Source organism: Salmo salar, chromosome ssa13 (assembly GCF_905237065.1).
Source record: "Salmo salar chromosome ssa13, Ssal_v3.1, whole genome shotgun sequence".
Taxonomy (NCBI): Eukaryota; Metazoa; Chordata; class Actinopteri; order Salmoniformes; family Salmonidae; genus Salmo; species Salmo salar.
The window spans coordinates 38,835,226-38,979,404 of NC_059454.1; the positions used below are offsets into that span (position 1 = coordinate 38,835,226).

The window sequence follows — 144,179 nt, forward strand, 5'->3', positions numbered from 1 at the left end:
ATCAAGACATTAACATCAATACGACAGAGGATAAACCCAGCTCTGCTGGGAGTTTACCTCATATTTAGATTTTTTTATTCTGCTTTGCCACTAAAATAATATTGTGTTATTATTGTTATTATTATTAATAATAATATGCATAAGGGAGGGGGAACACAAAAACATAGGGGTTCAACAAGGGTTATAAGATCCTCAAAGTTCTTTGAAGAATATATATACACACTACCAGTCAAAAGTTTGGACACACCTACTCATTCCATGGTTTTTCATTATTTTGACTATTTCCTACATTGTAGAATGATAGTGAAGACATCCAAACTATGAAATAACACATATGGAATCATTTAATAAACAAACAAATATACAAATCAAAATATATTTCAATTCTTCAAAGTAGCCACCCTTTGCCTTGATGTCAGCTTTGCACACTCTTGGCACACTAATGTCAGAGAATGAAAGGGCACAATCTAATTTCATGGCAATCCCTGGTGCCACTGTCCATGGCTTGCAGAAAAATCCTGTCTCACTCCAGCATAATTGTAGGGTTGCTGAGGTTGCCTTTAGAGCTCGTTTCCTGACGATGGCTCAACGCTCTTTGTACTTGGAGACTTCAACCTCCCGACGTCTGCCTTCAATTCATTTATTTTATAACTCTTTTGCCTCCTTTGATCTCACCCTTTCCCAGTCCCCTCCCACTCACAAGGCAGGCAATACTCTTGACCTCATCTTTACGATCTCACTGCAACCCCACTCCAGGTCTCAAATCACTACGTTGTTTCCTTTTCTGTCCCCCTCTCCTCCAACCCTAGCCACTCAGCCCCTACCCAGATGATCATGAGCCGTTGCAATCTTTGCTCTCTCTCTCCCACTGTTCTGGCCTCTTCTATCCTATCATCTCTCCCTTCTGCTAAATCCTTCTACCTCCTGTCTCTTGATTCTGCTTCTTCGACCCTACTCTCCTCCCATTCCACATCCTATGACTCGCACTGTCCCCTTTCCTCCCGGCCGGCTCTCCCTTCCTGCTCCGTGTCTGAGTGACTCATTGCGAGCTCACAGAACAGGGCTGCGGTAAGCCGTGCAAAAATGGAAGAAAGCTAAACTCAACCCCATCCCCTCCTCCCTTCTCCAGACCATCTCTGGAGACCACCTCCCATTCCTCACATCCCTCATTAACTCATCTCTGACCAGTGGCTGCATCCCTTGTGACTTCAAAATGGCAGAGTTGCTCCCCTCCTTAAGAAACCAACACTCGACTCCTCTGATGTCAAAAACTACAGACCAGTATCCGTTATTTTCTTTCCAAAACACTTGATTGTGCTGTCTATGACCAACTCTCTCACCATCTCTCTCAGAATGATCTTCTTGACCCTAACCAGTCAGGTTTCAAGACGGGTCACTCAACCAAGACTGCTCTATTCTTTGCACTGCCAAAGCTGATTCTCTCTCCTCTGTTCTCATCCTCCAAGATCTATCCGCTGCCTTTGACACAGTGAACCATCAGTTCATTCTCTCCACCCTCTCAGGACTGGGCGTCTCAGGCTCTGCACTCTCTTGGATTGCATCCTACCTGGCAGGTCGCTCCTACCAGGTGACGTGGAGAGGATCTGTGTCTGCACCACATACTCTCACTACTGGTGTCCCCCAGGGCTTGATTCTAGGCCCTCTCCTCTCGATACACCAAGTCACTCGGCTCCGTCATATCCTCACATGGTCTATCCTATCATTGCTATGCGGATGACACTCAACTACTCCCCCCCCCCTTTGACACCCAGGTGGCGACACTATATCTGCGTGCCTGGCAGATATCTCAGCTTGGATGTCGGAACACTACCTCAAGCTCAACCTCGACAAGACGGAGCTGCTCTTCCTCCTGGGATAGGCCTACCCGCTCCAAGATTTCTCCATTACGGTTGACAACTCCACGGTGTCCCCCTCCCAGAGTGAAAATAACCTTGACATGACCCTGACAACACCCTGTCGTTCTCTGCAAACATCAAAACAGTGACTCTCTCCTGCAGGTTAGTTCTCTACAAACCTCAAACTCAACTCTATGTGCAAAAAATTATCAGGTAGAACAGAAAACCAGTTGGCTACAGACTTCATAGGGTAAGAAATGAGTACCCCGCTCTACAACATCCGTAGAGTATGACCCTATCTCATACAGGAAGCCGGCACAGGTCCTAATCATGGACTACTGCAACTTGCTGTTGGGTGGGCTCCCCGCTTGTGCCATTAAACCCCTGCAACTTTTTCAGAACATTGTAGTCCGCCTGGTGTTCAACCTTCTCAAGTTCTCCCATGTCACCCCGCTCCTCTGCACATGCCACTGGCTTCCAGTCGAAGCTCACATCCACTCCAAGACCATGGTACTTCCATACGGAGCAGCAAGAGGAACTGAACTTCCCTAATGTGAGCGGACCAAGTACGTGGAGGTTGCTCTAAAGCGGAAAGGTGGAATAAACGAGTCAGGAGCAGGTTTTCTTAGTTGAACAAAGTCTCTATGGAGGGGGTTTTTTCCTTCTCAAACACTTCAACACAATCAAGGATGATATCCCAAGGATGATATCCCAAGGATGATATCCCAAGGATGATATCCCAAGGGTGATATCCCAAGGAAAACACCAATCATCTTCACAAGAACAAGGAACACAAGGTGAGTATCTTTAAACTATAACATAAATCCCGGGTGTGTCACCGCCTTCACGATCCATCCGGGGAGAACTCCCTTCAGGTGGTCGTCCGGATCCGTGGTGACCATCCCCAAGAGGTGGAGTGTCCCCTTCTCCCTTCTGAAAGGTACGCCCTCTCCTTTGTAGAAGTAAACACTCTTTTCTCCCCTCTCTGCCGGTTCCCTCCTCTCTCTTGTAGGGGAAAGAGAATAGCTCATTAGTACCTTCAGCAGTGCTTAATTGCCTCTAATCACCTTGACTCACATGCCGGGCTGGGCTACTGTCCGTGGGAGCAGCCTGACCTCTTGTGGTCCTTCCACACTACCTACATCCCAACCCAAGCACTCCGTTCTGACATCTTTGGTCTCTTGGCCACCCCACCTGTACGGGAGGGAAGCTCCCGCTCAGCCCAGTTCAAACTCTTCTCTATCCTGGCACCCCAATGGTGGAACCAGCTTCCGCCTGAAGCTAGGTCAGCAGGGTCCCTGCCCTTCTTCCGAAAAAATCCCAAACCCTACCTCTTCAAAGAGTATCTTAAATAAAGCCACAGTACCACCTGCAAACCCTCCTCACCCCGACCTTTTCTGAACTAACACTCACACTTGATTTCTTCTGGATGAGAGCGTCTGCTAAATGACTAAAATGTAAAAAAATAAAAAAACATTTTATTTTATTTAACCTTTATTTAACTAGGCAAGTCAGTTAAGAACAAATTCTTATTTACAATGACGGCCTACCAAAAGGCAAAAGGCCTCCTGCGGGGACGGGAGCTGAGATTAACAACAAAAATAAATAAAATAAAATTCAGGACAAAACACACATCACGACAAGAGAGACAACACAACACTACATAAAGAGAGATCTAAGGCAACAACATAGCACGGCAGCAACACATGACAACAACATGGTAGCAACCCAACATGACAACAACATGGTAGCAACACAACATGGCAGCAGCACAACATGGTAGCAGCACAAAACAGGGTACAAACATTCTTGGGCACAGACAACAGCACAAAGGGCAAGAAGGTAGAGACAACAATACATCATGGAAAGCAGCCACAACTGTCAGTAAGAGTGTCCATGATTGAGTCTTTGAATGAAGAGATTGAGGTAAAACTGTCCAGTTTGAGTATTTGTTGCAGCTCGCTCCAGTCGGTAGCTGCAGCGAACTGAAAAGACGAGTGACCCAGAGATGTGTGTGCTTTGGGGACCTTCAACAGAATGTGACTGGCAGAACGGGTGTTGTATGTGGAGGATGAGGGCTGCAGTAGATATCTCAAATTGAAGGGCATATTTCCATCCCCTGCACTGGCTTTGGAGGGTACCTCTTCAAAGCAGCGTGTAGTGTGTACCATGTGTACCAGTAACAGGAACAGCTGTAGCTCTGTGTTTGATCTTCATAAAGAAATGGTCAAGATGGACTTCTGTTGCATCGCCTGTCTTTACACTAATGAGCCTTGCTTCATCTTTATTCACGCTCTCTCTCTCTCCATATCTCTCTCCCACTCTCTTTCTCTCTCCCACACTCTCTCTCCCGCCTACCCCCATCTAGCCCTCTCTTTCTATCGCTATTCCTCTCTCTCCCTCCGCTCTCTCTCCCCCCCTACCTTCACCTCTCACTCTATGTAGAGATATGTGTTTCACCAGGTCGTGGTGTTGGTAGCATGACCAGATCCTTTCCACTGGGCACAGACGTCTGGTCAACATCTAGTTTTGATTTACATTTGGTTGAGTTTTCAACTAATGTGAATTCAACAACAAATTGCACGAGGTCAAAAGACGAAATGTCCTTACGTTGATGACTTTTTGCAAATCCAATCAGTTTTCCACGTTGATTCAATATCAGTACATAGATTCTTTGGGTTGAAATGATGTGGAAACAACATTGATTCAAACAGTTGTTATCCTAATGAGCTCTTTGATTTTCTCAAGTCATGGCTCCTTCCTACACTTGTTGTTAATGAGTCAGGTCTAGCTTACCTGATCGAGTTGACAAGCAGTCGTTAGAGAGTGATCCTGTAAAATATGAAAACATATTTTCATTTCAGTGAACATAGTGGCCTTTTGGTACAGACATTCTATACAGCTGCATGAGAGAACTTTGCATTTTAACTATACTGAACAAAAATATAAATGCTTCTTTACATCCCTATTAGTGAGCATTTCTACTTTGCCAAGATAATCTATCCACCTGACAGGTGTGGCATATCAAGAAGCTGATTAACCTGTTGGGGGTAGGGGGCAGTATTGACACGGCCAGATAAAAAACGTACCCGATTTAATCTGGTTACTACTCCTGCCCACTAACTAGAATATGCATATAATTATTGGCTTTGGATAGAAAACAACCTAAAGTTTCTAAAACTGTTTGAATGGTGTCTGTGAGTATAACAGAACTCATATGGCAGGCAAAAACCTGAGAAGATTCCTTACAGGAAGTGCCCTCTCTGACAAGATCTTGTTCTTCTTGTCTCTGTTTATTGAAGACTGAGGATCTTTGCTGTAACGTGACACTTCCTACGGCTCCCATAGGCTCTCAGAGCCCGGGAAAAAGCTGAACGATATCGAGGCAGCCCCAGGCTGAAACACATTTGCGCTTTTGGCAAGTGGCCGATCAGAGGACAATGGGCTTAGGCGCGTGCACGAGTCGACCCCATGCTTTATATTCTTTCGTCTTTTTACCTAAACTCAGATTCCCGGTCGGAATATTATCGCTTTTTTACGAGAAAAATGGCATAAAAATTGATTTTAAACAGCGGTTGACATGCTTCGAAGTACGGTAATGGAAGATTTCGAATTTTTTTGTCACGAAATGCGTCGTGCTCTTCACCCTTCTTTACCCTTTCGGATAGTGTCTTGAACGCACGAACAAAACGCCGCTGTTTGGATATAACTATGGATTATTTGGGACCAAACCAACATTTGTTATTGAAGTAGAAGTCCTGGGAGTGCATTCTGACGAAGAACACCAAAGGTAATAACATTTTTCTTATAGTAAATCTGACTTTGGTGAGTGCTAAACTTGCTGGGTGTCTAAATAGCTAGCCCTGTGATGCCGGGCTATCTACTTAGAATATTGCAAAATGTGATTTCACCTTAAAGCTATTTTAAAATCGGACATATTGAGTGCATAGAGGAGTTCTGTATCTATAATTCTTAAAATAATTGTTATGCTTTTTGTGAACGTTTATCGTGAGTAATTTAGTAAATTTTTAGTAAATTCACCGGAAGTTTGCTAGTTCTGAACGTCACATGCTAATGTAAAAAGCTGGTTTTTGATATAAATATGAACTTGATTGAACAAAACATGCATGTATTGTATAACATAATGTCCTAAGTGTGTCATCTGATGAAGATCATCAAAGGTTAGTGCTGCATTTAGCTGTCTTCTGGGTTTTTGTGACATTATATGCTAGCTTGAAAAATGGGTGTCTGATTATTTCTGGCTGGGTACTCTGCTGACATAATCTAATGTTTTGCTTTCGTTGTAAAGCCTTTTTGAAATCGGACAGTGTGGTTAGATTAACGAGAGTCTTGTCTTTAAAATGGTGTAAAATAGTCATATGTTTGAGAAATTGAAGTAATAGCATTTCTAAGGTATTTGAATAACGCGCCACAGGATTCCACTGGCTGTTACGTAGGTGGGACGATTTCGTCCTGCCGACCCTAGAGAGGTTAAACAGCATGATCATTACACAGGGGCACCTTGTGCTTTGGACAATAAAAGGCCACTCTAAAATGTGCAGTTGTGTCACACAACACAATGCCACAGATGTCTCAAGTTTTGAGGGAACGTGCAATTGGCATGCTAACTGCAGAAATGTCCACCAGAGCTGTTGCCTGAAAATGAAAAGTTAATTTCTCTACCATAAGCCGACCTCCAATGTAATTTTCGAGAATTTGGCAGTACGTCCAACCGGCCTCACAACAGCAGACCACGTGTAACCACGCCAGCTCGGGACCATCACATCCAGCTTCTTCACCTGCGGGATTGTCTGAGACCAGCCACCAGGACAGCTGATGAAACTGTGGGTTTGCACAACCAAAGTATTTCTGCACAAACTGTTAGAAACCGTCTCAGGGAAGCTCATCTGCGTGCTCGTCATCCTCACCGACTTCAGTGGGAAGTAATCATCTTTGATGGCCACTGGCATGCTGGAGAAGTGTGCTCTTCCTTGATGAATCTCGGTTTCAACTGTACCGGGCAGATGGCTGAGAGCGTGTATAGCGTCGTGTGGGCAAATGGTTTGCTGATGTCAATGTTGTGAACAGAGTGCCCCATGGTGGAAATTGGGTTATGGTGTGGGTAGGCATAAGCTATGAACAATGAACACATTTGCATTTTATGGATCACCTCATGCTTCAGCATGATAAAGCACGGCCCCATGTCGCAAGGATCTGTCCAGAATTCCTGGAAGCTGAAAATGTACCAGTTCTTCCATTGCCTGCATACTCACCAGAAATGTCACCCATTGCGCATGTTTGAGATGCTCTGGATCTACGTGTACGTCAACGTGTTCTAGTTCCTCGCCAATATCCAGCAACTTTGCACAGCCATTGAAAAGGATTGGGACAACATTCCACAGGCTGTAATCAACAGCCTGGTTAATTCTATGTGAATTGCATGAGGCAATTGGTGGTCACATTAGATACTGACTGGTTTTCTGGTACACGCCCATACTTTTGTTTGAAAGTTATCTGTATTCCCAGTCATGTGAAATCCATAGATTAGGGCCTAATGGATTTATTTGAATTGACAGATTTCCTTATATGAACTGTAACAGTAACATCTTTGAAATTGTTGCACGTTGAGTTTATATTTTTATTCAGTGTACATAGTTTTCAAATTGTGGCGCAACATCCACTGACTATGAATACTACAGTCGTGGCCAAAAGTTTTGAGAATGACACAAATATTAATTTCCACAAAGTTTGCTGCTTCATTGTCTTTAGATATTTTTATCAGATGTTACTATGGAATACTGAAGTATAATTACAAGCATTTCATTAGTGTCAAAGGCTTTTATTGACAATTACATGAAGTTGATGCAAAGAGTCAATATTTGCAGTGTTGACCCTTCTTTTTCAAGACCTCTGCAATCCGCCCTGGCATGCTGTCAATTAACTTCTGGGCCACATCCTGACTGATGGCAGCCCATTCTTGCATAATCAGTGCTTGGAGTTTGTCAGAATTTGTGGGTTTTTGTTTGTACACCCGCCTCTTGAGGATTGACCACAAGTTCTCAATGGGATTAAGGTCTGGGGAGTTTCCTGGCCATGGACCCAAAATATTGATGTTTTGTTCCCTGAGCCACTTAGTTATCACTTTTGCCTTATGGCAAGGTGCTCCATCATGCTAGAAAAAGCATTTTTCGTCACCTATCTGGAGGATGTGTTGGTACCATTCTTTATTCATGGCTGTGTTCTTAGGCAAAATTGTGAGTGAGCCCGCTCCCTTGGCTGAGAACATGAATGGTCTCAGGATGCTTTACTGTTGGCATGACACAGGACTGATGGTAGCGCTCACCTTGTCTTCTCAGGATAAGCTTTTTTCCGGATGCCCCAAACAATCGGAAAGGGGATTCATCAGAGAAAATGACTTTACCCCAGTCCTCAGTAGTCCAATCCCTGAACCTTTTGCAGAATATCAGTCTGTCCCTGATGTTTTTCCTGGAGAAAGTGGCTTCTTTGCTGCCCTTCTTGACACCAGGCCATCCTCCAAAAGTCTTCGCCTCACTGTGCGTGCAGATGCACTCACACCTGCCTGCTGCCATTCCTGAGCAAGCTCTGTACTGCTGGTGCCCCGATCCCGCAGCTGAATCAACTTTAGGAGACGGACCTGGCGCTTGCTGGAATTTCTTGGGCGTATTAAAGCGTTCTTCACAACAATTGAACCGCTCTCCTTGAAGTTCTTGATGATCCGATAAATAGTTGATTTAGGTGCAATCTTACTGGCAGCAATATCCTTGCCTGTGCAGCCCTTTTTGTGCAAAGCAATGATGATGGCACGTGTTTCCTTGCAGGTAACCATGGTTGACAGAGGAAGAACAATGATTCCAAGCACCACCCTCCTTTTGAAGCTTCGTCTGTTATTCAGACTCAATCAGCATGACAGAGTGATCTCCAGCCTTGTCCTCGTCAACACTCACACCTTTGTTAACAAGAGAATCACTGACATGATGTCAGCTGGTCCTTTTGTGGCAGGGCTGAAATGCAGTGGAAATGTTTTTGGGGGATTCAGTTAATTTGCATGGCAAAGAGGGACTTTGCAATTAATTGCAATTCATCTGATCACTCTTCATAACATTCTGGAGTATATGCAAATTGCCATCATACAAACTGAGGCAGCAGACTTTGTGAAAATTAATATTTGTGTCATTCTCAAAACTTTGGCCATGACTGTACTGCCTTTGGGTGCAATTCTTTTAAAATGCCAAACGTCATTAACTGAACATAAAACTGGACATAAACCACTACTGCACCATTCAGGGTAACGTTTGTTATATTGTTTATGTGACCAATGGGACCAATAGTTTTTGCTTTGTCTCAATACAAACTTTTACGGCTTCATGTGCAAACATATTTTATTACATGCAGCCCCAAACAAACAGTCAACAATCTTTTCAAAACACACAGCAGCAATGGCAAGGTACACTATATATATATATAAAAGTATGTGGACACCTTTTCAAATTAGTGGATTCGGCTATTTCAGCCACATCCATTGCTGACAGGTGGATAAAATTGAGCACATCGCCATGCAATCTCCATAGACAAACATTGGCAGTAGAATGGCCTAACTAAAGAGCTCAGTGACTTTCAATGTGGCACTGTCATAGGATGCCACCTTTCCAAGTCAGTTCGTCAAATTTCTGCCCTGCTAGAGCTGTCCCAGTCAACTGTAAGTGCTGTTATTGGGAAGTGGAAAAGTCTAGGAGCAACAACGGCTCAGCCGCGAAGTGGTAGGCCACACAAGATCACAGAACGGGACCGCCAAGTACTGAAGCGCGTAACACATAAAAATTGTCTGTCCTCGGTTGTAACACTCACTACCGAGTTCCCAACTGCCTCTGGAACCAATGTCAGCACAATAACTGTTCGTCGGGAGCTTCATGAAATGGGTTTCCATGGCCGGCCAGCCGCACACAAGCCTAAGATCACCATGCGCAATGCCAAGTGTCGCCTGGAGTGGTGTAAAGCTTGCCGCCATTGGACTCTGGAGCAGTGGGAATGCGTTCTCTGGAGTGATGAATCATGCTTCACCATCTGGCAGTCCGACGGACAAATCTGGGTTTGGCGGATGCCAGGAGAACGCTAACATAGTGCCAACTAAAGTTTGGTGGAGGAATAATGGTCTGGGGCTCTTTTTCATGGTTCGGGCTAGGCCCATTAGTTCCAGGGAAGGGAAATCTTAACGATACAGCATACAATGACAGTCTAGACGATTCTGTGCTTCCAATTTTGTGGCAACAGTTTGGGGAAGGCCCTTTCCTGTTTCAGCATGACAATGCCGTGTACAAGATCTTGACTGACCTGCACAGAGCCCTGACCTCAACTCCATCGAATACCTTTGAGATTAATTGGAACGCAGATTGCAAGCCAGGCCTAATTGCCCAACGTCAGTGCCCGACCTCACTAATGCTCTTGTGGCTGAATGGAAGCAAGTCCCTGCAGCAATGATCTAGTGGAAAGCCTAATTGCCCAACATCAGTGCCCGACCTCACTAATGCTCTTGTGGCTGAATGGAAGCAAGTCCCCGCAGCAATGATCTAGTGGAAAGCCTTCCCAGAACAGTGAAAGCTGTTAAGCAGCAAAGGGGGGACCGACTCCATATTAATGCCCATGATTTTGGAATGAAATGTTTGACAAGGAGGTGTCCACATACATTTGGTCATGTAGAGTATGTTTGACCTCGAAACATGAAAAATACAACTTCTCACAAGTAAAGCCAGCCACCACAACCACTATAAGCTTATACAGATCACAATTACATTATGACATTTCTAGAGATGCGTCCCAAATGGCACCTTATCCCATATGCAGTGAGATACTTTTGACCAGAGCCCTGGTCAAAAATAGTGCATTATAAAGGGAATAGGGAGACATTTAAGACACACCTTTGATCTCATCTCCAACAGCCAAATGCAGCAGAATAGGTTGACTGTGGTGGGAATTGCTTTGCTCCCACTGTTGATACATCTTTTAAAACACAAACACCTGGTTTCCATGCAGCGGGATAGATGCAATTTCAAAGCCTGAGGAAAATAATATCACCTGAGTAAAACAACACAAGTTTATGAGTAAATATGAGAGCAAAGTACAATGCCTTGTAAAAGATAACAAGGACCAAGGAAAACATTTATATCAAATTATTCAGAACTATGAAAACATGCTGAGCATTTTTTATAAGGAAACACAATTAATATAGCATATCAAACAACATGTTGATGAATGGACAATGCATGACATCAGCAAAACATGTAAATACGTATTCCAGATAACCAATCGTTGTTTGTGTTTGATCATTGTTAGGCACTTATGGCTGATGAAAATACAATAAAAACACATCGAACATGAGAAGAGGAGTTCGCAAAGTTGGCAAAACGGCACAAACAGATCTGCTACCAGGCTAATTTTCATATCACAATATGGATTTTGAAATGAGGGTGACGATCAAACACATTAGATGCAATATTAATAATTGGTATTGTTTTGGCAGATTCTCTCATCATTGGACATCAATATGATGGAAATATTAAACATAAACAAAACATATATTTTCTCTCAAATATGTAAACAGTCAGCAAGTAACTTTACAGCATGTTTACTCGAACACTTCGGATTTCTTTCACTGACCCATAGCTAGTGAATGCATGGTCTGTATCCATCCACATGGAGACAACAAGCGTGCCTCTGAGAAGCTTCTGACATGTTTAGAAGTTATCACAACAAAATTAATCCAACTACACAATGCTCACAACAACCTCACTAACAAAATCATCAGAACAACAAATACAATTTTTTTGTGAGTAAAGCGTTAGTCAGTTAGCATAGTATGGTTGGATATGTCAGGATGGAGGACGGTGCATGTGATGCGATCAGCCTCAGACACTGTTGGGGTTGTAGCAGAGCATGTTGAGCTGGAGGTTCTCGTCCCAGTGTCTGAGGATGATAAAGAGCTGGTTGGCAGCAGACTTGACCGAGGCTAAGTCCTTTCCTTCAGGGATGCTCTGGGCACTGAGCCACATGCTAGCCTTAGCTGCTATCAGCTCCCACTCTATGAAGTAGCTCGCCGAGCTGTGTTCCAGCCAGGCCAGGGCTACAGCCGTGGCCCACACCATGCCCTCCGTATCCAGCCTCTTCTCAGACCCAAGGGGCGCTGCTGGGGGGGTTTCCACACTCTCCGACTCTGAGCCCCGTCCGCCGTCAGTCAGAGAGAGAGGGTAGAGAGGGGGCTCGGCGTAGGTGGTAGGGGTGGAGGGGCCGCCCAGGAAGAAAAGAGAAGATCCTGGCCCACCCTCCATCCGGAGACTCCTGGCCAGGTGTGAGGGGGTGTGGCCCGTCTGGCTGTGGCTGCTGACAGCCAGGTCTCCAGTCTGGTGGTGGCCTGCCAGGCTGGTCTCTGTTACCTTAGCTGAGCTCTCAAATGGAGACGGAGAGGTGGACTTGTGGCTGTCTTCTGCAGTGCTGCTGTCTGAGCGGCAACTGGCTGAGTGGGAAACGTGGTGACTCAGACTGACCCGGTGGCTGGTGAAGGGAGATGTCCACTTCAGCTTGTCCATGTGCACATTGATGGCCTCACACAGAGCGCTGTCCAGGCAGAACGCACCACACGCCAACTGTAAGGACACCTGTACCAGAGAGAGGGAGATGTAGGGTGAAAAAAGATAAAGATTTATATTTTCAAAAACGTGGCGTTTTGTCACCAATGAATTACGCACCAGAGGAATGTAGTCTTTTTTTTCATTCTCGCTCTCCCCTACAGAGTTGCTGGTTTTGCTGTGTGAGCCAAACATGAAGCCCCTGGCAGCCCGGGTCAGGAGTCTTGTCCGGCTGAGAGTCAACCTGTAGAGGACAGGAGAGAGATGCAGCATCTCAAGATCAACTTCAAGTTTCATTCATTGCCATTTGTAAGCACAAATACATACACTGGATTTTCTCTGGGACATAACGAAGCATATGCAGCCCTTATTTCCTGCTCCTAGCATAACCCTGCCATTCTCAGCACATACCTATAGTTCAACATAATAACAACTGAACCCAGCCCTTATTTCCTGTTCCTAGCATAACCCTGCATTCTCAGCACATACCTATAGTTCAACATAATAACAACTGAACTCAATAAACACAAATGCCTCGTCCGTTTATGTTATTTCACGACAAAGGAAAAAAAGGAAATGTATTGGTCGAAGCAAAATTTTAAGATCCTTCCATCAGTAAGGATGCATAGCATCCTTAAGAATGGACCTCAAGGGCACTGGCACACAGTGAAATTGTTTTCATTTTGAGAATGATGCATAGCGGAAAAAGGCGACTGAGTGGTAATGTGTGCCTGAGAGATAAGACTGGGTGAGATTAGGATGAAATGGAGAAAGGAGACATTACATCACACAAAAAACCATGCACTCGAAGTAGGGCTGTCCCCAACTAAAACGAATCTCACTCGACCGATTGATTGGTCAAAATGTTAAAACGTGTATTTTTCCATATATGTGATTCGTTTAAGGAAACTAGGCGTATGTCGCACGTCACTACTTCACAGGAGAGGGATGTGAACATAAACATTTATTTTCTTATCAAAATGTGTTTTTTGGCAGAAATTCCTTCTGAAACATCTGAACTTTCATGTGCCTTAATAACAAACTTGTATTCCATCCATAAATACAAATAGATTTTTGAAATATCGAGCCTAGTTGGTTTAGTCACGGAAAAAGACAGGAATCTTACCGCTAGCCATGATTGGCTGAGATAATGGATGGGCTGGACATGCCGGGAGATGATTTTGGATTGGTCTGCCATGTAGCATGCTTCTGTTTGTAACGTGAGCTGTTCAGTATGTGTTGATATTCTTTTGTACCGCGCCATTTAAAAAAAAATATAACGTTAGCCATCGAGAACTACAAAAGTTTTGCTACTTTTCTCAACAACATTGATGCCCTGAATTTAGCAGGTACTATCAACAGTTCAGTTGGAAAAAGTGATGGACTACTTTCTGCACACGCCACGGTCAGTGTGAACCGGAGTGACTTGACACAACATTTGCCAAACAAGATGTAGCTACAAACAAAACGGAGTTAAATGGTTCCAGTCTGCCGTGAAACGTTTATCCATATATACGGATAAGAGTCTAGCTACATTTTCAGATATAAGTTTCTAATTTAGTCAGAAAGTCATTTTTATTGCAAGTTAAAGCGTACTGTTAGTTAGCTAGCGAACGTTAGCTTGCTGGCTCACTAGCTAACGTTAAGTGTATGATCTGTCTAGTAATATTATTCGAATCAGAAATCAATTTGCATTTCTAGTTAAAGAAAAAATAACACATGACATTTTTTTCCCTTTCATGCTGACTGGTTATCGAAAGGGAGATACTGGAAGATTTTTAAATAGGCTATGTTGAGGAACTATTGTCATTCTCAATGAATGTAAAAACAGACTTTGTTTACTTGCAGTTTGAGGCAAAAAAGTATACATTTGCACGCAGACCAGGTAGCCTAGGCCTACTTCTATGCGTAATCAGGTGGTTGTCCTTACTCAAAATTGACAGGAGCGCTCCAAGAAAAAAAACATTAATAAATTGATAACTCATAAATGGAATGAAATAAGCAAAAACTGGTGTAGCCTAGATTGTGTGCACTGCAAACAACGTGTCCACTCCTACAATGACAATGGTAAGACTGTATCAGTTAATATATTGAATGTATTAACAGAAATTACCTTAACCAAACAAACATTGTAGATGAGAAATGATGGAAATTAATCATAGGCTAAATGTACTACTGGTGATACTGGTGTGGCATCCCTTTGGCCTATGTAATGGATTAGTCCACTCAGACAGGCGTGAATCAGACAGGTGTCTCGTTTTTTCCCAAATTTTGTTATGTTACAGACTTATTCTAAAATGGATTAAATTAAAATGTTTCCCTCATCATTCTCTGAATACTTATGTAAATAAGATATTTCTGTTTTATTTTTTTGCAAAAATATGTAAACCTGTTTTCGCTTTGTCATGGGGGGGAGGGGGGAACAATTTAATACATTTTAGAATAAGGCTGTTAGGTAACAAAATGTGGAAAACGTCAAGGGGTCTGAATAATTTCCAAATGCACTCTATTTGCTACTGCTCTACTAAAAAAAATCTTGAAAAATCTTGGTCAACCAACAGCCTATCGACCAAACAATCAACCAGTCGACTAAATGGGGTCAGTCCTAACTTGAAGTCACTAGACCTAGCAGGTGCCCTCAGAATATAGAGTAACAGGAAGTAACAATTATCAGTTGGCAATAAGACAGCACTAGCGGTCTAGTTAGTATTTTATTCTCCATTCTGGCCCTCTCCATCACCCACCTGGCTGAGAAGAGGCTCTCCACCAACTTCTGTGATTGGTCTGAGGTCACAGACGGGCTCCTCTGGGGGGCTGAGAGAGACAGAGAGAGAAAGAGAAATAAAGAGAGAGAGAGAGAGAGACAGTCAGTCATGGCACGTTAGTTTTCCATTCAGCTCTCCCCTCTCCTCTCTCCTCTGAGCATCACGACCACATGACACTACCACACAGTACACAGATAAGACACCCACAGAGGGTTGGAAGCCACAGCAGAGGACAAACGCAATCTAGCAGCTGTGTGTGGGGTGTGTGTGTGTGGGGTGTGTGTGTGTGTGTGTGTGTGTGTGTGTGTGTGTGTGTGTGTGTGTGTGTGTGTGTGTGTGTGTGTGTGTGTGTGTGTGTGTGTGTGTGTGTGTGTGTGTTTGTGCGTGTGAGCAGGCATGTTTAGACGTTATCAATGTAGACCATAAGAAAACAAATGGGCTTTTTAATGAAGACAATATTATTTGCGAGCCAGTGATTTTCCTTGAAAGCAAAACAGGCCAGATAAAAACTCACCATTTGTAAAGCTGCTTCTTTCCCAACCAGAGGATGAGGGGGTGCTGCATGGAGAGGCCCCATCTTCCACACCTAAAACCCAGCAAAAAGATAGGTCAATGTCATTTGAAAAGTTTCACTGTGGACAACATGAATAGTATACTACACAGGTAAAACACTCAAAGCATACTCTATGCTATGTTAATATGAATGCACTAACTGTAAGTCGCTCTGGATAAGAGCATCTGCTAAACGACTACAATATAAAATGTAAATGTTTTACATACAGATCTCACATTACTGTATTGATTCAAACTTTAAAAAAACATATTGTTCACAAATGTATCCTTTGTACAGTTATATTTCTTTAATGTAGTTATTTGTTACATTTGACTGTGTAAAACCTAGCAGTACTACTTGTTTTTCTGAGAGTGAGGCGGATATATAGCGTTTTGCAAAAAACATGATTATTTCTCCCTCTGAAATGAAACCATCAATTGATAGATTTCAAATACATGTCTGTCATTGCACAACCCCATGCCACGATTAGATAGTCAAAAAACACACAACCTCTTTCATAACTTCTACAATAAAAGCTAATTTAACAACATTTCTGAAAATAGCGTTTTGGAATGAAGCTTTTGTCACGCCCTGACCTTAGAGATCCTTTTATGTCTCTATTTTGGTTGGTCAGGGCGCGAGTTGGGGTGGACATTCTATGTCCTTTTTTCTATGCTTTGTATTTCTTTGTTTTGGCCTGGTATGGCTCTCAATCAGGGACAGCTGTACATCGTTGTCGCTGATTGGGAGTCATACTTAGGCAGCCTGTTTTCCTTTGGGGTTTGTGGGTGGTTATTTTCTGTTTACCGTAGTCATTTGTTACCTGACAGAACTGTTTGGCTGTTGTCTTTTGTTTAGTTGTAAAGTGTTCTCATTTTCCATAAAATTTCATGATGAGCACTAACCACGCTGCGCCTTGGTCCCATATTTCAGATGATCGTTACAGAACCACCCACCACAAGAAGACCAAGCAGCGTGGAAAAGAGGACTGGACATGGGAGGACATCTTGGATGGCAAGGGATCCTACACGTGGGAAGAGATCCTGGCCGGAAGGGATCGCCTCCCATGGGAACCAGTGGAGGCACTCAGAAGAGCGGAGGCAGCAGGAGAAAAGGACCAACGGCAACGGTATGAGGGAACACGGCTGGCAAGGAAGCCCGAGAGGCAGCCCCAATTTTTTAGGGGGGGGGGCACACGGGGAGTGTGGCAGAGTCAGGTTGGAGACCTGAGCCAGCTCCCCGTGCTTACCAGAAGCAGCGTGGTACTGTTCAGGCACCGTGTTATGCTGTGAAGCGCACGGTGTCTCCAGTGCGTGCTCATAGCCCAGTGCACTATAGGCCAGCCCGCCGCAAGTGCCATGCTAGAGTGGGCATCGAGCCAGGACGGGTTGTGCAGGCCATGCGCTCCCGATCTCCAGTGCGTCTCCAGGACCCGGTCTATCCTGTGCCTGCTCCCAGAGCCAGGCCTACGGAAAGTCCCCGTCCAGAGCTTCCGGTGACAGTTCCCCGTCCAGAGCTTCCAGCAGAGACGGCCCACAGTCCGGAGACGGCCCGCAGTCCGGAGCCTGCCGAGACGGCCCACAGTCCGGAGCCTGCCCACAGTACGGAGCCTGCCGAGACGGCCCACAGTCCGGAGCCTGCCCACAGTCCGGAGCCTGCCGAGACGGTCCACAGTCCGGAGCCTGCCCACAGCCCGGAGCCTGCCGAGACGGCCCACAGCCCGGAGCCTGCCGAGACGGCCCGGAGACGGCCTACAGTCCGGAGACGGCCCACAGTCCGGAGACGGCCCACAGTCCGGAGACGGCCCATGGCCCGGAGCCTGCCGAAACGGCCCACGGCCCAGAGCCTGCCGAGACGGCCCACGGTCCGGAGCCTGCCGAGACGCTTCTCGGCCCTGAGTCGCCCGCAGGCCAGCCGGGTGCAGCCAGAGTCGCCCGGGCGCAGCCAGAGTCGCCCGCCAGCCGGGCGCAGCCAGAGTCGCCCTCCAGTCCGGGGCCCGCTGCGAGGGTCCCCAGTCCGTGGTCGGCGGCAAGAGACCACGCTCTAGGGGAGCCATTAAAGTGGGTGGCCAGCGGTGGAGCGGGGTCTGCGTCCTGCTCCTGAGCCGCCACCACAGGTAGATGCCCACTCGGACCCTCCCCTATAGGTTTAGGTTTTGCGGTCGGAGTCCGCACCTTTGGGGAGGGGGGGGGTACTGTCACGCCCTGACCTTAGAGATCCTTTTATGTCTCTATTTTGGTTGGTCAGGGCGTGAGTTGGGGTGGGCATTCTATGTCCTTTTTTCTATGCTTTGTATTTCTTTGTTTTGGCCAGGTATGGCTCTCAATCAGGGACAGCTGTACATCGTTGTCACTGATTGGGAGTCATACTTAGGCAGCCTGTTTTCTTTTGGGGTTTGTGGGTGGTTATTTTCTGTTTAGTCATTTGTTACCTGACAGAACTGTTTGGCTGTTGTCTTTTGTTTAGTTGTAAAGTGTTCTCATTTTCCATTCAATTTCATGATGAGCACTAACAACGCTGCGCCTTGGTCTACTCCATTCAACAGCCGTTACAGCTTTTCATATAGAAATGACTAAAACCTGTCAGATCTGTCTGTTTGGCCGGTGTATGACCTCCTCAAACTATCACCTGTCACAAATTTTCACACATTCTTCTACTATGTAGCACGGTAAAGGTCTTACTGGGGTGCAGATGCCCGTCCTCAGCCTCTTCTGACATGCAGCCAGACTGGGAGCGGCCCAGTCCGATGGAGTAACCCTGGTTCTTCCTGCTCCCCGAGCGAGAGCCCCACTTCAGACCCTCACCTGAAACAGCCAACAGAGACACAGTGTATTTCCTAACCAAAAGGGTGACAGAAGTCTTAGAACTATACACATTTGTAGTATTAAAGGACAAAGTTACCTTGATTTTAATAAAGGTCTGAAGAAGAGTCAATGGATAAAATAATGATTAAAAAAACTCCCATCCATTCAATGTGAACGTATGCATACCAAGAATTCCAAAAAGTTTTGGAACACTGTAAAGTCCATGGAGAATAAGAGCACCTCCTCCCAGCTGCCCACTGCACTGAGGCTAGGAAACACTGTCACCACCAATAAATCTACGATAATCGATCATTTCAATAAGCATTTTTCTACGGCTGGCCATGCTTTGCATCTGGCTACCACTACCTCGGCCAACAGCTCTGAACCCCTGCAGCAACTTGCCCCCCCCCACTTCTCCTTCACCCAAATGCAGACAGCTGATGTTCTGAAAGAGCTGCAAAATCTGGATCCCTACAAATCAGCTGGGCTAGACAATCTGGACCCTCTCTTTCTAAAATGATCAGCCGAAATTGTTGCAACCCCTATTACTAGCCTGTTCAACCTCTCTTTCGTATCGTCTGAGATCCCCAAAGATTGGAAAGCTGCCGCGGTCATCCCCCTTTTCAAAGGGGGAGACACTCTAGACCCAAACTGTTATAGACCTATATCCATCCTGCTCTGCCTTTCTAAAATCTTCAAAAGCCAAGTTAACAGATCAGCGATCATTTCGAATCCCACCGTACCTTCTCCACTACGCAATCTGGTTTCTGAGCTGGTCATGGGTGCACCTCAGCCATGCTCAAGGTCCTAAATTATATCATAACCGCCATCGATAAAAGACAGTACTGTGCAGCCGTCTTCATCGACCTGGCCAAGGCTTTCGACTCTGTCAATCACCGCATTCTTATCAGCAGACTCAATAGCCTTGGTTTCTCAAATGACTGCCTCGCCTGGTTCACCAACTACTTCTCTGATAAGAGTTCAGTGTGTCAAATCGGAGGGCCTGTTGTCCGGACCTCTGGCAGTCTCTATGGGGGTGCCAAAGGGTTCAATTCTCGTCCGACTCTTTTCTCTGTAAATATCAATGATGTCGCTCTTGCTGCTGGTGATTCTCTGATCTACCTCTACGCAGACGACACCATTCTGTATACATCTGGGCCTTCTTTGGACACTATGTTAACAAACCTCCAGACGAGCTTCAGCTTTAACTCTGTGTTGTTGTTTTTGTCGCACTGCTTTGCTTTATCTTGGCCAGGTCACAGTTGTAAATGAGAACTTGTTCTCAACTGGCCTACCTAGTTAAATAAAGGTGAAATAAAAATAAACAAATAAAAATTAACAGAAGTGTCTCACCTGGGTTGATGTAGTCGATTAAGGTCTGTAGATATTCATTCGTGTCCAGATCAACAGGGACAAATGCAGTGTATTTACTGAGAATGTTACAGGCCTTGCTGGTGTGGATGGCATACAACTGGCATCTTCTGCCAGAACCTGGAAAATAACACGTTGTCACCTTATCATCTTTGATTTACATAAATTCCATTATAAAACTGATTTGAAAAAGTAAACTATTACCAAAACAAAACAATAAAAGACAATCACTCCAAAGGATACCATTTGTGACTGAATTCAGGAAGGTGAGCTTATGTCAAATTTTCAAGGTTAGATTTTTTTACAAACTCAAAGCTTCAAAATGGTGTATCATACACTGCAGTTACGGGAAACATGGGAATGTGATAAATGTTGTGGCAGACGGCAGGGAGAGATGAGGGGAGTGGTTATTGAGGGGAGATATCTTGCAGCCCGCTGGTTCCACCCCCGAGCCTTATATGGACTTCCTGCCCCAAATAGACAAGGCTGTAGATCGTTAAGCCAGGGAGTGCTTGGGGATAAAGGAGGAAGCAGCCTGCACAAAGGAGCAGAGTAAGGAAAGATCAATGTACGTTGATTTGCATTCTAGTTGTGCTACTGGTGTGTTTTGTTATTAAACTTGGTGACGTGGAAACCCCACACCCTTGAGCGTGCTACATATGGTGGAGAATGTGGAGAGGCCAAACCAAGCTCAATAACTAAACAGACACAGAGCACAATGGAAGAATTGGTGAAACGACTGGTGGAGGCGAACATAGCACAGCAGGCTATGCATCGGGAGCTGCTGGAGGAACAGCGTCACCAGACTGCTCTCCTGCAAGCTGAACTCAGCCAGCTGACAGCCGCCCAGGCCGGCATAGCGGCAGGCGCAGCAGTCTCTCGTCCCAAACCCAGTAGGTTTATACTGAAGCTGACAGAGGCTGATATTGAGGCTTACCTACATGCCTTCGAGAGGACGGCGGCTAGGGAGAAATGGCCCCATGAGCAATGGGCCAGCCTACTAGCACCCTTCCTGTCAGGTGCAGCACAGAAGACCTATCAGGATCTGACGGTTGACCAGGTGATGCATTACGAGGTGCTGAAAAAGGAAATCTTGCACTGGTATGGTTACACCCTGATTAGCAGGGCACAAAGATTCCATGATTGGGCGTATGATCTTACAGCATCCCCCCGATCACAAATGCATGATCTAATAAGGCTGGCCAAGAGCTGGCTAACTGCTAAACCCCTGACGCTCAAGACGATCGAAAGTGGTCATAGATAAATTGATACTCTCTCTCCCGAAGCTAAATAGTTAGCCAGCCAAGCTAACCCGCAGATCAGCTGGTGGAACTGGTGGAAGGCCAACAGGTGGCTTTGGAAGCCAGACTGGAGGGAGAGGTGGCAAGTCTGGAAGACATGTTCCCAATGGACGATGAGGTGGCACCAGAGCCCGACAACTCTCTAGCGGGCCGGTTCGGCACGGCCCAACTGGAGGATCCCAATTTGGCCAGCGCTCTCCAGCAGGTGACCGTGGTGGACGGAAAGCCCGTGGAGGGGGTAAGTCAAATAACCTACCCCCATTGCTCTATAAAGAAGTTGCTATATCAGGCCGTGAAGAAGAATGACGAATGTCTGGAGTTGTTGTTGGTGCCCAGTCCCTTTGTACCATCTGTCCTGAAGTTGGCACACTTCCATCTTCTTGGGGCTCACCTAGGGGTGGAGAAGACCTTAGACAGGATAAAGGCACGATTTTACTGGCCAGGAGTGAAGAAAGCAGTGGAAGAATACTGCCGTAGTTGCCCTGAGTGCCCGCAGGTGGCACTTAAAACCCAATTTTCACAGTCCCTTAATTCCCCTACCCATTATTTCAGTTCCTTTCAGCAGGACCACAATGGACCTGGTGGGACCTCTACCCAAGAGCAACCGAGGGCACCAATACATTCTGGAGATTCTGGATTATGCACCAGGTACCCAGAAGCCATTCCCCTGCGCACCATGGCCACCAAGGGAATTGCATTTGAGTTGGTCATGCTGTTCTCCCGAGTAGGCATTCCTGACGAGAGATTGACCGACCAGGGCACCCCGTTCATGTCACGAATCATGAAGAATCTATGCAAGCTAATGAAAATAACCCAGTTGCGCACCTCAGTGTATCACGCTCAGACCGATGGATTGGTGGAAAGATTCAATCAAACCCTGAAGCCGATGATAAAGAAGGTGATGGAGGCTGACTGAAAGAATTGGGATCAGCTGCTACCCTACCTAATGTTCTCGATCCGAGAAGTGCCCCAGGCTTCAACAGGATTCTCTCCCTTAGAACTCCTGTATGGGAGATAACCCTGAGGACAGCTGGACTTGGCTAAAGAAGCCTGGGAACAGCAACCGTCACCACACCGAACCTTGGTGGAGCACGTGGGAGACATAAGAGATTGGATGGCAACCCTGTGGCCCCTGGTACGGGAACACATGCTGGAGGCCCAAGCGTGGGTGTTCAACAGAGGAGCACAATGAAGGGACTTTCAGCCCGGAGACAAAGTGTTGGTCCCCACCTCAGAATGTACGTTTTTTGCCCGATGGAACAGGCCATACAAAGTCATTGAGAAGGTGGGTGTAGTTAACTATAGGGTCAGACAGCCGGGACGTAGGCATCTGACCCAGATTTACCAGGTGAATTTGCGAAAGAAATGGAATGCATGTGATGTACTCTCCTCTAATTCCCCGAAGAAGGCTACCACAGAGACCGAGCCGATGGAGGTGCCAATGGGGGAGCAGCTGAGCCATGCCCAGAAGCAGGAGCTGAGGGAGTTGGTCGGCCGAAACCAAGATGTGTTCTCCAGTGAACCAGGACACACCGATCTGGTACAGCACAGCATCATCACCGAACCCAGGAAAAAGGTGAAGTTGAGACCCTACCAGAAGCAAGGAGAGAGGCTGTCAGGACCGAGGTAAAAACGATGTTGGAAGCTGATATAATCGAAGAATCAAATAGTGAGTAGTGCAGCCCCATAGTGTAATGATTTTAGAAAGGTAAATTACATTTCAAAGTTCAACGCCTACCCCATGCCCCGAATTGATGAATTAATCGAACGGCTAGGGACCGCCTGATTTATCAGCATGCTAGACCTGACAAAGGGTTATTGGCAGGTGCCCTTAGCTCTCGAGGCACGGGAGAAAACTGCTTTCACCATCCCGGACAGACTGATCCATTATAAGAAGCTGCACGGGGCCCCGGCCACCTTCCAGTGGTTGATGGACCGGGTTCTCCAACCCCATTGGGAGTATGCGGCGGCATACATGAACGACATTGTGATCCAGGGGAGCGAGTGGGAGACACATCTAAACCAAGTGAGCGCGATTTTGCAGGCCTTACCGGAGGCGGGGCTAACAGCGAACCAAAAGAAATGTCGTCTCGGCTTGCGGGAGGCTGAGTACCTGGGGTACATGACCGGGAGGAGATGTGTCAAATCCCAGGTGAAGAAAGTGGAGGCGATTTGGGACTGGCCCCGCCCCCTCACCAAGAAGCAGGTACGCACGTTTGCGGGGTTGACTAGTTACTACCGGAGACTTATTCCCCACTTTGCCTCCCTAGCCAGCCCCCTGACAAAACTGACCAGGAGCCGTCTGCCCGCCCAGGTGATGTGGACCGAGGAGACGGAGAAAGCCTGCCAGGACCTAAAGTGAGCACTTTGTTCTGGACCTGTGCTGGTGACACCAGACTTCTCCAAACCACTGGTGGTACAGACCGATGCATCTGAAACAGGGGTGGGTGCCATCCCATCACAGCTACAAGAAGGTGAGGAACACCCAGTCATGTACATTGGCCGGAAGCTGTTGCCGCGGAAACAAACTTATTCCACGGTGGAGAAAGAATGTCTAGCGATCAAGTGGGCGCTGGAAATGTTGAAGTATTACTTATTGGGACAGCCCTTCACCCTCGTAACAGACCATGCACCACTGGTCCGGATGTCACGGGATAAGGACAGTAACACCCGTGTCACCGGCTGGTTCCTATCCTTACAGCCCTTTGCTTTCTGTCATCCACAGATCAGGTGCAGCCCATGGAAATGCCGATGCCCTCTCCAGGAGGGATGCTCTAGGGAACTGGACCGCCCTTCCCTCCTGGTCAGAGCTGAGGGGTGGTTATTGAGGGGAGATATCTTGTAGCCCACTGGCTCCACCCCTGAGCCTTATATGGACTTACTGCCCCAACAAGGCGAGGCTGTAGGTCGTTAAGTCAGGGAGTGCTTGGGGATAAAGGAGGAAGCAACCTGCACAAAGGGGCAGAGTAAGGAGAGCAACATCCATTATGAAGAGTGGGAGAAGAGAGAATAATATCTGAGATTACCCGTTGTGACCTGGACTGTCGGATTACCCCCCTTGTGTACTGAACCGTATTGGCTGAGGACCCAAGTTTTAGGATTACCCCTGGAGAACGGAACAGACAACGAGAATGGCTTGTGGACTGTGAAGTAATTGGTGAATTCCCCCTTCTTCCCCAGTGTACAAAAATCCCTAATAAACTTCCCATTTGCATTCTAATTGTGCTTGTGGTGTATGTTTTGTTATTGAACTTGGTTACGTGGAAACCCCACACCCTTGAGCGTGCTATAATGTGTTATGTAACTTTGGAGATAAGTAGGAGAAAAATGCCATTAAATTATTTTTACTACCATTTAGCAATGTTCACAACTTAAGCCTTAGCCCCACCCATCTCTAAGAATTCATATGTAAATGCATGAGTCAGCATGACATTGTCCTCCAGAATGTAGTCTCTCTATTATCCCCCTCCCTTATCTCAGCCAATCATGGATCCTGCCTTTCTCCCTATATAGCTCAGTGCTTTCTATTGGGTTAAACTCATGAGATTTTTTTTTCATATTTACAGATCCCATACAAGTTTGTTATTAAGGCATATGAAAGTTAACATGTTCAAGAAGGCATTTCTGAAGAAAAAAAAAAAAAATTAAAAATCACATCAAACACCCTGATCCTGAATCCAGTCACATTTGAGCAATGAGATATTACCCATGTCTTACGCACCATGCTCAATCTCACACTCCTTATCTGCCATGTTTTCAAAATCCTGAATAATGGAACGTCCAGCCAGATGATGGAACGTTTCGTTCCATAGTTCCTCGTGAACTTTCTCTTCCCGCTCTCTGCCCTTCAGGTAGGGGTTTATGTCAAAGGTCACCTCCCACTTGACTGGCTTCCGCAGAGCAGGCCCGACACCACGGCCTTACAGTCCCCCTTCACCACCTCCTGACAGGCTGGGGTGGTGTTCAGTTCTGGCATGGCTGGAGGCTCCTGGGGGGTTTCTATCTCACACAGCTGATTGGGGTAGCAGTCTGGTAACACAACAATGAGAAGTTAGACGTCTTGTCTGGGATATCAGTTATTGAATAGATTAGTGTGTCTACCATTGCTCAATGTTCGGGTGAGTGGGGGGGCTGTGGTTGTGGACGCACCTGTGTCTCCTAAGCTGCCGACAGAAGGGTCAGTGGAGGAGGAGCAGTCCTCCCCACCGGTGCTCCTGGCTCCTCCTGGAGCGTGCTCTGGGTCAGCCCTGCTCCTGGTGGCTGCGGCCTGCAGGTTGGAGCCGGGGGGCTGGGCCTGCTCTGGGTCCACCTCTTGGGGAGCCCACTCCAGATGGGAGGAGGGTCTGTGAGAAGCCCCGTTGGCAGGGCGCCCCCTGGACGCTGTGGCAGATGTGGCACACAGGTTCACCAGCTGTGGCTGTCAGGGGTTAGACATAAAGATACATGTTTAGCTAAATACCAAATATGTTATTAAACTTTATTGCAATGTTCATTTATGTCCAGAATAATTGCAATACATCCATTGATTTACTCCCCACGACTGTGAACCGACCATAGACTAATTGCGACCGTGCCCATTCAGCCAAGAAACTCACTTAAGTGTTAATAAGGACCATTACAGTGATGGCATTGTGCATGCAGTAATCATAGACTCAGTCATCAGAGCAAAGTGTTTTTGCCCATTCCACTGTTTACACTAAATCAGTGGTTCCCAAACTTTTTATAGTCCCGTACCCCTTCAAACATTCAACCTCCAGCTGCGTACCCCCTCTAGCACCAAGGTCAGCGCACTCTCAAATGTTGTTTTTTGCCATCATTGTAATCCTGCTACACACACACACACTATACAATACATTTATTTAACATAAGAATGAGTGTGAGTTTTTGTCACAACCCGGCTCGTGGGAAGTGACAAAGAGCTCTTATAGGACCAGGGCACAAATAATAATAATCAATAATTTTGCTCTTTATTTAACCATCTTACATATAAAACCTTATTTGTTCATCAAAAATTGTGAATAACTAACCATAGGTTAATGAGAAGGATGTGTTTGAAAGGATGCACATACATGCACATACATGTGCCTGTATTTAGTTTTTATGCTAGTAAGGGCCGAGAATCCACTCTCACATAGGTACGTGGTTGCAAAGGGCATCAGTGTCTTAACAGCGCGATTTGCCAAGGCTGGATACTCTGAGCGCAGCCCAATCCAGAAATCTGGTAGTGGCTTCTGGTTAAATTACATTTTCACAGAACCGCTTGTTGCAATGTCGATGAGGCTCTCTTGTTCAGATATTGGTAAGTGGACTGGAGGCAGGGCATGAAAGGGATAACGACTCCAGTTGCTCATGTCATCCGTTTCGGGAAAGTAGCTGCGTAATTGCGCACCCAACTCACTCAGGTGCTTCGCTATATCACATTTGACATTGTCCGTAAGTTTGAGTTCATTTGCACACAAAAAAATCATACAATGATGGAAAGACCTGTGTGTTGTCCTTGTTAATGCAGACAGAAGAGCTCCAACTTCTTAATCATAGCCTCAATTTTGTCCTGCACATTGAATATAGTTGCGGAGAGTCTTTGTAATCTTAGATTCAGATCATTCAGGCGATTAAAAAAAACATCACCCGGATACATCATTGCATAGTGCAGAAAATACACGAGAGTTTAGGGGCCTTGCTTTAACAAAGTGAACCATTTTTTCACTGTAGTGTCCAAAATGTCTTTCAAGCTGTCAGGCATTTCCTTGGCAGCAAGAGCCTCTCGGTGGATGCTGCAGTGTACCCAAGGTGCTTCCCAGGAGCAACTACTTGCACGCGGGTTACCACTCTACTATGTCTCCCTGTCATGGCTTTTGTGTCATAAGTACAGATACCAACATGAGCAGCAGCTACGTTTGGCTACATACGGACCGTTAGTGGAATTCCCGCAAGAGAGTAACGGTTAATGTGATTGGATGTTAATTATTTGTCTAGGCCACCTGTATTTGACATTGTGTTGTTATTTCGCTGAACACTTGATGGTTTAATTTTATTTTTGGCAGTGAAACGATGCTAATGAGGCGAGAAATAATGTAATCACATTTTTATTTGGCGTACCCCCGACGGCATTGCTTGGGAATACCTGCACTAAATCAAGGACAATGCCAGATACATTCTGATGATCTTTTATGACATGGGTTATGCCACAATTTGAATTAGCTGATGTCAATTTGTATAAAATGTTTTCTTATATATTTCTTTATATGCTTTCTGTTGATGACCTTAAAACCTGTTTTGTCTTAATAAGCAGATCAATAATTTCAGCACCCAGAACCAAGTCTTGCGTGCACTAGTAACTATCACACTATGCAGATCAAAGTCAAATTCCAAGTATATCATTTGTACAAGGGCAGAAACCATGGAATGACAGGTGAGCCTTGCCTCATTATGCCAATGCGCTCTGGGCAACTTTCAGACAGTCCATTATCATTCATGAAATGATGGTGGCTCTCATTAGTGATGAGAGAACATTCCTCTTTTGTATTCTTGATTACACTCCAACTCAGCCCAGGATCAGATCGCTTTCTCCCACGCCATTATTACTCATCCACCGTCACTGCAATTTCAAAACTGACTTCCTGGCATATCTTATTGAAAAGACAATATAATTGTCCGAAAGAGATTTGGGGTTTTCATGTTCATGTACAAAATGCCATATGCTGCAAGATCAACCTGTAAAAAACTATATTTTCCAGAATAATGGTTTTTACTTTTACCATGAAAGCCTATTATTTTTGCGCCAATGTCTTAGGTATTCTGTGGTGTTTCTTAAATAGCTTTTGTGTGGTTATGAACAAAGAATAAATTGGATTGTCACTTAAACGATTCTATTTGAGGATTGAAATCAATGAACCATGTGTATCATATTAAGACATGTTTCTAATGATTTCTATAAATGTTTTTCTTTTTGAACAATTCCCCTCGTAGTCATTCTTCCTCAGGTTATAAGTAGAGTGTGAGATAGATGATGAGGACAGAGACAGTAGGAAGAGGGGACATAGGAATCGAACTGCAGTCTCCAGGGTCGAGACCCAGATCTGTTGGCAGTGCCACAAGATCACAGACACTGCACTCACGTGGTAGTCAGTCTTCCACTGTGCTCCATAGTCAGGGCTGGTCTGTCCATTCAGCTCCTGGACCTTAGCTCTCCTCAGCGGGTTCTTCCCCTCTACAGACCTGGGGTCACTGGGAGTGTAGGTCTTCTTCATGTTTTGGTTGTATTCCACTATCTGGCTGGTGCTATACACACGTCTTCTAGGTGACGTTTTGCTGTCCATTCCTATGGGTTTGTGAAAAGATCACATTCATTTATGTGCACAAATACAACTTTTCATGTCTGAATGCGTGATCATGTCTGACCAAGTGATTTTTATCGCATGAATTGGACCAACTAAACAAAAATGGCATTTGAACCAGTGGAAAGGCAGAGATGATCTCAGACCTCTAGATTCTTACCCATGGCTTCGTGTTCTGTGGGGCCAGGGCTGCTTTCTGACATGGAGTCCGGATAGGAGTCAAACGGCAGGCTGGAGTGTATGTCCCTGTGCGTTTCTGGACCGTCAGAGAAGCCTGTAGTCGTCCCTGGGTCCTCCTCTTGGGAGTGGTAAAACACTGAGCTAGCTGACACATTGGAATGCATCATACTGTATCGCCTCCTTTTATCCTGGTGGAAGAGTTGAAAGAGAAATGTTTGAGTGCTTCAGCTCTACACCACTTGAGAGAGTAATTGATAGTTGCTGACCGAGACATTCATTTCAAGATATAGCTTTTCGACACCTTTTAGAGAGGATATTTTAGCCTTCAAGAAATAATCCACATCCTTCACTTCAATCACTTAACATAGAGAAGATCTATTGAATTGAAATAGAGGGGAACAGATGATGTGCTTGAGTCTCATTTAGGAGTGAGGAGACTCAATATCTTAGTCACACTAAGAAAATATGAACACATATGACATAGCCACTTTATGTCAAGGTGTAGGCCTACTTACAGATTTGGGATTGGGATGGTAGCGCGTGGTGTCGCACACCACGCTGTAGCCAATCAAACAGTCCCCAGGGAACAGGAATGTGGAGCCCACTGGGGAGAGCAACACCTCCTTGGTATCAGGGAACAACCAGTCGATGGCTATGTCACTCAGTACTGGGGCCATGGTCTTCTTCAGCGACTTAATAATCTAGGAGAATATAGAGATAAGAGAGATGCAGTTGATATAGAATAGAAACAGAGATCTATTGAAGTTAATCTTATGATGTTCAGTGATCTGGGAGAGTACAGGCAGAGATGCAGATGACATTGCCTTCCCTGAGTGCCAGCATTATAGAGGTGAAACGCGGATTCCTAGAATACCTGAAATTATGACATTCCCTCCGTCTGTGCAATACAATTTGTTTTGTGAAAACAAGACTAGAGCCTGTGAGTATGGAATAATAAAGGACCCTTTTAAAACATAAAGTATGCTGTGAATCAGACTGATTCTAATGGGCGTTTTATTCAACAAAATGAATTGTTAATTGCTAACAGTGGCGAGCACTCTTTCTGAACAATTTGCATCCACTGCATAATGGCCCTCCTCTATGACATTCAGAATAGCTGGTTGTCGCAAAGAGGAGGATAAACATGTCATTGGAAATGAGGACCTTGGGCTGCAGTCTCTCCCCTTCTGCCAAGAACTCTGCCGTTCCTTTGGAAACGGCCGCCAGTCCTGTCATCAGTCTCCTGCAAGCACTCTGACCGATGCCGAAGGTGTAGCACCTGCCAAAACAAGATTCAAATCTCAGTGGCTTAGAGGCCTGGAAAGACCAGCGGCCTGAAAATGTCTGTAGGTATCGGAGTCTAATAAGCGTCAGACACCCTATCTCTCATAGACATTTATTCCCTCACAGAGACCTCTTGAGACGGTCCAGTAGCTCAAAGTTATGGTGGTACATTACAACACCCCCCCGCCCCACAAAGTTTTGGTTTTATAAGTCCATGTAATTTGCTGCACATAGCAGCAGAAAACTGGATAATGCGAAATGTAGTTAATTCTCCGCAATGAGAAGTATGAAGAAAATGACAGAGCAGTGGAAGAATTTAGTGTGTCATCAGGCACCCTCAAGGCAGTCAATGAACGCATTGCGCCAAGAGCAGTTAACAAACTAGACCTCGATTCAAATGTATCAAGAAACATGAATCTGTATGCCTAGCAATCAACAAATGTACATTGTTTAAAGCACAGATTTACAAGTCTCAGTCACAAATGACAGCTCCAATAAACCCCCTATGGTGAACAACGTTGGTGCTTTCAAGACAACTGGGAACTCTGAAAAAAACGATGATGAATCATGAAGTCAATGAAAGAGATCCGAGTAGGAATTCTGAGTTGTATGACCGTTCAAAACAAATTTTCCCAGTTGGAGCTCGTTTCCTTCCGAGTTCCCAGTTGTCTTGAACGCCCTGAAGTCGGAAGTATGAGATCTCCCAGATCTGAGTTCCCAGTTGTTTTGAATGCGGCACATGTGAACAAGAGGGTCGTAGAATCATTCATGACTCTTTTTGAGTTTTCAGTTCATCATTCGCCGGTAAGGGCACTGAGGTATAATAAAAATGGATAGGGGGTCCTAGTGGCTCTGGCCATTATTGAGTCAAATGAATGAAATTAGTCTAAAGATTTGCTCTTTTGACTAAATTAGTCGAAAAGATCAGAGTCAGCAAAAAGATCAGAACTACCCATCACTAGCCTGATGAGGACCGAGAGTGAGACAGAGAGTGAGAAATGATCGGACTCTGTTGATGGTCAATTTTCATCATCATGCAGCCTAATGCCATGTCTCCTTATCAGTTTTCCCATTAGGTTTGTCAATTTCACTTCACATGTCACACTGAGTACAAATTAGAGATGTCAATCTCCATCTCAACATCAGCAGATGCACCAGCAATGGCCGCTCTGCATAGTTGGTGGGGGCAAACAGTGGGGATTAAAAAGGAGGCGCAACCTTTAGCATAGCTACATGTCTGACGTGGACTGTGTCCCAAATGGCACCCTATTCCCTATACAGGGAAAAGGTAGTGCACTATGTAGGAAATTGGGTGCCATTTGTGATGCAAACCTGGTAGCAGAGGTTCATTAGTATTTTCTCTGTCCACTGACCGGGGATGTGCTGATTTGTGAGTGTGGAGCAATAATGATTCTGGACGTGCGGACCGATTGGCCAGACCATGGTGTATCTAATCCAATCATCTGGGGTTATTCATCCTTTAAAAAGGGGAATATTTAAAGTTAATTACATCAGTTGTAGTTCAAGAGAGGATGACTGCGGACTGAGATTGGAGATGCAACAACCAAAGTGAAACAATAACCAATTCCCTGCAGACAGTAATGTGTTATTGGCGGTCTTGGTCTATCAACAGCTGGTGTTTTGATTCTTCAGTTGCAGTGTTTGAAAATATTAGCATATTACCATATGACTTTGTTGACACTGAGTTGCTTTGACTTTACCATACCCAATAGTGTTGCGCGGGTTGATTCATAACCAGCAGTCTGCGCGGGGCGGGTTTAGGGCCATGAAATATTGTGTGGATTAAGGGTGGGTGGTGGTGGGCGTGTTGAATAAAGAGAAAACAATACCTTACCATAAATGTAGCCTATCATTCTTGTGCAATTTATAGGCTACATTGGCATTTTTATTTCATCATTTTACGCTCTGGCATTTGCGCATAAGCCTAAACTTTATAGGCCAAACTGTATGCATGCCAAACAGCCTTCACGCTAATCGACAAATGCTTTTGGGATCAGTCAGTAAATGTTAATGTCTATCCATGGAGGCGAAAAGGACAATGTTGGAGTTTAAAGCTGCAATATATGTAACTTTTTGAGTGACCTTACCAAATTCACATAAACGTTTGTGTTATAGATCGGTCATTCTAATTGAAAGCAAGTCTAAGAAGCAGTAGATCTGTTTTATGTGCGCTATTTCTATGCTTCCCGTTCTTACGTTTTGTTTTTGCATCTTTTACTTTCGGTTTTGTACACCAGCTTCAAACAGCTGAAATTACAATATTTTTGGTTATGTAAAATATTTCACAATGGTTTAGATGGTACAATGATTCTCTACACTATACTTGCTTGTTTTGTCACATAAACTGAAATTAGGCAAACTATTAGAATTTTAGCAACCAGGAAATGGAGGAGTGATTTCCGCATAGCGCATCTTTAATTCTATAAGGGGTAAAGCTGCGAAATGGAGAGTTGAAAATAAAGAGAAGGGAGGGCCAGAAAAGTAATGTTAGGAAACTATGGACACTATACCAATTGGATAGTCCCAAGTCTGACTTCAAATAGGCGTATGGCACCTCAAGGAAACTGTAGCCTACTGATTAGATTGGTTAAATGGAAACTGAACTCTGGACACTGCAGGTCTATAACATCTTACATGACCTTTATATTAACTCCTGCAGAATTAAGCATTTCTTGCAGTAAAATGATTCACCAAATGTAGGTTCCTTTCTGCATCTTGAGAGAATATGAATGCAGTTCCATCTGTAGAGTTGCTATCTTTAAAAGCTGAAAGTAGCCTATTTCAACCACATAAAACATGGTCATTTTCATAGCTGTTTGGTCGTTTTCATAGCTTTCTATTTCTTACAACCGGTCAAACAGATGTAATTTGGAAACTTTGCGCGGAAAATATTTCTAGTTTTTTTTTCTCCCCGGTCCCTAAACTTCTTTGCTCCGAGAAAGAAGCAGAAATGACATGGAAAACTTTACCGATGTCAACTAGATTGAAGCATTAATTCTATCGATTTATGACATTCTGGTAAGCAAGGGTTTATTTAGTCTTCTAGGGCAACATATAGGCCTACTGACATAATTATATACTGTAATTATAGACAAGTTGACTAACAAACATCCTACCACAATGTCGGAAATTATAAGCAGAAATAACTAAAATCAGGCAAAAAAAAGAATCCTGCACCCCCTGTCAAATTATTCCGTCATCTCTGACTAGCCTAGAATGCATTTTCTATATTATCAGGTTAGGGTCTGGTGTGGGCCTCAGATTTTCCCTTTACCACATACAGTGCCTTTGGAAAGCTCTGGAGCAGGTTTTCATCAAGGATGTTTCTGCACTTTGCTCCGTTCATCTTTCCTTTGATCCTGACTAGTCTCCTAATCCCTGCCACTGAATCACATCCCCACAGCATGATGCTGCCACCACCATTCTTTACCGGAGGGATGGTGCCAGGTCTCCTCCAGACGTGACGCTTGGCATTCAGGCCAAAGAGTTCAATCTTGTTTTCATCAGACCAGAGAATCTTGTTTCTCATGGTGCCTTTAGGTGCCTTTTGGCAAACACCAAGCGGGCTGTCATTTGGCTTTTACTGAGGAGTGGCTTCCGTCCGGCCACTCTACCATAAAGGCCTGATTGGTGGAGTGCTGCAGAGATGGTTGTCCTTCTGGAAGGTTCTCCCATCTCCACAGAGGAACTCTAGAGCTATGTCAGAATGATCATCGGGTTCTTGGTCACCTCTCTGGCCCCCCCCCCGATTACTCAGTTTGGCTGGGCAGACAGCTCCAGGAAGAGTCTTGGTGGTTCCAAACTTATTCCATTTAAGATTGATGGAGGCCACTGTCTTCTTGGGGACCTTCAATGCTGCAGAAATGTTTTGGCACCCTACCCAAGATCTGTGCCTCGACACAATCCTGTCTCGGAGCTCTACGGACAATTCCTTTGACCTAATGATATGGTTTTTGCTTGGACATGCACTGTAAACTATGGGACATTATATAGACAGGTGTGTGCCTTTCCAAATAATGTCCAATTAATTGAAATAATGTCAAATCAAGTTTTAGAAACATCTCAAGGATGATGAAAACAGGATGCACCTGAGCTCAATTTTGAGTCTCATAGCAAAGGTTCTGAATACTTATGTAAATAAGATATACACATAATACCCCATAATGACAGAGCAAAAACAGGTTTTTAGATTTTTTTGGGATTATAAGAATATATGGCCTGCTCGCCTCCCTACCTCTGAGGAAGCACAGTTCCCGCTCAGCCCAGTCAAAACTGTTCGCTGCTCTGGCACCCCAATGGTGGAACAAGCTCCCTCACGACGCCAGGACAGCGGAGTCAATCACCACCTTCCGGAGACACCTGAAACCCCACCTCTTCAAGGAATACCTGGGATAGGATAAAGTAATCCTTCTAACCCCCCCCCTTAAAAGATTAAGATGCACAATTGTAAAGTGGTTGTTCCACTGGATATTATAGGTGAATGCACCAATTTGTAAGTCGCTCTGGATAAGAGCGTCTGCTAAATGACTAAAATGTAAAATGATATATATAATCCCCAATATATATAATCCCCAAAAAATCTAAAAACCTGTTTTTGCTCTGTCATTATGGGGTATTATGTGTAGATTGCTGAAGATTTAAAAATATATATATAATCAATTTCAGAATAAGGCTGTAACGTAACAAAATGTGGAAAAAGTCAAGGGGTCTGAATACTTCCCGAAGGCACTGTATAGTCGGAAGGTTGCGGATGGGTTATTAGCAATTGCGGGTGCGGGTGAACAAACAGCTGAACCGCGCACCCCTAATATCCAATCCTGATTGAGCTACAGGTTTTTGAAGTCACACCAAATAATATCAAGTACTGTGCGAACATAAGGTGCATATTTCCAAGCTTCATTTTAAAAGGATTACTGCGCAATAACAGCACAGCCACCACATAACGTTCTGAGAGCCATATGTTTCTTAGAGCTTAACGAGCGTGTTGGTGTCATATGGTTATTTTGCATACAACCATCACACAACCTTCTGGGAATGGTGTAGGATAGTTGCTTGGCTTTGAAAATTCGCAACAGATTTAAGGACTTGACAAAAAACATACATTTGTTGGTACTGTAGCCCAATGACCAAAAGTGCCCTCTTTGGCCTCATGGGTGGAATGTTATTCATTTTTTTCATAATTCATAAAGGTAATTTTAAAAAATGATTGAAAATCTGGTGTTTCTATATAAAACAGTTTTGTTATATATTTCAGTCTTCTGTATTGTATATAAAGTGTCATATTGGGATGCAAAATTGAATACATTTCAACTTTATATCTGACATGGTACTGGTGTTTTCTTTCTTTAAGCCCATAACCATGTGTGTGAGGTGTATACTTTAGTTTCAAAGTAGATTTGCTTAAGACTATCAATAATCACTGTGGCCCTGATTTAGCCCACTGCAGTAAAAGGTTAACAGATTGTTTCCTAAAAGTTGAAAAATGGGTACATTTAATTACATTTTTAATGAAAATGTTGGTAATGTTATAGGAACGTTCTACAACTGGTTTGACATCAGGAATGTTCTCAAATAGTTCAAAGAGCTTTAACCTCTATGGGCTAGGTGGGACGCTAGCGTGCCACCCGTGGTGCACTCCATCAACAGCAGGTGCATTTCAAGAGCGGCAAATTTGAATCCAAATAAATGTCAAAATTCAAATTTTTCAAAAATACAACTATTTTACACCATTTGAAAGATAAACATCTCCTTAATCTAACCACGTTTTACGATTTCAAAAAGGTTTTACAGCGAAAGCATAAATTTAGAGTATGTTAGGACAGTACATTTACAAGAGTTGTGTGTAATGTTTTGTCAAGTCAAAGACAGGGTCACCAAAACCATAAAACCAGCTAAAATGATGCACTAACCTTTTACAATCTCCATCAGATGACACTCCTAGGACATTATGTTAGACAATGCATGCATTTTTTGTTCTATCAAGTTCATATTTATATCCAAAAACAGCGTTTTACTATGGCATTGATGTTGAGGAAATCGTTTCCCTCCAATAACCGGCAGTCAAGTCAGCGTCACAAATTAAATAATTAAAATTAGAAAACATTGGTAAAATATTATATTGTCATTTAAAGAATTATAGATTTACATCTCTTGAACGCAATCAACTTGCCAGATTTAAAAATAACCTTACTGGGAAATCACACTTTGCAATAATCTGAGCACTGCGCCCAGAAAAATACGCGTTGCGATACAGACTAGACGTCATGTTGGGGAGATCTAAAATCGAAAATACTATGTAAATAATCCATTACCTTTGATTCTCTTCATCAGATGTCACTTCCAGGTATCACAGGTCCATAACGAATGTAGTTTTGTTCAAAAAAGCTCATCATTTATGTCCAAAAATCTCCATCTTGTTAGCACATGATCTAAGCCAGCCGGACTTCTCGTCATGAACGAGGGGAAAAAATATATTTACGTTCGTTCAAACATGTCAAACGTTGTATAGCATAAATCATTAGGGCCTTTTTAACCAGAACATGAATAATATTCAAGGTGGACGAATGCATACTCTTTTATAACGTATTGGAACGAGGGTACCCAACATGAACTCGCGCCAGGTGTCTAATGGGACATCATCGTTCCATGGCTCTTGTTCGGTCAGATCTCCCTCCAGAAGACTCAAAACACTTTGTAAAGGCTGGTGACATCTAGTGGAAGCAATAGGAAGTGCCAAAATATTCCTCAGCCCCTGTGTTTTTCAATGGGATAGGTTTAAAGTCAATACAACACATCAGGTATCCACTTCCTGTCAGAAAATGTCTCAGGGTTTTGCCTGCCAAATGAGTTCTGTTATACTCACAGACACCATTCAAACAGTTTTAGAAACTTTAGAGTGTTTTCTATCCATATATAATAAGTATATGCATATTCTAGTTACTGGGTAGGATTAGTAACCAGATTAAATCGGGTACATTTTTTTATCCAGACGTGCAAATGCTGCCCCGAAACAACGTTCTTCTGTGGAAATGTCAGTACTTCAGCATAACGTTTCCTACAGGTTTCGTCATGGTTCTATTTAAAGTAATGTTCTCATATTAACCTTTCGCTAAGCCCCAACTCCCTTAGTTACTGTTGCAACCTCAGACAACATTTTCCAGGGAAGCCCATTTCCCCATACGAACCACTGGCGAAATCCCTTCGCAATGATCTCAAACTGTGTTTTTAATACACAATGAAATGAAACACAGACTACCCCTTGCTAACCAGGAAACGCTCTGGTATATTGTGGTGGACTGCCATTACAATTGCTTTACGAGAACCTGGTGAAATTTGTTTGTGGTGTGGCTAGCCACTGAATGCCTCTGAATTCACTGTCAGCATGCAGTCAATGCTACTAACCACTTTTGGAGCTAACTAGCTAGTGCTTTCAAATCTTGATGTCGACAGCAGATGGCAGTTGTATTAATAACATGGCTAGCTAATATACATTTCAAAAAGAAAGTTATATTAAGTGGCTAGCTAGCTAGCATTAGCAACATTTGGTGGTCAATGTTGCTAACCAGCTGAGCTAGCAAACAATGTAACAAAAGTATAATTTCAGATTGGAAAAAATACTCCATCAGGCTCTGCATATCAGGAATCACAGTAGCAAGTACCCCTGGCGCACTGTTAAATTATTTAACCATTAAAACAATGTATTTTTTGAAGAAAACTCAATTTCATATGTTTTAAACTTGAGCTTGTCCGAGGTGTAGTACTCGACGACAGTTGTTATCCGTTGGAGCACTGTGATTGGTTGCCACAAATTCTTGAGGGGCTTAGCGAAGGGTCAGTTGTTCCGAGAACGTTAAGAAAACTATCCATAAAAACCACAAGAAAACTTTAGTAATGTTGAGAGAACATTCTAAGAATGTTATTTAAAAACATATACATTCCGTTCTCAGCATCAACAAAACTCTCTCTATGCTCTTTCTTGTTAAGTGTGTTCAGGTGTGTTGGCCACACCCACTTATTGGCCACACCTGATCTTGTTGAGTGCTTGATTCGTTTGAAATGAGGCCTGTTTGAATAGACAAAAATGAACAGTTTTGTATGTGTAAAAAACAAAAGGCAGGGCATGCTAGCACCATCCTGGTGGCGCAGTGGACTAATTCCATGGATAGAGAACAGAAGATTATAGACTCGAATCTCACTGATGCCTTGTCACAATAATAAAATAATTGTGTTTGCATGATTACTGCCTAAGGAAATAAATGTCCATGTGTCCTATCTGTGCTAAGCCAAAATATTCAGTGGAAGTTATTTAAAAAACCTAATAGCCTATCATTTCTCATGAATAAAACCTCCCAGAACATTCTCAGAACCTCCCTGCAATCTAAAAGTTTACATTCCCAGAAAAGGTGAAATTTTCACTTCTGTTCTCAGAGCATTTAAATAAAGATACCGGTCAGGAAACGGCTTCGTTCCCACAACCAATGTGAACTTCCGAGGAACCAAATGTGCTAGCTGGGAAGGTTTTGCAATAACGGCCCCTCCAATCCCCTAGCCTTGATTACATGTCTGAATGGTTTGTTGTTTATTTGCTTTGTGCATAATGCATTAGCAAGCCTAATCAGATTTAATATGACTACTGTGCTAGTTAGCGTTGTGCTGCTATTGTTCTTGTGTCCAATTCCATTCCAACTCTTAAAGCGGTGCCCGAGGCCGTCTGATTCTGTTAAGGGAATTTTCAATCCCAATAATGCACTTAATCTTTAACCAATTCACCGAGGTTTGTAAGACCCTGGGTTCACTAATAATTGGGCAAAGTCTCAGATTTTATAAAAAAGGTTCACAGATCTTTATTCATGAGAGCTCTAAAGTCAAAATGAGGAGCCAGTCCTTTTATAATACACACACACACATTCCTATCTTTAGACCACTCCCTGCTCAAACAACCAGTACTTTTCCACTAACCACAAAGAACCATAAATGTCACATTCTTCAAGGCTTTCACCTCCCCTCCCCCGTTGGGACCCTCTTGGTTTGAAACCCTCTAATGATTTTCTATTATCTACTCTACAACTTCACTCTGTTTACATCCCTACTAAAGAATATAACATCATAGTATTACAATACTAACAGATCTACTCACATCCTGGTTTTATCTTCTCATGATTCTCAAACATTTCACACTATCCTTCAATTTCAGAGTGGAACACTAAAGTCATTATTCTAACACATACAAATGATTCTAACAGATTCACACGTGGTATCAAATGGGGCACTTTGCAACGGGCTTAGATTAGAAGCCTCCAGCTAGGGCAAAACGAACAGCAATTTAACAATACCCATTGTCACGGCTGTTCGAAGGAGCGGACCAAGATGCAGCGTTTTCGTAGTTCCACATATTTATTAAAAGTGAAACGGAATGCAATACACTAATAACTTGAAAATAGGCCGCCAACAACAACAACAACAACAACAACAACAACAACAACAACAACCCGTGACGCAGTGAGGACAACACACTACTCAAAAGACAATAACCCATAAACAACAATGACAAAAACCCCTACTTAAATATGATCTCTAATCAGAAGCAATGAGGATCAGCTGCCTCCAATTAGAGATCAACCCCAAACAATCCCAACATAGAAATAGACAAACTAGAACTTAAACATAGAAATAGAAAACATAGAACAACCAAAAACACCCCCTGTCACGCCCTGCCCTACACTACTATAGAAAATTACATCTTACTAGGGTCAGGACGTGACACCCATAAACCACTTTACACCATGGTAAGGAATGCTGGGTTTGCATACTGATTGATTCCCCCAGTGCCTGTAAGAAGAGGAAGTAAAGGACAGGAATATGTTGATTGTCTGTTTACCTGGTGTAGCGGGCATGGCTGCGGACCAGCTCGATGACCTTCCCTGTGTTGTTGACGGCCCCGTCTGTGAGCAGGAAGAGCATGCGAGGATGACCTGCGTGCATCGGTTGTCTCAGGATCCATTTGAGCGGTGCCAGGATGTTGGTGCCGCCCATGTCAGCTCGGATCTTCCTGATGTACTCACAAGCCATGGTTACTGTTTCCTGAAAAATGTAGAAAGCAAGAGAAAAAGCATAGTAGAATTTAATATCTTAGCAGTTAGAAAGGCTAGCCTGCAACCGGAGGGTTGCCAATTCAAATCCCGGGTCTGACTGGAAAAATCTGGTGGCAAGTGAGCTGGCAACCAGAGGGTTGCTTGTATCAAATTCTAGACGCTATTGCCTGCAGTTGTGCCCTTGAGCAAGACACTTAACACCCCACAACAACAGTGCTTCGGGCGCACAGTGTGGCAGCCCCTGCACCTCTCCTAGGGGTTGGGTTAAAAGTGGAAGTCAACTTTCGGTTGGATAATGTGTGCAATTGACCAATAAAGTGATCTCTCAATAGACAAACGTGTCTCTGACTCATACTTCGATTACCTGTAGTTGTCAAATCTGGCCCGCGAGATTAAGTATTTACTAATAGAGATTTTATCAATGACATGGAGTTAATTAATATTGACCTGAAAGCAGAAACACTACATGTCCTGCCAGCCTCATACCTCATCATAGCTCTGACTGGTAGTAAACAGTGCTTTGAATGTGGAGCCGAAGCCAATGATGTTGAAGAGGCTGGCAGGCACAAGGCTCTTCAGAATCACCACCATGGCATCCTGGGAACAGAACAGACATGATAGAAACACAAGGTCAAGAGGTAGAAGAGCAGAATGAGAAATGTGGGAAAGAGCAAGGAAGAGAGCAAAAAGAGAAAAAGAAAAGAAACAAGACAGGCAGACCAGGCAGTCCATTTTTAAGTCATTGTCTAACAATCAACCTTGTTCACCTGCTGCAAGTGTTCTTTACCTATATGAGGAAAATTGTTAAAACATTTTTGGCTGCAGCAGTACAACCAGATTACAGCTCCTCTAACACTGTCTTCTCTGGCATCAGGCTAGTTATTACAAACTGTTTAAAGTTTAAAGTGTCATTAGTCGTATGTACAGGATACACATATACACTGTCCAACAAAACGCTTACTTACAGGTTCCTTCTTGACAATGAAACAACAATAAGAAATAATACAAGATAAGAATATGAACAGAAAGTAAATGGCTTAGTAGAATAGAATAGACATTTTAGCATATGTATAATACAGGAAGTTTGTAGTAAATTAATTACATTTATGTATCAGGGAAGGGGGGATTAGGGGGCAAGTGTTTAAATTGTGCAGTATTAGCAATAGTAAATAAGAGTCTGGTAGCAGCAGTTGTGATGTGTGTGTACCACATACTCTCACTACTGGTGTCCCCCAGGGCTCAGTTCTAGGCCCTCTCCTCTTCTCACTCGGCTCCGTCATATCCTCACATGGTCTCTCCTATCATTGCTATGCGGATGACACTCAACTACCTTTCTCCTTCCCCCCTTCTGACACCCAGGTGGCAACACACATCTCTGCGTGCCTGGCAGATATCTCAACTTGGATGTCGACCCACCACCTCAAGCTCAACCTCCACAAGACAGAACTGCTCTTCCTCCTGGGGAAGGCCTGCCCGCTCCAAGACCTTTCCATCACGGTTAACTCCACAGTGTCTCCCTCCCAGAGTGAAAAGAAGCTTGGCGTGACCCTGGACAACACCCTGTCGTTCTCTGCAAACATCAAAGCAGTGACCCGCTCCTGCAGGTTCATGCTCTACAACATCCGTAGAGTACGACCCTACTTCATACAGGAAGCGGTGTGCGGGACTTAATCCGGCACTTGTCCTCTCCCGTCTGGACTACTGCAACTCGCTGTTGGCTGGGCTCCCAGCTGGTGCCTTTCAAACCCCTGCAACATCCAGAACGCAGCAGCACGCCTGATTCTCAACCTTCTCAAGTTCTCTCATGTCACCCCACTTCTCCACACACTCCACTGGCTTCCAGTTGAAGCTCGCATTCACTACAAGACCATATTGCTTACCTATGGAACAGCAAGAGGAACTACCCCTCCCTTCCTTCAGGCTATGCTCAAACCCTAAACCACAACCCGAGCACTCCGTTCTGCCACCTCAGGTCTCTTGGCCTAAGGGATGGCAGCTTACACTCAGGCCAGTCCAAGCTCTTCTCTGTCCTGGCACCCCAACGGTGGAACCAGCTTCCCCCTGAAGCTAGGACAGCAGAGTCCCTGCCCATTTTCTGAAAACATCTGAAACCCTACCTCTTCAAACAGTATCTTAAATAATCCTCCTCCTCACCTCGACCCCCGCCCACCCCCAACAAAAAACAACACTTGCACTTGACCTCTCCCCCAGCTTTGACTCTACTGTTATTGAGGAAAATGTACTTTCTATGCCTGTGATATGTGGTTGTCCCACCTAGCTATTTTAAGACTGTAGATCACTCTGGATGAGAGCATCTGCAAAATGACTAAAATGTTAAATGTAAAAAATGTGCAGCATGAATATATATATATATATATATATATATATATATATATATATATATATGTGTGTGTGAGTGTGTGTGTGTGAGTGTGTGTGTGTGTGTGTGTGTGTGTGTTTGTGTGGGTGTGTGCGTTAGTAATTGATTGCATGTATGCTAAGGTGCGGAGAGTAGGTGCAGGTGGTCAGTCCAGTTGAAGTCTTCAGCAATTTGATGGCTTGTAGGTACCAACAGGCTCAGAGACTGTTTCTATCAGACCTCATGCTCCGATGCCATCTGCCCGACGGTAAGGGAGTGAACAGCTCGTATGTGGGGTCCTTGATGATGCTGCTATACTTCCTCAGGCACCGTTTCAAGTAGATGTCCTGGATGGTTGGGAACATGGCCCCCGTGATGTCCACCACCCACTGGAGGGCCTTGCGGTCGTGGACATTTTTGTGAGATTCAATTGGTAGTTACAGTCTTGTCCCATCGCTGCAACTCCCATACGGGCTCAGGAGAGGCGATGGTCGAGATCCATGCGTCCTTCGAAACACGACCCTGCCAAGCTGCACTGCTTGCTTAACCTGGAAGCCAGCCGCACCAATGTATCAGAAGAAACACTGTACAACTGGCGACCGTGTCAGCGTGCATGCGCCCGGCCCGCCACGGGAGTCGCTAGAGCGCGATGGGACAAGGACATCCAAACCCTCGGAAGATGCTGGGCAATTTTGCACTGCCTCATGGGTCTCACGGTCGCAGCCGTCTGCGACACAGCCCGAGATCGAATCAGGGAGGTCCAACGCATACTCTGAGGATGCGGCCATGGATTCCATCTTGGCCTGCGGCTTTGTGAATATTCACTCTTTATAGAGTTTTCCTTACGTCAGCCTTGGAGAGCAAAAGCACCTGCTCATCCGGATCAGCGAGAGCCTTCCTGGATGGCTCGGTATTGTCTGCCTCAAAGCGAACATAGAATGTCTTAAGCTCATCTGGGAGGGAGGCTTCAGTGGGCACCACACAGCTGGATTTGCCTTTGTAGTCCATGATAGCCTGTAGTCCTTGCCACATGCATCGCGAATCTGAGTTGTTAAACATCGATTCAAGTTTGAGTTTGTATTATCTTTTTTGCGTCCCTAATGGATTTGAGGAGCTCATACCTGCTTGCCTGGTACGTGTTGCACACCACGAGTCGTTGGGGTTTGTTCTGCGGACATTGAATGCTGCAGTACGGGCTCTCAGAATGGTATGGATTTCTCCGTTTATCCTGGGTTTTCGGTTTGGGTGTGTCCGGATTGTTATTGTGGGTACAACAATTCATCAACACATTTCCTAATGAAGCCTGTGACTGATGATTCCTCAATGTTGATGGATGAGTCCTGGATGGATGAGTCATTGAATATATTCCAATCAGTATTCTCGAAACAGTCCTGCAGCATTGAGTCTGACTCCTCTGTCCAGTGCCTAACTATTCTCTGTGTTGGTGGCTCAGTCTTGAGTTGCTGTCACGACTTCTGCCGAAGTCGATGCCCCTCCTTGCTCGGGTGATGCTCGGCGGTCGATGTCACCGGTCTTCTAGCCATCATCGATCAGTTTTTCATTTTCCATTGGTTTTGTCTTGTCTTCCTACACACCTGTTTCCAATCCAATTAATCATGTTGTGTATTTAACCCTCTGTTTCCCCTCATGTCCTTGTCGATGATTGTTTGTGATGTTATGGTACGTGGGTTTGTGTATCGGTGTGCGACGGGTATACTTTACCCATTTATTTTGTACTTTGGTTTTGGAGTTGTTTTTTTAAATTAAATACCCCATATTAACCAACTTGGTTTCTCCTGCGCCTGACTTCCCTGCCACCTACATACACAAACATGACAGTTGCTGCTTGTAGGCGGGAAGAAGGAGAGACGTGATCTGATTGGCAAAAGTTGGGGTGGAGATGGCTTTGTACACGTCACGGATATTTATGTACACATGGTCTAGCACGTTGTTTCCTCTCGTGGGGTATGTTAAATGTTTGTAATACTTGGTTAGTTAAAATCTCCCGTGATAATAAAGACTGCTTCTGGGTGATAGGATTCTTGCTGGCTAATGTTCTTGTACAGTTCGCTGAATTGTGCCTTGATGTTTGCTTGTGGCGGCATGTACACAGCTGTGATAATAACACAAGTTAATTCTCTGGGCATATGGTGGCATATATATTGGCATATATAGCATATAGTGAACAGGAGCTCGAGATATTTTTAACTTTGGTACACCAGGAATTGCTGATGAGGAAGCATATACCTCCCCCTACTCTTACCAGAAGCTGCCGTACAATCCATATGGAAAATGGAAAAGCTGTCTGGTTGAATAGCAGAGTCGAGTGAATTGTCCATAAGCCTTGTCTCTATAACAACAAAGACAAAGCATTCCCTGATGTCCCTCTGCAATTGAAGCCTTGCTCTGAGTTCACAAAGTTTATTTTCCAGTGACTGGATATTAGCCATCAGGATACTAGGAAGAGGAGGCCGTGTAGCCTGTCTTTTTAGCCTAGCTTAGAGTCTCCCTTTCTGTCCTCTTCTTCGTCGCCAGCGTTGCAAAGTTGAGCAGGAATCGGCAAGATACGCGCACTCCTCAGCGCCACCATCTTAACTCTTAGCGTCTTTGTAGTGCACTAGAGAAGTGCCATATAATCCAATTTATTTGTATTATTTTCTCTGTGTGACAAAGGGGCCAGTGTATTATTATAAAGAGAACGCTCATTTCAAGTTTTGCTGTAATATGGATGTCACACCAAATTATGTATTCAACACCAGCGGTTGGCACCAAAATTATTTTCCAATTGTTCCGTTCTGAGCAGAAGCCCTATTTATTTTGTTCGGTTCTGGTGTTCTGACCAGAAAATAAAGTTCTGAACCAGTTCGAAACAAAAGGTAACGGTTCATGTAGTTCCTTTTAGTACATTTTTTTTAACCTCTGAAATCAACTTTGTTTTTACATTTAGCTCATTAATTTCCTTCCCTAATTACTGCAGATAGAGCAGCTTGCTGTGGATCAGGTAAGATAGTTGTTTACATGTTTGATTGGTGCAGGCACGAGATGAGACTGAAATTTCACGGGTGGGGAGAGAGCGAGAGAGAGGGGTGGACATGGGGGCTTGGCTTGAAGAACTGAAATATCCAGACATGATGTGAATTGGAATGTGTTCAGCATATCATTAGCATTATAACTTCACCAAATTACATAATTATATACTAGACATGAGTCATATTTTTGGAGCTAAAAATAAAATGATTTACTGGTTCTCAAGATTTGACAATAACGGTTCTGTTCCGGAACACTAGAGATCAACCACATAATCTCCTCCTCTTTTCCCCTCCTTATTTTAAGAGGTGGTATCAAATAGTTGTCTGGGTGTTTAATCTGGGTGTTTAATTTCTCATTCTCTTTATATTCAGTCGAAGGTGGTATCAGATTGGGGCCTGGCATTTTAGGGGAGTTTCTGGCTGATCAAAGAAACAGAGGAGGAATGGTTGCATTATCATCGATTTGACCAGCCTTTAACCAGTTGGGGGTAGGGGGCAGTATTGACACGGCCGGATAAAAAACGTACCCGATTTAATCTGGTTACTACTCCTGCCCAGTAACTAGAATATGCATATAATTATTGGCTTTGGATAGAAAACACCCTAAAGTTTCTAAAACTGTTTGAATGGTGTCTGTGAGTATAACAGAACTCATATGGCAGGCAAAAACCTGAGAGGATTCTGAACAGGAAGTGGCCTGTCTGACAAGTTGTTGTTCATCTTGGCTCTTTTTATTGAAGACTGAGGATCTTTGCTGTAACGTGACACTTCCTACGGCTCCCATAGGCTCTCAGAGCCCGGGAAAAAGCTGAATGATTTCGAGGCAGCCCCAGGCTGAAACACATTTACGCTTTTGGCAAGTGGCCGATCAGAGGACAATGGGCTTATGCGCGTGCCCGAGTCGACCCCATGCTTTATTTTCTTTCGTCTGTTTACCTAAATGCAGATTCCCGGTCGGAATATTATCGCTTTTTTACGAGAAAAATTGCATAAAAATGGATTTTAAACAGCGGTTGACATGCTTCGAAGTACGGTAATGGAATATTTTGAATTTTTTTGTCACGAAATGCGCCATGCTCGTCACCCTTCTTTACCCTTTCGGATAGTGTCTTGAACGCACGAACAAAACTCCGCTATTTGGATATAACAATGGATTATTTGGGACCAAACCAACATTTGTTATTGAAGTAGAAGTCCTGGGAGTGCATTCTGACGAAGAACACCAAAGGTAATAACATTTTTCTTATAGTAAATCTGACTTTGGTGAGTGCTAAACTTGCTGGGTGTCTAAATAGCTAGCCCTGTGATGCCGGGCTATCTACTTAGAATATTGCAAAATGTGCTTTCACCGAAAAGCTATTTTAAAATCGTACATATCGAGTGCATAGAGGAGTTCTGTATCTATAATTCTTAAAATAATTGTTATGCTTTTTGTGAACGTTTATCGTGAGTAATTTAGTAAATTCACCGGAAGTTTGCGGGGGGTATGCTAGTTCTGAACGTCACATGCTAATGTAAAAAGCTGGTTTTTGATATAAATATGAACTTGATTGAACAAAACATGCATGTATTGTATAACATAATGTCCTAGGTGTGTCATCTGATGAAGATCATCAAAGGTTAGTGCTGCATTTAGCTGTCTTCTGGGTTTTTGTGACATTATATGCTAGCTTGAAAAATGGGTGTCTGATTATTTCTGGCTGGGTACTCTGCTGACATAATCTAATGTTTTGCTTTCGTTGTAAAGCCTTTTTGAAATCAGACAGTGTGGTTAGATTAACAAGAGTCTTGTCTTTAAAATGGTGTAAAAGAGTCATATGTTTGAGAAATTGAAGTAATAGCATTTCTAAGGTATTTGAATAACGCGCCACAGGATTCCACTGGCTGTTACGTAGGTGGGACGATTTCGTCCCGCCGGCCCTAGAGAAGTTAAGCCAGACTTTGGGGTGTCAGAGAGTGTCAAAGGAAGAGGAGCCCATCCCTTCACAATCAGAAGCTATCTGAGTGTCAGCAAATGCTAGGAGTGGTGGTAGGAGTCAGGCGCAGAGAGCAGAGGTAAGGAGATAATGTGTTTATTCCGTAACACAACAACACTAGTCGATCGCCAGCACATCCAATAACAAACACACTCTGACGCAAATAATCCCCCACAAACCTGGGTGGGCTACACAGGCTTAAATAACCAAAAATCGGAGACACGTGATGCAGCGGAGCTGAACAGATGTTGACAAACCGAGCTCTTGAAATTTATCCTATTATTACCTAAATAACAACGTTGAAACAATATTCTAACATCGGCTGATAAATTGTCAAATACTTACCTTCCCAAAGAGCCATGGACCTCCGACCGAGAGGCAAGAAGGACGACCAAAACGTTGTTGAATCCCAAGACAACGATAACGCCACAGCTAGCAAGTCTAGCATTAGCCCTCATATCTCAGACGACGGTTCCAGACTATTGCTCTCGGCAGCCTCGCAAGACATGCTGGCTACTCTCCTCCGGGAAATTCAGGATGGTAACAAAGGTCTATCTATGAAAATTGACAAGAAATCGGCTGAACTCCATTCTTCCATCGACGACCTGAAATCCTCCATGAATGATCTCCTTCTGAGAACGACTGAGGCCGAGATGCGCATTAGCACAGTTGAGGACACCGTCGCTCGACATGACCAGGTTCTGATAGAACTGCAGAAGGATAATGCCTACCTCAAAAACAAAGTAGACCAGATGGAGAACCAGAGCAGACGCAGTAATATCCGTGTGGTGGGATTGAAAGAGGACAGCGAGGGCCGTGACCCGGTCCGCTTCTTCACTCAATGGATCCCGGATGTCTTAGGCATAATCAACTTCACCAAGCCGCTGGAAATCGAACGCGCCCACAGAACATCAGCGCCGAAACCCCGACCAGAGGAGCCCCCACGTGCCGTTCTGGTCAGGTTCCTCCGTTTCCAAGACAGAGAGAAGATACTGCAACTCGCAAGAGCCAAAGGGGACATCACCTTCGATGGCAAGAGGGTCAGCCTTTTCCCGGATATGAGTGCCGATCTCGCCAGACGTCGCAAGCAGTTCAGACCTGCCGCCAAAGCACTGAAGGAGAAGAACATCACCGGCTACCTCATCCACCCTGCGCGGATGAAAGTTCAGTACAAAGGCCGATGCCATATCTTCAACACACCGGGAGAAGTATTCACTTTCCTCAAAGAACCGAACCGCGACTGAAAAACGGTCTCTCTGGGGGATAAGATCCAATCTGTTTGTTTTCTCTTATCTGGACTGATCTGCTGATATCGGATCCGTCTACCCCGCTATCCGGTCGCTATAATTGATTTGTACATTTTCAACTAACCGTTTTTCCCCGGGGTGAGTTCTATTACATTTACAGGAGACTATATTTTGGTTTAGTCAATATCCACTGGACGAAGCAATAAGTGGGTTTAGGCCCACCACTTCCCTCCCATTTATGTTTCTCCTCTCCCGAAAAGAGACTCAAGCAGCCCTTACCGTGGGCAGTAATTATTCAGCCATAAATGCCTATTCACAATGTTTGTTTTCAATTTAGAGAGCTCGCAGGTTTTAGTTTACGCCAAGGTTTAGCTAGTAAGAGTAAGGTGGAAAGCGAGCAGCAACGTATCTCTACAAGTGTATTCATGTTTGATTGTTGGGATTGTTGTTTTAGTCTGACAATCGGGGTGGGTGGGTTTTTTTTCCCCTTTTTTTCCATGTTTATTGTTGTTTCCTTCCTAAAGAGGCACGTAGGTCACTTCTGTGTTCAAACCAAAGTTGAAACATTTCCTGACTATTTACATATGAGAGATTTCCATTCGGTTACATATTTCAAACCCAACCTATGCTTAATCCACTAAAATATGTCACATTCAACGTAAAAGGCCTTAACAGCCCGATTAAAAGGAAAAGAGTCTATACATACCTTAAGAAATTAAAGGCCGATATTGTGTTCCTACAAGAAACACATCTTACAGCCAGCGAACACAAGAAATTGAAGAGGGAATGGGTAGGACAAGTTTTTGCGTCCTCTTTTAACTCCAAAGCAAGAGGAACTGCAATTTTGATAAGTAGACACATCCCCTTCTGCGTCAACAACACCATCTCTGATCCCTCGGGCAGGTTTGTTTTGGTGCAGGGGCATATGTTTTCAGAGTCTTGGACCCTGCTGAATATTTATGCTCCTAACTTCGATGACCATATGTTTATACAGAATGTCTTCCTTCAGGTCGCTCAAGCACCACCAGGATGGCTACTGGTTGGAGGAGATCTAAATTTTTGTTTAGATACAGTCCTTGATAGGTCCTCGGATAAACCCTCCCTTCTTACCAAAGCCGCCAAGCTCACCATGTCATTCATGAAAGATCTTAATTTACTAGACATCTGGAGACAGTTGCACCCACAAGATAGGGACTACTCTTTTTATTCACACCCACACAAGACACACACACGCATAGATAATTTTTTACTATCGACCCAACTGTTTCATAGAGTGTTAGATATCGAGTATCTCCCCAGATTGCTTAGCGACCATTCTCCTCTGGTATTATCAATCTCCATTCCTAACAAGGTAAACGGAGCATATAGATGGAGACTAAATCCTACACTCCTAAAGCAACCAGAATTTTGTGCATTTATCAAAGAGCAGATCAATATTTTTACTTTCACAAACAAACCCTCCGCTCCTGACAGTTTCATTCTTTGGGACACATTGAAAGCATATCTGAGGGGACAGATCATTTCCTATACTAAAGGGTTGAAGAGAAAATACGGTGCGGAACTGAATGTCCTTGAATCTGAAATCTCTGAGCTGGAGAAAACCTACCAAAGAGGCCCGACTAAAGATCTATATAGGCTTTTGGTAAATAAAAAACTGAAATATAATATTCTGAACACATATCAAGCTGAGAGGGCCATCACTAAATCAAAACAGCGTTATTACGAGCTTGGAGAGCAAGCTCACAAAGTACTGGCATGGCAACTGAAAGCAGAGGAAAGTAAGAGGACAATTAATGCTATAGAAACCCTTACTAATGAGATATCTTTCGACCCTACCGAAATTAATAATACCTTTAAGAAATACTATGAAGACCTCTACACTTCCCAATCAAGCGATGATCTGTCGGAGATCGACTCCTTTCTCTCCTCTCTCAACCTCCCATGCCTGTCAGAGGAAGACAGAGAGCGCCTGAGTGAAAACTTCTCTGTTCCTGAATTGGTGGAAGCCATTAAATCCTTACCTTCTAATAAATCTCCTGGGGAGGATGGCTTCCCTCCAGAGTTCTATAAAGAATTTAGGGAGCTGTTGGTCCCCTACCTCATGGAGGTACTTAAAAAAGCCGGGGAAGACAACTGCTTTCCAGAGTCTTTCTCTCAAGCAGTGATTACTGTAATCCACAAGAAAGGGAAAAACCCGCTAAAGTGCGCCTCCTATAGACCAATCTCTCTCCTTAACACAGATTGTAAACTGGTCACCAAGATGCTATCTAAGAGACTGGAGTCATGTCTTCCCCTGTTGGTCAACCCAGATCAGACTGGCTTCATAATTAATAGACTGTCCTCCAATAATCTCAGAAGGTTCTTTGATATAATTCACCTTGCTAACAAAAACAAAATACCTAGTGTCGCAGTCTCCCTCGACGCTGAAAAGGCCTTTGATAGGGTTGAATGGCCATACCTCTTTCGCGTCTTGGAAAAGTTTGGTTTAGGTACCGTTTTTGTAATTTGATAAAATCACTCTACAAATCTCCTAAAGCTAGGATTGCTACCAATGGGATTACTTCCTCCTCTTTCCCTCTCTATAGGGGGAACAGACAAGGTTGCCCAATTAGCCCCCACCTCTTTGCCCTCGCCATCGAACCGTTGGCTGAGGCTATTAGATCGTGCCCGGACATACATGGCTTTGAGGTGGGCCCCCATACCCATAAACTATCACTCTTTGCGGACGACCTTATCTTATTTCTAACAAACCCAGAACACTCCCTCTCTCACTTGCAGATCCTACTACAGTGTTATAGCTCTTTCTCTGGATATAAGGTTAACTTCGATAAAAGCGAAATCTTACCGCTGTCTGTCTTTGACCATCATACCATCAAGCACAAGTTTCCTTTTCGATGGTCGCCTCTGGGCTTCACATATTTGGGCATAATGGTGGATGGTAACCTGAACAACCTCTATAAACTCAATCTGGCCGGCTTGTTGCAGAAGGTGGAGGGTGACCTGTGTAGGTGGATGGACTTGCCTCTCACCCTACTGGGTAGAATCAATGTGATTAAAATGAATATCCTGCCCAGATTTCTATATTTGTTTCAATCTCTCCCTATCCCTGTGCCCGCAGCATTCTTTTCCTCTCTTGACAAGCTGACCAGACGGTTTATCTGGCATGGCAAAACCCCGAGGGTTAGCCTGGACAAACTGACCCTGGATTACGGTCAAGGGGGCTTAAACCTCCCCAATTTTAGAATGTACTACTGGGCTGCTCAGTCTAGGTTTCTGGCTCAGAGGTTTGACAATGGTCCCTCCCCCTCATGGTTGAACATTGAAAAGCTTGAGATGAATGATGACACGGGGGCAGAATTGTTTTACAAATGGGACAGAAAATCTATAAAAACCATCACAGACAACCCTTTAATCATACATTCTGTCCTGGCATGGTGTAAACTGCATGAGCTGTTCGGACGAGGGGGATTTCTCTCCCCTAAAACCCCTTTATGGAACAATAGATTGATCCCTATGTTTTTCCAGAATAGTAACTTTAGACCATGGTCTGATAAGGGGATCACTCTTCTGGAACACTGTTATGAGGAGGGAGATCTTATGTCTTTTGAACAGCTGAAACAGAAATACCACTTGTCTAACAGGGACTTCTTTAGCTACCTACAACTACGAGACTTTATTAGGGTGACTCTCAAGGGACAATGGAACCTACCTAAGATGTCACCTATTGAGCAATTCTGCCATGCAGACCAACCACTATTCAAGACCATTTCCCGTGTTTACGATGCTCTAATGTCAGTACTAACACTGCCTGAGCTAGATAAACCCCGACTTAGATGGGAAAAAGATCTGGGTATTGATCTTGATGAGGGCCTATGGAGTGACCTATGCAGGGATGGTGTTACATCCACATTGAACTCCAGATACAGATTGATCCAGTTTAATTTCCTCCATCAGCTCTATATCACCCCATCTAGACTGCACAAGTTCAATCCTGATATCTCCTCCCTATGTTTTAGATGTGGCTCAGATGAAGGAACATTCCTCCATTCCACTTGGCAGTGTTCAAAACTACATGGTTTCTGGCAGGGGGTATGCGATACCATATCCTCAATCCACGGGGTTGCATTCCCTTTAGACCCCGAGGTCTGCCTACTGGGTAACTATACTAACACCAATCTTAGGCAAAGTCATACTATAAAGCTAACAGAAATATTGCTAGCGATTGCCAAGAAATGTATTGCCTTGAAATGGAAATCGGATTCCCCCTACTAGTGGCAATGTGGCTATCGGAAGTTAATAGTTGTATCCCACTGGAGAAAATCACTTACTGCTTGAGGAATAAGGTAAAGACATTTTACAGAATTTGGCAACCTTTTATTGACTATATGGAGAATCTCCCCCCACACCACATTGATTGAATCTCTATATAATTCTTATATAATGTTTCACACGTAATGTATAATATGTAGCTTACAGCAGGTGACCATATGAATCAATGTCTCATTATTATTATTAATATTTATTTTATTATGATTTATGTATCATGTATATTTTTTATGTATTATGTATGCCCGTATATATAATTTTTATTTTTTATTACGCTCGTCTGTTACCGTCACTTTGTCCTTTGTTGTCTAACATATTTTCACTTTTGTTTTGAATGTTCTTAATTGGAAAATGCAAAAATAAAATATTTAAAAAAATTCAAAAATAACCAAAAATCAAGAGAACCAAATGAGGAACAGGTGCAAACAATCAGACATACCAAACGAAAAGGAAAAAGGGATCAGCGGCGGCTAGTAGGCCGGCGACGACGACCGCCGAGCGCCACCCGAGCAGGCAGGGGAGCCACCTTTGGTGGGATTCGTGACAGTACCCCCCCCCCTCCTGACGCGCGGCTCCCGCAGCGCGCCACCACCGGCCTCGAGGGCGACCCGGAGGACGAGGCGCAGGGCGATCCCCATGATTCGGTGGAATTCCCTCAGTAGTGGGGGGTCCAAAATGTCCCTCCTAGGTACCCAGCACCTCTCCTCCGCGCCGTACCCCTCCCAGTAGACGAGGTAGTGTAGTCTGGAAGTCTGGAGTCCAGAATGGCACGTATCTTATACGCCGGGGACCCCCCAATGTCCAGAGGGGGTGGAGGAACCTCCAGCAACTCACCTTCCTGCATGGGACCAGCCACCACCGGCCTGAGGAGAGACACATGAAACGAGGGGTTAATACGGTAGTAAGATGGAAGTTGTAACCGGTAACACACCTCGTTTATCCTCCTCAGGACTTTAAACGGCCCTACACACTGCGGGCCCAGCTTCCGGCAGGGCAAGCGGAGGGGCAGGTTTCGAGCCGAGAGCCAGACTCGATCCCCTGGTGCAAACACAGGGGTCTCACTGCGGTGCTGGTCAGCGCTCTTCTTCTGCCGTCCACTCGCCTTAGTGAGTGCGTCTTGGACGGCTCTCCAAGTGTCCTTCGAGCGCTGCACCCAATCCTCCACCGCAGGAGCCTCGGTCTGGCTCTGGTGCCATGGAGCCAGGACCGGCTGGTAGCCCAACACGCACTGAAACGGTGACATGTTGGTCGATGAGTGACGTAGGGAATTTTGGGCTATTTCTGCCCATGGGACGTATCTCGCCCATTCCCTGGGCCGGTCCCGGCAATACGTCCTTAGAAACCTACCCACCTCTTGGTTCACTCTCTCCACCTGCCCATTACTTTCGGGGTGGAAACCCGAGGTCAGGCTGACCGAGACCCCCAACCGTTCCATGAACGCCCTCCAAACTCTGGACGTGAACTGGGGACCCCGCTCAGAAACGATGTCCTCGGGCTCCCCGTAGTGCCGGAAGACATGGGTGAACAGGGCCTCCGCAGTCTGCAGGGCCGTAGGGAGACCGGGCAATGGGATGAGACGGCAGGACTTCGAGAACCGATCCACAACGACCAGGATTGTGGTGTTCCCCTGAGATACGGGAAGGTCAGTGAGGAAGTCCACTGATAAGTGCGACCACGGCTGCTGTGGAACGGGGAGTGTGTGTAATTTCTCTCTAGACAGGTGTCGAGGAGCCTTGCTCTGAGCGCACACCGAGCAGGAGGAAACATAAAACCGCACATCCTTACCCAAGGTGGGCCACCAGTACTTTCCCCTCAGGTTCCGCACTGTCCTCTCGATCCCAGGGTGACCCGAAGAGTTGAGATTATGGGCCCATCGAATCAATCGATCACGGAGACCAAGCGGCACGTACTGAACACCTGCCGGACACTGCGATGGTGCAGGTTCCAACCGTAACGCCCTCTCGATCTCCGCGTCCAACTCCCATACCACCGGAGCTACCAAGCACGACGCTGGGAGGATGGGAGTTGGATCGATGGCCCTCTCCTCGGTGTCATATAGGCGGGACAGTGCGTCAGCCTTCGTGTTCTGTGAACCTGGCCGATAAGAGATAGTGAAACGGAAACGGGTAAAGAACATGGCCCACCTGGACTGACGCGGATTCAGTCTCCTAGCTGCCCGGATGTACTCGAGATTACGGTGGTCAGTCCAGATGAGGAAAGGGTGCTTAGCCCCCTCAAGCCAATGTCTCCACACCTTCAGAGCCTTAACCACAGCTAACAACTCCCGGTCCCCCACGTCATAGTTCTGCTCCGCCGGCCCGAGCTTCCTAGAAAAGAAAGCGCACGGGCGGAGTTTGAGTGGCGCGCCCGAGTGCTGTGATAGCATGGCCCCCACCCCAGTCTCGGACGCGTCCACCTCCACTATGAATGCCAAAGAGGGGTCCGGATGAGCCAGCACGGGAGCGTCGGTAAACAGCTCCTTCAGGTGACTGAACGCTCTGTTCGCCTCTGCTGACCAGCGCAATTGTGCCGGACCCCCCTTCAGCAGTGAGGTAATGGGAGCAGCAACTTGACCAAAGCCCCGGATAAACCTCCGGTAGTAATTGGCAAACCCTAAAAACCGCTGCACCTCCTTTACTGTGGTCGGAGTCGGCCAATTTCGCACGGCTTTAACACGGTCATCCTCCATCACCACCCCCGAGGTGGAAATGTGATACCCCAGGAAGGAAACGGCTCGTTTGAAAAACTCACATTTCTCAGCCTTAACGTACAGGTCATTCTCCAGCAGTCGCCCAAGCACTTTGCGCACCAGGGAGACATGCGTGGCACGGGTGGCGGAATAGATCAGGATGTCATCAATATACACCACCACCCCCTGCCCGTGCAGGTCCCTGAGAATCTCGTCAACAAAGGATTGAAAGACAGCTGGAGCATTCTTTAACCCATACGGCATGACGAGGTACTCATAGTGGCCCGATGTGGTACTGAATGCGGTTTTCCACTCATCTCCTCCCCGGATACGCACCAGATTGTATGCGCTCCTGAGGTCCGGTTTCGTGAAAAAACGCGCTCCGTGAAATTATTCCACCGCCATAGCGATGAGAGGTAGCGGGTAACTAAACCCTACTGTGATGGAATTTAGACCTCGATAATCAATGCACGGACGCAGCCCTCCATCCTTTTTCTTCACGAAAAAGAAACTCGAGGAGACGGGTGACATGGAGGGCCGAATGTACCCCTGTCTCAGAGATTCCGTGACATATGTCTTCATAGCCAACGTTTCCTCCTGTGACAATGGGTACACGTGACTTCTGGGAAGTGTAGCGTTTACCTGGAGGTTTATCACGCAATCCCCTCGTCGATGAGGTGGTAATCGGGTCGCCCTCTTTTTACAGAAGGCGATAGCCAAATCGGCATATTCTGAGGGAATGCGCACAGTGGAAACCTGGTCTGGACTCTCCACCGTCGTCGCACCGATGGAAACTCCCTTACACCTGCCTGAACATTCCTCTGACCACCCCCTGAGAGCCCCCTGTCTCCACGAAATATTAGGATTGTGATTGGCCAGCCAGGGAATCCCCAGCACCACCGGAAACGCAGGCGAATCAATGAGGAAGAGACTAATCCGTTCCCCATGATCCCCCTGCATTACCATGTCCAGTGGCACCGTGGCCTCCCTGACCAGCCCTGACCCTAATGGTCGGCTATCTAAGGAGTGCACGGGGAAAGGTTGGACCAACGACACCAGGGGAATCCCTAGTCTTAACGCGAGCCCACGATCCATAAAGTTGCCAGCTGCGCCTGAATTGACTAGCGCCTTATGCTGGAAAGAGGGAGAAAACAAGGGGAAAGTTACTAGTACGAACATATGACCAACAGGGAGCTCTGGGTGAGGTTGGTGCTTACTCACCTGAGGTGGACGAGGAGTGCTCCGCCTGCCATCCCGATTCCCAGAGGAGCTCCCCCAGCACCAGTCGGCAGTGTGTCCTCTCCGACCACACTGGGTACAGGAGGAGCCTCCTCCTCCGGTTCCCCTCGACGCGGCCCCCCCTAGCTCCATAGGGATGTGAGCTGGAGGGCCTGGAGGTGGAACCAACAGGGCCCGGTCTGGACGTCCGCGGGCAGCCAGCAGGTTGTCGAGACGAATGGACATGTCTATTAGTTCATCCAGTGAGAGGGTAGTGTCCCGACAGGCTAGCTCCCGGCGGACGTCCTCTCGGAGGCTACACCGATAGTGGTCCATCAGGGCCCTGTCGTTCCACCCCGCTCCAGCAGCCAAGGTTCGGAACTCCAGAGCAAAGTCCTGTGCGCTCATCTCCTGCCGCAGGTGGAACAGCCGTTCACCCGCCGCTCGGCCCTCTAGTGGGTGGTCGAACACGGCCCGGAAACGGCGGGTGAACTCGGGGTAGTGATCCCTTGCCGAGTCTGGGCCATACCACACTGCGTTAGCCCACTCCAGGGCATGTCCCGTTAAGCAGGAGACGAGGACGCTTACGCTCTCCTCTCCCGAGGGATTCGGACGAACGGTAGCCAGGTACAACTCCAACTGCAGCGGGAACCCCTGGCACCCAGCCGCCGCTCCATCGTACTCCCTGGGGAGAGCCAGGCGTAGGGCTCCGGGTCCGGACGCTGGCGGAGGGGGAGATGGGGGAAGGGGAATTGGTGCTGGGGATGCGGTAGGAAGGCCACTCCTCTCCCATCGGTCCATCCTCTCCATCATCTGGCACCCCAATGGTGGAACAAGCTCCCTCACGACCACCTTCCGGAGACACCTGAAACCCCACCTCTTTAAGGAATACCTAGGATAGGATAAAGTAATCCTTCTAACCCCCCCCTTAACCTCTTATGGCTAGGGGGCAGTATTTTCACGGCTGGATAAAAAACGTACCCGATTTAATCTGGTTACTAATCCTACCCAGTAACTAGAATATGCATATGGTTATTATATATGGATAGAAAACACCCTAAAGTTTCTAAAACTGTTTGAATGGTGTCTGTGAGTATAACAGAACTCAAATGGCAGGTCAAAACCTGAGAGATTCCTTTACAGGAAGTGGCCTGTCTGACCATTTCTGGAACTTCTTTGCCATCTCTATCTTTTACTAAGGATCTCTGCTCTAACGTGACACTTCCTACGTCGTCCATAGGCGCTCAGAGCCCGGAAAAACCTGAATGTCGTCATCCCAGCCCCAGGCTGAAACACATTATCGCCTTTCTCAAGTGGCCGATCAAGGGACTGTGGGCTTAGGCGCGTGACCTGGCCGCCCCCGTCTTTGTGATTTTTTTCCTCTGTTTGCCGAAAAGGAGATTCCCGGTCGGAATATTATCGCTTTTCTCACGAGAAAAATGGCATAAAAATTGATTTTAAACAGCGGTTGACATGCTTCGAAGTACGGTAATGGAATATTTAGAATTTTTTTGTCACGAATTGCGCCATGCGCGCGACCCTTCTTTACCATTTCGGATAGTGTCTGGAACGCACGAACAAAATGCCGCTATTCGGATATAACGATGGATTATTTTGGACCAAACCAACATTTGTTATTGAAGTAGCAGTCCTGGGAGTGCATTCTGACGAAAACAACAAAGGTAATGAAACTTTTGTAATAGTAAATCGGAGTTTGATCAGGGCTAAACTTGGTCGGTGTCTAAATGGCTAGCCGTGATGGCTGGGCTATCTACTGAGAATATTGCAAAATGTGCTTTCACCGAAAAGCTATTTTAAAATCGGACATATCGAGTGCATAGAGGAGTTCTGTATCTATAATTCTTAAAATAATTGTTATGTTTTTTGTGAACGTTTATCATGAGTAATTTAGTAAATTCACCGGAAGTTTGCGGGGGGTATGCTAGTTCTGAACGTCACATGCTAATGTAAAAAGCTGTTTTTTGATATAAATATGAACTTGATTGAACAAAACATGCATGCATTGTATAACATAATGTCCTAGGGTTGTCATCTGATGAAGATCATCAAAGGTTAGTGCTGCATTTAGCTGTGGTTTTGTTTTTGTGACATTATATGCTAGCTTGAAAAATGGGTGTCTGATTATTTCTGGCTTGGTACTCTGCTGACATAATCTAATGTTTTGCTTTCGCTGTAAAGCCTTTTTGAAATCGGACAGTGTGGTTAGATAAAGGAGAGTCTTGTCTTTAAAATGCTGTGAAATAGTCATATGTTTGAAAAATTGAAGTTTTTGTATTTTTGAGGAATTTGTAATTCGCGCCACGCCTATCATTGGATATTGGAGCAGGTGTTCCGCTAGCGGAACGTCTAGATGTAAGAGGTTAAAAGATTTAGATGAAGGTGAATCCACCAATTTGTAAGTCGCTCTGGATAAGAGCGTCTGCTAAATGACTTAAATGTAAATGTAAATCTGATCCATCGCTGAGCCGATTCGGTGGAGAATGGTGGTATGATGGAGGACCCTTTCCTCCATCGATGGGAGAGGAGGGGATGCTGCTCCTGCTGACTCCATAGCTGGTGCGGGATTCTGTCAGCAAATGCTAGGAGTGGTGGTTGGAGTCAGGCGCAGAGAGCAGAGGTAAGGAGATAATGTGTTTATTCCGTAACACAACAAATACGGTCGACGCCAACACAACCGGCGTGAAATGCGAAGTGCCCAAAACAACAGGTACACAGCATGCACATAAAACAACACTAGTCGATCGCCAGCACATCCAATAACAAACACACTCTGACGCAAATAATCCCGCACAAACCTGGGCGGGCTACACAGGCTTAAATAACCAAAAATCAAGAGAACCAAATGAGGAACAGGTGCAAACAATCAGACATACCAAACGAAAAGGAAAAAGGGATCAGCGGCGGCTAGTAGGCCGGCGAATACGACCGCCGAGCGCCGCCCGAGCAGGCAGGGGAGCCACCTTCGGTGGGATTCGTGACACTGAGTCACACTGGCACGAAGTGCATCACAGACTGAGAGAGGTTAGTCAAACATCACTCAGCCTGGCCCAATCAGGTAACATTACGGTCAGATGCCCCGGATATAAAGTCTGAGCTGGGCTGAGTTTCCATTGACCATTCCATTGAAAGGTGTGGCAGCTTCACTCCATCTTTGTAAAGACTACTTTCTATGAGCAGTGAGTCATTGAGTCATTAATAGCACACCACTCGTGTATATCCGCACTTAAGACACCTAATTAGTATACTACATCATTCCTTTATCATTAATTTATTTTTCTTTGCCCTGAATTAACAAGTTTAGAATGTAGTTAATTATGCTTACTATATAATCATTTCCTATGAATGTGTTATGTATGGGTTATTATGAAGTCTCGTACAGTACCTTGACACGGCTGATGTTGACCCCGCTCATGCTCCCACTGCGGTCAATGAGGAAGATGTACTCTCCATGCACCTTCCTCAGGTCAGAGGTCATGGACTTGAGGTCTGGGCAGAAGTTGAGCATGACCACAGGGTTGTGAAGGATGTCCTTGTGGAGACGCTTGCGAATGATATCCACCTACATATGGCCACATGACCAGAGGATAACATGGTGAGTGAAGTGCTTGAGATCTAGTCTACACATGGTCCAGAGGATAACATGGTGAGTGAAGTGCTTGAGATCTAGTCTACGCATGGTCCACAGGATACAGTAAGAGAAGGGTGAACGAAAGAAAATGAGATCAAATCACGTCATGCAAGCTTTGAATGAGAGCCATATCCACATATTGGAATAACTTTGTACATGCATTTGTTTTTAAATATAGTTATCTTACAAATCACATTTGATAAGATCAGCATTAAAAAGAGCTAGTTCTTAACAAAACAGTGTTCCCCTAAACTACAACACAGCTGTTTCCTTAATGCAAAAGGTGCATGAAATACATCTAACAGTTAAATATTCTCCACGGGGAATGTTTTTGATAAGCTGAATTACAGCTACGCTTCTTTAAATAAAAATATTTCATAATTCAAGGACTTTCTTTTCTTTAAGAGACCCACATTATTTGAGAAAGAAAGGGCACTCGATCAACCGGTGAATGTGTTCTTGCAGGTAGATCCAAGCAGAAGGCTGAGGACCTTTCATTGTTTCCATAGTAACCCCTTTTTAATCACACACACACCATTTTAGGGCGTGAGTGTTTTCTCTCTCCCTCCCGTTTAGGTCTACTGGTCACTGAGGATGTATGTGTGTCTACCACCGTTGTGCCATTCTGACATGTGGAGAATAAGGTACAATCTGTACTGACACATGATTTCACACCAAGAAAAATGATAAACTCACCATTTAAATAACATACCGTAGCTCCAATGTGTGTCATGTGGTTTTAAAATCATTTCAGATAGGTGGAAATAAATCAAACACTTTTATGTAATAATAATGGACACAGGAATAATGTAAAATACCTGAATCATGCAAAACTTGCAAAAGGTGTGGGGGCAAAAACCCTGTACTATTCTGGAGCACGAGTACAAAACATTACAAGGCTGCTTCTGACCATTCTACGACAAATTCTGGGAGCTGACGCTGTCATAGTCCATGTGGGGTCAAACGACATTAGGAGGGATAGCTCGGAACTTCTGAAAATGTATTTTAAAGAACTGATTCTAGCACTGAAAGATTCCAAAAAGTGGCCAATTATTTCACGTCCGGTACCACCAATGGGCTGCGGGTGTGAAAGATTGAGCAGGCTACTGGCATTACACACCTGGATAAAAGATTACTGTAGCTCTGTTGGAATCACATTTATAGATAACTTTGGCACCTTCTGAAAACAGAAGATGCTCTACAGGAATGACAAAGTCCATACAAATCATCTTGGGTCCTCCACGCATTTCAAGGCTGCGTTGAGACAATGACTTATCAATGACCCACGCCCAGCTCAGATAATTCCTATCATTGTGTCGCTGAGTTGTCGTGGTGCTGCTGCAAATGTACATTGTCCCAGGGGTGTTGGCAGACACAATGTAAGTCATTTAATTTATGTCCCTCTAACTGCCCTGAATGTCTCGGTTGATCCTACAGCTATTGTATGCAGTAATCACGTGCCTATGAACCAAGTTATACTGTTAGCATGAGGCAGTGTTCCCTAGTAAGAAGTCCACCGTGTGCAGCTCACCCTGCACAGCTCAAACATAAATACTATTGTCATGTCTACTTCTGATAAGCTTCCCAATAAAGCAATAAAAACAATCAAGCATCCCAGAAAAGTGCTAAAAATAGCCCACAATAACATATGTAGAGAAAGAAACAAGGTTCATGAAATCAATAACATGCTAGTAACAGATGACATTCATATTCTATCTCTGAAACTCACTTAAATAATACCTTTGATGAAACAGTGATAGCAATATATGGCTATAACATGTACAGAAAAGACAGAAATGTCAATGGGGTGGAGTTGCGGTCTATATTCAGAACCACATTCCTGTAAAGATTAGAGAGGATCTCATGTTAAAGTAATATGTTGAAGGAATATGACTACAGGTTCATCTGCCTGACCTAAAGCCCATTCTTGTGGGAAGCTGCTATAGACCACCAAGTGCTAACAGTCAGTATCTGGATAATATGTGTGAAATGCTTTATAATGTATGTGATATCAACAGAGAGGAATATTTTCTGGGTGATTTCAATATTGACTGGCTATCATCAAGCTGCCCACTCAAGAAAAAGCTTCAAACTGTAACCAGTGCCTGCAACCTGGTTCAGGTTATTAGTCAACCTACCAGGGTAGTTACGAACAGCACAGGAATGAAATCATCAACATGTATTGATCACATCTTTACTAATGCTGCAGAAATGTGCTTGAAATCTGTATCTAGATCCATCGGATGTAGTGATCACAATATAGTAGCCATATCTAGGAAAACCAACATTCCAAAGGCTGGGCCTAATATAGTGTATAAGAGGTCATACAATAAGTTTTGTAGTGATTCCTATGTTGATGATGTAAATCATATTTGCTGGTCTGTGGTGTGTAATGAGGAGCAACCAGACGCTGCACTTGACACATTTATGAAATTGCTTATTCCAGTTACTAATAAGCATGCACCCATTAAGAAAATGACTGTAAAACTGTTAAATCCCCTTGGATTGATGTGGAATTTTTTTATTGTATGGTTGAGAGGGATGAGGCAAAAGGAATGGCAAATAAGTCTGGCTGCACAACCGATTGGCAAACGTACTGCAATTGAGAAATCATGTGACTAAACGTAATAAAAAGAAGTAGAAACTATACTATGAAACAAAGATAAATTATATAAAGATTGATAGTAAAAAGCTTTGGAGCACCTTAAATGAAATTTTGGGCAAGAAGGCAAACTCAGCTCCATAATTAATTGAATCAGATGGCTCATTCATCAAAAACTACTGATACTGCCTCCTACTTTAATGATTTTTTCATTGGCAAGATTAGCAAACTTAAGCATGACATGCCAGCAACAAATGCCGACTCTACAGATCCAAGTATATCTGACCAAATTATAAAAGACAAGCATTGTAATTTTGAATTCCATAAAGTGAGTGTGGAAGAGGTGAAAAGATTATTGTTGTCTATCAACAATGACAAGCCACCGGGGTCTGACAACTTGGACTGAAAATTACTGAGGATAATAGCGGACGATATTGCCCCTCCTATTTGCGATATCTTCAATCTAAGCCTATTAGAAAGTGTGTACCCTCAGACTTGGAGGGAAGCAAAAGTAATTCTGTTAGAATAGTAAAGCCCCCTTTACTGGCTCAAATAGTTGACCAATCAGCCCTTAGAAAACTTTTGGAAAAAATGGTGTTTGACCTGATACAATGCTATTTTACAGTAAACAAATTGACAACAGACATTCAACATGCTTATAGGGAAGGACATTCACAAGCACAGCACTTACACAAATTACTGATGATTGGCTGAGAGAAATTGATGATAAAAAGATTGTGGGAGCTGTCTTGTTAGACTTCAGTGCGGCTTTTGACATTATTTTACATTTTATTATTTAACCTTTATTTAACTAGGCAAGTCAGTTAAGAACAAATTATTATTTACAATGGCCTACAAAAAGGCAAAATGCGTCCTGGAGGGACGGGGGCTGGATTAAAAATAAAAATATAGGACAAAACACACATCACGACAAGAGAGATACCACAACACTACATAAAGAGAGACCTAAGACAACCACATAGCATGGCAGCAACACATGATAACACAGCATGTTAGCAACACAACATGGCAGCAGCACAACATGGTTGCAGCACAAAACATGGTACAAACATTATTGGGCACAGACAACAGCACAAAGGGCAAGAAGGTAGAGACAACAAAACATCACGCAAAGCAGCCACAACTGTCAGTAAGTGGCCATGATTTAGTCTTTGAATCAAGAGATTGAGTGTTTTTTGCAGCTTGTTCCAGTCGCTAGCTGCAGAGAACTGAAAAGAGGAGCGACTCAGGGATGTGTGTGTGCTTTGGGGACCTTTAACAGAATGTGACTGGCAGAATGGGTGTTGTATGTGGAGGATGGGGGCTGCAGTAGGTATCTCAGATAGGGGGGAGTGAGGCCTAAGAGGGTTTTATAAATAAGCATCAACCAGTGGGTCTTGCAACGAGTATACAGAGATGACCAGTTTACAGAGGAGTATAGAGCGCAGTGATGTCCGATAAGGTGGCAAATCTGATGGCCAAATGGTAAAGAATATCTAGCAGCTCGAGAGCACCCTTACCTGCTGATCTATAAATTAAATCTCTGTAATCTAGATTGAGTAGGATGGTTATCTGAATCAGGGTTAGCTTGGCAGCTGGGTTGAAAGAGGAGCAATTACGATAGAGAAAACCAAGTCTAGATTTAACCTTAGCCTGCAGCTTTGATATGTGTGTCACGACTTCCGCCGAAGTCGGTCCCTCTCCTTGTTCGGGCGGCGTTCGGCGGTCGACGTCACCGGCCTTCTAGCCATCGCCGATCCACTTTTCCTTTTCCATTTGTTTTGTCTTGTCTTCCCACACACCTGGTTTCAATTCCATTATTACATGTTGTGTATTTAACCCTCTGTTCCCCCCCATGTCCTTGTCCGGAATTGTTTATTGTAATGCTTGTGCACGTTATGCTGGTGTGTGACGGGTTTTACCCATTGATTTATTATACTGTTAACGGTGGTTTTATTTATTAAACTGCGTCGTTGGAAATCAGTTTTTGCTCTCCTCTGCCGCCAGTACGCACTCCTTACAGAATTCCGGACCAAAACTTATGGAGTCAGCAGGAGCAGGTACCCTGGGTACAGGGGTGGAGGAGCGCGTCCGGGAGCACGCAGCAATGCTCCACCATCTTGGCTCCGCCATGGACTGCTGGGAGAGACAGGGAGTTCTCCCAGCGCCTCCACCAGCACAACCGGGGTCTCCACTACGCGCCCCTCCTTCTCCTGGTCCCAGTGGGATTCGTCTTTCCGATACCCATGGAGCTGGGAGGGGCGGTGCGCAGGGAGACCAGAGGGGATTCCAGCTCGTGCACCATCTGTAGCCGCAGAGGTCACACTGCCGGTTGGTGCCGGGTTGGTTCCTCTGGGTATCGAGGCAGCAGGCAGGGTGCTCTGGCGTCACCCCAGGTGAGCCGGTACCATTCTCACCCAGAGCCCTCTGTTGCACATATGTTTGTGTATGTCACTTTTCCTGAGTTTTACCGCATTCCCAGCATAAGGCGCTTGTCGATTCAGGCGCAGTTGGGAATTTTATAGATAGATCGTTCGCCCGTAGTTTAGGGATCCCCATTGTTCCCGTGGCTGTGCCCTTCCCCGTTCACACCTTAGATAGTCGACCATTAGGGTCAGGGTTGATTAAGGAAGCCACCGCTCCTCTAGGCATGGTGACGCAGGGGGGTCACAAGGAGAGAATTAGTCTCTTCCTTATTGACTCTCCTGCATTTCCCGTGGTGCTAGGCCTACCCTGGTTAGCTTGTCATGACCCCACTGTTTCTTGGCCACAGAGGGCTCTCACGGGGTGGTCACAAGAGTGCTCGACTTCCGCCGAAGTCGGTCCCTCTCCTTGTTCGGGCGGCGTTCGGCGGTCGACATCACCGGCCTTCTAGCCATCACCGATCCACTTTTCATTTTCCATTTGTTTTGTCTTGTTTTCCCACACACCTGGTTTCAATTCCATCATTACATGTTGTGTATTTAACCCTCTGTTCACCCCCATGTCCTTGTCCGGAATTGTTTATTGTAATGCTTGTGCACGTTATGCTGGTGTGTGACGGGTTTTACCCATTGATTTATTGTACTGTTAACGGTGGTTTTATTTATTTAAACTGTGCCGTTGTAAATCAGTTTTTGCTCTCCTGCGCCTGACTTCTCTGCCGCCAGTATGCACCCCTTACAATGTGCTGAGAGAAGGACAATGTACTGTCTACCCATACTCCCAAGTACTTGTATGAGGTGACTATCTCAAGCTCTAAACCCTCAGAGGTAGTAATCACACTAGTGGGGAGAGGGGCATTCTTCTTACCAAACCACATTACCTTTGTTTTGGAGGTGTTCAGAACAAGGTTAAGGGCAGAGAAAGCTTGATTGGACACGAAGAAAACTTGGTTGTAGAGCGTTTAACACAAAATCCGGGGAGGTGCCAGCTGAGTATGACTGTATCATCTGCATATAAATGGATGAGAGTGCTTCCTATTGCCTGAGCTACGTTGTAGATGTAAATTGAGAAGAGCGTGGGGCCTAGGATCGAGCCTTGGGGTACTCCCTTGGTGACAGGCAGTGGCTGAGACAGCAGATGTTCTGACTTTATACACTGCACTCTTTGAGAGAGGTAGTTAGCAAACCAGGCCAAAGACCCCTCAGAGACACCTTAGCCGAAATTTGTATTTCGCGCCACGCGATTCCACTGGCTGTTGACTAGGGACGCAAGTGTCCCACCTAGCCCAGGTAATAATTGGTGATTAAAGAGCTCAGCCATCCTTGTCAGTAAAAAACACATCAACATTAACCTCTCTAGGGCCGGCAGGACGAAATCGTCCCACCTACGTAACAGCCAGTGGAATCCTGTGGCGCGTTATTCAAATACCTTAGAAATGCTATTACTTCAATTTCTCAAACATATGACTCTTTTACACCATTTTAAAGACAAGACTCTCGTTAATCTAACCACACTGTCCGATTTCAAAAAGGCTTTACAAGGAAAGCAAAACATTAGATTATGTCAGCAGAGTACCCAGCCAGAAATAATCAGACACCCATTTTTCAAGCTAGCATATAATGTCACAAAAACCCAGAAGACAGCTAAATGCAGCACTAACCTTTGATGATCTTCATCAGATGACACACCTAGGACTCAAATGTGGAAATGTGGTATCCTAGGAAGGAGACGGACTGCTGGAAGAACAGGCATTTCTCAGCCTTGACATACAGGTCATGCTCCAACAGTCGACCAAGCACATTGTGCAACAAGGACACATGCTCGGCGCGTGCAGCGGAGTATATCAGAATGTCATCAATATACACCACTACACCCTGCCCGTGCAGGTCCCTGAAAATCTTGTCCACAAAGGCTTGGAAGACTGACAGAGCATTCATCAACCCGTACGGCATGATGAGGTACTCATAATGCCCTGAGGTGGTACTGAACGCTGTCTTCCACTCGTCTCCCTCCCGGATATGCACCAGGTTGTAAGCGCTCCTGAGATCTAGTTTAGTGAAGAAGCGCGCCCTGTACATTGACTCAATTGCTGTGGCTATGAGAGGTAGCGGGTAACTGTACTTCACAGTGATCTGGTTAAGGGCTCGATAGTCAATACACGGGCGCAGACCTCCCTCCTTCACAAAAAAGAAACTCGAGGAGGCGGGTGAAGTGGAGGACCGAATGTATCCCTGACACAGAGATTCGGAGACATATGTCTCCATTGCTGCCGTCTCCGCCTGTGACGGGATACACGTGACTCCTGGGAAGTGTGGTGTCTACCTGAAGGTTTATCGCACAATCTCCCCGACGATGGGGTGGTAATTGAGTCACCTTCTTCTTAGAGAAGGTGAGAGCCAAATCGGAATATTCGGGGGGAATGTGCACGGTGGAGACCTGGTCTGGACTTTCCACCGTAGTAGCACCAACGGAAACCCCCAAGCACTCTCGCGACCACCCCGTGAGAGCCCTCCATTGCCATGAAACAGTGGGGTCACGACAGGCTATCCAGGGAAGGCCTAGCTCAACGGGAAACGCAGGAGAGTCAATGAGGAAGAGACTGATTCTCTCCCTGTGACCCCCCTGCGTCACCATTACCAAAGGAATGGTGGCCTCCCTGATAAAGCCGGACCCTAATTGTCGACTGTCCAACACGTGACCTGGAAAGGGCCTAACCACTGGAACAATGGGGATCCCTAAACTATGGGCGAACGCTCTGTCGATAAAATTCCCAGCCGCGCCTGAATCGACGAGCGACTTATGCTGGGAATGCGGGGAAAACTCAGGAAACTTGGCTTGCAAAAACAGGTGGGCAACAGAGGGCTCTGGGTGAGAATGGTGCAAGCTCACCTGGGATGACGCCAGAGTGTGCTGCCTGCTGCCTCGACCCCCAGAGGAACCAACCCGACACCGACCGGCAGTGTGACCTCTGCGGCCACAGATGGTGCACGTGAAAGCCCCCCCTCCGGCCTCCCTGAGCGCAGTACCCCCCAGCTCCATAGGCACCGGAGCGGTGGTGCTGGAAGATGGAACCGACAGAGCCGCGTCTGAACGTTCACCCAGCCGGATGGACAGGTCCACCAGCTGGTCAAAGTTGAGGGTGGTGTCCCTGCAGGCCAACTCCCGATGGACACCCTCGCACAAGCTGCAGCGATAGTGGTCGATCAGGGCCCTGTCGTGCCATCCTACTCCGGTGGCCAGGGTGCCTGGAAGTCCAGGGCGATTACCTGGGCACTCCTCGTCCCCTGCCCCAGGTGGAAGAGATGTTCACCCGCCACTCTACCCTCGGGCGGGCGGTCGAAGAATGCCCGGAAGTGGCGTGTGAACTCCTCGAAGTGGTCCAGCGCCCCATCTCCTTCTACCCACACGGCGTTAGCCCACTCCAGGGCTTTCCCCGAGAGGCACGAGACGAGGGCGGACACCCACTCACGTCCCGAAGGAGCTGGGTGGACGGTCCCCAGATACAGGTCCAGCTGCAGCAGGAACCCCTGGCAGCGTGCCACCGTCTCATCAAACTCCCTGGGAAGGGCGAGACGAATCCCACTGGGACTGGGTGCAGGGGAGGCGAGTAGTGGAAACCCCAGTTGTGTTGGTGGGGGAGCTGGAGGGACTCCCTGTCTCTCCCAGCGGTCCATAGTCTGGACGACGCAGGTCCATGACAGCGCCGAGATGGTGAAGCATCGCCGACATTAACCCCCACAACGGGGGCACCCGCTCCTGCTGACTCCATTGATCTGTGTGGAATTCTGTAACAGGGTGAGTGACTGGTTGCCCGGGAAGTCAGGCACAGGAGAACTTTAAACCTCTCTAGGGCCAGTGGGACGATTTCGTCCCACCTACGTAACAGCCAGTGGAATCCCGTGGCGCGTTATTCAAATACCTTAGAAATGCTATTACTTCAATTTCTCAAACATATGACTATTTTACACCATTTTAAAGACAAGACTCTCGTTAATCTAACCACACTGTCCGATTTCAAAAAGGCTTTACAACGAAAGCAAAACATTAGATTATGTCAGCAGAGTACCCAGCCAGAAATAATCAGACACCCATTTTTCAAGCTAGCATATAATGTCACATAAACCCAAACCACAGCTAAATGCAGCACTAACCTTTGATGATCTTCATCAGATGACAATCTTAGGACATTATGTTATACAATACATGCATGTTTTGTTCAATCAAGTTCATATTTATTTCAAAAACCAGCTTTTTACATTAGCATGTGATGTTCAGAACTAGCATAGGAGAGAAATCGTATTGCTGTGATCAATGTGGGAAGAGTTTTACTACATCTAGCTATCTGACTATACATCAGAGAACACACACAGGAGAGAAACCTTATATCTGTGGTCAAGTTCATATTTATTTCAAAAACCAGCTTTTTACATTAGCATGTGATGTTCAGAACTAGCATAGGAGAGAAATCGTATTGCTGTGATCAATGTGGGAAGAGTTTTACTACATCTAGCTATCTGACTATACATCAGAGAACACACACAGGAGAGAAACCTTATATCTGTGGTCAAACTTCCGGTGAATTTACAAAAAATGTACTAAATTACTCACGATAAACGTTCACAAAAAGCATAACAATTATTTTAAGAATTATAGATACAGAACTCCTCTATGCACTCGATATGTCCGATTTTAAAATAGCTTTTCGGTAAAAGCACATTTTGCAATATTCTCAGTAGATAGCCCGGCATCACAGGGCTAGCTATTTAGACACCCAGCAAGTTTAGCACTCACCAAAGTCTGATTTACTATAAGAAAAATGTTATTACCTTTGGTGTTCTTCGTCAGTCCCAAATAATCCATCGTTATATCCAAATAGCGGAGTTTTGTTCGTGCGTTCAAGACACTATCCGAAAGGGTAAATAAGGGTGACGAGCATGGCGCATTTCGTGACCAAAAAATTCTAAATATTCCATTACCGTACTTCGAAGCATGTCAACCGCTGTTTAAAATCAATTTTTATGCCATTTTTCTCGTAAAAAAGCGATAATATTCCGACCGGGAATCTGTGTTTAGGTAAAAAGAGGAAAGAAAATAAAGCACGGGGTCGACTCGTGCACGCGCCTAAGCCCATTGTCCTCTGATCGGCCACTTGCCAAAAGCGTAAATGTGTTTCAGCCTGGGGCTGCCTCGATATCATTCAGCTTTTTCCCGGGCTCTGAGAGCCTATGGGAGCCGTAGGAAGTGTCACGTTACAGCAAAGATCCTCAGTCTTCAATAAACAGAGACAAGAAGAACAAGATCTTGTTAGAGAGGGCACTTCCTGTAAGGAATCTTCTCAGGTTTTTGCCTGCCATATGAGTTCTGTTATACTCACAGACACCATTCAAACAGTTTTAGAAACTTTAGGGTGTTTTCTACCCAAAGCCAATAATTATATGCATATTCTAGTTACTGGGCAGGAGTAGTAACCAGATTAAATCGGGTACGTTTTTTATCCGGCCGTGTCAATACTGCCCCCTACCCCCAACGGGTTAAGCGACATGGGCAGCTGTGAGGAGGAGGGTTTATTCTCCATGTCTTTAACCATTTTCCAGATGTTCTTAGACCCACAGAGAGAAAACGGCTCCTTCAAGTAACTAACTTTGGCCTTCCGGATAGCCTGAGTGCACTTATTTCTCATTTGCCTGAACGAGAGCCTGTCAGCCTGATTATGCATGTGCCAAGCCTTTCACCAAATGGAATTCTTGAGGTGGAGTAACTCTGCCAGATCACGGTCGAACCAGGCGCTGAACCTGTTTTTAATAACTAATTTTCTTTACGGGGGCGTGTTTGTTAACAATACCACAGAAAATATTAAAAAATAAGTTCCAAGCGTCTTCGACAGAAGGGATAAAGCTGATTCTATAGCAATTTACAGAGGATAGGTCATGAGAGAAGGCTTGCTCATTAAAGGTTTTTAGCAGGCGTCTATGACATATAAGGACAGGTCGTTTCGCTGAGCAGCCATTACGAACACAGGCTGTAAAACAGTGATCACTAAGGTCATTATAAAAAACACCCGACTGATACCTATCAGGATTATTTGTGAGGATAACATCAAGGAGAGTAACCTTTTCTGGGTGTTTGGAGTCATACCATGTGGGATTGGTAATAATCTGAGAAAGATTTAGGGAGTCCCATTGCTTTAGGACCTGGTCAGGTGGTTTATGCATGTCCCAGTTTAGATCACCTAGTAGGACAAATTCAGACTTAGTGTAAGGGGCCAGGAGAGACCTTAGGACAGGTAGGGTACAGGCCGGTGCTGATGGTGGATGATAACACCCAGCAACAGTCAACAAAGAACATTTTTTTTTGAAGTTGAATGCTTAAAATCAGAAAATCGAATTGTTTGAGGACAAAAATTGGTGGAGACAATTGAGCACTGAAGGTGTTCCTTGGTCATAGTCTGCTGCTGGAAACACGTATGTGTTATGGCTTTACACCCCCTGCTATATTGTGGATAAAGAGTTACGTGTCTAAAAGAACACATAGGGTGTTATTTAATGGAAGCCACTCCAACATAATCCAGGTTGAATCAGGAATTCCCCAGGACAGCTGTCTAGGACCCTTACTTCTTTCAATCTTTACTAATGACATGCCACTGGCTTTGAGTAAAGCCAGTGTGTCTATGTATGCAGATGACTCAAAACTATACACTTCAGCAACTGAAATGGCTGCAGTTAGTTTCAGAATTGGTGGCAAGGAATACGTTAGTCCTAAATATTTTTAAAACTAAAAGCATTGTATTTGGGACAAATCATTCACTAAACCTTAAACCTCAACTAAATCTTGTAATAAATAATGTGGAAATTAACAAGTTGAGGTGACTAAACTGCTTGGAATAACCCTGGATGTTGATACAACAGTAGATAATATGGTGAGAAGTCTGTCCATAATAAAGCGTTGCTCTCCCTTCTTAACAACACTATCAACAAGGCAGGTCTACAGGCCCTAGTTTTATCGCACTTGGACTACTGTTCAGTCATGTGGTCAGGTGCCACAAAGAGGAACATAAGAAAATTACAATTGGCTCAGAACAGGGCAGCACGTCTGGCACTTAAGTGTACACGGAGAGCTAACATTAACAATAATTATGTATGTCAATGTCTCATGGCTTAAAGTGGAGGAGGGATTGACTTCATCGCTACTTGTTTTTGTAAGAAGTGTTGACAAGCTGAATGCACTGGGCTGTCTGTTTAAACTACTAGCACTACTGGACACCCATGCACACCCCACAAGACATGACACCAGAGGTCTCTTCACAATCCCCAAGTCCAGAACAGACTATGGGAGGTGCACAGTACTACATAAAGCCTCGACTACAAAGAACTCTATTCCACGTCTATTCCACGATGTGAAATGGCTAGTTAGTTAGCAGTGGTGCGCGCTAATAGCGTTTCAATCAGTGACGTCACTCGCTCTGAGACCTGAAGTGGTTGTTTCCCTTGCGTTACAAGGGCCGCGGCTTTTGTGGCGCGATGGGTAACGATGCTTCGTGGGTGTCAGTTGTTGATGTATGCAAGGGTCCCTGGTTCGAGCCCAGGTTGGGGCGAAGAGAGGGACGGAACCTACACTGTTACATCAGGTAACTGATGCAAGCAGTAACATCATATTTTTCTTAAATGATAAAAATACACCTTATGGAACAGCGGAACATTTTGTAATGTAGATAAGTAGTGGTGTAATAATGTTATATGATGTACTGTTTTATTTTTTTTTATGTGTAAAATAATATTTGCAGAAGGTCTTATTGTCTGATGAGTATAATTAAATATTTATTATGCTACACACTTTTCTTCTTAAATTATAAGCAGCATCTTGCCATTTTACAAAGTCTGTTTAATCTAAAAGTCATTTTCTATCAGCTGTTTCTGTGTCTCTCATTAAGGCTGCTGTGTAAGATGCATATCAGATCTGATGCAGCACTCACTTTCTTTTCATTGCTGGAGTCCTTCTTGGTGGCCTTGATGAAGTCACTCTTCCCCGCGAGGTGATCATCGTACTCCTCCAGTGTCATGTCTCCATCCTCAATCAGCACATGTGGCAGATGAGGATCTAGACAGAAGAGGAGATTGTGGCCATTAGACTGTGATACAGTATCACCTAGACAACAAGCATGTTTCAGTATGAGCTAGATAGTGGCTAGATATAGTACATCTTTTTTCTGTCACAGAAGTCCGTCTTGGATTTAGATTTCCAAGTTGTAATGATGTCGGAGTCAAAATGATAGTCCCATTACTGTTATTTCCTGCTCACATTCTGCTCTCCACAGGCATCTCTCAAAACATCTCTCTGCAGTGAACTTTACGGCGAGCTGTTTTTATTGACCGTTTATTGACCATTTACTAAATCAATGACGTTTTCTTTGAAAACCGACAATCATTTTTCAAAATCATTCAAGTTAATTTACCTATACCAATACTGAGGAAAAAATGGCAAGCACTCCATCTCCCTATTTTTATTTAACCTTTATTTAACTAGGCAAGTCAGTTAAACCGCTGCGCCATCCATTTGGTTGAGCTCAGCAATTTCCTTGATGAGATTGAAACCCCAGCACCACATCGGGCTGAACTGAATTGCACAGCGAGCAACAGGCCCCAGGTCTGTTTGTAGACAAAGCCATCTCTTAGCGCCTATTGAATAAGCAATCTGGGGATTTATTATTGCCTCTGGGAGACAACTGGTCCATGCATAGGTCAAGACAACCAGGAGAGGATAGATAGACAGCGAAAGAGAGCAAGAGGGGGGAGAGATAGAGAGAAAGGGAGGGAGACAGAGAGTGAGAGTGAGCGAGAGAGAGAGAGTGGGTGGGTGGCTGGGTAAGCCCGAGGACAGCTCATACATTTGCACAAGGTGGAGGGTGGATGGACTGGAGGGGCTGATGGTGAACAGATATGCAGAGAGAGAGAGTGTGTGGCTGGGTAAGCCCAAGGATAGCTCATACATTTGCACAAGGTGGAGGGTCGATGGAGGAGAGGGGCTGAGGGTGAACAGATATGCAGAGAGAGAGAGAGAGGCTGATGATTCCCGCCCATGTAATCTGATTAACTGTCCTCATATAAATAACAGGGCTTAGCTAAATGAATGGTTTGCTGCAGATAGTTGATGATTTAACAATGAGGACAGGTAAACACTGGTCTTTTCTGGGTATGTGATACTGTATTTTGAAGAGGAGTGAGTAATCGTAGTGTCTGCCAGGCTGAGTGGTGGGTGGTGGATGGTGTGTCTACTAAAGTGCAGTACCCACCGCTGGGGTAGATGAGGATCTCCACAGGGCAGTCATAAGTGTATTTGTCAGCCAGGGTGATGACAACGCTGGTGGCTGAGCGGGCCAGGGGGTCTGCGTCAGCCCGGATCGCATGAGAGGGGCTCTCCACACCTGCACAAAAACACCTTTAAAGCATCTACAGTGTAGAATCTACAGTGTAGAATAAACAGTGGCATCCACTGTGATTTCACTTGACAAAGACATACGCTATATACAAAAGTATGTGGACACCCTTCAAATGAGTGGATTCGGCCATTTCAGTCACACCCGTTGCTGACAGATGTATAAATTCGAGCACACAGCCATGCAATCTCCATAAACGAACATTGGCAGTAGAATGCCTTACTGAAGAGCTCCGTTACCTTCAACGTGGCACCGTCATAGGATGCCAACTTTCCAACAAGTCAGTTCGTCATATTTCTGCCCTGCTAGAGCTGCCCTAGTCAACTGTAAGTGCTGTTATTGTGAAGTGGAAACCTCTAGGAGCAACAACGGCTCAGCCACAAAGTGAAAGGCCACCAAAGCTCACATAACGGGACTGCCGAGTGCTGAAGCGTGTAAAAATTGTCTGTCCTTGTTTGCAACACTCACTACCAAGTTCCAAAGTGCCTCTGGAAGCAACGTCAGCATAAGAACTGTTCATCGGGAGCTTCATGAAATGGGTTTCCATGGCCAAGCAGCTGCACACAAGCCTAAGATCACCATGCGCAATGCCAAGCGTCAGCTGGAGTGGTGTAAAGCTGCCGCCATTGGACTCTGGAGCAGTGGAAACGCATTCTCTGGAGTGGTGAATCACACTTCACCATCTGACAGTCCGATGGACGAATCTGCCAGAATGCATAGTGCCAACTGTAAAGTTTGGTGGAGGAGGAATAATGCTCTGGGGCTATTTTTCATGGTTCGGGCTAGGCCCCTTAGTTCCAGTGAAGGGAAATCTTAACGATACAGAATACAATGACATTGTAGATGATTCTGTGCTTCCAATTTTGTGGCAACAGTTTGGGGAAGGCCCTTTCCTGTTTCAGCATGACAATGGCCCCATGCATAAAGCGAGGTCCATACAGAAATGCTTTGTCAAGATTGGTGTGGAAGATCTTGACTGGCCTGCACAGAGCCCTGACCGAAACCCCATCAAACCCCTTTGGGATGAATTGGAATGCCGACTGCGAGCCAGGCCTAATCGCCCAACATCAGTGCCAGACCACACTAATGCTATTATGGCTGAATGGAAGTCCCCGCAGCAAATGTTCCAACATCAAGTGGAACGCTTTCCAAGAAGAGTGGAGGCTGTTATAGCAGCAAAGGAGGGACCAGCTCCATATTAATGCCATGATTTTGGAATGAGATGCAAAAACAAGCAGGTGTCCACATACTTTTGGTCATGTAGTGTATCACAGAAATACTCAAATAAATCCTGTTTGTGTGTGGAGGTAGCTTTTTACTCATAGTGGAAGGATGTCTATATCGGTATGCAAGTCACTGTTGGTCAATAACATAAATTGCATTTATTATTATACAAATAAACTGCAATGTGTAGATGGTTGTGTGTTGTGTCTCTGACCTGCAAGGAGATAGGGGGCTCTGATCTCCAGCTGGAAGCTAAACTCATAGTCGATGGAGTTGATGGCCTCTTCCTCCAGTAGCAGGGCCATGCACAGCTGGGGATTTATGGGTGTCTGTTCATGTGGACCCAGGGCACAATTATGCCTATCCCTCCTGTGCAAAATACCAGAATACAAAATCATATAATGTATTGTCCACGAGTCAGCTCTTTCTCTGTCTAGAACATTTAAAATAATGAGTCTAATACCGGAAGGTGAGTGAATAACTTAAATTCTAAGTTCACAGTCAAAGGGATACTTCAAGACTCAAGAGTTACAAGACTGTAACTACCCATTGGATACCACGAAATTGGGCAGAAAAAGGGGTAAAATAAAATAAAAAATAAAGATCAAGTTTCCTTTATAGATCAAAATGGCTCCATAGATGTTTTATTTGGACAAGACAGCGTTGACATTCAGTTGTGGTTATGATGATGACACACTGTCACAGCATTCTTACGTTCTGTTCTGGAAGTTAGGGGAGAGTCCCTGCTCCTCGTTGATGGTCCTCTGGACCCTCGGGGTGCACACGGAGGGTGACGTGACACGGATTCCCCCGTCCGGCAGGGTGGGTAGCTCAGAGGAAGTGCTGACCAGCACGTTGACCGTCTCCAGAGGTGGGATGACCCCCAGATTCACCACCAACACCGTCCTCTCCAAGTCCTCGTCCAGCACTATCTGTCCTGGAATACCATAGCAGAACAACTCACATAAATGGTAATGTTTTGTATTTTTCTGAGCAATATTATCATTATTCACTGGATTATATTCTAGATACATAGTTGGAACCAAAAACACTAGACTGGTCTCTGTTTGGACTGTCTTGCCATCTCCAATTGTCATTGTCACACAAATGACCATAGGAGTTGGCAAGATGGCACAAAGAGATCTGTGGCCAGGCTACAGAACCACTGACCACTTCATGACAGTTTGTGACGATTCCTCTAACCTTCAGAGGTGACATGACGTGAGACACATTCTTACCACTGCCACTCTGAAGGGCTCCGTTAGCTGTAGTGCAGCAATCAAAGTAACAGTCATCCATCTTGGACTTGTCTTTGATTTGCACTGTTATTATTTGGCTGGAGATCATAGCCTCGAATCCCACAACAGTAGAGCATTCTTCCAGTGGGTAAATGAAGATACCTGCATCAAATGAAGACAGGTAACATTAACCAGAGGCAATCAGGCAATTAAGTCAAACTAACTCAATTATGTTAATACAGCCCCCGGACAGTGCCTATGTTAATGTTTACATTGAGAAGCCTTGTGGAAGCTCTGGAGGCTACAAGGGAAGTAAATTCAGAATAATAATTTTAAGCACATTTGTATAAGCCCCCCAGAGAATGTTCATGATCACTTGTAGTAATGATCTTACTTTGTTGTATATACTAACAAATGAGGTTCTCACCTTCAATAGGATGGTCCTCGAAGTTGTTGTAGGTCATGGATGCTGTCAGGGCTAGAGTGTAACCTCTGACACAGGAAGTGATCTCAGAGACACTGAGAGGCAGAGCAATCTGCCTCTCCTTGTTGATCAGGCCTGGCATGGTGATGCTTCTTTTATGTTTGAGTTTCTTTTCATTACCAATCATAGACTGGGGGTAAATAACAAATTGTTCAGACACATTTTTAATAACTCAGAAAAAAACAATTAAACAAACAAACAGCTTTCATTATAAGCTCTGATATCCTCTCTCGTGTTGTTATCCAGCAATAACATCAAAGAAAACAGAGTGGGCCTTATAAATGCCTTTCAAATAAATCCAAACTTTATTTAACTAGGCAAGTCAGTTAAGAACAAATTCTTATTTACAATGACGGCCTACACCGTCCAAACCCGGACGACGCTGGGCCAATTGTGCGCCGCCCTATGGGACTCCCAATCACAGCCGGTTGTAATACAGCCTGGATTCAAATCAGGGTGTCTGTAGTGACGCCTCTAGCACTGAGATGCAGTGCCTTAGACCGCTGCCCCACTCAGGAGCCCAAAACGTTACATCCCTGCAGGCAGGCCCAGACAGTAAAACCACAGGGAAATTAAAACTATCAGTTCAGTACATGCATGCTTAGACTACAAAAGTGATTGAAAATGAAAAAAAAAAACATTAGAGATAGATAGATCATGTTTTTTACTGTAGTATGACATGAGTGGGGGTCTCTGATCTACATGTAAGGCAAAGGCAGAAAAAAACAATATAACACATTTGTCCAAGGTTATATTCAGGACACAACATTTCAAGTTCCCACTATAGAAAAAGCATGTCTCATCCAACAAACAGAGGATAAACATCAAAGTTGCACTGGTCTGGTAGAATATTGCATGAATGAGTGTGTGAGATGAGATGTGGCTATGAGAAGTGGACAATGCTTATGGCCAAAATGTTCATGCAAATGTCATGTGACATGGCAGCTCAACCTTTATTACCAGTCAAAAGTTTGGACACACCTACTCATACAAGGGATTTTCTTTATTTTTACTATTTTCTACATTGTAGAATAATAGTGAAGACATAAACTATGAAATAACACATATCACATATGGAAAAAATGTGTTATACAAATATATATTTGAAATTTTTCAAAGTAGCCACACCTTGCCTTGATGACAGCTTTGCACACTCTTGGCATTCTCTCAACCAGCTTCATGAGGTAGTAACCTGGAATACATTTAAATGAAAAGTAACCCTAACCCTTCTTAATGCATTTGAGCCAATCAGTTGTGTTGTGACAAGGTATGGGTGGAATACAGAAGATTGCCCTATTTGGTAAAAGACCAAGTCCATATTATGGCAAGAACAGCTCAAATAAGCAAAGAGAAACGACAGACCATCATTACTTTAAGACATGAAGGTCAGTCAATCCGCAACATTTCATGAACTTTGAAAGCTTCTTTAAGTGCAGTCGCAAAAACCTTAAGCACTATGATGAAGCTGGCTCTCATAAGGACCACCACAGGAAAGGAATATCCAGTTACCTCTGCTGCAGAGGATAAGTTCATTAGAGTTACCAGCCTCAGAAACTGCAGCCCAAATAAATGCTTCACAGAGACACATCTCAACATCAACTGTTCAGAGGAGACTGCGTGAATCAGGCCTTCATGATCGAATTGCTGCAAAGAAACCACTACTAAAGGACACCAATAAGAAGAAGATACTTGCTTGGGCCAAGAAACATGAGCAAATGACATTAGACCGGTGGAAATCTGTCCTTTGGTCTGATGAGTCCACATTTGAGATTTTTGGTTCCAACCGCCGTGTCTTTGTGAGATGCAGAGTAGGTGAACAGATCATCTCCGCATGTGTAGTTCCCGCCGTGAAGCATGGAGGAGGAGGTGTGATGTGTGGGGGTGCTTTGCTGGTGACACTGTCTATGATTTATTTAGAATTCAAGGCACACTTAACCAGCATGGCTACCACAGCATTCTGCAGCAATAGGCCATCCCTTCTGGTTTGTGCTTAATAGGACTATCATTTGTTTTTCAACAGGACAATGACCTAACACACCTCCAGGCTGTGTAAGGGCTATTTGACCAAGAAGGAGAGTGATGGGAGTGCTTCATCAGATGACCTGGCCTCCACAATCACATGACCTCAAAACAATTGAGATGGTTTGGGATGAGTTGGACCGCAGAGTGAAGGAAAAGCAGCCAACAAATGCTTAGCATATGTGGGAACTCATTCAAGACTGTTGAAAAAGCATTCCAGGTGAAGCTGGTTGAGAGAATGCCAAGAGTGTGCAAAGCTATCATCAAGGCAAAAGGTGGCTACTTTGAAGAATCTAAAATAAAATACATATATTTTGATTTGTTTAACACCTTTTTGGTTATGACATGATTCCATATGTGTTATTTCATAGTTTTGATGTATTCACTATTATTCTACAATGTAGAAAATAGTAAAAATAGTAAAAAAAAACTTGAATGAGTAGGTGTGTCCACATTTTTGACTGGTACTGTATGTGGTGTTCTGGGTCTGTCGTGTCCGGAGAGTCATTGCCTGAGCTTCTAACACTGGCTTTATGCGAGGTGTTGTGAGGAAAGCAATTTACATAGAAACTGAGAGGCTGCCTGCCTAATAAGCCAGTACTAGTGGCTATAAGACTACACAGACTACAATACTTCCACATAGTGAACAACTCTACCTACTTCTTCAGACAAAGAGTATTTTCCATGAAACCTCAAGATCTTAATTATCTACATGATGAAGCTCAAGATTGTTGCTCTCCCTGACTCCCTGGACTCGATAAGATGACAACATTTAACAGACCAGACCACTATCTGTTGTCATAATGCAGCCACACTTTACAGGATCCATAATTCATTGACAAAATGCGTTCCCCCTCCTCGTACTACTTAATCAAAAGGAGGTTTTGGCTGGCTGGCACAGCATTGTCATTTATTGAAAAGGAAAAGGTCAGACAGATGCATCAACATTGCTCACATCTGCTCTGCTCTGCTCTGTTCTGCAATCAGTGTCAACCGTGCCACCATGTGTCCTATGGGGCACAAGCCGGGAATATTGATATAGTATTATATTTAATAATATTATTATATTATATATATTATAATATTGATGTGTTAGAGATGGAGTGTCTTGTTCCTGTAAGACTCAAAATATCTCACAGTACAATGAAGCATACATTAATGCCATTATTCTTACTTTATTCTAAAAATAAATTGAACAGGATAACTGGACTGTAAAACTGTTTTAGCTATGACAATACAGAAATGCATTGTGAAATCAGATAGCCTCATATTGATGTACAGTTATAATGCAAACATGATTGATAAACTAAATCCACTTATTTTATAGCCATGCTAAGCAATCAAGGTGGGGGAAAAAGAATAAAAAACACACACAGTTCCTGTTCTCATATTTTATATATATATATATATATATATATATATATATATATATATATGTATGTATGTATGTATGTATGTATGTATGTATGTATGTATGTATGTATGTATGTATGTATGTATGTATGTATGTGTGTATGTGTGTGTGTGTGTGTATGTGTGTGTGTGTTTTTTCTTCTTTTCCCCCACCTTGTATACACACACACACACACACACACACACACACACACACACACACACACATACATACATACATACATACATACATACATACATACATACATACATACATACATACATACATACATACATACATATATATATATAAAATATGAGAACAGGAACTCAAATTGAGGGGGAATGTTCACATAAAATGTTCACAATTAAGTTGATTTATCTTATGCACAAAACTATCCCCTTTCAATAATTCTAGAAACTTGCTCCAATTATTTCTGGCCAATGGTCATAAGGCAATCCATTACAGTTTCTCTTTTAATGGGATTTTTTTTCTTCTTCAGTCTGACAGGTCATGATATTGATTGTGTCCAAGTGATAGACCCCATGAGACCCCTCTCCTTGTCGTATGAATCATCCTGAAATCTCCAGAAAGGTTCATCCAAACATAACCTAATTTCATCCACTATAAATATACCAGAAGCCACCATTAATACAGTAGAGTCATAATAACATTGCAATAACAACAGCTTTCCAAGGAAATAGGTCTGAAAAAACACCTGTTGATTGCTATTGCTGGATTTCATTGCAGACCATTATAATTGCAAAAATATCAATGCCATTATACAATATACATGCACAATATTTAGCAACTTTTAAAATATACAAATCATATTTAGAATGTAGAGAATGGAAGCAGCATCATGTCATGCGATCACTGACATCATCTGATATCAACACGTCTTCTTACCTTTCATTTGTGTCAACTGGGAGTGAAATTATGTCTGTCTTTTGGATGCCCACTTTTCATGAAAGATGTCCTTTCCCTTCTATTTCTCTTCCCTCCCTTTTTTCTTGCCTCTACATGTGGCGTAGAGGAAATGCCAGCTGTCACAGGTGGGCAGAGTTACTATTAATTAAATGGCTCTGGCTTTTCACAGAGGGACTAAACAAATCAAAGAAGGACAGTTGACAGGCAGCAACCGTGGCAGCAATTCAGTCAGCACAGCAACATGTGGTTATAAAAAGTATCTCTCAGCTCAGTCGCTGTCCTCCCTCCTTGTGGCTGGAGTTAGAGGCTTTCGCTAACGGAGAGAGAGAGAGACTCAGAGAGAGAGAGAGAGAGAGAGAGAGAGAGAGAGAAAGAGAGACAGACAGTCCTTTGCAACAGATTAGCATCCCTTTCCCCTAGTACCTCTCCTCTTTGCATTTATAGCATCAGCACCACCACTCTCCTTCCCTGCAATCGATGATGGGAGACCCCATTTATGGATCCTTTTTGAAAGCTGGGGGATCAGACTAAATAGATGAAATGCAGCACCAGGCATGGAGGAGTAGTGGGGGTGGGGGGGGGGACATAAAGCATGTCTCTCTTGCCTCCACCCAGGGCAGGCATTAACCTTCCCACTCACCATCGCCGACAAGTCTCTGTCTCTGGTTTATTGGAAAGCCTATAATGTTTTTATTTTAATGTGGGTAGTGGGAGTTTAGCTGTCTGCATTGTGGCCACTGTTAGTCTGATCCACCTATTATTTTTTTCCACTGAGGAGGTAACCATGACAATCGATATAGAGTTCTACTGGCATCTTAAAAGACATTTTAGGTTGGCATGAGGGAGGGGGTTGTGTGGGTGGAGGGTATTGGCTGAAGCTGCATCCGCTCCTCAATTAAATTAGCATAATGCTGGCCATAACCCCCCTCTCTCTCTTTCCTCTCTTAATCTGTGTGTGTGTGTGTGTGTGTGTGTGTGTGTGTGTGTGTGTGTGTGTGTGTGTGTGTGTGTGTGTGTGTGTGTGAGAGAGAGAGAGAGAGAGAGAGAGAGAGTGATGTGGACTGTCAGGTCTCTACCTGGCTGGGTCACTTTCATTAGGACCGATCAGGACATCCATAATCTCTTCTCCTACTCAATTTGTCTGGGTCCAGATGACGAATCAACAAGAATAAACCATATCAAATTCGATAGAAATGGCATATAATTTATAGCTGTAATACGTTAACGATTAACAAACAATAGTTTAAACTGACAAGTAAAAAATAGCCAAACCTGCTTATCTGATAAAGATTGTATTATTCCAATATAGTCTGTGGTATTGCTAATTTTAAACCACCTCCTACACAAACACATTTGGGGGTAAAACAAAGTTGATCAGAATTCCACTTCCGAGTTTCCATCGGAATGAGTGCAGCTGAGCTAGCTACAGCCGGTGCGCATCAGCGGTAGCTTCTTTGGCTTGGCAGGCAGCATCTCTTTCGACGCCCAGCTTGATTGCATTGTTTGTGTATCTAAAACTTCTTAAACTTGGTCTAAAATAATATACAGTAAAGGTTAATAATGGCTACTGACTCCTGGGCCCTTGCTGTCGATAAACAGGAATCTACGACTGACTCAGTAAGTTTAAATGTATAGGCTAGCAAGTTTAGCTAGCTTGGTACAATTAGCCAGACAGCTATATTCGCAGCTATGCTTTACGAAAAGTATCTAACTTTATGCTGCTAGTTTGCGAGCCCAGCCAACTGCAACTGAGGCAATTTGTGGCCGAGTTAATACTTTAGCATACCATGTGCTGGTGGTGTTCCACTTACTGACACACCTTTTGAAAGCACTGCCATTGACTGTAGCTGTGTTTGTCGTGGCTTTGTTTGTTGGTCGAATTTGACACTTGCTTGCCAAGATTTTATGAGGGAAAACTTTCATTCTGAGATTAGATATTTGCGTACTAATAAAACATTTTGGTTTCTCTTACCAGTTCGGCTCCTTGGTGATAAGATCTCCACCTCGAGGTGATGCTCCACCTAATAAGGCAAAAAAGGGTAAAATCACCGATGTCAATCAAACATTTGCTCTTGATATTCTTCCATGTATTGTCCATTACATTTTTGTGATACAATCATGTGATGAGTTTTTGTTTTTCTGCCAGGTACCACAAAGCAAGTGGAGGATGGCACCAATGTAGAAGGGGAGGAAAAAGGTGTGAATTCTTAGGGTTTATTCTCATCTCCCTGTCATGTCTCCATTCAATTAGTGTAGTCGGACAGGTCATTCACCTGTCACTCTTGTCTTTTAGAGGACAAAGCGGCCCAGTCATTGTTGAATAAGATGATCCACACCAGCCTTGTGAACACTACCAATCAAGTAGAGGTTCTTCAGAGGGATCCCAACTCTCCTCTTTACTCGGTCAAGACATTTGAAGAGCTGAGATTGTAAGTGATATCTGATTTCAAATTCACCAGTGCTTACACCTCACATGAAGCCTTGATTATACAGTGTATTTCAACCTGAGTTAGGATCCGTAACATTGCTTTTTTTTTTGTGGCATCATGTGTTTGGTCAGCCTTTTCATTACATGTTGTCCTTTTCATGGCTTCAATGCTTTTTTTATTGTACATCCATCTCAGGAAAGATAAGCTGCTAAAGGGAGTGTATGACATGGGCTTCAACAGACCCTCTAAGATCCAGGAGAATGCCCTGCCCATGATGCTGGCAGAGCCGTGAGTACCCATTATTCAATAATGGAGGAAATAGCCTAGATATTCTGGACATTTAAAAAAAACATTTTTAGTCATTTAGCAGACGCTCTTATCCAGAGCGACTTACAGTAGTGAATGCATACATTTCATACATTTTCATACATTTTTGTTTTTCCATACTGGACATTTGAAGGTGTTGTTGTGATGTGTGTTCTGAGGTTACACATTTAATTTCAACTTTCAGTCAGATGTAGTCAAACTAGTTATTAACCAGTGTTTATGTACACAGTAATATAGTTGTTTGCTTGATTTTTTTTTTTAGGTGAAATTAATGGAATCTACCTTTTAGTCCCCCATTAATCTCTCTTCAGCGTGTATTATCCCTCTGGTTCCAGACCTCAGAACCTGATTGCCCAATCACAGTCCGGCACAGGTAAAACAGCTGCCTTTGTGCTGGCCATGCTCAGCCATGTCGACCCAACTAACAAATGGGCACAGGTGAGTGGCATCTCCATCTTCAGCAATGCCATGGTCCATCAGCATTACTCAGGCTATGAGAGAGGTTAGACCTCAAGAGGTCAGGTAATCAGTAAGGTCAGAAAGAGTTTGCTCTTTAGGTGGATTTTTATGGGTTGTTTTATTAAGAGCACCTACAGATCAGGGTTACAGGAACATGTATTAGTTTAGAGAACATCTATCACAATGTGTTGCTTTTTTTGTTCGTTGGTTTTGTAGATAGAAGCCTCTTATTACTGAAACTTCTTATTTTGCCCCCTCAGTGTCTTTGCATTGCCCCAACGTACGAGCTAGCTTTGCAGACTGGTAAAGTCATTGAGCAGATGGGGAAATTCTATCCTGAGGTCAAATTGGCATATGCCATTCGTGGCAATAAATGTAAGTCTCAAAACATTCCTACTTTTTTATTTATTTTGAATACAACCTGTAAAGTTTGGGTGCCTAATTTCACTGGGGAAATGGTAGGCCTATGCTGTCACTGCCAGTGCTCTCACACAAATTTAATGTCGAAAGCATAACTGTCAATGACGAAAATGCCACACGTGTATTATAGAGTTGATGTTCTGTAAATATAAGATGTTGATGAAAAGCATCATTGTAACAATATCATTAACTGTCCTGTTTGTCTCTGGGTGCTGAGCAGTGGACCGAGGGGCGAAGCTTCAGGAGCAGATTGTCATCGGGACACCTGGCACGGTCTTGGACTGGTGCTCTAAACTGAAGATCATCAACCCCAAGAAGATCAGCGTCTTTGTCCTGGATGAGGCTGATGTCATGATCGCCACACAGGGTCACCAGGACCAGAGCATCCGGATCCAAAGGTGAGATTTCCATATAGAAAGTTGTAAATGTACAGTACTCTCATCTAGCAGAACTTAAGTGATACGAGACAAGCTCGTCTTGCAGGCCAGTAATCATGAGCGCTGCCATTAACTTTGTTTACAGACACTTGTAAAAGGGCTCTTAACCTCTCTTGGGCAGGTGGGACGCTATTCACACTATTCAACAGCCTGTGAAAAATCAGAGCGCCAAATTCAAAACAACAAAATGTCATAATTCAAACTTCTCAAACATACGACTATTTTACACCATTTTAAAGGTACACTTCTCCTTAATGTAACCACATTGTCCGATTTCAAAAAGGCTTTACGGCGAAAGCATAAAGTTAGGTTATGTTAGGACAGGTACAACACAAGAAAAACCACACAGCCATTTTCCAAGCAGGCGAGGGGTCACAAGTACCAGAAATTCAGCTAAAATTAAGCACTAACCTTTGACGATCTTCATCAGATGACACTCCTAGGACTCAATGTTAGACAATACATGTATGTTTTGTTCGATAAAGTTCATATTTATATCCAAAAACAGCATTTTACATTGGCGCGTGATGTTCAGAAAATATTTTGCTTCCAATACTGCCGGTGAATCAACACAACAATTTACAAAAATACTCATCATAAACGTTGATAAAATATTAAACTGTTATTCAAAGAATTATAGATAACCATCTCCTTTATGCAACCGCTGTGACAGATTTCAAAAAAGCTTCACGGGGAAAGCACACTTTGCAATAATCTGAGTACGGCGCTCAGAAACATACACCAGGCAATACAGATACCTGCCATTTTTGGAGTCATCTAAAGTCATAAATAGCATTATAAATATTCACTTACCTTTGATCTTCATCAGAGGGCACTTCCAGGAATCCCAGGTCCACAATAAATGTTGTTTTGTTTGATAAAGTCCATAATTTATGTCCAAATACCTCCTTGTTTGCACGTTCAGTAAGCTACTTTTCACGACGAAAAGTTAAAAAAAAAGTTATATTTACGTTCGTTGAAACATGTCAAATGTTGTATAGCATCAATCTTTAGGGCCTTTTTAACATAAAACTACAATAATATTCCAACCGGACGATTCCAATGTCTTGAAAAACGTTTTGGAACACAGATACCTCATCACGTGAACACGCGCCACAAAACTCATGTCATTTTCTGAGTCACCAACTTCCCGGCCTTCTTGTTCGCTCTCTGTTCACTGCAAAAGCCTGAAACTAGGTTCTAAAGACTGTTGACATCTAGTGGAAGCCGTAGGAAGTGCAAAATGAACCCTAAGTCACTGTGTGTTAGATAGGCAATGACTTGAATAGACAAGAATCAGATTTCCCACTTCCTGGTTGGATTTTTCTCAGGTTTTTGCCTGCCATATGAGTTCTGTTATACTCACAGACATCATTCAATCGGTTTTAGAAACTTCAGAGTGTTTTCTATCCAAATCTACTAATAATATGCATATTCTAGTTCCTGGGCCCGAGTAGTAGGCCGTTTAATTTGGGTACGTTTTTCATCCGGCCGTGAAAATACTGCCCCCTACCCAAGAGCGGTTAATGACTGCTGATGATTTTCAGATGCTATTCTACTCAATAACAGCGTAACAGTCTAGTTCTTTAAGGACTTTTCTTTCCCCTGTTCAGAATGTTGCCAAAGGAATGTCAGATGCTGCTGTTCTCTGCCACCTTTGAGGACTCCGTGTGGAAGTTTGCTGAGAGGGTTGTGCCAGACCCCAACATCATCAAGCTGAAACGTGAAGAGGAGACTCTGGACACCATCAAGCAGTATTACGTGCTTTGCAGCGACAAGGAGGAAAAGTTCACAGCACTCTGTAATATCTACGGCGCCATCACCATCGCCCAAGCTATGATCTTCTGTCACGTGAGTGTCCTCAACTTATCCCAGGATTGAAGGAATTCTCTGAGGGATTGGGTTTGATACGGTACATAAACTAATGAAGTAAAGAAATAAAGTAGGCTTCTTTGCCTCTAGACCCGAAGGACAGCTGGCTGGCTGGCTGCAGAGCTGACTAAGGAGGGCCATGTGGTGGCGCTGCTGAGTGGGGAGATGACTGTGGAACAGAGAGCGGCCATCATCGAACGCTTCAGGGAGGGCAAGGAGAAAGTCCTGGTGACCACCAACGTATGCTCCAGAGGTATAAAGACTGTCATTGAAAGCTAGATTAATGGTACCATTTATCCAAAGTAGGAGGGTGAGGATGAGTGTTTAACTCATTTTTAATTATAAATGTTTTACATTGAATAGGCCTAAGGGCATGTTTTTTTCTCTTTCTATTGATAGGCATTGATGTTGAGCAAGTTTCTGTGGTGATAAATTTTGACCTGCCCATGGACAAATACGGAAACGCTGACAACGAGACATACCTTCACCGGATTGGTCGCACAGGACGCTTCGGCAAGAGGGGCCTTGCAGTCAATATGATTGACAGCAAACACAGCATGAACATTCTCAACCAAATCGAGGAACATTTCAGTACGTCACTCTGTTTCTAGAAGTCTTCACAAGGTTGTACATTTTGATCTATAAGACAATGTTCTAATAATTTCCTGTATTTATTTTTCCATAGATAAGAAGATCAACAAGCTTGACACTGATGATCTCGATGAAATCGAGAAAATCAGCAACTAGATACTGCTAACCTTGATCACTAATCATTTAATGCAACTATTTATGCAGTTTGGACTATTAACTCATTTGGGCTTTTGGACTTGTCACTTTAAGGATTTATTTGAATGTTTACATGAAATGACAGATGTTAGCCATGCCTTAAATGCAAAGCATTTTAGCATTTTCAGGACAATTGTTCATGCCAAAGAGAGGTCATGGCTAGAAGGATCCAGATTTTCAAATTAATGTCAAAGGTTTACATTTTTTGTATTTTAGCGAACCCTAACCCTTTTCCTAACCTTAACCTAATTATCCTAACCTGCTGCAAATGTTCTCCTAACCTGCTATGAAAAGTAAAATCTGACAAAAGCAGGATAACCTTCATTGATACTACTAGCATTACGGTTGGTGTTCAGTTGCTATATTATTTTTTTATTGAGTGGTTGTACTAAACTAATATTTTACCCTCTAGATCTTGAAGTCTCTCTGAGGCATGTATAGGTAGCCATTGGTTGTTAGCAATATACAATATATTGAATCAAACAATATATTGAATCAAACAAGACTTTGCAATAGTTAGAATGGGGGAAGTTTGCTGTGCTGATTGGTCTTAAAAAACATTTTCTTATAGAATAATACTAGTGGAAGGTAATGTGATTTGAAGTTGAGCAAATGGGAAGTAGTAACCAAACTGGAGAAATGTCCATTCCTTATTAATGAGAAGGCAACTCATGATCAGTCTAGACTAACAATCCTAAGTGATATAAAGAATTTCAGGATCACAACACTAAATACATTCTTGATGGTTTAGATGTGTGCTTCACAATAATCCAAAGATTCCATTGTATTAATACTGCGAGTATTGGAGCAGTTGCTCCCTCTTTTTATTTTATTTTTTCCCCAATAGGTTCTGCAAATCTATGGCGGGAGGTTGTTTCAGTGGAAACAAGTTTTGTTCAGTCACATTCAAGCTTATTCTGTCAACTGACAGAAGTTGGTCACTTTTACCAAGTAAAATAAGATTGTATGGAATATACCTAAGTTGTTAGGAATAAATAATAGATCTATTTCAAGAGGAAAAGCTTTATTGAGCAAAACACCATTGAATTGTTTTATTTTGTACCTCAGTGAATATGATTTATATTTGGACTGCTTGAACTAAACAAGAGTTTAGAGTGTTTACCTTGGCTATGAAAGCTAAAATAGCCTCTGCTGAATCTATTCTCTTATACTTTCTGCACTTTTTTTGGTTTTGTCATTTCTAAATGGTGGTTGTAATAAAGATTACTTACCTAAAGTATGTCTGTCTGGGCTTATTCTGTGGCACAGTGGCTGTGAGAAAAGGCTAGTTTTGTTTTACCTTAAATGCAAAACACACCTTCCTAAGCTCCTCTTTACAATGGAAACAAGCACTCTTTCCTCTAAACATATGGCTTCATTGTTAATATAATACATAGGCCTATTTGTCATAACTTTAATTTTGTTGTTATACTGTGTCATCCATCTTGAGTTCAGGCAGAGTCCATATCCTCCTGAAAGATGCACAGTACTGATCTATTTAAGATGCCACATTGGGCCAAAGTCATGTTCAGGTCTGTGAATGTCCTTCGGAGGGGTCTATCCACACCACTCTTAACGTAGCCATCCACGATCTCAATGTAACCATGCTCATATCTGGCCCCATATCTGGCCTCTGCACTGGCAAGCACCGTCAGTAGGGTGTCTGTGGGTAGGAAGTGCTCCTCAAACCGCCTACCACACGGAGCCCGGATGGCAAGGAGTAAGCTCAAAGGCCCAGGAGTGCCAGGGGAGAATACTGGTGGGCTTTCTGCCTCTGGGGTTGTGGCCATCACGCTGAGGTCCGGAGGGTTGTGAGTGGGGCAGACCTTGCAAAGCACCTCTGACACGTTGCCTATCTCCGGGTTGCTCCGGGATTCTGCTCGGGTCCTCACTGAGGACAGCTGATGCTCCCCGTGCCCTTGCCGAGCCTGGATAATGAGGCTGTCGGACAGACTGAGCTTGGATGTCTTCTCCTCCATGCCCCTCAAAGAGACACCCTCCTCTGATGGCTTCTTCTCAATAGAGGGGAGGGGCTTGTATTTGTTCCAAGGGAAGGGAAGAGAGGGTACCTCGGGAACAGTATGTAGGTAGTCTGGGTCTTGTTTCACGCTCAGCTGGCTGCTCTGCCTGAAGCGGGAGCGGAGGCAACGATCTGACCTGTCGTAGCCCATTGAAGGAGGCTTCGGGATCAGTGGTGTGTTGTGGAAGCTTTCAGCCACATCCATGTTTGGCGTGTGGCTCAGGTTGGGTCGACTACGCCCTTTCGAGGACTTTGGCCTGGTCAAATGCATTCTTCTCCACAGCAGTCAAATGTTTTAGATGTGACTCAACTCTAAAAGATGGGAGATAGTTAAGAGAGAACTGAAATATAAATATAATAGCTATTCTGTGACATTCTCTGTCATCATAGTCACAATGTGAATGGCATTCTTGCTGAGAGCCACTGGGTGTACAGGCTTTTGTTACATCCCTGCTGAAAGTTTTGTTACTGTCTGCTCATCAGGGTTGGCGCAAAAGTCTTCATGCCCAGTAGCTGTTAAGGAGGAGACTGGCCACCCTTTTTGAGAGCACTGGCCAGCTTGAAAGTTTACTAATCTTGACATGCCAATCACAGAAAATGTCTTCCATTTGATTTCCTTGTTGACCAGTTAACGTTACCAAATTAACGTTAGGTAACTAAGCTGTCCGATCCAAGTAGGTAACAAAGAGGGGACATACTTGCCACTAGAATTACAGATAGTGCACGATAAGAATACTAACAAACATATGCAGCATACCTTGCATTTCAGCTGATAGATCAGTCTCTTTTTTTGCTTGTCAACACTCGAGGGAAGTTTTCAAGCTTTTTCAGCCGGCAGCGTAACTCAAGTTACCGATACAGCGATAGTTACCTTGACAACGCTGCTTGCCTCACACATCAACAAAGCTGCCCCCTGGTGCAAATCAAGGAGCGTGCAGCATCAGTCGTATCTATTCCATTTCTAATCACACTGCTCCAGACTAGGGTTGCAAGATTTCAGGAACTTTCAATCAATTCCCTGGTTTTTCGTAAATCCTGATTAGAGGATCCTGATTCCGGATTTCCTGTTTATTCCCTCCTGATTCAGGGAATCCTCCAACTGAGACTTTGGGAATACCAGAGAATTTATTGAAAGTTCCTGTAATTTTACTCCAGAGATGTTTTACATTATGCAAACTGTATTTGAAACATTGCACCAGATTTAACGCTAATATCCATATTCATTCTTAGGTTATATAACACCATGACACAATTATGAAGAAACATAAATCATTGCAGAAATAGAACAAAGACAAAGTCTAGACTTATCAGGTGTCAGTGTTTAATTTATCATTTCATTCATAGTCAACAGAAAAAATGCAAAACTGTAAGATTAAGTGGTACATATTTTAAACGATAAACAAGGCAACAGTAAACATGTCATCCCCACGAATGATGCAGCCCCCCGGCCAATCAGTGTAACTTTGTAAATGACCGATTTCTAAAGCAAAACAAAACGTCCACCAGCCTATCAGAGCTCTTGCAGCATGAACTGACATGTTGTCCACCCAATCAAAGGATCAGAGAATTAATCTGGTACTGAAAGCATAAACTACAGCTAGCACTGCAGTGTGTACAATGGGGTGAGTAGTTAACTCAGAGAGAGAAAGACAATAGTTGGAACAGTTTTGAACACATTAAGAGGAAGCAAGAGAGAAATAGAGATTGTTCCTTTTCCCCACTTTCAGTTTCACTTACTTAGCAAATGCAGCTGGCTAGTTTAGCCTACTGAAACACCCTGCTCAAACAGAGTGATGCTATGTTAGCTAGCTGGCTATGACTTTCCAACCTAACACACGGAACTCCTCCAAGTAGTTTTTTCTCCAAGGTTTTTCCAATGTAAGCTTTTGGTATTACTAATTTATTGCCACCGGGGCCTCGTTGATGTAACTGCTTACTGACCGTACACTGTAGCGTTACTGCATGACTCTAGCTGGTTTACTAACTCGTTAGTTCTATTATCTATGCAGACTATGACATTACTTTAGCTAATATGGTGACAATGATGTAGGCTGTGTGTAGCGGTTTGGCTTGGAAAGGTTTTTTCCGCCTGGTCACATACAGCTGATGTGTTGTGCATTGAAGTCCACAACAAAGGGAAGAGGTGAGAGGAGGAGAGATGCGAGAAGGAATACAACGTGGCTGTTTTGAAAGTGAACGGTGTTTACGCATTATCAGGGGTGTATTCATTCAGCCAATTCTGTTGAAAACGTTTCTTAAATGGAAGCAAATGGAACAAACAGGGATAAACATACCTGAATTTGTCCAATAGAAACTCTTGTTTGCAACTGTTGGACTAATTATGACACCCTATGTCTCTCGACCTGTGTGCACCTACGTTGTAAACTTTCATTCATAGGCTAGGTTGTAGCAACCTCATGATGGTATAGGGAAAATTTGAGTATCATGTAGTAGTCTAAACCTATCGCTGTTACATTGAACTAGGTGAATGGAATATGAATTAGAGTCATCCAATATGCTGTAATAGAAATATGGCCATGCTCATGGAAAAAAACTTGTCTATATTTAGATAAGTTGCATGTAGGCCTCTCTTCTGTCATTATATGTTGCCCTAGGACACTAAGGGTGAGTTGGTAAATTCACTCTGGCTATCTACTAAGATTTCAGAGCACTACTCTGAGTATGCCTGCATGCAGAATAACTGATTAATTTAAGAATGTACAACTTCCGTTGAATATGATCGGTCTCTTCCAAATAAAGATTACAGTTTTGAAACTGCAGTAAAAGCATAGTAACTAGTTGACTGTGGTATTTTGGATGCAGTAATTGCACAATAACTGCAGATACACTGCAGTTATACTGCATTGTAAGTGCAGATACACTGCACTGTAACTGCAGATGCACTGCAGTTATAAAAAAAAATGGTTATTTTGGATGCAGTATTCGCAACATACTGCAGTTATGCAGCAATCTTTTTTTGTAAGGGGTGTCAGTAAACAAAAAGTTATTAAATTGTTGCCAGCAACACAGTTAGTCACCAATGCTCTAGATAACATGAAAACAGCCTAACCAGCTCTGCTAGGGCGAGTAAAATGGTCAGAGTGAGGTGTTGTCATTTGTGTCTGGAAGTAGCTAGCCAACTTTAGCCAGTTAGCTTGGGTGCCGTTGTGAGGTCAGAATGCTCGGATCGACCCTACTTCTCGGCCAGTGTTCAGTGTGCACTCTGAATGCTCCGAGAGAGAAACGCTCTGAATTTGTGAACCAACTATCTGACAATGCTCTGAATTTAAGATCGCCCAGAGCGCACTCTGGCACTACCAGTGAATTTACGAACACACCCTAAATAAACCCTTGCTCACCAGAATTGTATAAATGATTGCTTAAATTTAGTTGACAACGGTAAAGTTCTCCCTGTCATCTCTGCTTCTTTCACAGAGCAAAGACATTTAGAGACTTGGGAGAAAATGCAACAAAAGAAATAGGAAAGATTTTCTGTGCAGAATGTCCAAATGACATCAGTTTAACCGGTTGTAAGGAAATAGAAAGCTGTGAAAACAACCCAACATGTTTCTGATAAGATTTACATTCGACTTAGATGTATATTTTATGTGGTTGAAATACTATCAGCTTTTATGACGCTGATAAAGATAGCACCTCTACAGACTGCACATTTGCATTCTCTCAAGATGCTGAACTAAATCAATCATATTTCTCCACTCCTGTTCCCGAATCAAAGTGTACACTTTATGTATCAGTTTACTTCAAGAAATGCTTAATTCTGCAGGAGTTAATATTAAGACTACGTGAAAGGTTATAGACCTACAGTCAGTCTCCAGATTTCAGTTTCCATTTAACCCATCTGAACAATGGGCTGCAGTTCTTTCGTCACGCCATCTGGATAATAAGTGTAATTTTGTAAATGCCTGATTTTTATGGCAAGACACATCATTCCACAAAATTGCTGTCAATTTGTCAAAATTGGGCCAGTGCGGTCCGAGATCTCACGTGTGATGAACGAACGTATGTACGTACTAACGGACAGAGACAGATCCACAGTCCCATCCCCAATTTCATTGTGTTGCATTTGCAATGAAATCATACTGTTTCCGTAATACAAAACCTACTTTGAGCGATAAAAACTGATGCATACTTAAATTAAGGAGAGACTTAAATGCAAAAAGATGTGTTGCACAAAACAGCACTGAATGCCATAGAAATCCCATTACACAATTCTAATTAGAAATAAATATATGGGTAATGCTGCCTTATTACATAATAATGTAATGTACATACAGTAATACACCCATCTCTATACACCAGAAATTGTCACCAAGAAACAATAAAGGAGCAGCACGGCTTGCCAGCATTGATGTGCTGGTTGGACTACGAGGCCGACAGTAGCCTGGTGGTCTCAGATCTATTTATGCTGTCTTGCCAACTCTTATAAACAATTCCATTGGAGTTGGCAAGATGACACACACACAGATCTGGGACCACCAGGCAACCACTACTACAGTACTTCCTGCCTACTAGGGCAAGTCCAGTATATTGTTCTGGGCATAGAGGTTCTCTGTCACTTGGTACACCTCAGAGATGAGCGGCAGGGCATCCCCTAGCATGGCCACTACCTGCTCTGGGGTACCTACATTCATCACATCAAAGAACGTAGCACGCCCTGGGAGAGCCCAGAAAGCTGTACCGGCAGCCTTGCGGATGATCCATGCATGGTGTTGGGAGAGGGACTCATTATAGGCTTCAGAGCACATGACAGAGGTCTTGCTTTCCTCAGTGCTGGTGCGCAGCCGTTCGAGAAAGAGCTCCAACCAGCGCAGGGCACGGTGCAGCCTCAGAAGGGTGCGGCAGCCGGACTCGGGGAAGCTGGCTCTCTTAGTCAGATCCACCAGTTGGTTGTCCAGTTCGTATTTGACCATAGACTGGACGGTGACGTAGTGGGCCCCATTCTCACCGTTCAGATGGTTGATCAGGATTTGGATCTTGTTGACAGCATCCTTGGCGATGAAGGAGAACACACTCCCCAGGCTGTTCATGAATCTGGATACAAAGGACAATAAACACATTTAATACAACATAAAACCTTTTTTATTGGAAGAGTCTTCAAATATTTCATTATGCTAAATGGCTCTATATTGAGACAACCAGAATCATTTCAGGGGCTGACATCAAGGAATCATTAAGATCAGTACTGGGATTTTGTATTTGTGTTGCTATCGGTAAATAAAAAAATCTCAGTGCAGGCTCAACTTGCCCGGGTTGGCTGACATCACGAAAATGATGCGTGCGCATTGATGTGGCATGCGTTCTTATGATTCTGAACGGTCAGATAGCAAGCATCAATGACAAAAAGCTGCCATGTGGGAAATCGTAGATGGCTCGTTTCAGCTCGTAGCTTGTTATTGATACCATGTCTTGTTTTGACTGATGTCATGTATATGCCAATATGGCTCAAATTTGCTAGCTCGCTAACCAACAACTGTAAAGATATATTTGAGAAACAACTGCTCATGGTCAAAATGTTTGTTTTCAATAAACATTTGGAGACTAAATACAGTTTACATGTTATCAACAGTCTATGCCAACCCCGTCTGTTACAACCAACCTGTCTATAAATACCATACATTGTCTGTCTTTCACTTAAACAATGGTGAGGATCCAGAAAGATCAGTTTTAGGCTAATGGAATTCTTTGCAGTTTGGTTGTTTTGTCTTTTTTTAAATTAACATGCACAATGGTGCAATCTCAGAGCAGGCTCAACTTGTGCGACTACTCCCTTCACTTGCCCCAGGCAATAGGGCAACACTTAAAGCTAGAGTCCTTAGTTGCTACATCCATTTTTTTTTTTTATAATTCATTTACGATATATACCCATTGATTCTTGAAGAATATAACTTATAAATGCCCCCTGAGTTTTAGTTCAACTGTTGTACCCCCATCAGAACCTAAACATGAGCTAGTTTTACTTTATTTGTAAACAATGTAAACAAACACTAACTATAGGCCCAAAACATAGTTCAAACTATAATTTTGATATCAGGGATGGTCAGTCCTTGCATAAATAGCTCTTTCTACGAATTTGATTGTGGTAAAACAAAGGTGGGATAACGCTTTGTTATTGTTTCAACTAAGGATTCTAACTTTAATGTTAATCCCTGTAATGTACATAGCATATTTATTTTTAGTACATATAACTAGATTATGTGCACACAATGATTTGCCAGCCGTTTGTTTAATGTTAGCCCAGGGCTACCTAGTTAGCTAAGAATCTAGGCTAGCATAGATTCAAACGACTTACCTTACAAGACCAAGCCATCCTGCTACATAATGTTCGAGGTATACTTCTTTGTTTTCAGATAGGCATGACTTAAAAGTGTCAAGAACCTCTTGTAAAGTGAATTTCGGGTCCTCTACTGCTACAGAATCGGCCATGGCTACACGGAAGTACTCTACGTCGAAAAATGATATGAATGAGTGCAGCAATTCTACAATATTGTTTACTTGCCAATAGAGATCTTCATATGAATGTTTTATATTCAACCTGTGGGCATCCTTAATAACCTGTTATTATTAGAATTTCTAACAAATTAACTGCATTCTGATATTGTACTTGCAAACTCTGTCCTCCCACCGAAGTACTAGCTAGGTTTCCACTAGCTTCTAGCAACAAAGTCAGATTCCACAGCCACAAAATAGCAAAAATTGCAATAACAAAAAACTATGTATACGGTTAGCAGTGTGGTTAGGTTTAAAATCATATTTTAAAAAGAGAAATTGTAGAAATGGGCGGGGTTTATGAAACTATTGAAGACCAAAACACTGCGAACGGCCCTGCGCAGGTCCGAAGTTCGTGAATACTGCAGTGCAGTTGCACATCCTCGTTGGTGGCGATAATGATGGGTGAAGCGGGTTGGAACAAACACCATAAACACAGATAAGCTCATGAGACCATCTTTGGTATAAGGGCCACTGCTAGCTAGCAACAACACACGGTGCTAACCCATCTTTCTAAAACAAAACTGCTTCTTGCCGCCATCTAGCGAGCTAAATCATTTGTTTAAAGGGAAGGCTTTGTCCATCATAATTTAGCCGCTAGGGTTAACTACTAGCTGGCAAATCAGTCTACATTAGTTAGCTAGTCAGCTACTTTCCGACCCATTCTTGTTTGAAAACCCAGCCAGGATGCCTAAGATAAGTGACACCACTGGGCAAATCGACAATTCTTCAAAATACAGAAATATAGCTAGCTACGAACTTTTGAGCACGTTGTTTACCGCCAGATTAGCTAACTCTCCTATAGCCTGTGATTCCACCAGAGTTTCTAAACCGCCTTTGATTTCACACTCATTCGAAAGAGATATCTGCTAGAAAACAGATAATATTTTATATTGACTAGATACTCTAGTGGCCGCTCTCTACTTCTTAGCTGAGCTTCAACGGCGGTTGGCATCCAATAAAATGTTGCATTACCGCCACCTGCTAGACTGGAGTACAACTCCCTTATACTTTGAATTAAAAAATAAGTCAATACCCTACCATCTAACACTACTCACAAAAAATACAAAATTACACCACCCTACTCCACTATTTAAATCTATTTAGTCCTACCTCAGGCCAACAACCTGAAAGGATGGGACACCACCACTTAACACATTCTGTAACAATTCTGATGTCAAGTCTCACATGACCAAATACCTCCCGGCAGCTCCCACCACAACCTCAATGTTCTACGACTAATGTTCCATCCTTGCAGTACAGTTGATAACCATTGCTATAAATGCAAAAAATCCAATCTTACTGAAACATACACTACCGTTCAAAAGTTTAGGGTCACTTAGAAATGTCCTTGTTTTTGAAAGAAAGGCACATTGTTGTCCATCAAAATAACATCAAATTGATCAGAAATAGAGTGTATATACATTGTTAATGTTGTAAATTACTATTGTAGCTGGAAACTGCAGATTTTTTATGGAATATCTACATTTGTATTTATTTCACCTTTATTTAACCAGGTAAGCTAGTTGAGAACAAGTTCTCATTTACAACTGTGACCTGGCCAAGATAAAGCAAAGCAGTGCGACACAAACAACAACACAGAGTTACACATGGAATAAACAATCGTACAGTCAATAACACAATAGGAAAAAAAAGAAAGTCTATATACAGTGTGTGCAAATGGCGTGAGGAGGTAAGGCAATAAATAGGCCATAGTAGCAAAGTAATTACAATTTAGCAAATGAACACTGGGGTGATAGATGAGCAGATGGTGATGTGTAAGTAGAAATACTGGTGTGCAAAATAACAGAAAAGTAAATAAAAACAATATGGGGATGAGGTAGGTAGATTGGGTGGGCTATTTACAGATGGGCTATGTACAGCTGCAGTGATCGGTTAGCTGCTCAGATAGCTGTTTAAAGTTAGTGAGGGAAATATAAGTCTCCAGCTTCAGCGATTTTTGCAATTCCTTCCAGTCATTGGCATTAGAGAACTGGAAGGAAAGGCGGCTGGCTTTGGGGATGACCAGTGAGATATACCTGCTGGAGCGCCTGCTACAGGTGGGTGTTGTTATCACGACCAGTGAGCTGAGATAAGGCGGAGCTTTACCTAGCATAGACTTATAGATGACCTGGAGCCAGTGGGTTTGGCGACAAATATGTAGCGAGGGCCAGCCGACTAGAGCATACAGGTCGCAGTGGTGGGTGGTATAAGGGGCTTTGGTGACAAAACAGATGGCATTGTGATAGACTGCATCCAGTTTGCTGAGTAGAGTATTGGAAGTTATTTTGTAAATGACGTCGCCGAAGTCGAGGATCGGTAGGATAGTCAGTTTTACGAGGGTATGTTTGGCGGCGTGAGTGAAGGAGGCTTTGTTGCGAAATAGGAAGCCGATTCTAGATTTGATTTTGGACTGGAGATGTTTAATATGAGTCTGGAAGAAGAGTTTACAGTCTAGCCAGACACCTAGGTATTTGTAGTTGTCCACATATTCTAAGTCGGAACCGTCCAGGGTAGTGATGCTAGTCAGGTGGGCATACAGATGCCCATTATCAGCAACCATCACTACTGTGTTCCAATGGCACATTGTGTTAGCTAATCCAAGTTTATCATTTTAAAAGGCTAATTGATCATTAGAAAACCCTTTACAATTATGTCAGCACAGCTGAAAACTGTTGTGCTTATTAAAGAACAAAAACAAAAAGGCCTTCTTTAGACTAGTTGAGTATCTGGAGCATTAGCATTTGTGGGTTTGATTACAGGCTCAAAATGGCCAGAAACAAAGACCTTTCTTCTGAAACTCGTCAATTCTTGTGCTGAGAAATGAAGGCTATTCCATGCGAGAAATTGGAAGGCTTTCTACCATTCTATTTTAACAAACCATCTCCCTTTTCTCTGTCATTTTTAACCGACTCATACTCCCCCTCTCTCTCTTAGACCTCCATTCCTCCTCCGTATTCCAAGTATACGTCTCCTTATGATAATACTGCACTTCTGACATACATATTGTTCTGGTCTTCTCGAGGGACGCCATTTAACAGTCTGTCACAATCAGCTCGAACTCCTCGGGATGTGACGCTCAACACTGCATCTCACTTGATGTTATTCTTTATCAAAAGCTACCACAACACTTTTCAATTTCAAAGCGCGCTCTTCCATCCACCGTCTCGCTTCATGCCGTCCTAGTGGCCGCTCTAACAATGGAAATACCTTTCTTCAAAAACAGAAGATCATTCTAGCCAATGAGAGGGCAGATATGGGTGTGAACAACAGGCACAGCTGTTTCCACTAGTTGTCATGAAAGCTACATTTGCTTTTTGGTCCTAAGGTTAGGTATAAAATCACATTTTAAGAAGATAAATTGCAGAAATGGGTTGGATTTATGACCATGGTCGTGGTAATTAGTGACGACCAGGCACAACTCCGACAATGTTTTTTTCCTCAAAGTTGCCGGGATGTCACGTGTCCTATTTATATCGGTACACTCCTAACAACCAAATCGTTACAAAAGTTATATTCGAGCAAATACGCCATTACATTTAAAAAAAACTAAATTAGACACTTGTAGTGGGTGTAAGATGGCACGAACAATACTGGTTACTGTCATCAATGACTCTGTCTCGTCATTTAACATCCAAACAACTCTCATTGAGCTCCATACAAAAGCTCATCGCTTGGTGTGCGGAAAAAACGTAACCTGCTGGAGAAGACCAATTGTGGATCCAGTTACACCACGCCAACAGTGTCTTTTCGCAAAATAATACTTTGCATAATCTAGATATGTGTGCAACAAAAGTTCAATATACACCTTTTCTTCAGGAATGTAGTGAAGTAAAAGTAGTCAATTATAAATACCCCCCCCCCCCAGAAAACTAGTACTTTAAAGTATTTTTACCTAAGTACCGACTGTTATTGCATTTTGGTACACCAGAAGTACATCCATTTCCAATTGAACGTTGCAGAGGCAGTTGCAGTACGTATTGTGTGGTGCACAGATTGGATGTATCGAACATATGCATAGATGGCTTGACAGAAATGGTAGCAGAAGGTGAATGTGTAACTTTTGTTGCAAACATACAGATGATGCTGTGTACCACTTTCCACATAAACACTGTCGGTGTGATCGAGGCGTGAAGCTTGAAGCCTCTTTCTCTCTGGCTAGAGCTAGCTAGCTTTGGTCCGTGCGCATGCGTTGGATGCACATGCAGTTTACATTCCTTTCGCCTTGATCACACCTACAGCGTCTTGCGCAAAATGGTACGCAGCATCATCTGGATAAGAGCAACAGAAGTTCAACATGCACGTACAGTTTGACGCATACATTCAACAAATCTAACGTATGCACCACGCAGAACTCAATGCAACTGCCTCTGCAATGCAATGCTGCGAGGCAAATGCAACGTTCCATTGGAAATAAATGTACCTCTGGTGTACTAAAATGCTAATTTTGGTTCTTAGTGCAGATTATCCTATGCATGTGCTCTGGACTTTCAATGTTAATGGTCAGTTGCCATCACGTTTAAGAAATCAGTAACATTATGGATGAGATGTTGTTTGTACCTCGTCCATCTGTCCCTACTCAAGTGCTGGACAAGATGTCGGCCGCAGCTGCATCCTTGTCTCGATTGGAGGCAAAAATATTATGCTTGATTGTGGGATGCACATGGGTTTCAATGATGATGTAAGTAGCTGCATGATTCTCAATGTCACTGTCCCATTATGTAATTCAGATAATCTTTTGGTCCTTATGATGTTCCATTATTGTGCCATTGTTGTCTTTCCAGAGACGATTCCCAGATTTCTACATAACACAAGGACAGCATGATAATGCACGGCCCCATGTCGATGCACGGCCCCATGTCGCAAGGATCTGTACACAATTCCTGGAAGCTGAAAATGTCCCAGTTCTTCCATGGCCTGCATACTCACCAGACATGTCACCCATTAAGCATGTTTGGGATGCTCTGGATCGATGTGTACGACAGCGTGTTCCAGTTCCCGGGAATATCCAGCAACTTCGCATAGCCATTGAAGAGGAGTAGGACAACATTCCACAGACCACAATCAACAGCCTGATCAACTCTGTTCAAAGGAGATGTGTCACACTGCATGAGGCAAATGGTGATCACACCAGATACTGTCTGGTTTTCTGATCCACTGACCTTTTTTCTAAGGTATCTTTGACCAACAGATGCATATCTCTATTCCCAGTCATGTGAAATCCATAGATTAGGGCTAAATTCATTTAATTCATTTGACTGATTTCCTTATGTGAACTGTAACTCAGTAAAATCGTTTTGGTTCATTATAGATTTATTCACCACACTGGGTGTTGCAGCTGCAAAAACACATACAATTCACACAAGCTATATTTATACCTTCTAATTAGGCAGAGTCAAATTGTATTTCTAGGATAAACAATCAGTCTCTGTTGCTAGGCAAGAACTGAGTCTGTTCCTCCTATTGGTGTTATCGTGGGCCAACCTGAGTCCAGAACCTTCATGGGCAGGGATGTGCGTGTATGAGATAAGACCTCAGTTTGAGTATTGTTGAGATGGACACCTCTAGCCCCCCTCCCAGAGGTTTCTTCTCTCTTCAACTTTGTCCTCATCTCCACGTCTCTCTCTGCCGTAGTTCCACAGAAACTCGCCTGACCTTACCAGGAACTGAGAGTTGACTTTGGCTCTTTATCTACTTCTTTTAGAAATATGAATATAAAAGGAGTTCACTCACTGCTTTAGAATGTAGTGAAATACTGGTGAATTCAAGAGGGTGCTAATATATGAATGTCTACATGTAGTTTTCATTGCCCTATGTCATTATGAATCACATTCAACTAATCATTAGATTGTTCTTTACAATATTATAACCTTAACAGCTTGTACTTAACAGTGTTGAGTGAAATAAGAAACTAGGTTTGTTGTGACCGTTGCTAGTTTAAACTGCCCTGCTCTTGGTTGTATCGCTTCCATTTTCGGCATTGGGAGGTAGTAACATTATGAGGCGTTTCTGCAGTTTGGACCAATCAACTGGACCGATTGTCTTCGGGGAGGGTAGATATTGAAATTCAGTCTGTTTAGCTTTATAAATCAATAAATACATAGACCCAATTTGTTTTGTATTCTGCAGAAAACCCCAATGTTATCACACAGGAACCTGCAGCCACTAGCTAGCTTGTCAGTTGATTTTTGAAGTTAGCACTGTTCTGGCCGCAGAGCAGTGGCAGAGTTCTATTGAGCAGCAACCACTTTTTGACCACGGTCATATTGACATTCTATTCACTCTAATCATGCTAAATTCTCTGAGAAACTTGTGAACCATCTATGGTAGAGACAGGATTTGCACTATTGTTTTTTTTCTTCCCGGATAGACAGGGGCACACTCCAACACTCAGACATAATTTACAAACGAAATGTGTGTTTAGTGAGTCCGCCAGATCAGAGGCAGTAGGGATGACCAGGGATGTTCTCTTGATAAGTGCGTGAATTGGACCATGTTTCTGTCCTGCTAAGCATTCAAAATGTAACGAGTACTTTTGGGTGTCAGGGAAAATGTGTGGAGTAAAAAGTGCATTATTTTCATTAGGAATGTAGTGAAGTAAAAGTTGTAAAAAATATAAATAGTAAAGTACAGATACCCCCAAAAACTACCTAATTTTAATCAAAAGCTTGTCTGGGACAGCGAAACCAGGGCCAAAATCACGTAGCGTACACCCAACTTAAAATGGGCTCAAAAGTCCTCCCTCTGGACCAGCGATCACTCACATGTTCCACACCACCTATAAAACACAATGACTTGAGCAGAGAAAGAAAATGTGTCTTGATAATTTCACACCACCCTTGATGAGAATTAGTTTGGGACAAGGACCATCTACCTGATCTGTTCCATGCCAATGGGATGTTAGATCTTCTGCTGGGCTCTGTGAAAATGGGACCCTATTGGTTTCCCTCACACGTTACCCCAGACTTCCCACATTGGCTTCAGATCATCAGAGAGAACACACTCGCTCCCTCTCCTTCATCCTCATACTTGGGTGTCATAGCAAACTACGAGCTTTGAAATTACTTAATTGCACCGTGTAGTCCGGCAAACCATATGTATTAATGCACTTTAACATTAAGGTTTTGATGGCATAGTAAAATAAGGCCCCTTTCATCAAGATAACAATTTTGTCTAGCATTGCCCAAGCTGCATATTCAACTATCCACATAATTCGCACCTGTGACATTAACAGCACTTTGTCACGCCCTGACCTTAGAGTTCCTTTTTATGTCTCTATTTTGGTTTGGTCAGGGCGTGAGTTGGGGTGGGCATTCTATGTTCTATTTTCTATGTTTTGTATTTCTTTGTTTTGGCCTGGTATGGCTCTCAATCAGGGACAGCTGTACTTCGTTGTCGCTGATTGGGAGCCATACTTAGGTAGCCCTTTTTCCCACCTGTTCTTGTGGGTAGTTAACTTTGTTTGTGGCACTTTGCCCTGTAAGCTTCACGGTCGTTTTGTATTGTTTATTGGTTTTGCTGGCGACATTTAATAAAGAGGAAAATGTACGCTCACTACGCTGCACCTTGGTTTACTTCATCCGACGGTCTTGACACACTTCTCACCCAATGCACCCTCTCATCTGTCCACTCTCCTATCCATTGTACTGGCATTGAAATGCGGTCATTATCATTGTTCCCCTAAATCACTACTGCTAGGAATACGGTTATCACTACACGGATGCTGTTATGACAACACTTTTCTTAACATAACGCCTATTCTCCAGTCTCCTTTTCTCCAGCGCTTCTTCCAGCTTACCCATTAGTCAGCTGGATCTCATTTCACATGAGAAGTATGGGCCACCAGGGAGAGGCTGTGGTTTTCACCGCTGTAGGTGCGGTGAGGGGTACCATTTGGGGTCCAGACCAGCGTTTATTTTCCAAACACAACGGCTGGTGGACTTTGATGTACACTCGGTCCCCCAGACTCAGGCCGTGCTCGCGGTTATCTCCTGGGGTTCCGTTGCTCGTGTGCTACTTTTACCTGTGAATACACACACTGCAAGGCATGGGTCATTTTCTGATAGTATGACAACATTGATTCTGCCATTATGTAATCACCTCCCTTAGGAGAGTCTGTGCTGCAAAGTTCAATGTAGATTTATTCACCACACTGAGTGTTGCAGCTGCAAAAGCACACATACAATTCACACAAGCATATGTTTATACCTTCCTATTAGGCGGAGTCCTTGTATTTGTAGGATAAACAATCTGTCTCTGTTGCTAGGCAAGAACTGAATCTGTTCCTCCTATTGGTGTTAGCGTGGGCCAACCTAAGTCCAGAACCTTCGTGGGCAGGGATGTGTGTGTGATAAGACACATTAGGAATGTGACCAAAATAGCTTTTTACCACCTGATGAACATTGCCACGGTGCGGATGTTTCTCTCTCAGGCTGATACAGAGGGACTCATCCACGCTTTTATTACAAGCAGACTTGACTACTTTAATGCTCTCCTGTCTGGTCTACCAAAGAAAGCCATTGGTCAACTGCAAAACATACAGAATGCTGCAGCACGGGTACTGGCCAAGACCGAACAAAGAGCACACATTACACTTATTTTAAAGTCTCAGGCTGCCTGTGAGTTTTAGAGTACATTTTAAGATTCTTCCATTGGTTTTCAAATCAATCCACGATTGTGCACCCCAATACATATCAGACATGCTTTTGAGTTATGTACCCAGTAGGTCCTTCAAGATCTCTGGCACTGGCCTTTTAACTATCTCAAAGCCGATGGCAAAGAGGCATGGAGAGGCAGCCTTTAGTTACTATGCCCCCAGACTCTGGAATAGTCTGCCAGAGAACCTGAGTGGGACAGAAACTGTGGACATATTTAAAATATCTCTTAACACACAACTTTTAGCTTTGCTTTTCCTTAGGGTGCTTTTTTAGTCTTTTTAGTCAGTTTTCTTTTCGTTTGTTTTTTATCTTATGTTTGTTGTGTAGTAAATCAGTTTTTTTCATAGTTTTATCAGTTTTTTTTCCCTGTGCATTGCATGTCTGAAATGTGCAATATTGTCAGGGATTTCTTCGTCGTCAGACGAAATGGCGAAATCATCGTCGGAAAAAGATGACCAATATGCAGCAGAGTTGATATAGTTCATTTTGAACATTTAATAAACTCAAAATGAATATACAAAATAACAAAAACGAACTCACGATATACTGACAGTCCTGTTAGGCTAAAGACGAAACAGTCTCCCACCAATACACAGACAAACATACCCAACTAATATAGGACTTCCAATCAAAGGCAACACCACACAGCTGCCTTCAATTGGAAGTCCACCCCAATTAACTCAACATAGAAACAGATTACCTAGACTAAACATAGAATTACATAAACAAGGAACAGTGCCCAAAAACCCCAGAATACATAAATCAAATCCCTTTTAGAAAAAACACCACCCCGAACCACATAAACCAAATACCCTCTGCCACGTCCTGACCAAACTACAATAACAATTAATCCTTATACTGGCCAGGACGTGACAAATATAAATAAAGCTTGCTTTGATTTTAGGTAAGTCTACAGTTGGCGCGTGGTTAGGATGTGCCCTTCTAGCCCCCCTCCAAGACATTTCTTCTCTCTTCAACTTTGTCCTTACCTCGGTGATGAATGCCACGTATCTCCCTACCCTAGTTCCTAAGAAACTCACCTGGCCTTGCCAGGAACTGAGACTTGACTGTGCCTATTTACCTACTTCCTTAGAAATATTAAAATATAGTGCCTGCAGAAAGTATTCAGATCACTTGAATTTTTCCACATTTTGTTGCGTTACAGGCTGAATTTTAAATTCATTACATTGATATGTTTCACTGGCCCACACACAATACCCCATAATGTCCAAGTGGAATAATGTTTTTAGAAACTTTTATAAATTAATTATAATGAAAAGCTGAAATGTCTTGAGTCAGTAAGTATTCAACCCCTTTGTTATGGCAAGCATAAATAATTTGCTTAAAGCTGAAATATATGTAACTTTTGGGGTGACCTGACAAAATTGACATTGAATGTGAGTTATAGATCTGTCATTCTTATTGAAAGCAAGTTTAAGAAGTGTTAGATCTGTTCTATGTGCGCTATTTCTATGATCCCGTTTTTAAGTTTAGAAAATACAATAGTTTTGCCTATGGACAAGATATTTCACAGCTGTTTAGATGGTACAACGCTATACTTGCTTGTTTTGTCACATAAAGTGAAATTAGGCAAACTATTAGAATTTTAGCACCCAGGAAATGGTGGAGCAATTTCTTCGTAGTGCATCTTTAACAAGTCGCATAATAAGTTGCATGGACTCACTCAGTGTGCAATAATAAGGTTTAACATGATTTTGGAATGACTACCTAATGTCTGTACCCCACACATACAATTATCTATAAGGTCCCTCAGTCGAGCAGTGAATTTCAAGCACAGATTCAACCACAAAGATCAGTGAGGTTTTCCAATGCTTCGCAAAGAAGGGCACCAATTGGTAGATGGGTAAAGACATTTAATATTCTTTTGGAGCATGGTGAAGTTATTAGTTACACTTTGGATGGTGTATCAATACACTCAGTCACTACAAAGATACAGGCGTCCTTCCTAACTCAGTTGCCGGAGAGGAAGGAAACCACTCAGGGATATCTCCATGAGACCAATGGTGACTTTAAAACAGTTACAGAGTTTAATGCCTGGATAAAAGAAAACTGAGGATGGATCAACAACATTGTAGTTACTCCACAATAGTAGCCTACACTGAACAAAAATGTAAACTCAACATACAAACATTTCAAAGATTTTACCAAGTTACAGTTCATATAAGGAAATTAGTCATTTGAAAAAATATATTTGGCCCTAATCTATGGATTTCACATGACTGGGAATACAGATATGCATCTATTTGTCACAAATACCTTAATAGTTGAGCTGACAGCTGTTTTGCACTGTTTAGCTATGGCTTTAGTCATCAAGCTAGCAAGAGGGCAATACACTTTTCAACCCACATGATCTAGTACACAAAAAAATATAATATGATAGAACATTTTAAAGTGAATGAATAAGCATTTTCATACTTTATAATATGTCCATATATAGTTATAATCTGTTTTAGGAAGATCTACCCAAAATATTAAACCTTCTTTATTAATTTGTCCCCAGTACAAGGTGTACCTGTATAATGATACTGCTGTTTAATCAGCTTTTTGATATACAGTGCCTTGCAAAAGTATTCACCCCCTTGGTGTTGTTCCTATTTTGTTGCATTACAACCTGTATTTTTAATTGGATTTCATGTAATGGACATACACAAAATAGTCCAAATTGGTGAAGTGAAATGAAAAAAACTACTTGTTTCAAAAAATTCTAAAAAATAAAAAACGGAAAGGTGGTGCGTATTCACCCCCTTTGCTATGAAGCCCCTAAATAAGATCTGGTGCAACCAATTACCTTCAGAAGTCACATAATTAGTTAAATAAAGTCCACCTGTGTGCAATCTAGGTGTCACATGATCTGTCACATGGAGTCTGCAACACCACTAAGCAAGCGGCACCACCAAACAAGCGGCACCACCATGGCTACCAAGGAGCTCTCCAAACAGGTGTGGTGGATGAATCAGAATTAGTTGGGTAACATAGATAATTAAGATGTTTTATTTGCATAATATGCTTATGTGAGATAATTGTCATATGTGAATGTATCTGTTAAACCATGTGAGGGGATGGCCTGATTAATGGGGAACCAATTACTTGTCTCCACAATGTCTGTGCGCAAGTCACTCCCTCCTTTGGCATTGGGGGAAGGTGTATGGCAGTGTCTGGACCATTGTATGTCCCCACTGATGTTGCACTTATCTTGGGATAGTGTATGACCTAGAGGCTCACTCCCCTCAGTGAGCTTGTCCAGGAGTGGAGTCAAGAGGGGGTTAACTTGAGATGGGAGTATCTAGAGTTGTCAATTGATTTATGCCATTGGATTAGCCATTGGTTCTATACTGTACCAGGGAGAGACTGTTCCAGTTTGGAGTAGGAGGACCAGACACTGGTCTACACAATGAAAACTGTTGACATAGCAGTTGCTCTCTGCTATGTTTTATAGATATCTTTAACCTGTTAGCGCTAGGGGGCAGTATTGACACGGCTGGATAAAAAACGTACCTGATTTAATCTGGTTACTACTCCTGCCCAGTAACTAGAATATGCATATAATTATTGGCTTTGGATAGAAAACACTTGATTGAACAAAACATGCATGTATTGTATAACATAATGTCCTAGGGTTGTCATCTGATGAAGATCATCAAAGGTTAGTGCTGCATTTAGCTGTCTTCTGGGTTTTTGTGACATTATATGCTAGCTTGAAAAATGGGTGTCTGATTATTTCTGGCTGGGTACTCTGCTGACATAATCTAATGTTTTGCTTTCGTTGTAAAGCCTTTTTGAAATCGGACAGTGTGGTTAGATTAACGAGAGTCTTGTCTTTAAAATGGTGTAAAATAGTCATATGTTTGAAAAATTGAAGTTTTTGCATTTCTAAGGTTTTTGAATAACGCGCCACGGGATTACACTGGCTGTTACGTAGGTGGGACGATTTGGTGCCACCTATCCTAGAGAGGTTAATACAAAACTTAACCTTGTGACCCATTCTATGTATCTGTGGTTCGTCATGTACGTTGAGAGGGGTGTATCTTGGCTATAAAAGATCTTTCTACTTTTGTGTAATCACTTTTCAATGGTTCATTAGAGATGGCGCATCATTGAAAGTCAAAGTGCTTTTGCAAAAGCTCTTAATTATTAAAGATGTAGTTATAAGTATAACTCTGACTGGTGTGTGAAGTTTGTAACTCTCCTCATTTGGTAATGCAGAAATTAGCCACCACACAGGTCAGGGACAAAGTTGTGGAGAAGTAGAGATCAGGGTTGGGTTATTAAAAAAATATCATAAACTTTGAACATCCCACGGAGCACCATTAAATCCATTATTAAAAAATGGAAAGAATGTGGCACCACAACAAACCTGCCAAGAGAGGGCCGCCCACCAAAACTCACGGACCAGGCAAGAAGGGCATTAATCAGAGAGGCAACAAAAGAACTGTCTATCTCCATCGGCCTGGGGCTCCATGCAAGATCTCACCTCGTGGAGTTGCAATGATCATGAGAACGGTGAGGAATCAGCCCAGAACTACACGGGAGGATCTTGTCAATGATCTCAAGGCAGCTGGGACCATAGTCACCAAGAAAACAATTGGTAACACACTACGCCGTGAAGGACTGAAAATCCTGCAGTGCCCGCAAGGTCCCCCTGCTCAAGAAAGCACATATACATGCCCGTCTGAAGTTTGCCAATGAACATCTGAATGATTCAGAGGACAATTGGGTGAAAGTGTTGTGGTCAGATGAGACCAAAATGGAGCTCTTTGGCATCAACTCAACTCGCCATGTGTGGAGGAGGAGGAATGTTGCCTATGACCCCAAGAACACCATCCCCACCGTCAAACATGGAGGTGGAAACATTATGCTTTGGGGGTGTTTTTCTGCTAAGGGGACAGGACAACTTCACCGCATCAAAGGGACGATGGACGGGGCCATGTACTGTCAAATCCTGGATGAGAACCTCCTTCCCTCAGCCAGGGCATTGAAAATGGGTCGTGGATGGGTATTCCAGCATGACATTGACCCAAAACACATGGCCAAGGCAACAAAGGAGTGGCTCAAGAAGAAGCACATTAAGGTCCTGGAGTGGCCTAGCCAGTCTCCAGAGCTTAATCCCATAGACAATCTGTGGAGGGAGCTGAAGGTTCGAGTTGCCAAACGTTAGCCTCGAAACCTTAATGACTTGGAGAAGATCTGCAAAGAGGAGTGGGACAAAATCCCTCCTGAGATGTGTGCAAACCTGGTGGCCAACTACAAGACACATCTGACTTCTGTGATTGCCAACAAGGGTTTTGCCACCAAGTACTAAGTCATGTTTTGCAGAGGGGTCAAATACTTATTTCCCTCATTAAAATGCAAATCAATTTATAACATTTTTCACATACGTTTTTATGGATTCTTTTCTTGTTATTCTGTCTCTCACTGTTCAAATAAACCTACCATTAAAATGATAGACTGATCATTTCTTTGTCAGTGGGCAAACGTACAAAATCAGCAGGGGATCAAATCCTTTTTTCCCTCACTGTACCTCCAATGTACTCACATCCTACCTTACCTTTGTCTGTACACTATGCCTTGAATCTATGCTATCGTGCCCAGAAACCTGCTCCTTTTACTCTCTGTTCCGAACGTGCTAGACGGCCAGTTCGTATAGCCTTTAGCCGTACCCTTATCCTGCTTCTCCTCTGTTCCTCTGGTGATGTGGACGTTAATCCAGGTCCTGCAGTGCCTAGCTCCACTTCCACTCCCCAGGTGCTCTCATTTGTTGACTTCTGTAACCGCTAAAGCCTTGGTTTCATTCATGTTAACATTAGAAGCCTACTCCCTAAGTTTGTTTTACTCACTGCTTTAGCACACTCTGCCAACCCGGATGTCTTAGCCGTGTCTGAATCCTGGCTTAGGAAAACCACCAAAAACCCTGAAATCTCCATCGCTAACTATAACATTTTCCACCAAGATAGAACTGCCAAAGGGGGCGGTGTTGCAATCTACTGCAAAGATAGCATGCCGAATTCTGTATTACTATCCAAGTCTGTACCCAAACAAGTCTCTTACTGTTGCTGCTTGCTATAGACCTCCCTCTGCCCCCAGCTGTGCCCTCAATACCATATGCGAATTGATTCCTCCCCATCTATCTTCTGAGCTCGTGCTACTAGGTGACCTAAACTGGGACATGCTTAAACACCCCGGCCATCCTACAATCTAAGCTTGATGCCCTCAATCTCACACAAATGATCAATGAACCTACCAGGTACAACCCCAAATCCGTAAACACGGGCACCCTCATAGATGTCATCCTAATTAACTCGCCCTCCAAATACACCTCTGCTGTTTTCAAACGCTCCCTAAAACACTTTTGCGAGCATGCCTTTCTAATCGACCATGCCAGGGTATCGTGGAATGACATTGACCTCATCCCGTCAGTAGATGATGCCTGGCTATTCTTTAAAAGTGCCTTCCTCACCATCTTAAAAAACATGCCCCACTCAAAAAATGTAGAACTAGGAATAGATATAGTCCCGGGTTCACTCCAGACCTGTCTGCCCTTGACCAGCACAAAAACATCTTGTGGCGTTCTGCATTAGCATCGAAAAGCCCCCGTGATATGCAACTTTTCAGGGAAATTAGGAACAAAAATACACAGGCAGTTAGAAAAGCTAAGGCTAGCTTTTTCAAACAGAAATTTGCATCCTGTAGTACTAACTCAAAAAAGTTCTGGGACACTGTAAAGTCCATGGAGAATAAGAGCACCTTCTCCCAGCTGCCCACTGCTCTGAGGCTAGGAAACACTGTTACCACCAATAAATCCACTATGATTAAGAATTTCAATAAGCATTTCTCTACGGCTGGCCATACTTTCACCTGGCTACCCCTACCCCGGTCAACTGCCCGGCACCCTCCACAGCAACCCGCCAAAGCCCCCACCATTTCTCCTTCACCCACATCCAGATGGCTGATGTTCTGAAAGAGCCGCAAAATCTGGACCCCTACAAATCAGCCGGGCTAAACAATCTGGACCCTCTCTTTCTAAAATTATCTGCCGAAATTGTTGCAACCCCTATTACTAGCCTGTTCAACCTCTCTTTCGTATCGTCTGAGATTCCCAAAGATTGGAAAGCTGCCGCAGTCATCCCCCTCTTCAAAGGGGGTGAGACTCTAGACCCAAACTGCTACAGACCTATATCTATCCTACCCTGTCTTTCTAAGGTCTTCGAAAGCCAAGTTAACAAATAGATTACCGACCATTTCGAATCTCACCGTACCTTCTCCGCTATGCAATCTGGTTTCAGAGCTGGTCATGGGTGCACCGCAGCAACGCTCAAGGTCCTAAACGACATCATAACCGCCATCGATAAGACACATTACTGTGCAGCCGTATTCATCGACCTGGCCAAGGCTTTCGACTCAGTCAATCACCACATTCTTATTGGCAGACTCGACAGCCTTGGTTTCTCAAATGATTGCCTCGCCTGGTTTACCAACTACTTCTCTGATAGAGTTCAGTGTGTCAAATCGGAGAGCCTGTTGTCCGGACCTCTGGCAGTCTCTATGGGTGTGCCACAGTGTTCAATTCTCGGGCCGACTCTCTTCTCTGTATACATCAATGATGTTGCTCTTGCTGCTGGTGATTCTCTGATCCACCTCTACACAAACGACACCATTCTGTATACTTCTGGCCCCTCTTTGGACACTGTGTTAACTAACCTCCAGACGAGCTTCAATGCCATACAACTCTCCTTCCGTGGCCTCCAACTGCTCTTAAACGCAAGTAAAACTAAATGCAAGCTATTCAATCGATCACTGCCCGCACCTGCTCGCCCGTCCAGCATCACTACTCTGGACGGCTCTGACTTAGAATACGTGGACAACTACAAATACCTGGGTGTCTGGTTAGACTGTAAACTCTCCTTCCAGACTCACATTAAGCATCTCCAATCCAAAATTAAATCGAGAATCGGCTTCCTATATCACATCAAAGCATCCTTCACTCATGCTGCCAAACATACCCTCGTAAAACTGGCCTTCCTACCGATCATCGACTTCGGTGATGTCATCTATAAAATAGCCTCCAACACTCTACTCAACAAACTGGATGCAGTCTATCACAGTACCATCCGTTTTGTCACCAAAGCCCCATACACTACCCACCATTGCGACCTGTACGCTCTCGTTGGTTGGCCCTCGTTTCATACTCGTCACCAAATCCCCATACACTACCCACCATTGTGACCTGTACGCTCTCGTTGGTTGGCCCTCGTTTCATACTCGTCGCCAAACCCACTGGCTACAGGTTATCTACAAGTCTCTGCCTGGTAAAGCCCCGCCTTATCTCAGCTCACTGGTCACCATAGCAGCACCCACTCGTAGCACATGCTCCAGCAGGTATATCTCACTGGTCACCCCCAAAGCCAATTCCTCCTTTGGTCGTCTTTCCTTCCAGTTCTCTGCTGCCAATGACTGTAACGAACTGCAAAAATCTCTGAAGCTGGAGACTCATATCTCCCTCACTAGCTTTAAGCACCAGCTGTCAGAGCAGCTCACAGATCACTGCACATAGCCCATCTGTAAACAGCCCATCCATCTATCTACCTACCTCATCCCCATACTGTATTTATTTATAATGCTCCTTTGCACCCCAGTATCTCTACTTGCACATTCATCTTCTGCGCCTCTACCATTCCAGTGTTTAATTGCTATATTTTAATTACCTCGCCACCATGGCCTATTTATTGCCTTAACTTACCTCATTTGCACTCACTGTATAGAGACTTTGTTTTCTTTTGTTCTACTGTATTATTGACTGTATGTTTTGTTTATTCCATGTGTAACTCTGTGTTGTTGTATGTGTCAAATTGCTATGCTTTATCTTGGCCAGGTCGCAGTTGCAAATGAGAACTTGTTCTCAACTAGCCTACCTGGTTAAATAAAGGTGAAATAAAAAAATAAAAAATGTTCACCTTCCAGCAGGACAATGACCCTAAGCATACTGCTAAACCAACACTCAGTGGTTTAAGGGTAAACATTTAAATGTCTTGGGATGGCCTAGTCAAAGCCCAGACCTCAAACCAATTGAGAATCCGTGGTATGACTTAAAGCAGTACACCAGCAGAACCCATCCAACTTGAAGTAGCTGGAGCAGTTTTGCCTTGATGTCAAGTGTCAGTTGTGTGGAGGTTAGGATGGAGTCAGGCGCAGGACACAGAACTGAGTAAAATAACATACTTTACTCTGAAAAAATAAATATCCAAAATCCACGCAGGGATAACAACCCTAACACAAAAGACTAACACAAAAACCATGACACAATCATGCACAAAACATAATGAGAACCAGAGGGTTAAATAGGGAAATAATAATAACGTAATGGGAACCAGGTGTGAACAATCAAGACATAACAAATGGAAAAAGAAACGTGGATCGGTGGCAGCTAGAAAGCCGGTGACGACGACCGCCGAACGCCGCCCGAACAAGGAGAGGCACCAACTTCGGCAGAAGTTGTGACACTTGAAGAATGGGCAAATATCCCAATGGCTAGATGTGCCAAGCTTATAGAGACATACCCCAAGAGACTTGCAGCTGTAATTGCTGAATAATGTGGCTCTGCAAAGTATTGACTTTGGGGGGAGTGAATAGTTATGCATGCTCAAGTTTTCTGTTGTTTTGTCTTATTTCTTGTTTGTTTCACCCCCCCCCCCCTCAAAAAAAGAAATGTGTGTCTTCAAAGTGGTAGGCATGTTGTGTACATCCAATGATTTAAACCCCCCCCAAAAAAATTTATTCCAGGTTGTAAGGCAACTAAATAGAAAAAATGCCAAGGGGGTGAATACTTTTGCAAGCCACTATATTACACCTTTCAGGTGGGTGAATTATCTTGTCAAATGAGAAATGCTCACTAACAGGGATGTAAACAAATTAGTGCTTAAAATTTGAGAGAAATAAGCTTTTTGTATGAGATCTTAATTTCAGCTCATGAAACATGGGACCGACACTTTACATGTTGTGTTTATATTTTTGTTCAGTATAAATGACAGAGTGAAAAGAAGGAAGTCTGTACATAATACAAATATTCCAGAACATGCATCTTGTTTGCAATAAGGCACTAAAGTAAACTGCAAAGAAATTTTACTTTATTTCCTGAATACAAAGTGTTATGTTTGGGGCAAATCCAACACAACACGTCACTGAGTATCACTCTTCATATTTTCAAGCATGATGGTGGCTGCATCATGTTAGGGGTGTGCTTGTCATCGGGAAGGACTGGGTTTTTTGGGGGGATAAAAATATATATGGAATAGAGCTAAACACAGGCAAAATCCTAGAGGAAAACCTGGTTCAGTCTGCTTACCAACAGACACTGGGAGACAAATTCACCTTTCCGCAGGACAATAACCTAAAACACAATGCCAAATATACACCGGAGTAGCTTACCAAGATGACATTGAATGTATCTGAGTGGCCTAGTTAAAGTTTTGACTTCAAACGGTTTGAAAATCTATAGCAAGACTTGAAAATGGCTGTCTTGCAATGACCAACAACCAACTAGACAGAGCTTGAATAATTATTTTAAGAATGTGCAAATATTGTACAGCCCAGCTCTTAGAGACTTACCCACAAATACTCACAGCTGTAGTCGCTGCCAAAGGTGATTCTAGCATGTGTTGACTCAGGGGTATGAATGCTTATGTAAATTAGAGATTTCTGTATTTAACTTTCAATAAAAATAAAAAATAAATTGTCATTGTGGGGTATTGTGTGTAGATGGGTGGGGGATATATTGTTTTTAATAAATTTTTTATTCAGGCTATAACAAAATATGGAATACAGTACATTTGGAAAGTATTCAGACACCTTGACTTTTTCCACATTTTGTTACGTTACAGCCTTGTCGTAAAATGGATTAAATAGTTTTTTTCCTTATCAATCTACACACAATACCCCATTCAGACCCTTTACTCAGTATTTGTTGAAGCACCTTTGGCAGCGATTACAGCCTTAAGTCTTCTTGGCACACCTGCATTTGGGGAGTTTCCCCCATTCTTCTCTGCAGATCAAATCAAATCATCAAATCAACTGTATTTTTATATAGCCCTTCGTACATCAGCTGATATCTCAAAGTGCTGCACAGAAACCCAGCCTAAAACCCCAAACAGCAAGCAAAGCATGTGAAAGAAGCACGGTGGCTAGGAAAAACTCCCTAGGAAAAACTCCCTAGAAAGGCCAAAAACCTAGGAAGAAACCTAGAGAGGAATCAGGCTATGAGGGGTGGCCAGTCCTCTTCTGGCTGTGCAGGGTGGATATTATAACAGAACATGGTCAAGATGTTAAAATGTTAAAATGTTCATAAATGACCAGCATGGTCAAATAATAATAATCATAGTAGTTGTCGAGGGTGCAACAAGCACGTCCGGTGAACAGGTCAGGGTTCCATAGCCGCAGGCAGAACAGTTGAAACTGGAGCAGCAGCACGGCCAGGTGGACTGGGGACAGCAAGGAGTCATCATACCAGGTAGTCCTGAGGCATGGTCCTAGGGCTCAGGTCCTCCGAGAGAAAGACAGAAAGAGAGAATTAGAGAGAGCATATTTAAATTCACACAGGACACCGGATAAGACAAGAGAAATACTCCAGATGTAACAGACTGACCCTAGCCCCCCGACACATAAACTACTGCAGCATAAATACTGGAGGCTGATACAGGAGGGATCAGAAGACACTGTGGCCCCATCCGATGATACCCCGGACAGGGCCAAACAGGCAGGATATAACCCCACCCACTTTGCCAAAGCACAGCCCCCACACCACTAGAGGGATGTCTCCAACCACCAACTTACCGTCCTAAGACAAGGCCGAGTATAGCCCACAACGATCTCCGCCATGGCACAACCCAAGGGGGGGCGCCAACCCAGACAGGAAGACCACGTCAGTGACTCAACCCACTCAAGTGACGCACCCCTCCCATGGACGGCATGGAAGAACACCAGTAAGCCAGTGACTCAGCCCCTGTAAAAGGGTTAGAGGCAGAGAATCCCAGTGGAAAGAGGGGAACCGGCAAGGCAGAGACAGCAAGGGCGGTTCGTTGCTCCAGCCTTTCCGTTCACCTTCACACTCCTGGGCCAGACTATACTTAATCATAGGACCTACTGAAGAGATAAGTCTTCAGTAAAGACTTAAAGGTTGAGACTGAGTCTGCGTCTCTCACATTGGTAGGCAGACCATTCCATAAAAATGGAGCTCTATAGGAGAAAGCCCTACCTCCAGCCGTTTGCTTAGAAATTCTAGGGACAATTAGGCCTGCGTCTTGTGACCGTAGCGTACGTGTAGGTATGTACGGCAGGACCAAATCGGAAAGATAGGTAGGAGCAAGCCCAGGTAATGCTTTGTAGGTTAGCAGTAAAACCTTGAAATCAGCCCTTGCCTTAACAGGAAGCCAGTGTAGGGAGGCTAGCACTGGAGTAATATGATCAAATTTTTTGGTTCTAGTCAGGATTCTAGCAGCCGTATTTAGCACTAACTGAAGTTTATTTAGTGCTTTATCCGGGTAGCCGGAAAGTAGAGCATTGCAGTAGTCCAGCCTAGAAGTAACAAAAGCATGGATTAATTTTTCTGCGTCATTTTTGGACAGAAAGTTTCTGATTTTTGCAATGTTACGTAGATGGAAAAAAGCTGTCCTTGAAACAGTCTTGATATGTTCTTCAAAAGAGAGATCAGGGTCCAGAGTAACGCCGAGGTCCTTCACAGTTTTATTTGAGACGACTGTACAACCATCCAGATTAATTGTCAGATTCAACAGAAGATCTCTTTGTTTCTTGGGACCTAGAACAAGCATCTCTGTTTTGTCCGAGTTTAAAAGTAGAAAGTTTGCAGCCATCCACTTCTTTATGTCTGAAACACAGGCTTCTAGCGAGGGCAATTTTGGGGCTTCACCATGTTTCATTGAAATGTACAGCTGTGTGTCGTCCGCATAGCAGTGAAATTTAACATTATGTTTTCGAATGACATCCCCAAGAGGTAAAATATATAGTGAAAACAATAGTGGTCCTAAAACGGAACCTTGAGGAACACCGAAATTTACAATTGATTTGTCAGAGGACAAACCATTCACAGAGACAAACTGATATCTTTCCGACAGATAAGATCTAAACCACGCCAGAACTTGTCCATGTAGACCAATTTGGGTTTCCAATCTCTCCAAAAGAATGTGGTGATCGATGGTATCAAAAGCGGCACTAAGATCTAGGAGCACGAGGACAGATGCAGAGCCTCGGTCTGACGTCATTAAAAGGTCATTTACCACCTTCACAAGTGCAGTCTCAGTGCTATGATGGGGTCTAAAACCAGACTGAAGCGTTTCGTATACATTGTTTGTCTTCAGGAAGGCAGTGAGTTGCTGTGCAACAGCTTTTTCTAAAATTTTTGAGAGGAATGGAAGATTCGATATAGGCCGATAGTTTTTTATCATTTCTGGATCAAGATTCGGCTTTTTCAAGAGAGGCTTTAATACTGCCACTTTTAGTGAGCTTGGTACACATCCGGTGGATAGAGAGCCGTTTATTATGTTCAACATAGGAGGGCCAAGCACAGGAAGCAGCTCTTTCAGTAGTTTAGTTGGAATAGGGTCCAGTATGCAGCTTGGGGGTTTGGAGGCCATGATTATTTTCATCATTATGTCAAGAGATATAGTACTAAAACACTTTAGTATCTCCCTTGATCCTAGGTCCTGGCAGAGTTGTGTAGACTCAGGACAATGGAGCTTTGGAGGAATACCCAGATTTAAAGAGGAGTCTGTAATTTGCTTTCTAATGATCATGATCTTTTCCTCAAAGAAGTTCATAAATGTATTACTGCTGAAGTGAAAGCCATCCTCCATTTGCGAAGGCTGCTTTTTAGTTAGCTTTGCGACAGTATCAAAAAGAAATTTCGGATTGTTCTTATTTTCCTCAATTAAGTTGGAAAAATAGGATGATCGAGCAGCAGTGAGGGCTCTTCGATACTGCACGGTACTGTCTTTCCAAGCTAGTCGGAAGACTTCCAGTTTGGTGTGGCGCCATTTCCGTTCCAATTTTCTGGAAGCTTGCTTCAGAGCTCGTGTATTTTCTGTATACCAGGGAGCTAGTTTCTTATGACAGATGTTTTTAATTTTTAGGGGTGCAACTGCATCTAGGGTATTGCGCAAGGTTAAATTGAGTTCCTCGGTTAGGTGGTTAACTGATTTTTGTCCTCTGACGTCCTTGGGTAGGCAGAGGCAGTCTGGAAGGGCATCAAGGAATCTTTGGGTTGTCTGAGAATTTATAGCACGACTTTTAATGCTCCTTGGTTGGGGTCTGAGCAGATTATTTGTTGCAATTGCAAACGTAATAAAATGGTGGTCCGATAGTCCAGGATTATGAGGAAAAACATTAAGATCCACAACATTTATTCCATGGGACAAAACTAGGTCCAGAGTATGACTGTGGCAGTGAGTAGGTCCAGAGACATGTTGGACAAAACCCACTGAGTCGATGATGGCTCCGAAAGCCTTTTGGAGTGGGTCTGTGGACTTTTCCATGTGAATGTTAAAGTCACCAAAAATTTGAATATTATCTGCTATGACTACAAGATCCGATAGGAATTCAGGGAACTCAGTGAGGAACACTGCATATGGCCCAGGAGGCCTGTAAACAGTAGCTATAAAAAGTGAGTGAGTAGGCTGCATAGATTTCATGACTAGAAGCTCAAAAGACGAAAACGTCATTGTTTTTTTTTTGGAAATTGAAATTTGCTATCGTAAATGTTAGCAACACCTCCGCCTTTGCCGGATGCACGGGGGGTATGGTCACTAGTGTAACCAGGGGGTGAGGCCTCATTTAACACAGTAAATTCATCAGGCTTAAGCCATGTTTCAGTCAGGCCAATCACATCAAGATTATTATCAGTGATTAGTTCATTGACTATAACTGCCTTGGAAGTGAGGGATCTAACATTAAGTAACCCAATTTTGAGATGTGAGGTATCACAATCTCTTTCAATAATGGCAGGAATGGAGGAGGTCTTTATACTAGTGAGATTGCTAAAGCGAACACCGCCATTTTTAATTTTGCCCAACCTAGATCGAGGCACAGACACGGTCTCAATGGGGAAAGCTGAGCTGACCACGCTGACTGTGCTAGTGGCAGACTCCACTAAGCTGGCAGGCTGGCTAACAGCCTGCTGCCTGGCCTGCACCCTATTTCATTGTGGAGCTAGAGGAGTTAGAGCCCTGTCTATGTTCGTAGATAAGATGAGAGCACCCCTCCAGCTAGGATGGAGTCCGTCAATCCTCAACAGGCCAGGCTTGGTCCTGTTTGTGGGTGAGTCCCAGAAAGAGGGCCAATTATCTACAAATTCTATCTTTTGGGAGGGGCAGAAAACAGTTTTCAACCAGCGATTGAGTTGTGAGACTCTGCTGTAGAGCTCATCACTCCCCCTAACTGGGAGGGACCCAGAGACAATTAATCGATGCCGACACATCTTTCTAGCTGATTTACACGCTGAAGCTATGTTGCGCTTGGTGACCTCTGACTGTTTCATCCTAACATCGTTGGTGCCGACATGGATAACAATATCTCTATACTCTCTACACTCGCCAGTTTTAGCTTTAGCCAGCACCGTCTTTAGATTAGCCTTAACGTCGGTAGCCCTGCCCCCTGGTAAACAGTGTATGATCGCTGGATGATTAGTTTTAAGTCTAATACTGCGGGTAATGGAGTCGCCAATGACTAGGGTTTTCAATTTGTCAGAGCTAATGGTGGGAGCCGTCGGCGTCTCAGACCCCACAACGGGAGGAGTAGAGACCAGAGAAGTCTCGGCCTCCGACTCGCTTAATGGGGAGAACCGGTTGAAAGTTTCTGTCGGCTGAATAAGCGACACCGGTTGAGCATTCCTGCAGCGTTTCCCTCCAGAAGCCATGAGAAAGATGTCCGGCTGCGGGGACCGTGCGAGGGGGTTTATACTAACGTTACTATCTGTACTTACTGGTGGCACAGACGCTGTTTCATCCTTTCCTACACTGAAATTACCCTTGCCTAACGATCGCGTCTGAAGCTGGGCTTGCAGCACAGCTATCCTTGCCGTAAGGCGATCGTTCTCCTGTATATTATAAGTACAACGACTGCAATTAGAAGGCATCATGTTAATGTTACTTAGCTTCGGCTGTTTGAAGTCCTGACGAACCATGTCCAGAAAAAACCTCCGGGGTGAAAAAGTTGAATGAAAAAAGTGAGGGGAAAAATTAAAAATATACGGTAATGAAAAAGTAAAAAACCGTCAGGTAGCAAAGTAAGATCGGCAACAAAACGCACAGCAGCGTAAACAAGTCTGCAAGTTCCTCCCTGTACTCGCTTTCATTCAGCAGATCCTCTCAAGCTCTGTCAGGTTGGATGGGGAGCGTCGCTGCACAGCTATTTTTCAGGTCTCTCCAGAGATGTTAGATAGGGTTCAAGTCTAGTGGCTAGGCCACTCAAGGATATTGAGACTTGTCCCGAAGGTGAACCTTCGCCCCAGTCTGAGGTCCTGAGTGCTCTGGAGCAGGTTTTCATGAAGGATCTCTCTGTACTTTGCTCTGTTCATCTTTGCCTTGATCCTGACTAATCTCCCGGTCCCTGCCGCTGAAAAACATCCCCACAGCATGATGCTGCCACCACCATGCTTCAACATAGGGATGGTAACAGATTTCCTTCAGACGTGAACCTTGGCATTCAGGCCAAAGAGTTCAATCTTAGTTTCATCAGACCAGAGCATCTTGTTTCTCTTGGTCTGAGAGTCCTTTAGGTGCCTTTTGGCAAGCTCCAAGCAGGCTGTAATGTGCCTTTTACTGAGGAATGGCTTCCATCTGGCCACTCTACCATAAAGGCCTGATTGGTGGAGTGCTGCAGAGGTGGTTCTGGAAGGTTTTCCCATCTCCACAGAGGAACTCTGGAGCTCTGTCAGAGTGACCATCGGGTTCTTGGTTACCTCCCTGACCAAGGCCATTCTCCCCCAATTGCTCAGTTTGACCGGGCGACCGGCTCTAGGAAGAGTCTTGGTGGTTCCAAACTTCTTACATTTAAGAATGATGGAGGCCACTGTGTTCTTGGGGACCTTCAATGCTGCAGACATTTTTTGGTACCCTTTCCCAGATCTGTGCCTTGACACAATCCTGTCTCGGAGCTCTACAGATGTGTCCTTCGACCTCATGGCTTGGTTTTTTAGAAAAAATTGTATGTAGTCCATTTTAGAATAAGTCTGTAATGTACCAAAATGTTGGATAATTATAGGGGTCTGAATACTTTCCAAATGCATTGTATAAAACACAAGAAAACCAAGTTTTTGACAGACATTTTTTGAATGAACTTAAAAATATATATTATCCACCGTCAAATCTTGTTTAGGGCCTCTTAAAGGCTGGAGGCGGGCCTGGCCCTGCCCTGCCCTTGTGGTCATACATACATAATAGGACCATTTATTCTGCATTGTGAATTTTTGTATAATTTTATGATTTTTTCTTACCTTTTTAATGGAAAAACTGTTTTTAAAAAATGGCTGTTTAACCTTTTAACTGGCACACCAAGAAAAAGTATTTTTCAGCTAAATTTGTTTGTAGCCTCAATATAGGCATAAATTAAGATGTTGTTTGTTTGCATGATTTAAACTTTGATAATGCATCACAAACATCTCAACCAGCCAGTTGTTGCCCAATTAGCGTAAACAAATTTTGTACTGAAATTTACCTAGACTTTTTCAGTCATCTAAAAAATTATACATGCTTTTACATTATGTCTGCTTCATTAACTTACAATGGAAGTTAGGACTGGTATCAAATATTAATAAAATATGATACGTGTAAAAATATGAATATTAGAATGCATGTAAATTAATGCATTTACAGTTTATATGCTTAGAATACCAGTACAATTACATGTACTGAATGATATTGTGAAACATATTGAAGATATGGATTTGAAAGGATTTTTTGGATTTGCACAGATAAAAAAAATCCCAGAATATTTCTCCATTGTCCATTATCTCTAGCTTTGACTTAATAGCATTCCGTTAATGGGAAACTCAACCAACTGGTAGAACATGTTTTTCAAGAGTTCCTAAAATTATAAAACAACAACTTATTAGTAATTTAATCATTCTGAAGTTATGTTTTAAAGGTCAACAACATTTTACAACGTTCTCATTTCCCATTTTAAACACAATTAGTAAACTAAACGTGTGGTACTGTAAATGAGGTTTGGTTTTGCTCATGTTCACGTCCTAGCAACTTTGAATGCCTTCTTCAAAAAATATGGGAGTTCGATAATGAAATCCATATGATCATTTTACAAAATAGTATTTGTTGAGATGATAAAATATCCCAAACCAAATTTGTGTTTAATTTCTATTAACATTGGTTGTAAAAACTTGGTCAACCGCCCGGTTGAGCTGCCTGTTAAACAAACGTTAAGCAAAATTGTCCATTTGTCACATCCCTAGTGTGTAAAATGATTTAGATCCATGCTTATGTGTTCTTTAATAAACCATTTTTATTCTGTGTTGTCATAGGGCTGCGTGGATTGATAAGTGTCGGCCTGACATCCTCATCTCAGAGTCTACCTACGCCACCACCATCCGTGACTCAAAGAGGTGCAGGGAATGGGACTTTCTGAAGAAAGAACATGAGACAGTGGAGAGAGGAAAGAGGAGGAAAGGTGAGGACCACCACACAGGTTTCTTCTGTCCCTTTAGCTATTTCTGTCTCTAGAACTTGTGCGTAATGGAGGAAATGTTGTGCTCTCAGGTTCTGATTCCAGTCTTTGCCCTGGGAAGAGCTCAGGAACTGTGCATTCTATTGGAAACATTCTGGTAAGGTTGTAATTCTGAGTTTAATTTTCGAGTTCAATTAGTATTGTGATCATAGTGTCCATTTGTTAAGATGCCATTCATTTTGTGTTGATTTGGTGTTAGGCAATTCAGAGAATGATTTCACAGTAACACTCTCCTCTCCTTCCACAGGGAGCGGATGAACTTGAAGGCCCCCCATCTACTTCTCCACAGGGCTCACAGAGAAAGCCAATCACCTCTACAAACTCTTCATCACCTGGACCAATCAGAAGATCAGAAAAACCTTTGTACAGAGAAACATGTTTGAGTTCAAACACATCAAGGCCTTTGATCGCTCCTACACAGACAACCCTGGACCAATGGTGCAGAACCATCATATTTTTGTATGCTACTACTATAACATTACTTTACAGTTGCAACAGTTGAATGTATGTTTAGGCATTGATATGCTTTAGATACAGACAATTCCCATAATTTGTCCATTATAGATACTATTCTTCTTACCCCAGTGAATATTCTACATAGTCACTGTAGACCCGTTATTATTGGTCAGTCTCTACAGATTTTCAAGAAGTGCGCTGGCAACGAGAAGAATATGGTGAGTCCCATTTAAGATCTATACCATAAGCCTCCCGAGAGGTGCAGTGGTCTAAGGCACTGCATCGCAGGTGCTAGCTGTGCCACTAGAGATCCTGGTTCGAGTCCAGGCTCTGTCACAGCTGGCCATGACCGGGAGACCCATGGGCGGCGCACAATTGGCCCAGCGTCGTCCAAGTTAGGGGAGGGTTTGGCCGGCAGGGATGTCCTTGTCCCATTGCGCTCTAGCGACTCCTGTGGCGGGCCGGGCGCATGCACGCTGACACGGTTGACAGGTGTACTGTGTTTCCTCCGACACATTGGTTTGGCTGGCTTCCGGGTTAAGCGGGCATTGTGTCAAGAAGCAGTGCGGCTTGGTTAGGTTGTGTTTTGGAGGATGCATGGCTCTCGACCTTCGACTCTCCCGAGTCCGTACGGGAGTTGCAGCGAAGAGACATGACTGTAACTACCAATTAAAGAAAAATATCTATACCATAAAACTTCAATTTAATGGCGAGTCTCAAATAGCCACTGGGTCTAAATGAATTGTTTACGAGATTACAATGAATTGGTTTAATGTTTGATTTGTAACATTAAAGGTGCCTTATGCAGAAATGCTTCGCCATTTCCTGGTTGCAAAAATTCTAATAGTTTGCCTAATTTCAGTTTGTGACAAAATAAGCAAGTATAGTGTAGAGAATCATTGTACCATCTACACCAGTGTGAAATATATACTGCTCAAAAAAATAAAGGGAACACTTAAACAACACATCCTAGATCTGAATGAAAGAAATCATCTTATTAAATACTTTTTTCTTTACATAGTTGAATGTGCTGACAACAAAATCACACAAAAATAATCAATGGAAATCCAATTTATCAACCCATGGAGGTCTGGATTTGGAGTCACACTCAAAATTAAAGTGGAAAACCACACTACAGGCTGATCCAACTTTGATGTAATGTCCTTAAAACAAGTCAAAATGAGGCTCAGTAGTGTGTGTGGCCTCCACGTGCCTGTATGACCTCCCTACAACGCCTGGGCATGCTCCTGATGAGGTGGCGGATGGTCTCCTGAGGGATCTCCTCCCAGACCTGGACTAAAGCATCCGCCAACTCCTGGACAGTCTGTGGTGCAACGTGGCGTTGGTGGATGGAGCGAGACATGATGTCCCAGATGTGCTCAATTGGATTCAGGTCTGAGGAACGGGCGGGCCAGTCCATAGCATCAATGCCTTCCTCTTGCAGGAACTGCTGACACACTCCAGCCACATGAGGTCTAGCATTGTCTTGCATTAGGAGGAACCCAGGGCCAACCGCACCAGCATATGGTCTCACAAGGGGTCTGAGGATCTCATCTCGGTACCTAATGGCAGTCAGGCTACCTCTGGCGAGCACATGGAGGGCTGTGCGGCCCCTCAAAGTAATGCCACCCCACACCATGACTGACCCACCCCCAAACCGGTCATGCTGGAGGATGTTGCAGGCAGCAGAACGTTCTCCACGGCGTCTCCAGACTCTGTCACATCTGTCACGTGCTCAGTGTGAACCTGCTTTCATCTGTGAAGAGCACAGGGCGGCAGTGGCGAATTTGCCAATCTTGGTGTTCTCTGGCAAATGCCAAACGTCCTGCATGGTGTTGGGCTGTAAGCACAACCCCCACCTGTGGACGTCGGGCTCTCATACCACCCTCATGGAGTCGGTTTCTGACCGTTTGAGCAGACACGTGCACATTTGTGGCCTGCTGGAGGTCATTTTGCAGGGCTCTGGCAGTGCTTCTCCTGCTCTTCCTTGCACAAAGACAGAGGTAGCGGTCCTGCTGCTGGGTTGTTGCCCTCCTACGGCCTCCTCCATGCCTCCTGATGTACTGGCCTGTCTCCTGGTAGCGCCTCCATGCTCTGGACACTACACTGACAGACACAGCAAACCTTCTTGCCACAGCTCGCATTGATGTGCCATCCTGGATGAGCTGCACTACCTGAGCCACTTGTGTGGGTTGTAGACTCCGTCTCATGCTACCACTAGAGTGAAAGCACCGCCAGCATTCAAAAGTGACCAAAACATCAGCCAGGAAGCATAGGAACTGAGAAGTGGTCTGTGGTTACCACCTGCAGAACCACTCCTTTATTGGGGGTGTCTTGCTAATTGCCTATAATTTCCACCTGTTGTCTATTCCATTTGCACAACAGCATGTGAAATGTATTGTCAATCAGTGTTGCTTCCTAAGTGGACAGTTTGATTTCACAGAAGTGTGATTGACTTTGAGTTACATTGTGTTGTTTAAGTGTTCCCTTTATTTTTTTGAGCAGTGTATTTTCCATAATTTGTTTGAAGCTGGTGTACAAAACCGAAAGTAAAAGATGCAAATCCGAAACTTAATAAGAACGGGAAACATAGACATAGAAAATATCTACCGCTTCTTAGACTTGATTTCAATGAGAGTGACAGATCTATCTAACTAACTGGCAAACACAAAAGCATATTACGTAAACACCCCCAGAAATTGGCCAATCACCCTCTACTGGCAAAAGTAAGAACTGCCAAAAAATGCACTGTGAAAGTAAAGAATCATCAATTTTGTATTTTTTTTGCCATGATAAGACAAACATGACAAAGTGTGTAAATAAGAACACATTAGTGCAGGATATGAAGACATTTATTAAAATGCTGGAAGTGGATGCTGGAATTAAAATAATTACTACGCAAAGGAGAAAAAGCTGTGCACATTAAGGAAATAGAAGCCTCTCTCTGGTAAGTGCCTGTTGTGTTCAGTGATTTAAGCAAATAAATGCCCGGGCTATTATTTGAAGTTTTATGTAGATTACAGAGCTGAAGTAAATACCAATTTCTGTGAAGTTGGGGAGAAAAACAATTCTACTTTTCATTTTATGTTTATCAGATCATCATGACTGGGTATTGTGTGCAAGGCACCATCCGACACAAGATCCTGAATGGTCAAAATAAACTGGAGATGGAAAACAGACAAACTGTAATGCTAGATAAGATTATATTAAACTTTATGTATAATCATGATGTTACTGCAGTAATAGATATCAAATGGATACGTTGAAATTGAGATCAGTGAGCCAACCTGCTGAGTTTGTCCCTGTGACCCCTGCAGTTGGATGTGAAGCTGCAGGTGGAGTACATGTTGTTCACCGCCCATGCAGACGCTAAGGGCATCATGCAGCTCATCCGCATGGCAGAGCCTCACAACATGCTGCTGGTGCACGGAGAGGCCAGCCAAGAAGATGGAGTTCTTCAAGGACAAGATCGAGCAGTTCGGGGAGGGACACCAGGATGTCCTTGTAACCCTATCTTTTTCAAGAATGTCAGGGGTTTGGAGAAAAGGATATAGAATTGCAGTGTGCGCCACATGTTTGAGGAGCACTGGGTAGTGTTTAGTAGTAGGGCACAGCAAAATGTTTTGCAACAGAAAACAACAGTCTTCTTATTAGACAAGTTCACGTTTCCACCTCCCTCGTTTTATTCCATTTGAAAAGTTTTTCTCCCCACTGAACAGCCCTGGTATTATCCATCATCAGTCATTCTATGTGAATACAGGCATCAACTGCTTCATGCCTGCCAACGGTGAGATGACCACTGTGATCACCAACCCCAGTGTCCCGGTGGACATCTCACTCAACCTGCTCAAGAGGGAGATGGCCCTTGGAGGTATTTTTCAGTACACCTGAGTCAGTCTCGATCTATGTCACTCTCAGTTAATGTGTGTGTTATTCATTGTGATGTTTCAGAGGCCCCTTACCTGACCTGAAGAAGCCTCGTACCATGCATGGGACCCTGATCATGAAGGATAAAGTAAGTTCTGAATTCCATCAACTGCCATGCATACAAAATAAATATTCTGCTTTCTCTATTGTTTATGATATAAAACGTTAAACCAGGGCCTTGCCTTGCTAATTTAGATGTTAGTAACAACGTGCACACCCCGCCATTTCTGTCATTTTCAGCCATCAATTTCCTTTGTTTGCGTGGAGCAAAATCCACTTCTCAGTTAAATCTGGCAGGATTGATTCCTTTCATTTCACTCCTGCGACTCTATTGTATTCTTGCGTCTGACTGTCGTGTTTTCCCGTTAACGTTACGAATGCGGAAGTGTTTGTAATGACCTGACAAACACACCCTGTTAATGGCTGAAATGGGCTCAGTGGGATAAATTAGCTTTCCATTGAATCTATAAGAAAGGTAAAGCTTTGTCTGGGATTTAATGCACCGTCTCAACACTTACATCACAAGAAAGACGAAAGATAACTTTATTTTGATCGGTGTTCATTGTTTGTGGATTTGTACAAAGTTATTTAATACAGTCGATGCACTGAAATGAAACGCCCGAAAATTAACACTTGGATTATAGTGATATTATGTCTGATCTCACAAATAATGTAAAATATGTTTAGATAGGTGTAACCTAGAGCCACGTGTGTTGAATTTTAATCGGAGGGTATCCTGTTATTGACACACTTGTTGAATTATGCAAGAGAATGTGACAACAGTAATTAATGAGGCAGTCTAGACAGCACATGCGAGTGCAGGTAGTGTAGACAGAGCAAATGTTGTTTGTTGTTTGTAGCCATGTTCCTCCCCTTTATGTTAATTTATTCATAAATGCAAGTAGACCCAATGTATTTATTCAGATGAGATACAAATATCCTGATTTTTAACACACACAAAAAAAGACCTGATTCAATAAGAAAAAGTATACATGAGTGCATTCTAAGACAATAAGAAGTGACATTTGACAGTGAATTGAATACCTGAATTCCATTCATTATTTGTACTTACCAGTAAAATGTTTTATGTGCTATAATTCAGTCGATATCTGATAGATGACAAAAATTTGAATAGTTTGGAGTATCTTCATGCATTGTCCAAGAATGTTGCATTTATTACAATTGTTTTTAAAACCTTAACAATTTAGATGACCAGTTGCTAGTGTTTGTAATTCAGGGTGTTTTATTCTCTGCCTTTGGCCTTGCAAGTTTTGTCCTATTATTGCACTTGGTTCACTTCTCCCCCATTTGTTCCCCTGCTCTCCCTGGGTGTAGAGTCTTTGGCTGGTCTCTCCAGAGCAAGCTCTCAAGGAGCTGGGCCTCAATGTGCACCAGCTCCGCTTCACTTGAGTGCAGCTCCACGACGTGCACAGTGACCCCGACACCCACAGAATCTACACACACCTCAATAGGTACAGTAAGACAAAGTTGACCATTTTTATTCTTATTTGGGCAAAGCTTGGGCATAAAATGTACAAAGTTTGTTCTATGTCTTGAGCAAAAGAAAGTACACATGTATCACAAAAAAAAGAGTTACAGTAAGAGGACTAATATGAATAATTCAATCTCCCATTTCAGATTACCCAGACATACTGCTAAGCAGACACTGTCGTCTGTCACAATAGCTCACACTCATTTCCAACACCCGTCCTCCTTACCTGATAGCTCCAGGAGAGCAACAGCACCTTGCTGTTGGGCTCTTCAGCTGAAGAGCCTGGGAGGTGCTGGATGGTGTAACCTTTCAGTAGACTAGAACAGAGGCAATACATGGCTCGAACCAGGGTCTGCATCGCAAACACGCGAGGCCGTCTGTTCGACAACGTACTAGTCAGTTGAGCCACTGAAAAGCGATGTGACTGGAGACAGTTCAAGCTTTGGAGTGTGCTTACGGTACTATCTGAACCCTTTTGCACTATACACATTATGGCGCAGCCCACAACCTTAAAGAGTCCTGTGGTTTCTAAACCTTGCTGCTTGAGTCACCGTCGCATATCCTGTGACGCACTTCTATATTTTTGACCAAAAACATCTAGCTAAAGCAGTACATGTAGCGACCACAAGCCATAACCTTTTCGAATCGAACCCTTTTTAGATAAACACTATGTAAATGTCAATGATATGATCAAAATACACTTTAGGTTAGTATGTTTCCTGATAGAGCAGATTTACTAATCACAAGTCAACTCAGATGGTTTATTTCAATCCAAATGATGTCAACCTGGTTTTATTTGTAGGATGAAGATCTAAGGAGCTTTCTGTCTACTCTGCTGAAGAAAGGACTTCCATCGGGATTGTCTTCAATATGATCCCATTGTTCAGTGTAACTTTCGGTAAAGTTTAGTATGTCTGTTGTACAAATCTTGAATACATACAGTTGAAGTCGGAAGTTTACATACACTTACGTTGGAGTCATTAAAACTCGTTGTTCAACCACTCCACAAATTTCTTGTTAACAAACTATAGTTTTGGGAAGTCGGTTAGGACATCTACTTTGTGCATGACACAAGTAATTTTTCCAAGATTTGTTTACAGACAGATTATTTCACTTATAATTCACTGTATCACAATTCCATTGGGTCAGAAGTTTACATACAATAAGTTGACTGTGCCTTTAAACAGCTTGGAAAATGCCAGAAAATGATGTCATGGCTTTAGAAGCTTCTGATAGGCTAATTGACATCATTTGAGTCAATAGGAGGTGTACCTGTGGATGTATTTCAAGGCCTACCTTTGCTTGACATCATGGGAAAAAGAAAACAGCCAAGACCTCAGAAAAACAATTGTAGACCTTCACAAGTCTGGTTCATCCTTGGAAGCAATTTCCAAATGCCTGAAGGTACCACGTTCATCTGTACAAACAATAGTACGCAAGTATAAACACCATGGGACCACGCAGCCGTCATAGCGCTCAGGAAGGAGACGCGTTCTGTCTCCTAGAGATGAACGTACTTTGGTGCGAAAAGTGCAAATCAATCCCAGAACAACAGCAAAGGACCTTGTGAAGATGCTGGGGGAAAAACATGTACAAAAGTATCTATATCCACAGTAAAACGAGTCCTATATCGACATAACCTGAAAAGCCGCTCAGCAAGGAAGAAGCCACTGCTCCAAAACCGCCATAAAAATACTTATTTCCCTCATTAAAATGCAAATCAATTTATAACATTTTTGACATGCGTTTTTATGGATTTATTTGTTGTTATTCTGTCTCTCACTGTTAAAATAAACCTACCATTAAAATTATAGACTGATCATTTCTTTGTCAGTGGGCAAACGAACAAAATCAGCAGGGGATCAAATACTTTTTTCCCTCACTGTATTGGAGTGGCCATCACAAAGCCCTGACTTCAATCCTATCGAAAATTTGTGGGCAGAACTGAAAAAGCGTGTGCGAGCAAGGAGGCCAACAAACCTGCCTCAGTTACACCAGCTCTGTCAGGAGGAATTAATTGAGTGCATGTAAACTTTTGACACACTGGGAATGCGATGAAAGAAATAAAAGCTGAAATAAATCATTCTCTACTATTATTCTGACATTTCACATTCTTAAAATAAAGTGGTGATGCTAACTGACCTAAGACAGGGAATCTTACTAGGATTAAATGTCAGGAATTGTGAAAAACTGAGTTTAAATGTATTTGGCTAAGGTGTATGTAAACGTCCGACTTCAACTGTACATGTATGCAAAGGTTGGTGGTTTACGATGGAAAAAAAACTGCTTCACCAAGTGCTTCAGAGTTTGTGAGTAGAATATAAAAAGCATACAATTACATTAGCTGATAGGATACAGTTGGAGCCAGTTTATCCAAACCATTCACTGTCCCACAGCAATGGTATAGCGCCCCCTATTCCTCCTGGCCCAAATCCATCTGAACCTGGCCATGGAGGGACTCCAATTACAGCGACTAGTGGTGAAGTAGTAGAGCAGGGGGTCCAGACAGCTGTTGAGGCTGACCAGAGCCAGGGTCACCTGCCGGGCATTGTAGATGGCATTGGCATGGGGACAGTAGTGGATGGCCCCTTGACGGCGGAGCAGGTGCAGGAAGTGAACCACATGGTACGGCAGGAAGCAGAGCAGGGTGATAGCCAGGATGATGTAGATGACCCTCAGGGCTCCGCGGGCCGTGTTGGTCCGGATGAGAGCGATGCGCCGTGCCACCAGAGGGTAACACACCAAGATGACCACAGAGGGCAGTAGCGAGCCGAAGACGAGACTGAATAAGCTGTACGGCGCCACACGCCTGTCCCACTCGTGCTTTGAAAAGTTCTCAAAGCAGCTACGGCGATGGGGGAGACCTCCGCCAGGTTTGCTGTCCAGAGGTCCCACTCGGATGAAGGACAGAACAGCCACGCCCGCCACCACCCACACCGCCACACTCACCACTACAGTATAACACGAGTTCCGGAGCCTCAGATAGATGTGAGGACGGGTGACGGCCGTGTATCGATCCACACAGATACAGGTCATGAAGGCAATGCTGATGTAGATGTTGGCGAAGAACAGTGTTCCTGTAATGCGGCAAGCCATGTCTCCGAATACCCAGTCGTTTTTGTTGAGGAAGTAGTGGATCTTGAAGGGCAGGGTGCAGAGGATGGCGGTGTCGGCTAGGGCCAGGTTGATCACGTACACGTTAGAGGAGGTGCGCGGAGTGATCTTGAAGATGAACATGTAGAGGGCTCCCACATTTCCTGGCAGGCCCAGTGCCATCACCAGACTGTAGACGGCTGGGAAGAGGTAGAACTGGTAGTCTGCTGGGGTACTGCAGTTGCCAGGTAAATCTCCAACAGATGTATTCATTGTTTCAGGTCGGATAATCAAAATGAGCTTGTAGGTGACAGAGCCAGTGGGAGAGTTTACTTCTGCTTTCCTTTGCTGATTATGGAACCTATGGTGAAAGTGTTCACAGTCAGATATTATCACTGTTGATGTTTTACAGAAGAGATTTCTCATCCTATCCTCTGCTTGCTTGACTTATCATGCCGTAATTCACCAATACAATCATAGCTTCCATTGTAAAAAGTTGCTGTTTGAATTTCTTTATCTGATTTACATTTTAGTCATCGAATTGAAACTATCAAAATATTTTTCAACTTATGAACACCATGTGTATTCTGTGACTATAGGCTACAATTCTTAACTATGACTAAATAAAGCAAACTGTATTGGTAAAAGATAAAGTATGTTTAAAGAAAAAAGTACTTGCGTTTCTGAAGAACACTCGCTGGATCCACAAATCCACCAAAAAAAGAGTCAACGAATTATTACACAGTACGCTAAAAAACATGAGCACTAAACAAATGCATTGTCTGTTTTCCCCCACACCTTCATATGAGCTTGGTGTCATGGGCTTGGAAACTTCTTTGTGAGCTCTGTTGTGTGAGTGGGTGGCGCTCAGTGCTATGTCAAACTACACAGGAAACCTTCAGTGCGTGTACTGTGCTCCTCAGTGTGTGGGTTGTATCAGACACCCACCATACTGTCAAGTCGTTGCCTCATTATTTTTAGTTGAAGGTGTTAGACCTAATTAATAACAGTACAGGACTAGCTGTCAACACAAGCAAGCCATGCCATTGCCACAAGGTCAGTTTAAGATTGACTTACTATATAATTGACCTACTATTTAATCTTCTACTTAACTTGCATGATAGTTTATTGGATCCTTGATACTTCCCTGGGGGTTGTGTCCTCACTAAATGTTGCTAAGCTTGTCAAATTGGTGGCACTTGTCAGTGCATTTGATATGCTATTCTGGGTGTCTTGACTCTTCTTCAACACTGGAGGGCGCTTAACACAAATCAAATGTCCTTTACTGCTGGTCATGTCATTGTCTGCAGCACAGCAACAAGCCATAACGCTGATAGTAAAGCAAAATTCAAAAGCATAATTATTGAAAGGGATTTTGATCCATATATTTGGTGTGAGGGCTTTATGGCTTTGTCGATGTGCTGATGCTTATATGTTATTCAAATATTTAATCCAAAATAGGATGTTTTGACGTTGACATTCAAATCATTATTTTGTTCATTATTTTGAGTTATTCTCTAAAATAATGCTAAATTATACACAACAATACAATACCATGTATATCGTCATCATGGAATATCCAGCAATGCATATCTTTCATCCTCTTGGATGACTGGAATGTTACTGAAATCCGTTATTGATTTGTACTGTAAGGGTTGTTCAAAGAGAATAATCAGGTACTGTTCATGTTGTGAACTATTCCTGAAAACCTTAACTGTATTGGACCTGGTTATAAGAACAGATGGGAAACCCCCTCCATCACCACCAGAGAGAATCCAACACAGCCAGAGTCGGTTGGACACAGGCAGCAATCACCGGCCAGATGTACTGTAGTCTACTTGGCCAAGCACAGCATGATGGATGGCTGACACACACAGTCACACTCACAATACATGGCTGATAAGTCACAGAATCAAGTTAGATGATGGCTAGAGCCAGGAAGTAGCTATCTCTCTCATCCTACCCTCACTCTCCACTGTGCCATCGCCTAGCAACACTGCTGCTGTACTCACCAGTCTTTCACAACATCCAATCCCACCATCCCCAAGAGGAGGGAAAGAGAAAGGGGGATACCTAGTCAGTTGTCCAACTGAAATGTGTCTTCCGCATTTAACCCAGCCCATCTGAATCAGAGAGGTGCGGGGGGCTGCCTTAATCGACATCCACGTCTTCGGCACCCGGGGAAGAGCACTGCCTCTATCAGTGTTAGACACATTTTACCACAGCCACAAGACACCAGTGAGGGCTAAGATATATTTTGTAGCTGCTCATTTCATGGTAACTCCATACACGGTAATTTCCCAAGAGGTGTATATGTCTAAAGTAGCCTATGTGAGGGTTTAGTAATTAACCAGTGTGAAAAGTAGTTTACTATGGAATTTCTGTGTTCAGATGAGAGTCAGAAACCATACATATTTACTGATGGTGTGAGGAGACAATCATTGTGGAGAGACACAAAGTGTGTGCGTACCTTCAGAAAGTATTCACACACTTTGACTTTGTGTTACAGCCTGAATTTAAAATGGATTAAATTGAGATTTTTTGGTCACTGGCCTACACACAATCCCCATAATGTCAAATGAAATTATGTTAAATAATATATATATATATATTTTAGAAATTCATTAAAAATGAAAAGCTGAAATGTCTTGAGTCAATATGTTATGGCAAGCCTAAATATGTTCAGGAGTAAAAATGTGCACTCACTCTGTGTGCGATAACAGTGTTTAACATGATTTGTTTTATGTTTACCTCATCTCTGTACCCCACACATACAATTATCTGTACAGTCCCTCAGTCGAGCAGTGAATTTCAAACACAGATTCAACTACAAAGACCAGGGAGGTTTTCCAATGCTTCGCAAAGAAGAGAGGGGAAAAAAACGGACATTGAATATCCCTTTGAGCATGGTGAAGTTATATTTTAGATGGTGTATCAATACACCCAGTCACTAGAAAGATACAGAAAGATATTCTTTTCTGAACACTTTTCTGCTACCATGATTACAGATAATCATCATTGAACAGTGTATAATACTTCCCTCCCCTGTTATTGCCAATGGCAAAAGGTTAGTGTGTTTGGAGGATATGTTCTTTGTGCATCTGTTACTTTCAAACGCATTATTATTCACGATTCATTCAGAATTATCCGTAATCATGGTAGCATCCACATTTTTGTAGAAGTATTCTTATTTACAATAAAAGTGACTGCTAAATGACACAAGTGAATTTGTACAAATACTTGACACCTTCAAATGGGGGGCCTAAATACATCGTGTTTTCATTTCTAAATGGTAAAACAGATATGTTTGAAAATACCCTCAAATAAAAGGGGACATTCTGTAGCGGAGAGTGGGGTAAGTTGAGCCAAATGGTTAGTTGAGCCACCCCTTGTTTCTATAAAACCATATACAAAATGAATAATGCGACCAAATATTTAGGAAGAGGTCATCATTTCATGGAGTTTGTGAAGGAATAAACCACATGGAAAAAGAGGTAAGTAAGTTAGGTCCATAAAACGGATTTTCACCAAGTCAAATGTGTGTTATAAGTTTCATTATACTTTTACCAAACCAAATTATACAGTTTTAATATTGTTCTATAAATCAGTTGGGATCTTTATAAGCTTCAATATGAGGTCCTAAAACGAGCCTGAAAGTACATTCTTGTAGCTGTGGGCTACTATAGTAACTAACATTTTTGCCTTGGAGTAAATTGAGCCAATGGCCACCAAAACCTATACAAATTATGATTATATTTTGTCCGTTTTATGCATTATATGTATAGTATTTTTGCAATGTGTCATGCATATGAACTCAAAATAGGGCATTTCTGTTGTTATAGAGCAGATATCATCATGCCCTGTGCATACAAACATGAAACAAGCAGAGGTCTAGCCCCCCTTGAGGTTTTTGAGAGAGCAGACAAGGAAGTGAGAGAAGGGAATAAGTCCATTCGAGCAGCAGCAAAGGATAAAAACATTGACTGAATAGCTAGGTTTCCATCCAAATTGGCCTGATTTTCCTGCAAGTATTCTAAAATCTGCATAAAGAAAATATGCAGATTTTCCCACCAGTGGTGTTACTTTTGTTGTTGCAAACAAAAGTCAGTGTGTGATGACAGTGCACACAAAATGTACTTTTTCGCTTAAGTTTTCATGTACTGAATAAAAATCTAAAGATCAATGTGTTTCCATCGCATTTTCAACTCTACCAATAAATTTGCCACACACCATTGCGTTACATGGCAAATACTGTGCAGGAAGACTAGTCTACTTGATGAGATTGTTATTGATATTTTCATTTGTCAAACAGCAGTAAAGCATCTATCATCATGTCACTCACCAGAATAAGGCCCTTGATATTTATTGGAAAGGAGAATCAAGCTCATCACTGTGCACTTTCACCACCCTGTGAAATTCATCATCATTTATTTAATCTGTAGCCTAATAAACTGCATAGTGTCATGAGTCATAGTGGGAAGAGTCGGAGGACCACACACCATATCATCGCGTGTCTCCAAGTTTACTTCAATATGATGGTTATTGTATCAATATTTGCGCATAAGGCATTTCCACCATCATTTCTCGTACATTCATTTTAACGAGACAAAAAGATTCCACCATGTCGAACTAACAAATTATCTGTCTGTCGGCAATTATAAAATTGTACAGAAACTTCCAGTTTCCATCATAGCTGTCGTGATTTTTATTAATATAGTGCATTCGGAAGGTATTCAGACCCTTTGACTTTTTTGGCATTTTGTTAAATTATAGCCTTATTCTAAAATTGATAAAATCGTTTTTCCCCTCATCAATCTACACACAATAACGCATAATAACAAAGCAAAAACAAGTTTTTTGAATATTTTGCTAATGTATAAAAAAATTAAATAACTAATATCACATTTACATAAGTATTCAGACCCTTTACTCAGTACTTTGTTGAAGCACTTTTTGCAACGATTACAGCCACGAGTCTTCTTGGGTATGATGCTACAAGCTTGGCACACCTGTATTTAGGGAGTTTCTCACATTCTTCTATGCAGATCCTCTCAAGCTCTATCAGGTTGAATGGGGAGCATCGCTGCACAACTATTTTCAGGTCTCTCAGATATGTTCAATCAGGTTCAAGTCCGGGGTCTGGCTGGGCCACTCAAGGACATTCAGTGACTTGTCCCGAAGACACTCCTGCTTTGTCTTGGCTGTGTGCTTAGGGTCATTGTCCTGTTGAAAAGTAAACCTTCTCCCCAGTCTGAGGTCCTGAGCGCTCTGGAGTAGGTTTTCTTCTAGGATCTCTCTGTACTTTGCTCCGTTCATCTTTCCCTCGATCCTGACTAGTCTCCCAGTCCCTGTCGCTGAAAAATATCCCACAGCATGATGCTGCACCACCATGCTTCACCGTAGGGATGGTGCCAGGTATCCTCCAGACATGACATCCCTGACCAAGGCACTTCTCCCCCGATTGCTCAGTTTGAACGGGCGGTCAACTCTAAGAAATGTCTTGGTGGTTCTAAATTTCTTCCATTTAAGAATGATGGAGGCCATTGTGTTCTTGGGGACCTTCAATGCTGCAGACATTTTTGGTACCCTTCCCCAGATCTGTGCCTAGACACAAACCTGTCTCAAAACTCTACGGCTTGTTTTTTTCTCTGACATGCACTGTCAACTGTGGGACCTTATATAGACAGGTATGTGCCTTTCCACATCATGTCCAATCAATTGAATTTACCACGTGGACTCCAATCAAGTTGTGGAAACCTCTCAAGGATGATCAATGGAAACAGGATACACCTGAGCTCAATTTCGAATCTCACAGGGTCATAGGGTCTGAATACTTATGTAAATAAGGTATTTCTATATTTTTTTTAATTACATTTGCTAAATATCCTACAAACCTGTTTTTACTTTGTCATTATGGGGTATTGTGTGTAGATTGGTGAGTTATTTATTTTTATTTAATCCATTTTAGAATAAGGCTGTAACGTAACAAAATGTTGAAAGAGTCGAGTGTGAATACTTTCCGAATGCACTTTACGTATGACTGGACGGAAACATGGTTAATGACACTGAAGGGGTACATTGATATAAAAGAAAATGAACATGTACCTGTGTGAATGAGAGGCTATGATAGACATGGAGTCTGAGCTTGCTAAACATAGCAAGAATCTCACAGAGCAGTTTCATGGGCATAGTAGCCTCAAATGCAGAGAACTTGTCTATGACGTGGCACATCGAAACAACATCCCTGTCCTAGACAGAAATAATAGTGAAGACATCACAACTATGAAATAACACTTGGAATCATGTAGTAACCAAAAAAGTGTTTTTTAAAAGCAGCCAACAATTGCTCAGCATATGTGGGAACTCCTTCAAGACTGTTGGAAAAGCTTTCCAGGTGAAGCTGGTTGAGAAAATGCCAAGCGTGTGCAAAGCTGTCATCAAGGCAAAGGGTGGCTACTTAAAAGAATCTCAAATATAAAATATATTTTGATTTGTTTAACACTTTTTGAGTAACTACATTATTCCACATGTGTTGGTTCGTAGTTTTGATGTCTTCACTATTATTCTACAATGTAGAAAATAGTAAAAATAAAGAAAAACCCTTGAATGAGTATGTGTGTCCACATTTTTGACTGGTACTGTATATGTGTATTAAAGTAATTACGTTTACTATTTCATCCCATATTCCTAGCACACAATGATTACATCAATGTAACAGGGTGAGTGACTGGTTGCCGGGAAGTCAGGCACAGGAGAGCAGAGATGGGTGATAACAGGAGAACTTTAATACACACCCTGGCCCAAAGGCACAGGCGAGGCAGTACAAAGCACAACAACGGTAACATGAACCGGATTAAACAAAACAAACAAACCCCCTCAAGCCTTCAACGCCTTGACCACAGCCAACAGCTCCCGGTCCCCCACGTCATAGTTTCACGCCGCCGGGCTGAGCTTCTTTGAGAAGAAGGCACAGGGGCGGAGCTTCAGTGGCGTACCCGAGCGCTGAGAGAGCACGGCTCCTATACCAGCCTAGGCCGCGTCCACCTCCACCATGAATGCCAAAGAGGGATCCGGATGCGCCAGCACAGGAGTTGAGGTAAACAGAGCCCTTAGGTGACCAAAAGCCCTTTCCGCCTCAGCTGACCACTGCAAACACACCGGTCCCCCCTTGAGCAGTGATGTAATGGGATTCGCTACATGACCAATACCCCGGATAAACCTCTCCTGTGCCTGACTTCCCGGAAAATGAAAGGTGGAGCGGCGATGGCTAGAAAACCGGTGACGTCGACCGCCGAACGCTGCCCGAACAAGGAGAGGGACCGACTTCGGCGGAAGTCGTGACAATCAAGCTTGTGACTCTACAAATTTGTTGGATGCATTTGCTGTTTGTTATGTTTCAGATTACAGAACAGAAATTAATGGTAAATAATGTATGGGGTCACTTTTATTGTAAATAAGACTAGGATATGTTTCTAAACACTTCTAAATTAATGTGGATGCTACCATGATTACGAATAATACTGAATGAATTGTGAATATTGATGAGTGAGATTGTTACAGAGGCATAAATATCATAAATGGATGAAAATACCCTCAAATTAAAGCTGACAATCTGCAATTTAACCTCAAAGTCATTTTATAATTTCAAATCCAAGGTGCTGGAGTACAACAACTAATTTGGAGTACAACAACAACATTTGTCACTGTCCCAATACTTTTGGAGCTCACTGTATATCTGAATGTAGGCATACATTTAATATTACAATATACCACACCCCCATACCATTAATTAAACTTTGACCTACCAGCACCACCAAGCACTTGTCGCAGGACACCATCAACCACTGTCACAGGACACCACCAAGCACTTGTCACAGGACACCATCACCCACTAACCCCAAGGTGGCTCAACTTACCCTGTCCCGACGCTCAACTTACCCCATACCGGAAAACAAGCTATGTTTTTAAAGCTATTATGTTTACATGAATTCAGATTATTTCCAGGGATACACAACAACCCCCCCCAAAAAATGTAGATATCTTTGTTAGAAAGAATACTATACTTCCCTTGATGTAGTGATGCTGAATGTAAAAAATGGCTCAAAGTACCCCAGTCTCCCCTACTGTAGCCTCATGAAACATTTGATCTCAAATCCAAAATACTTGAGTATTGAGCCAAATTAATAGTTTTAGCTTCATTGTCCAAATAAATACGTAGGGGAGTGTGTGTGTGTTAGGATTGAGGGGCTGGAGACTAGCAGCTGAGTAAAGCCTGCAGCTCATCTTGCCCTACCTTTCCAAAAAAACTAAGTGCATCACATACATTCATCATCTGAGTCATACCTTGTCAGAATTATTTAAATAAACGTAAAGTCCTGACAGTCAGAGACAATGGCTTTCAGGACTCTTATAGTGGTAGCTTTGAGTCTACACAATTAAGCACTCACTCTCTCATGTTTGTTAACACTTTGCTGGGTAATCAGCTTAATGCTAATCTTCACTGCTTCACTCACTCATCTCAGAGCAGTTCCCTTGTATTATTGGTGAATGTTCATTTAATTGTTTTATTGTCCTCTGAAAATGACTGGTACTTTTCAGTTATTCAAGGGACAATTCAAGCATGGAATTTGACAAGCCAACTTTGGAGAAAGTGTGCCAGCGTACTACTTCCTGGTCAAAGGAGCCATGTTCATTTGAAATGTGCTGCTTTAGCTCAGAAATAGAGGGGAGGGTATAGAGATAAGGAAAGATTTGTTTACAGTATAATGGAAGATGCTCAGCAACTATTAGTTCAGGTCTTAAGAATGTCCCAGAAATCCTACATTCAATACTATATATCTATGTACTTTCACAAAGCTCAGTGTGTCCTTGTATTTCATTTTGTCCATCTCTGAGTATGATCATCAAATTTAGTGAAGAACTGTTACATTCCAGTGTCATAAAAATGGCATTCCAAGACCTTCCACTTGGGGTTTGATGTTCTGTATCCCTCTTCTTCAGAGCAGCTGGCAGTTTGAAATGAACAGTACTTTCCTTTGTACCTGTTCCAGCGGGTCTGACTATGACCCTGATTCACGTTAGCCAGCCTTGACTTCATAAGGATACTCTACTCTTGTTGTCTTGGCTGAAGACTTCAATTATGATTACGACAGCACTCAGGCTGCTATTGACTTTGAAACAGTGCTTCCTCTACAGCACAAAGACCTTGTCGGAAGCAAAGGGGCTTTGCCTGCCTGGCTTTGACTGTCAGTCCGAGACTTCTTAAGTAATTAGGCTTACCAAGGCTAACACGATTAACACACAATGGAGCCAAGGTCAAAACTGTTAATGACTCTTACTACTGAACATATTTAAGCCTGGTTGCTTTTACATACTTTTCTTAATGGATGTTGACATACTGAAGGCTCCTCAACAGAGTTGTGATTAATGTCTGGGTCCCTCCCTGGGTTTATATAATGTAAACTACTATCTAGGTTAAATATATGGATGAATATCCATTTAATGGGGCAGCAGGTGAAAGAAAAACATAGCGTTCTTCCTGCCCCTGTTTCGGTAAAAAGCTAAGGGATTGGTCTGTAGAAATGTAACCACTCTCAAATTCAGAGACTTACCATCCATGATATCAAAATTATAGTTGAACCATGTTTTGAGGCTATATATTGTTTGTTTAAATTAACTTGGTTTGCAAACGGAGTAAAAAAAGCTTATTAATGGATACGACAGTTGAACTAAGCTCATGAGGCATTTAGAATTTATATTCTTCAAGAATCAATGGGTACATGTCATTCATTTATCAGTCCAATGATGGATGTAGCAACTGCAGATTGCCCCTTTAAAATTATATTTAAAGAGACATGCCACTACATTACACATACCCTGAAGAAGTGCATTACAGAACCAGTACTGCATATGAGTCATATGCACTAGATGATCATCACATTTACTTGTCACCCAACATCATCAACATGTTTTGACAGAGTCATATTTAATGCAAAGGACTGAGTGAATATATTATATAATGCACATGAAGGACTGTGATGGAGATCTAAGTAAAGTATAATTTATCATCCACTCTCTTCAACATGACTTATTTATTTTATATTT

The 144,179-nt window shown here is 43.4% G+C and overlaps 5 protein-coding genes across 9 annotated transcripts; 1 reads left to right on the forward strand and 4 right to left on the reverse strand.

Moving 5' to 3' along the window:
- Positions 1-10,369: 10,369 nt before the first annotated feature.
- LOC106567143 (von Willebrand factor A domain-containing protein 5B1) lies at positions 10,370-82,945 on the reverse strand. The gene is made up of 23 exons (XM_045692756.1): positions 82,417-82,945; positions 78,039-78,225; positions 77,612-77,773; positions 77,088-77,310; positions 76,588-76,742; positions 75,006-75,137; positions 73,689-73,813; positions 60,448-60,624; positions 40,687-40,797; positions 39,987-40,189; positions 29,969-30,083; positions 29,320-29,505; positions 28,785-28,992; positions 28,406-28,608; positions 25,437-25,704; positions 25,225-25,316; positions 25,009-25,177; positions 19,969-20,106; positions 18,493-18,615; positions 15,773-15,844; positions 15,238-15,307; positions 12,614-12,737; positions 10,370-12,523 (listed from the first exon to the last, which is right to left on the reverse strand). Exons 2-23 carry the CDS (start codon positions 78,220-78,222, stop codon positions 11,777-11,779), a joined length of 3,987 nt encoding a protein of 1,328 aa, XP_045548712.1. The 5' UTR covers positions 78,223-78,225; positions 82,417-82,945; the 3' UTR covers positions 10,370-11,776.
- An 852-nt stretch (positions 82,946-83,797) lies between these two features.
- LOC106567140 (ATP-dependent RNA helicase DDX19B) lies at positions 83,798-90,404 on the forward strand. 3 transcript variants are annotated; one of them, XM_014136097.2, is made up of 12 exons: positions 83,798-84,054; positions 84,413-84,476; positions 84,584-84,634; positions 84,731-84,866; positions 85,062-85,154; positions 85,505-85,631; positions 85,913-86,027; positions 86,293-86,470; positions 88,123-88,360; positions 88,472-88,634; positions 88,781-88,972; positions 89,067-90,404. In XM_014136097.2, exons 1-12 carry the CDS (start codon positions 83,998-84,000, stop codon positions 89,126-89,128), a joined length of 1,476 nt encoding a protein of 491 aa, XP_013991572.1. In that variant the 5' UTR covers positions 83,798-83,997; the 3' UTR covers positions 89,129-90,404. The 3 variants fall into 3 exon arrangements, with proteins under 3 accessions (XP_013991572.1, XP_013991573.1, XP_013991574.1); XM_014136098.2 differs by having other exon boundaries at positions 83,799-84,054; positions 85,529-85,631; XM_014136099.2 differs by lacking the exons at positions 83,798-84,054; positions 84,413-84,476; positions 84,584-84,634; positions 84,731-84,866 and having other exon boundaries at positions 85,456-85,631.
- On the reverse strand, positions 90,175-92,090 carry ubxn10 (UBX domain protein 10). The gene is made up of 2 exons (XM_014136100.2): positions 91,945-92,090; positions 90,175-91,499 (listed from the first exon to the last, which is right to left on the reverse strand). The coding sequence occupies exon 2, from the start codon at positions 91,456-91,458 to the stop codon at positions 90,619-90,621; it is 840 nt and encodes a 279-aa protein (XP_013991575.2). The 5' UTR covers positions 91,459-91,499; positions 91,945-92,090; the 3' UTR covers positions 90,175-90,618.
- A 396-nt stretch (positions 92,091-92,486) lies between these two features.
- On the reverse strand, positions 92,487-98,577 carry LOC106567139 (ceramide-1-phosphate transfer protein). The gene is made up of 2 exons (XM_014136096.2): positions 97,498-98,577; positions 92,487-96,239 (listed from the first exon to the last, which is right to left on the reverse strand). Exons 1-2 carry the CDS (start codon positions 97,629-97,631, stop codon positions 95,717-95,719), a joined length of 657 nt encoding a protein of 218 aa, XP_013991571.2. The 5' UTR covers positions 97,632-98,577; the 3' UTR covers positions 92,487-95,716.
- Positions 98,578-133,013: 34,436 nt separating this feature from the next.
- On the reverse strand, positions 133,014-134,950 carry LOC106567138 (lysophosphatidic acid receptor 6). Of its 3 annotated transcripts, none has more exons than XM_014136095.2 (2): positions 134,874-134,950; positions 133,014-134,436 (listed from the first exon to the last, which is right to left on the reverse strand). In XM_014136095.2, the coding sequence occupies exon 2, from the start codon at positions 134,346-134,348 to the stop codon at positions 133,365-133,367; it is 984 nt and encodes a 327-aa protein (XP_013991570.1). In that variant the 5' UTR covers positions 134,349-134,436; positions 134,874-134,950; the 3' UTR covers positions 133,014-133,364. The 3 variants fall into 3 exon arrangements, with proteins under 3 accessions (XP_013991570.1, XP_013991569.1, XP_045549210.1); XM_014136094.2 differs by having other exon boundaries at positions 134,751-134,928; XM_045693254.1 differs by having other exon boundaries at positions 133,016-134,436; positions 134,755-134,938.
- Between the last annotated feature and the right edge of the window lie 9,229 nt (positions 134,951-144,179).

Coding starts and splice junctions, on each gene's coding strand:
- LOC106567140 (XM_014136097.2), top strand. CDS start 83,998: ATGGCTACTGACTCCTGGGCCCTTGCTGTCGATAAACAGGAATCTACG. Junction 84,477..84,583: donor ACCTAATAAGGCAAAAAAGG/GTAAAATCACCG, acceptor TTTTTCTGCCAG/GTACCACAAAGCAAGTGGAG. Junction 85,155..85,504: donor CCCATGATGCTGGCAGAGCC/GTGAGTACCCAT, acceptor ATCTCTCTTCAG/CGTGTATTATCCCTCTGGTT.
- LOC106567138 (XM_014136095.2), bottom strand. CDS start 134,348: ATGAATACATCTGTTGGAGATTTACCTGGCAACTGCAGTACCCCAGCA.
- LOC106567139 (XM_014136096.2), bottom strand. CDS start 97,631: ATGGCCGATTCTGTAGCAGTAGAGGACCCGAAATTCACTTTACAAGAG. Junction 96,240..97,497: donor GGATGGCTTGGTCTTGTAAG/GTAAGTCGTTTG, acceptor CTTTGTATCCAG/ATTCATGAACAGCCTGGGGA.
- LOC106567143 (XM_045692756.1), bottom strand. CDS start 78,222: ATGATTGGTAATGAAAAGAAACTCAAACATAAAAGAAGCATCACCATG. Junction 76,743..77,087: donor CCTAACTTCCAGAACAGAAC/GTAAGAATGCTG, acceptor TATTTTGCACAG/GAGGGATAGGCATAATTGTG. Junction 40,190..40,686: donor CCAGTCAGAGCTATGATGAG/GTATGAGGCTGG, acceptor TACATTTTTCAG/GAAACAGTAACCATGGCTTG.
- ubxn10 (XM_014136100.2), bottom strand. CDS start 91,458: ATGCATTTGACCAGGCCAAAGTCCTCGAAAGGGCGTAGTCGACCCAAC.